Source organism: Onthophagus taurus, chromosome 6 (genome assembly GCF_036711975.1).
Source record: "Onthophagus taurus isolate NC chromosome 6, IU_Otau_3.0, whole genome shotgun sequence".
NCBI lineage: Eukaryota > Metazoa > Arthropoda > Insecta > Coleoptera > Scarabaeidae > Onthophagus > Onthophagus taurus.
Genome location: NC_091971.1, coordinates 18,955,365 through 19,092,227, shown reverse-complemented (window position 1 = coordinate 19,092,227; position 136,863 = coordinate 18,955,365). Strand labels below are relative to the sequence as shown.

General features: G+C 31.4%; 8 protein-coding genes and 1 non-coding gene across 12 annotated transcripts; 4 read left to right on the top strand and 5 right to left on the bottom strand.

The window, feature by feature from the left end:
- Nucleotides 1-15,882: 15,882 nt before the first annotated feature.
- LOC111420673 (calcium binding protein Mo25) lies at nucleotides 15,883-37,352 on the bottom strand. The gene is made up of 5 exons (XM_023053717.2): nucleotides 36,606-37,352; nucleotides 36,381-36,549; nucleotides 36,065-36,229; nucleotides 25,606-25,710; nucleotides 15,883-16,326 (listed from the first exon to the last, which is right to left on the bottom strand). Exons 1-5 carry the CDS (start codon nucleotides 36,995-36,997, stop codon nucleotides 16,144-16,146), a joined length of 1,014 nt encoding a protein of 337 aa, XP_022909485.1. The 5' UTR covers nucleotides 36,998-37,352; the 3' UTR covers nucleotides 15,883-16,143.
- Nucleotides 37,353-47,478: 10,126 nt separating this feature from the next.
- LOC111418942 (chondroadherin-like) lies at nucleotides 47,479-81,663 on the top strand. Its single transcript, XM_071197028.1, has 3 exons — nucleotides 47,479-47,831; nucleotides 75,126-75,732; nucleotides 80,414-81,663. The coding sequence occupies exons 1-3, from the start codon at nucleotides 47,821-47,823 to the stop codon at nucleotides 81,578-81,580; spliced, it is 1,785 nt and encodes a 594-aa protein (XP_071053129.1). The 5' UTR covers nucleotides 47,479-47,820; the 3' UTR covers nucleotides 81,581-81,663.
- Nucleotides 53,331-89,692, bottom strand: LOC111418939 (mitochondrial ribosomal protein S14). 2 transcript variants are annotated; one of them, XM_071197029.1, is made up of 3 exons: nucleotides 89,539-89,692; nucleotides 89,155-89,481; nucleotides 53,331-53,587 (listed from the first exon to the last, which is right to left on the bottom strand). In XM_071197029.1, exons 1-2 carry the CDS (start codon nucleotides 89,605-89,607, stop codon nucleotides 89,158-89,160), a joined length of 393 nt encoding a protein of 130 aa, XP_071053130.1. In that variant the 5' UTR covers nucleotides 89,608-89,692; the 3' UTR covers nucleotides 53,331-53,587; nucleotides 89,155-89,157. The 2 variants fall into 2 exon arrangements, with proteins under 2 accessions (XP_071053130.1, XP_022907418.1); XM_023051650.2 differs by lacking the exon at nucleotides 53,331-53,587 and having other exon boundaries at nucleotides 89,079-89,481.
- A 261-nt stretch (nucleotides 89,693-89,953) lies between these two features.
- On the bottom strand, nucleotides 89,954-91,837 carry LOC111418953 (glucose-fructose oxidoreductase domain-containing protein 1). Its single transcript, XM_023051667.2, has one exon. The coding sequence runs from the start codon at nucleotides 91,247-91,249 to the stop codon at nucleotides 90,086-90,088; it is 1,164 nt and encodes a 387-aa protein (XP_022907435.1). The 5' UTR covers nucleotides 91,250-91,837; the 3' UTR covers nucleotides 89,954-90,085.
- A 5,484-nt stretch (nucleotides 91,838-97,321) lies between these two features.
- On the bottom strand, nucleotides 97,322-99,901 carry LOC111418945 (phosphatidylinositol glycan anchor biosynthesis class T). Of its 2 annotated transcripts, none has more exons than XM_023051658.2 (3): nucleotides 99,370-99,901; nucleotides 98,976-99,188; nucleotides 97,322-98,915 (listed from the first exon to the last, which is right to left on the bottom strand). In XM_023051658.2, the coding sequence occupies exons 2-3, from the start codon at nucleotides 99,139-99,141 to the stop codon at nucleotides 97,372-97,374; spliced, it is 1,710 nt and encodes a 569-aa protein (XP_022907426.2). In that variant the 5' UTR covers nucleotides 99,142-99,188; nucleotides 99,370-99,901; the 3' UTR covers nucleotides 97,322-97,371. The 2 variants fall into 2 exon arrangements, with proteins under 2 accessions (XP_022907426.2, XP_022907425.2); XM_023051657.2 differs by lacking the exon at nucleotides 99,370-99,901 and adding an exon at nucleotides 99,244-99,292.
- Nucleotides 99,902-100,184: 283 nt separating this feature from the next.
- SCA (SREBP cleavage activating protein) lies at nucleotides 100,185-111,680 on the top strand. Of its 2 annotated transcripts, none has more exons than XM_023051645.2 (9): nucleotides 100,185-100,672; nucleotides 101,031-101,267; nucleotides 101,325-101,564; nucleotides 101,622-101,802; nucleotides 107,936-108,081; nucleotides 108,133-109,445; nucleotides 109,498-109,876; nucleotides 109,929-110,911; nucleotides 110,959-111,680. In XM_023051645.2, the coding sequence occupies exons 2-9, from the start codon at nucleotides 101,110-101,112 to the stop codon at nucleotides 111,342-111,344; spliced, it is 3,786 nt and encodes a 1,261-aa protein (XP_022907413.1). In that variant the 5' UTR covers nucleotides 100,185-100,672; nucleotides 101,031-101,109; the 3' UTR covers nucleotides 111,345-111,680. The 2 variants fall into 2 exon arrangements, with proteins under 2 accessions (XP_022907413.1, XP_022907414.1); XM_023051646.2 differs by having other exon boundaries at nucleotides 100,213-100,686.
- A 4,816-nt stretch (nucleotides 111,681-116,496) lies between these two features.
- On the bottom strand, nucleotides 116,497-119,250 carry LOC111421696 (protein O-glucosyltransferase 2-like). Its single transcript, XM_071196550.1, has 5 exons — nucleotides 119,082-119,250; nucleotides 118,204-119,014; nucleotides 117,492-118,139; nucleotides 117,206-117,440; nucleotides 116,497-117,154 (listed from the first exon to the last, which is right to left on the bottom strand). The coding sequence occupies exons 2-5, from the start codon at nucleotides 118,359-118,361 to the stop codon at nucleotides 116,729-116,731; spliced, it is 1,467 nt and encodes a 488-aa protein (XP_071052651.1). The 5' UTR covers nucleotides 118,362-119,014; nucleotides 119,082-119,250; the 3' UTR covers nucleotides 116,497-116,728.
- A 358-nt stretch (nucleotides 119,251-119,608) lies between these two features.
- Nucleotides 119,609-130,293, top strand: LOC111421697 (putative sodium-dependent multivitamin transporter). The gene is made up of 8 exons (XM_023054873.2): nucleotides 119,609-119,845; nucleotides 119,896-120,117; nucleotides 120,176-120,332; nucleotides 120,437-120,620; nucleotides 128,429-128,699; nucleotides 128,760-128,906; nucleotides 129,126-129,350; nucleotides 129,406-130,293. The coding sequence occupies exons 1-8, from the start codon at nucleotides 119,726-119,728 to the stop codon at nucleotides 129,778-129,780; spliced, it is 1,701 nt and encodes a 566-aa protein (XP_022910641.2). The 5' UTR covers nucleotides 119,609-119,725; the 3' UTR covers nucleotides 129,781-130,293.
- Nucleotides 129,009-129,080, top strand: TRNAM-CAU (transfer RNA methionine (anticodon CAU)). The gene has a single exon. It is a non-coding gene; the product is annotated as a tRNA-Met (tRNA).
- Nucleotides 130,294-136,863: the final 6,570 nt, after the last annotated feature.

Below are 136,863 nucleotides of genomic sequence, written 5' to 3'. Positions count from 1 at the left end.
AAGATTATGCAAGGTTGAGTTGAAAAAATCATAACTCAAAAAGTTTAAGATTTCAAGAATTGGTCTTCAATATATTCAATTCCAAATAAATTGCTTTTTATTTCATGGTGATATCTTATTTAGTTTTTGAGATACGAAACGATTAATTAGTATTACCCTAACATTTATGGTTATGCAGAGTTGCATTCAAAAAATCATAACACCAAAATTTGAAGATTCCAAGAAATGATCTTTAAAATATTAAATTCCAAATAAATTTGCTTTAAATTGCTGTTTATTTCATAACGATATCTTAATTTGTTTTTGAGATACGTAAAAATTAATTATCCTAATATTTATGTTTAAGATTATGCAAGGTTGAATTCAAAAAATTATAACTCATAAATTTTAAGATTCCAAGAAATGGGCTTCAATATATTAAATTCTAAATAAATTTCCTTTAAATTGCTTTTTATTTCATGGTGATATCTTAATTAGTTTTTGAGATACGAAAAGATTAATTAGTATTGCCCTAACATTTATGGTTATACAGAGTTGCATTCAAAAAATCATAACACCAAAATTTGAAGATTCCAAGAAATGATCTTTAAAATATTAAATTCCAAATAAATTTACTTTAAATTGCTGTTTATTTCATAACGATATCTCAATTTGTTTTTGAGATACGTAAAAATTAAATATCCTAACATTTCTGTTTAAGATTATGCAAGGTTGAATTCAAAAAATCATAACTCATAAATTTTAGGATTCCAAGAAATGGGCTTCAATATATTAAATTCCAAATAAATTTCCTTTAAATTGCGTTTTATTTCATGGTGATATCTTAATTAGTTTTTGAGATACGAGAAGATTAATTAGTATTACCCCAACATTTATGGTTATGCAGAGTTGCATTCAAAAAATCATAACACCAAAATTTTAAGATTCCAAGAAATGTGCTTCAATATACTGAATTTTAAATAAATTTGCTTTATATTGCTTTTTATTTCATGGTAATATCTTAATTAGTTTTTGAGATACGAAAAGATTATTTAGTATTACCCTAACATTTATGGTTATGCAGAGTTGCATTCAAAAAATCATAACAGCAAAATTGGAAGATACCAAGAAATGATCTTTAAAATATTAAATTCCAAATAAATTTACTTTAAATTGCTGTTTATTTCATAACGATATCTCGATTTGTTTTTGAGATACGTAAAAATTAATTATCCTAATATTTATGTTTAAGATTATGCAAGGTTGAATTCAAAAAATCATAACTCATAAATTTTAAGACTCCAGAAAATGGGCTTCAATATATTAAATTCTAAATAAATTTCCTTTAAATTGCTTGTTATTTCATGGTGATATCTTAATTAGTTTTTGAGATACGAAAAGATTAATTAGTATTACCCTAACATTTATGGTTATGCAGAGATGCCTTCAAAAAATCATAACACCAAAATTTGAAGATTTCAAGAAATGATCTTTAAAATATTAAATTCCAAATAAATTTCCTTTAAATTGCTTTTTATTTCATGGTGATATCTTAATTAGTTTTTGAGATACGAAAAGATTAATTAGTATTACCCCAACATTTATGGTTATGCAGAGTTGCATTCAAAAAATCATAACACCAAAATTTGAAGAGTTCAAGAAATGATCTTTAAAATATTAAATTCCAAATAAATTTGCTTTAAATTGCTGTTTATTTCATAACGATGTCTCAATTTGTTTATGAGATACGTAAAAATTAATTATCCTAACATTTGTTTAAAATTATGAAAGGTTGAGTTCAAAAAATCATATCTCAAAAATTTTAAGATTCCAAGAAATGGCCTTCAGTACATTAAATTCTAAATAAATTTCCTTTAAATTGCTTTTTATTTCATGGTGATATCTTATATAGTTTTTGAGATACGAAACGATTAATTAGTATTACCCTAACATTTATGGTTATGCAGAGTTGCATTCAAAAAATCATAACACCAAAATTTGAAGAGTTCAAGAAATGATCTTTAAAATATTAAATTCCAAATAAATTTGCTTTAAATTGCTGTTTATTTCATAACGATATCTCAATTTGTTTATGAGATACGTAAAAATTAATTATCCTAACATTTATGTTTAAGATTATGCAAGGTTGAATTCAAAAAATCATAACTCATAAATTTTGAGATTCTAAGAAATGGGCTTCAATATATTAAATTCTAAATAAATTTCCTTTAAATTGCTTTTTATTTCATGGTGATATCTTAATTAGTTTTTGAGATACGAAAAGATTAATTAGTATTACCCCAACATTTATGGTTATGCAGAGTTGCATTCAAAAAATCATAACACCAAAATTTGAAGATTCTAAGAAATGATCTTTAAAATATTCTAAATAAATTTACTTTAAATTGCTGTTTATTTCAGGAAGATGTGTCAATCAGTTTTTGAGATACTCTTCAATTGGCTTATTTTTCAAAAATTGGTACACAGCTACGGAATTTTTAAGTGGGATCTTTTCTGCTCATTATCAATTAATTTCAGTAATAAGTGAAATATTTTAAAAACTAAATAGGCAAATTTTATGATAAAACAGGAAGCTATATTAATGCCCGGTTTCTCGTACATTATAATATCGAATAGATATCGGAGCAATAGTTATCGGATCGATATCTTTTGACGGCGTGGCCGGTTTCTCGTACGAAAATGCATGTAGATATCGAACCGATATTGCGCTGTTGATCGATAACTATGGCGGTATCGGTCATTTGGGTTTCTGAAAGGGCCGATAGGAGATATCGGAGCGATATCGGATCGATAACTATATCGCATGCAACAAGCACCGATATCGACTCGATAAGTGTGATTAATGACAGTGATGTGTGTTAAAAAATTGCGAATTTTGATTAAACTGTTCATCCCATGCTTGTTTCTTTACCACATTTGTAGATATCTTATTTCGTTTGATTTTCTATTACTGATTTTCGTTCCATAACTAATTCCACTAACAATTTTTTATCGAAAGAAGTAAAATTCTTCGTTCGTTTCTCCATAGCGCGCGTATTATCAAACTAACCGTTTTCGAAAAAAGGGATAGCCCAAATTTTAACAGATATCTTTTATTGTACGTTAGTATAGTCTTTTATAAATTATTTACTTATTTAAAAAAGGAAATAATTTAACTTAAATAATTAAGTTTTTAGTTTCTCTTTTTTGTTAATTGTTTTCTTTTACTAATCATTTTTGTTATTATTTGATGATTTTTGTTTGTTAATTTTTATTATTATTATTATCAATTCCTTGTCTTAGCTACTTTTTATTTTTGTTTATGTACTTTATTGTGTTTTATTAGTGGATGCTTCGTTGGGCTTGTCCCGTTTGAATCCCAAGTGTAATAAACAAATAAATAAATTATTTTACGAACTATTTGTTCAAAATTTTCAGCGCCACCTATCTACGGGAATAAACAAGTAACCGATTTTTTGAAAAAATCGTGCGACAACTATTGTATGCAATATCTGTCAATCAGTTCGTACCAGAACACCAACGGCCGATATCGACTCGTCAAAAGATATCGATCCGATAACTATTGTTCCGATATCCATGGTTATCGAACGATTTTGTCAAAAAATCGGTTACTTGTTTATTTCCGCCGATAGGTGCCGGTAAAAATTTTGAACAAACAGTTCGTAAAATTATTTATTTATTTAGTTATTACACTTGGGATGCAAACGGGACAAGTCCAGCAAAGCATCCACTACATTGTTTTGGTAATCCAAAAAAGAGAGACCAAAATTTTAATTATTTAAGTTAAATTATTTCTTTTTTTTAATAATTAAATAATTTAGAAAAGAAAAATAACGTTACTAAAGTATAATAAAAGACATCTGTTGAAATTTGGGCTCTTCCTTTTTTCGAAAACGGTTAGTTTGATAATACGTGTATAATACGTAGTATAATTTTACTTCTATCGATAAAAAATTGTTAGTGGAATTAGTTATGGAACGAAAATCAGTAATAGAAAATCAAACGAAATAAAATATCCACAAACATGGTAAAGAAACAAGCATGGGATGAACAGTTTAATCAAAATTCGCAATCTTTTAACACACATCACTGTCATTAATCACACTTATCGAGTCGATATCGGTGCTTGTTGCATGCGATATAGTTATCGATCCGATATCTCCTATCGACCCTTTCAGAAACCCAAATGACCAATATCGCCATAGTTATCGATCAACAGTGCGATATCGGTTCGATATCGACATGCATTTTCGTACGAGAAACCGGCCATAAGTCTTATGCTGTTTTATATCACTCAGTATCAAATTAAAAATATTTGCACCCAGTTAAGGGTTAATAAAAGTAACAATTTATGTGTTAAACTTTTATTTACATAAAAAAAAAAGTTTTTTGTTATATTATGTAGTTAATGCCATGTAGTAAAAAATATTTAAAAAAATCGTTTCCACCAAACAGCACAAGGATCTAATTCAAAAAAAACCTTATCACCATAAACTCTCAAAAATTTTTTTGTTCCATTTTTATCTTCATTCTTGATATTACTAAAATTCACATTGCGGTTGCCCATAAATTGGAATAACTTTGATTTTAGGCGGTTTTAGCGGATATATAACCGGGCAATAAACGTGCCATGGTTGGCAGCAGGGTGGCCACGCGTATACGGAATATATCGGTGGGGTTCGAATTGGTACGGTACAGTGAGTACAATACGGAGCCGGACCAATGATAGCCATTTTTAAAAAATTCCTTTTTTTATTTTTCTTGATTGACTTATAACGTTGGTATGTTTCTACTACACGGTGATTTAAATAACACTTAAAAATTTTTAAATTAATTTATGCCGAAAAATTTTTTATGCCAAAAAACGATGTTTACAGTTTGATTAATTTTGAATAATTACATTTTGTTTTTGTTTTTATTTGATTTATTGACGTTTCTATTGAAAATGTATAAATAAATAGTATAGTTCGTTTTTTTTCTATAATACTTGTCAATGTAAATTTTTTAGGGTTTCTGTTGGTATTATTTAGGGGTTTTCCTGATTTTTAGTAACATTTTCAGTAACTAAATAGTTGAGGTTAAAATACTAATACATTTTTAGATAAATACGATTTTAACGAATTACACATTTGTTGTAAAAACGTGCTACAAAGTACTTAAATAAAACAAAACACCTTTTCTAGGTAAATAAATGGCAAATAAACATCCCACAACATTTTTATGCACTTTTTCTTTTTAAATAACGAAAGCTCAAACGTCAATGTGACATATTTATTTTAAAAGATGATAAAACAAAACTCCCTATTAATTTTGCCAACTTTACAACAATTTGGCAGGTATTATAGAAAAAAAATGAATATACCTACATTGTTTTGTATGGAGCAGAAGCAAGTACGTCAGCTTGGCATATGAAAGAATCACAGAGCGAAAGAATCCTCAGAAATCCTTGGAAATGCTCTAAAAAGATTGAGGAAATCTTTAACATATTCGCAAAACCTCTGCATTTTTTTAAGCAGAATGTTTTCCCAATAATCTGTGCTATATCTTCATCCTTTTCTCACTTATATCCCTAAGAAAGAAACTTAATTAAGAATGCCACCGATGGTGATAAACTCTAATTATTCTTGTTTTTTTAGTGTATTTTTTTTCGATGATATTATTTGTACAATGGCTTTATCTTTTTATTATCAAAAGATCGTGTGCCTAGCTGAGACGTGGCCACAGAATAATTGTTATTCTGAAACGTAGCTAAAGAGCTACATATCTCAAAAACTAATTATGATATCACCATGAAATAACAAGCAATTTAAAGGTGATTTATTTGGAATTTAATATATTGAAACACATTTCTTGGAATCTTAAAATTTATGAGTTATGATTTTTTGAACTCAACCTTGCATAATCTTAAACATAAATCTTAGGATAATTAATTTTTATGTATCTCAAAAACAAATTGAGATATCGTTATGAAATAAACAGCAATTTAAAGTAAATTTATTTAGAATTTAATGTTTTAAAGATCATTTCTTGGAATCTTCAAATTTTGGTGTTATGATTTTTTGAATGCATCTCTGCATAACCATAAATGTTAGAGTAATACTAATTGATCTTTTCGTATCTCAAAAACTAATTAAGAGATCACCATGAAATAAAAAGCAATTTAAAGTAAATTTATTTAAAATTTAGTGTATTGAAACACATTTCTTGAAATCTTAAAATTTATGAGTTATGATTTTTTGAACTCAACCTTGCATAATCTTAAACATAAATGTTAGGATCATTAATCTTGATGTATCTCAAAAACAAATTGAGATATCGTTATTCAAATAAACATCAATTTAAAGTAAATTTATTTAGAATTTAATATTTTAAAGATCAGTTCTTGGAATCTTCAAATTTTGGTGTTATGATTTTTTGAATGCAACTCTGCATAACCATAAATGTTAGTGTAATACTAATTGATCTTTTCGTATCTCAAAAACTAATTAAGATATCACCATGAAATAAAAAGAAGATGGAAGGGACTACTGGCTTACAATTGGAAACAGAAAAAAGAACGTCTGGATTACACCAGGAGACAAGAGGCAGAAATAAGGAAGGTCGCAAAAGAAGAAGACAAGAGAATTCAGATACAGATAAGATATAATAAGATGATGGGTGAAGCACTAGAAATCTTGAAGTTATCTACCAGTTCATTAAAAGATCCATACTTCACGTATGCCTTAAGCTTAGCTAATAAGCTAAAAAAATATGACGCGTACACAATGGCATGCTTAAAAAGAGCCATAGCAAATATTTTGTTTGAGGCATATATGCGAAGGATGTCAAGAACCATACTGGTCGTCTTCGGAGACAGGTCTCAGTACATTGCGGTCTGAAATATCGTTTGGGCACGCAAGTCCTACAATTTTGGACCTGCACCCATTCCTCCCTCTAATACAACAACACGACATTCAACAGGGAGAAGTACACGACAACGTTTTTAGTCAGAACACGTCATTCTATAAAATAATAATATAGATACTTTTATAGTAATAAAAATACTCCTATAATACATTGTTTGTTTGACAAAACATTAAAACATATTCCCGAAGTATTTCAATCAACGCACTACACACTTCTGGGATAATTCTTGATATTGTAAACTTGTATACGAATTGTAAGAAATCGCAGTGTGACAGCCAACCTTTCCCTAACTGTAATTGCGCTTCTTAATTTAGTGTCCATTCTTCCAATTTTTGGATCAATTAGCGATTACAAGATACTCAAAGTCTTATGCAGTCATGCAGATGAAATTTTTAATGGTAGCTTGTATGGGTTCCACTATCATTACCCTCATTAGTAAGTCCTTATTTCAACGTAACATTGTCATGATTAGGAACGCGGATTGAACAATTGAACTTGTTTTCAGTTTGTTTTATGCAACGTTTCGTTTTGTGTAAACTTTCCTTTGAGTCAGATACAATTTGACAGTATTAAGGTTGAGGAAGGTTACCGACAGTATTGGTACTGATGGTCCCTCTCTTTAACCATTTTATTTAGTACCTCATTAATAATGAGTGTCTTTCCTTCATTGTGGAAGCGAGCCTTTATTCTTCCCATTTTTAACTTTGTGGACCGTGGTGTTATGTCCAATTACCGCTCCATATCTATTTTGTCAGCGTTTGGTAAAGTGTTTAAGAAAGTTTTTGCTGGTCGCTCGGTTGAGAGTAAATTGCTTGAATATACCCAGTATGTCTTATCTGTGGATCACACGGATTTTGGTAAAGTTTTCGACAGGATAGATCACAACTTACTTCTGTTTAAAGTAATGAAGTTTGCAGTTCCTATCCGAAGGAGAGAAGCCAGATTGTTTCGGTTAATGGTTTTTTCCTTAATCCTGTGTCGGTTCCTTCTCGAATTCCCCAGGGTAGACATTTGGGTAGACTTACTGTTTAATATTTATATTAATGGCACATTTAGGGCCGATCTTACAAGTATTGGTATAATCAATGGAATAGTTATTCCCAGAATAATTTATTCTCGGCATTAATTTAACGAATGCGTCTTATAAAGCCTTTCTTATGCCAGAATAGTTATTGCAATTGATCAGCGGTGTTTACCATTACTGTTTCATTTTCATTTCACGTCCTTACGAATATGAATGTGGACGTAGATGTGTTTGACTCCGATAATGATGACGAGATTAGTCATTTAGACGTGCGAAACAATCTAAAATACGGTAAAAGTGCCTTATTACTAGTCCGTTTATAATTACTCTATGTACAGTCATGTTCACGGGAAATGCACAATCAAGGTCAAGGGCTGTTGTGAGATCCGACATGCCGCTGGCTCGGCTGGCTAAACGGGCTGAGCCGAACACCTACGAGCCACAAGCTTCGTGTGCGCTCTGCTCAGCCAGTTTAGCGAGTGGCATGTCGGATCTCACAACAGCGCTTGACCTTGATTGTGCATTTCCCGTGAACATGACTGTACTTATGTACTTCTTCTCAGGGTAAATTATTTGGAAACCTTATCAGAAGACCAGTTTAAGATGCCGTTTAGGTTAACCAAAAATACAATCCACGTTATTCTTGATCAAATTAGAGGGCGAACCTCATCCAGGACTAATAGAAACCAGAAACGGATTACCAGTGAAATGAAGCCCCTGCTGACGTTACGGTTTTACGCTTCTGGTTCTATGCTCCTTACAGATTTTGTTGGCATCAGCAAAGCATCTGCTGGACAGATCGTAAAGGCTGTGACGTTGGCAATCGCATCGTTAAGGCTACAATATATTTTTATGCCTCAAAATCTGAGGCTGTCAAGAACGGGATAGCGTTAAGTTGCAATTTTATCGCATAGCAAAATTCCCGTATGTCATAGGTGCTATTGACTGTACCCATGTGCGCATTCAGTACCCAGGTGGCGGAAATGCGGAATTATATCGTAATCGCAAAGGATTTTTTTCGTGCAAACTGTTGCTGATGCTAAATTAAAAATTAATATGTGCTTGTACTTTTAGACAAGGCCCAATAAAGATTCTGTTTCTTCCTAACTGTAATTTGCACATCCCACATGTTTTTCTTTATTTGTTGAAGCCATTTCATACAATAATTATTACGTCTGATTGATTATAATCAATGTCAAACAGTCTCTGACTTATTCCTAGTATAAGCTATTCGCATTAAAATGCACGGTATAGCTATCCTGCGCCGTATACCGTTACTTATGCTATACGCCGGTATTGTAAGACGTTTATTCTAGTGTTTATACCAACATTTAGTTATTCTTGGTATACGGAGCGGTATAAACTGTTTTGTAAGATCGGCCCTTAGTGCCATTAATTATGCCCAGTGTTTAATGTATACTGATGAGTTAAAACTTCTTTTATACAACTGGTTGTTTGTGGTACAGTATTATTGGATTCGAGCTGTTTCTGTACTCACTTGAGAAAATAAATAAATAACTCTTTGTATTCTTAAAGTTAATACCATCGTTTATATGTTACATAACAATCAACATTCTCAATTCACTTCAACTTATGTATATTTCAGTTGGGTTCATTTATGACTATGTATGATAAAATAAGCATAAATCAGTTTTAAGTAAAAAAAAATTTTTATTTATACAATAATAAGTTTGGATTATAATTAATGCCGTGAAGCAAAAATATTAAAGAAATCATCGCAACCAAACAAGACATCTAATAAAAAAAAAGATTGAATCCACAATGTAATTAATCTAATTTCTTCTATTCCATTATGTTCTAGATATCGTTTAGCATTTTTTTGGGCATGGATCTGGTGGGTCGCACGGGAAACAACATGGTTCGTAAACGCAAATTGTTGGGACACAAGGTGGGCAGCCACATCCTGGTATGGAAGCTTGCGGACAACCAGGAAGACAGCTTGGTGACCAAACGACAGGCCTAGGTGATGGGCAGCCAGGCGGTAAGATAGGACGGGTACATGGTGGACAGCAGGGTGGACAGCAAGGACCGCAACAGGGTGGCGGCGGGCAAGACATATTAATTTAACTTTTTTGCACACTTTCCAATTTATTATTGACAGATTTTTTGTATTTCTACAACACGGTATTTTAATGTTAATAAACACTTTGAATTTTTTAATTAATTGGGTCGAAATATATTTTATGATGTTAACGGTTTGATTGATTTAAAAAAAACTAATTTTGCTTTTGTTTTTATTTTAAGGCCACCTATAATCAAAATAATCAAAAATTATAGCTAATTAAGGCAATTTCAAAACATGACAGAAAATTGCCAAAAAAAACCTTTTAAGCTATAATGCATGCAATTTTAATATTAATGTATTTAAGCAAAAAAAATCAATACATTCTAAGAGTCATAAAATTGTTTTATTGACACCAAAAAACAAGTTAGGGTTATAATTAATGCTGTGCAATAACAAGTATCATTTCCACTCAACAATACACAACGTGATTAATCCCAAAAATATGTTTGTTCCATTTTCTTCTTGATATCATTTGTATCTTGGTGGGCATGGTGGGCAGCACGGCGAGCAACATGGTGGAAGACATGGTGGACAGTATGGTGGGCAGCACGGGACGCTAGTGTAACTTGGTCCAGCGCAAGGTGGAGAGGAAACACATGGGCCACATGATGGCAGCATACAGGTCTTCCCCGGCGCGAAAGAAGGTACGGTCACGGCGTATGGTGAGCAATAAGTAGGACGATTTTGTGGTGGGCATGTTGGTGGGCACGACATTATATTTTATTAATTTTTAACTACTTGCGATTAATTTATTTCTTTCTTTTTTTGTATTTACCACAATTTTGTTCAATAAAAACTTGAAATTTTGAATTATTAGCTGCCGAAATCTTGTTGATGCCAAAAAAACGATGTTTATAGTTTGACTCGTTTGACTGATTTTGATAAACTAAATTTGTTTTTGTTTAGTTGTCAGTGATGTTGGAAAGCGATGTGGAGCAAACATATTAAATGTATGAAAGTACAACATAAATATGCAAAAATAAAATTAATTAACAACAATGTTTGATTAATAAAATACCGTTCGAAAAGTGTTATATTTCTTTTTGTCTGCTAAAATTACATTCAAAATGGATGTACTGTATGTATCAATGGATTCAGAAAAAAAAATCTCTACCCAATGACGCAACAAGAAATATCCCGAGCAATTTGAAAAACAAAAGTTGTCAATCGCTGGAAATTAAAGATGGCGTTGGAAAAAATGTATTTGTACCATGAAACATAGTATTCATTAAACGATTTCATTTGATATCTGGCTCATAAAAATTGGAATGTAAATGACAGAGTTATAGCTTGGGGCGGTTTTTATCTGACACCCTGTATATGATTTTATATTACCTAAATACTCAAGCTCCGATTTCACCTTCCACTTCTCCCTAAAGCCATTTTGTAATTTTGAAAATGAAACTTTTACTTGCTTTTTTATAATTTATTTTAACGGTACCAGTTTCGGAAAAAACTCAGTTTCCCATCATCAGCCGAAGCTATATATATATAAAAATGGTTAATGATAATCAAATAAATATAAAACGTGAACTTACTGTCAATAAAACTATTTTGGAAACTTTTTTGTTGTTAAATAAAAATAAATCATTAAAAAATTCTTTAAAACGACGAATGTGCATATATCTTAAAATGTAAATGACATTTCTACATATAAACGAGTCACGAACACGTTAAAAAGGTTGTTATAGATGTTATTAGTTCTACACTTGATCATTATGAAGAAACAACTGGTTGTATTTCGAAATGAAATATTTGAAAGAGGAACAACTTGTTTTGTTGAGCTGGTATTATGATGTTATGTCTTTTAAATACATGTAGTAAAGAGGTTTATGTTGCAATTGAATTTGTTCATTAAGTAATTTGTGTTTGTTTTTAACTTTATGCTTGTGAATTTCCAATGATTTCAATAAATCAAGCTTAAAGTCTCTTTCGCATTTATGAATGAGATTCAAATTTTCATAATCTATTTTATGTTTTGTTTCTGCTACATGTTGATAAACGTTTGTGTTTTCTTTAGTTTTATGTTCTTGAATTCGTCTTTCAAGCTTTCTTCCTGTTTGTCCAACATAAATACATTCACACTCAGAACATGCAACAGAGCAGACCCTACTTTCCTTCAATTTATCGTTGTTTTTATTACGATAGTTAGAAAAGATTCGAAGTAAATTGTTGTTGTTGGAGAATGCCAATGAAATGTTATACTTTGAGAAGTTTAACTTGATTTAAAAGTGATAAATCCACTTCTTGGAATATGAGTGTGAAAATTTCCCAAAGTGTTAATAAGAGTGTCCTCTTTCCAATGAACCAACACGTTTTGAAAAATAGCTTTTAGTTTTTGAGAAAACAATATTTGAAGTTTTGATAACATTTTCGATGTTGCAATTTTCATCGATTATTTTCAAAATTCGGTATAAAATTAATTTCTTGAAGGATCCTTGTGAAAATATCACCAATTATTAATTAAAGTATCGTCTTTTTAATGCAAAAAGCCGTTTTGAAAAATCACTTTCAGTTCTTGAGAAATAAATTTTTGAAATGATCGACTATTTTTTCGAATTTTGCAATTTTCGCCGATTAAGTTTTAAAAATTCGTATAAAATCCAGTTCTTGGAATATGAGTATGAAAATTTTCCAAATTATTAATAAAATGTGTCCTCTTTCCAATGAACCAACCCGTTTTGAAAAATAACTTTTAGTTTTTGAGAAAACAATATTTGAAGTTTTGATAAAATTTTCGATTTTGCAATTTTCATCGATAATTTTCAAAATTCGCTATAAAATTAATTTCTTGAAGGATTCTTGTGGAAATATCACCAATTATTAATTATAGTATCCTCTTTTTAATGCAAAAAGCCGTTTTGAAAAATCACTTTCAGTTCTTGAGAAATAAATTTTTGAAATGATCGACAATTTTTTTGAATTTTGCAATTTTCACCGATTAAGTTTTAAAAATTCGTATAAAATCCAGTTCTTGGAATATGAGTATAAAGATTTCCCAAAGTGTTAATAAGAGTGCTCTCTTTCCAATGTACCAACCCGTTTTGAAAAATAACTTTTAGTTTTTGAGAAAACAATATTTGAAGTTTTGATAACATTTTCGATGTTGCAATTTTTATCGATAATGTTCAAAATTCGCTATAAAATTAATTTCTTGAAGGATCCTTGTGGAAATATCACCAATTATTAATTAAAGTATCCTCCTTTTAATGCAAAAAGCCGTTTTGAAAAATCACTTTCAGTTCTTGAGAAATAAATTTTTGAAATGATCGAAAATTTTTTCGAATTTTGCAATTTTCGCCGATTAAGTTTTAAAAATTCGTATTAAATCCACTTCTTGGAATACGAGTATGAAGATTTCCCAAAGTATTAATAAGAGTGTTCTCTTTCCAATGAACCAACCCGTTTTGAAAAATAACTTTTAGTTTTTGAGAAAACAATATTTGAAGTTTTGATAACATTTTCGATGTTGCAATTTTCATCGATAATTTTCAAAATTCGCTATAAAATTAATTTCTTGAAGGATCCTTGTGGAAATATCACCAATTATTAATTAAAGTATCTTCTTTTTAATGCAAAAAGCCGTTTTGAAAAATCACTTTCTGTTCTTGAGAAATCAATTTTAGAAATTCGCTATAAAATTCATTTCTTGAAGGATCCTTGTGGAAATATCACCAATTATTAATTATAGTATCCTCTTTTTATTGCAAAATGCCGTTTTGAAAAATCACTTTCTGTTCTTGAGAAGTAAATTTTAGAAATGATCGACAATTTTTTCGAACTTTTCAATTTTCGCCGATTAAATTTTAAAAATTCGTATAAAATTCAGTTCTTGGAATATAAGTATGAAAATTATCCAAAGTGCTAATAAAAGTGTCCTCTTTCCAATGAATAAACCCGTTTTGAAAAATAACTTTTAGTTTTTGAGAAAACAATATTTGAAGTTTTGATAAAATTTTCGATGTTGCAATTTTCATTGATAATTTTCAAAATTCGCTATGAAATTAATTTCTTGAAGGATCCTTGTGAAAATATCACCAATTATTAATTAAAGTATCCTCTTTTTAATGCAAAAAGCCGTTTTGAAAAATCACTTTCAGTTCTTGAGAAATAAATTTTTGAAATTTAATTTTTTCGAATTTTTCAATTTTCGTAGATTAAGTTTTAAAAATTCGTATAAAATCCAGTTCTTGGAATATTGGTATGAAAATTTTCCAAAGTGTTAATAAAAGTGTCCTCTTTCCAATGAAGCAACCCTTTTTAAAAAATAATTTTTAGTTTTTGAGAAAACAATATTTGAAGTTTTGATAAAATTTTCGATGTTGCAATTTTCATCGATAATTTTCAAAATTCGCTATAAAATTAATTTCTTGAAGGATCCTTGTGGAAATATCACCAATTATTAATTAAAGTATCCTCTTTTTAATGCAAAAAGCCGTTTTGAAAAACCACTTTCAGTTCTTGAGAAATAAATTTTTGAAATGATCAATATCAATATTTTTTAATCAAAATAAATGTGACAATATTATTTACATAATTTTATTTATTGATCGTTCCAGATTCATATAATTTAAATAAATTACAATAAAAAAAAGAAAACAAACGATCTTATTATTATAATAAAGAATTTAGCTCAGCACATAAGAAACTACAAATTAAAGCGGGGTAAATATATTCATATTGTTTATATATTTATATACATTACATTCCACATCGAGAAATCTTGAAGAAAATTACAAAAAAAGTCCCAAGATGTTTTGTAAGCCAATGGAAGGGGATCAAATAAAAGTAGTAAACGAAACGAAATTGACTCAACTTAATGCATAATTATATTTCGAATCGTTACTTTTCTTTCTTTTTTTTTAGGAAAATCACAGGTGCCTGGTAAACATATTTTTTTCGATTATTATGTATTATTAGTAGAAGTATCAACTTTTAACAAAATACGCGCTCTTTCTATAAAATCGTGCCCAATTCGCATTATTTATTTTATACAAATCCATAATATAGAAAACTAGTTCGGTTTATCAGTTATGCTTCTCTTTCTAATTAATTATTTATTTTATTTTTCACTTTATAGCTTTAAATATAAAGCTTTTTCTTATCGTTTAATTACTACGTCATATTTAACGTTTCAAAACCTGTTATATTGAGTTTGTTAAAACTTTTCAATGCTTGATTGTATAAATTTTATGTAAACAAAATTAATTCCGTATTACGTAGCAATAAAACGAAAAGGAAACCACTTTATTTTACTTTCTTTTAGAATTGGTTATTTAAGATAATTTACCTCTTATGTTATGTATAAATGTGTACATTATTATTAGTTCTTTTTCTTCAACTATACTTTAAGCACTTTATAGGCACCCCTAATTCTGTGTTAATTAATTTCGAATTTTGTCCTCTTTTTTCGATATTTTATCAATATATTCTATATTCAATAAAATAAAACATTTAGAATGCTTGGAAAATTTTTCTTTTATTCATCTTTTGAAATAATTGATGTTAATTTATTTGTCACATTCACAAAAAATGGGATTATGTATTAATAGGACGAAGAATAGCTCTCTAAAGTTTTATTTTAAGGAAATATTGAAAATACTATTATTTTAGTTCAATTTTTGATGTATTTTTGCACGTGGCGTATAGATATGTTTCTCTAAAAAAAAAATATTAGCAATAAAATAAAAAAAATTATTCGATTACTCGCATTTTCTTTTTTATTAAATTCATGAATTTTTTCCGTAAATATTATTTATTATCATCAAATTATATTTCTCTTCATTTTGATTTCGTTAACGATATAAAATAACATCGTATAACAAACTTAACACTACAAACTAAATGCGATAAAAACCAAGCGACGTTACGTTGTTTCTTAAAAAAATCATTTTTGTCTAAAGAAAAAAAACCGATTTAAAAAATAATAATAATAACTGCAACGTAACATCTTTTTCTAAAATCGGCGAGGATGGTTGTTACGTAAACGTTAACAAAATTAACAAAACGATAACTATAGATTATTATAAGATTAAGATGAGAAGAAGAATATTTTAGAGGGGAAAAAACGTTTCTTGTTTTTTAATATAGGGAAAGGTGTGGTGGTCCTTACGATTTTTTTGTTAGATTAATGTCCCGCTACCGGTCGTAATTCTTGTATCTGTCGAATTAAATAGGCCTTTTCATCGTTGAATTGCTCATCTTCCGCTCGATCCGTATGGAATTTCATCAAAAAATCCACGAGTTTATCTTGATTTCTTAATAAGATGTCTAAAATTGGTTTTGGCTTATTTGGATTTGCCACAAATACCTGAAAAAGGAATAAAGACTAACTATTAAAATAAATAATTAAATATTAGAAAATATGCGTTACAAAATTGATAATCTAAGTTTCAAATCTCAACTAATTTATTCTGATTAACAAGGTGCCTTTTTCGTCTTTTTAGTATATTTTAATACAACTTTTTAAGTTCATTAATTCTATGTATCACTCTCGAATCTTTACCAGATAAGATTGGAGAATGAAATAAACAAAAATCCTGAAGAAGAAAGCCATAAAGGAAGTGGGTAACATATAATAGACAGAAAATCAAAAAGAATAAAAGGCACACTTTGGCTTTGTTAAAAAGTGAAGCTAAAATGCCAGCGATAAAACAAAGGCTTTTCAGCCCATCAGTGAGGAGGAGAAGGGGGCTAAAGCAGGCTTCAAGCAGGTGTTGGAAGGTAAAAAGATGGGAATTGCGGATTCCCTATTTCCAGAGGTGAACCTCACAACAGCCCAAATGCAGGCTATTCAAGAGGTGATTCAAGAAATCAAGCCTAAGTTCCTCAGCACCAAATTTAAGGCAGGGTGGCTGGTAGTCAACTGCGAAAACCAGGAAACAGCGGACTGGATAAAGTCTGTAACTCCAACCCTACAACCATTGGAGGGGGCATCCCTAATGGCTATCGATGAAAAGCAGAGCGACTATCATGAACGCCTATTTCCCCAACAGTGCGGATGAGAAATCCGATAAAAATTGTTAAAGGTCAGAACGAAGGCCTGAACACCAACGAATGGAGGGTGCTCAAAAGGACGACCGAAGGCAGCAGTGCCTTTCTTACGTTGTCCGTTGATTATCCCTCTGTAGAGAATCTTAAAAAAGCTAAATATAAGGTTAGCTACAAGTTCGGGCAAGTCACCCTGAGGCAAAACCAACACCAAGAACTTCCAGAACCGCCAAGGACCCCAAGAAGGGTACAGGTAATTAAGAATTTTATCCATGCAGGTTGGGAATATATTAAAAATTATACCAAAAAGATATACTAGAAAAAACTTCTTTAGCTTGCTTTTATTTAAATATATATCGAGACTAGTTTCGAGGTTACACCTTCATCTTCAGTCGAAACTAGCAAAGACGAAAAAACGAAAAACACATTAAAATATTAAAATAAAAGAGTTTAAAAAAACTTACAGTCAAAATTTTCAAAGCGATTTATAAAACGAAAACGAAAAAACATTATCTCGAAGAAAACTTCTTTAGAAGGTATGAACACGTTAAAATTGAAAAATAAATAATCACAATAAAAACATTCACAATATAACTTAAAATGTAAAATAAACATACGACATCAAAATTTATTAAAAATTTTTGTCAAAAACGAAAAGATGTCGACGGTGAGACGAGAACAAAGGAACTGGGAAAAAGACTTGAGTGGGTTTTAAACCTGCATTGAACTACCCGGGCAAATAAACTTGTTATATAATTGTTTTATGATCTCTCAGAGACATAAAAATAGGTTTATTATATAATTGATCATTTAATAATTCGCAGTTATTGTTATTTTTGTGTTTGTTAATTTCCAAAATTTCGAGCAGATCTAGCCTATAACCTTTTTCACATTTATGTAGAAATTTAGTGTTATTATAGTCTATCTTGTGGCCTGTTTCAATGTGATGTTTGAATACATTGGAATTATCTTTGGTTTTGTGTTCTCGTATACGAGTCTCCAATTTACGCCCTGTTTGCCCAATATAAACTGAGTTACAATTAGAACAACCAATAGAATATATGCCACATTCTTTGAAAATATCTTTGTTCTTCATATGGTAGTTGGATAAAAGTCGAAGAATCGTGTTATTATTCGAAAATGCCAAGGAAAGATTATATTTGGAAAAAATGTGCCTGAAAGGTGACATTATTGAAAGGAATGGGCTTATATTTAAAATTATTTAGAGTTTTAACATAAAGTGGGTCTCTTTGTTGCTGTATTTTATGAAATAATCTATTAATAATATGTTTTGGGAATTTATTATTATATGCAAGCTCAAACACATAGTCAATTTCTTTTATCCTATTCTGTTCGGAGAGGGGATAGTTAAATATTCTATTTATTAAAAATCTAAAATTAGCAAGTTTTTGTGACATAGGATGTTCTGAATCATAGGGAACAGTTGTTGAGATGGTCGATGGTTTCCTATGAATCTTGTACTCAATTTTATATTTATCTGTTCTTGTTAAATTTAAGTCTAGAAAATTAAGTTGATCATTTTCTTCAATTTCTATAGTAAATTTAAGGTTCTTATGAACTTTATTCAAATAATTCAAAAAACTCATCAAATTTTCTCTGTTCCCTTCCCAAATGCAAAACTGCCGCTCTCAAAATTGCACCCGCCAAACAATAATGGCGGGAGTAGGCTTCATCCAGGCCAACATCCAGCACTGTAAAAGCGCCTACGACGTGCTGGTCAGCCCCAACATACATGTTACACTGATTCAAGAACCATATGTATATGGAGGAATAGTCAGAAGACTATCAACAAAAGCAGGTAAGTTAATTTATCACAGAGGAGAGTGCCCTGTGAGAGCAGCGATACTCGCAAAATCCTCTCGAAACTGCCTACCTTTAACCCAGTTTATCTCTACGGACCTGGTTGCAATGTCAGCGGTACTACCGACGCCGGGAAGTAAGCAAGAGGCGATTATAGCCTCGGCATACTTCCCCGGTGAATCGGTGCTCTTTTTGTAGACACATCAGCGAAGAGGCCGACGAAATCAAAACAAATATTGAAAGCAGAGAGGATCTCGAAATAGCCTCTTTTCAACTAAACAATCTCATACATAGTGCATATGAATCAAGCTGTCCAATGTGCACAATCCAATGTGACTTGGTGGAATAGTCATGGTCAAACTCGAGCAAACATGGGACCTCTATAGGCTATCAGCAAAGCCAAAAGAAAAACCTGGCGTAGCTTCTGTGAAGGCATAGACAATACGCCTATAGTTGCTCGTCTGCATAAGATCTTGGCAAAAGATCACAACAGTGATTTAGGCCACCTATGCAAACAAGATGGTAAATACAGAGAGGATGCTAAGGAATCGTTGAAGTTCCTACTGAGTACACGTTTTCCTTCCTCAAAAGTCTGCCCCCGCGCAGATGCCGACCCTGAAGTAATGGACATAACCCGTCCATCAATTAGGGTTCGCAGCATAGTTGGGAACATTTTTACACCCAACAGAGTAAAGTGGGCTATTTCTAATTTCAAGCCATTAAAATCGCTTGGAGGAGATGGAATTCTGCCTATTTTTCTGCAAAAAGGCTTAGAAGGCCTTCTCCCAGTAATAATATCCCTATATATAGCTAGCTACAGCTTTAGCTATATACCCACACTATGGAGGAAAGTAAAGGTAGTCTTCATACCTAAAGGTGATGGAAGATGGATCCCTCCTCAAAGGGATGGAAAAGGTAATCGATCAATACCTTAGGAATGAAGTACTTGTCACTAATCCACTCCACCCTAGCCAACATGCTTACCAGAGAGCAAAATCAACAATTACTGCTCTCCATGCTTTGACTAGCACTTTAAAGGAGGCAATTGCAACCAAAGAGATAACCCTATGTATTAAACTAAAACTAGAAACTTTCGGGTTTTGCCGTGCGTCTTTTAATAAAAGGTTTGACGTTTAATTAATAATCAGTTAACGCTAATTACAAGCTAATTATTTACTAATTGCGTCGCGTCCGGTGTGAGGCGGGAAGAGGTCTTCGTGTTCACCACCATCTTCCATGTTCTGCTAAGCTCCCAGCCATCCTCTCTGTTGACGTTATTTTTATGTCGGTGGATTTCATAGACATAGACGGTGCGTTTAATAACACCTCCTATGAATCCATAAAGAAGGCTCTAAACGTAAAAGATATACATCCGTCGACAATCAAGTGGTGTATAGCCATGTTGAAAAGTCGGCAGATCACAGCCAGTCTGGGAGGCGAATCGCTGACTATAAAGGCGCCAAGAGGATGTCCCCCAAGGGGGAGTGCTATCACCTCTATTATGGTGCCTGGTAGTTGATGACTTGATGATCACCCTAACTAAAAACGGATTTAAGATTCAAGGGTATGCTAATGACCTGATAATTACACTCCGAGGTAAATATGATACAATCATAACTCAACTAATGCAGAAAGCCCTACTACTCACCAGTACTTGGTGTAGAAGCAATGGGTTGAGCATCAATCCCAATAAAATCGAAATAGTCCCTTTCATTCGGAGAAGGAAGCTACAAATAAAAGCACCCTCCATTGAAAGCAGAACTATTAACCTCAAAACAGAAGTTAAATACCTAAGGGTAATACTGGACAGTAAACTAAACTGGAACTCACAATTAGATAAGGTGAGGAAAAAGGCCATCATGGCAAACCAGATCTGCCGCAGGATCCTAGGAAGGAACTGGGGTCTCAAACCACGAATGGCTCATTGGACCTATGTAGCAATAATCAGACCCATAGTCGCCTACGCCTCATTGGTTTGGTGACCAAAAACAAAACATAAGACAGCACAACAACAGCTGGCACAAATCCAGCAGTTAGCATGTCTTAACATAACGGGTGTAATGAGATTCTCTCCGAAATTAAAACGGACGTTATATCGACAGAATACAATTTCAACTAGCCGTATAAGGTCATATTTAGAAGCAGGAATGATTGGGCGAAGGGAGGGCCTCAACTAAAAAGAGGAGCCCTAGTCTGGTACACCGATGCTTCAAAGACAGTTAGATCCGGAGTAGGCATGGGCATCAGTGGACCAAATAGCCACATTAAACTGTCCCTCAGCTCGGACAATTTTCCAAGCAGAAGTTCTTACTATAAACTTCTGCGCCGCTTTGAACCTACAGAAGGGACAGAAAGGTGCATCCATAAAGATTTTCAGACAGTCGGGCCGCCTTATAGGCAATTAAGGCCTACACGAGCGACTCGGTACTGATCAGAGAGTGTACCAGCAACTTGAGAGAACTCGCTAGGGGCAATGATGTTACCCTATGGTGGGTTCCAGGTCACAACAACATTGAGAGCAATGAGAAGGCGGACAAGCTGGCCAAAGAGGCAGCGAACACGCCCTTCATTGGACCCCAACCTGGCTGTGGACTACAAAAAAGCCATCTAAAACAAATAATCAACACTTGGGAGGTCTCAAAGGTAGCCTTACGCTGGAAAGAACTTCCAGGTCACAAACAAGCGATCAGTATGATAACTCCGTCGCAAAACAAAACCAAAGAGGTTTTATGCCTCAGCAAAGGGGATCTAAGGACGCTCTCAGGTTACCTGACCGGCCATGCGACCCTAAAATACCACCTCTTCCATATTGGACAAGCTGAGGATCAAACTTGTCGACTTTGCAACGACGAGTCAGAAACTGCTGAACATATATTGTGCAATTGCGTCGCCAGAGGCCGTCTAAGACACAACATTTCCAGTAAAACTCCTTTGACACCTACCGACATAAAGGTTCAAGACCTCAGGACAATACTAAGGTTCATCAAGGATCTACATTTGCCCTAAACCTTTGGAGGGCTAAAGTTATAATAGATCTTATAGGTCGCAGTAACGAGAGGGGCCGCTCCCCTCAGCCCGGCAGCAATAATAATTATAAGGCTAATCCCAAGTATCCTCAAACAAATACGTTGGAAAGGAAAAATACAAAAACATTGGGAAAAATACTTAATAGAAATGACTTTGACAGTTTATAGCAGGAGATTTGGAGAAAGATACGTGGACAGCAAGGATAAATGAAAGAATTAATAGAGATAAGATACATAATTAGATAAGTAAAATCAAAAAGTGACTACAAAATGGGTAATAATGAGATATAACGCCGATACTGTGCTACTAGCTGAGAACGAGAACGGTTTGCAACGATTATTGCATCAGTTTAATCCTTAACCTGAAACAATGAAATAGCAACCTTATTAAAAACTAAGAGACACAGATAGATCTTAAAAAAAACTCAGCAGGGGTTCAGCTACTATAGCAGGAAAATTTTCATGTACAAATCTGTACAACTCTGCACGAACAGAGTTAAATAGTAAAAGAAGCCGCCTCAAACGGAAGTTGTTTATAACAGGTGGGGCAAAAGTAATGTCATAATGTGAATGTATCATAATTATTGCAAATGGCGTCAAATATCATTGTGTTTTAACATTTATGTTGTAGACAGATAGAGAATTAGTTGACAATAAGCAATGGAGCGATACACGCTCGAAAAACGCGGAAATATTGTTACTGCTTATTTGACGAATTTTCGGTCTTTTGTTTTAACGCAGCGGGAATTTCGTCGTCGTTTTCCTCGTCGTCCTGCACCTTGTGCGCGAACAATTAAGCGTTTGGCTGAGCGTCTCGTGCAAACTGGGTCCACTAGAGATGCTGCAAGAAGTGGCCGGCCCCGAAATGCTCGTTCGGTTGAGAATATTGCTGCGTTGGCCGAGGACGTCCAAGAGAGTCCACAAACATCGACGAGACAACGTTGCACACAATTCGGTATCAGCAGACGTTCATTGCGTCGAATTTTGGTGAAAGACCTGAAGTTGTTTCCGTATAAAGTCCAAACCGTTCACCAATTGCTGCCTGCTGACCGTCAAGTGAGGTTAACTTACTCCCATGCTCTCTTAAACCTGGTGCAAGAAGAGGATGATTTCGTATCCAAAATCATAATGCAACAAAATATGCGTTTCTGGGGTACGGAGAATCCACATGAAATGCACGAAGAGCCATTGCATCCCCTCAAAGTGACTGTTTGGTGCGGCATATGCAATGAAAATGTGATTGGCCCTTATTTTTGTGAGGACGGCGACGGCACCACCGTTACCGTAACTGGTGAGCGTTACAGACACATGTTAAACAATTTTTTGTTGCCGCAAATCGCTGAATTGGGTCTCGAGCATTGTTGGTTCCAACAGGATGGAGCAACCGCTCACACAGCTCGGGCAACGATGGAGATTTTGAAACGCCAATTTCCGGGCCGTATGATCTCCCGTTTTGGCGATTTGAACTGGCCGGCCAGATCGCTAGATCTGACGGCGCCAGACTTCTTTCTTTGGGGCTTTTTGAAATCTCGCGTTTACCGCAACAAACCACAAACCCTGCAACTCTTGAAAGCTAACATTAAAGAGGAAATCGCCAATTTGGAGCCTGATATTTTCCGAGCAACAATTTTAAATGCCGTAAAACGAGCACAAATGTGTATTAACTCAGGAGGTGATCATTTGACCGATATAATTTTTTCAAGTTAATATAACAAATTTTACACTTTTAAATAAACGTTCCGTGAAAACAGAGCCCTATTTTTTCATTTCTAACAAAATGGCAGGCAATTCACATTATGACATTACTTTTGCCCCACCTTGTATAAGTATATTATAAATTAACTTTCTAAATACACATAATTCTTTCAAATTTTTACGCGACAGATACATTCCAGATACGGGTTTTATGTGAAAACAAGATAGGTTCCAAGATTTGAAGAATCGACTGAAAAATGGTGTAAATTTAGTAAAGTAATTCATTGAATCTGCAGACATTATATCATCGAATCCTTCTCCACCTAAGTATTTCATGACCTAACGCTATTATGTTAGCATATTGAACCGTATTAGACGGCACATGAACTTTATTTTCAATTCGTATAGTGCTAATCCAACATGTTTGATACAGTCATTTATAGAAATTTTCTTCCATGCATCTGTAGGTAACTGTTACGTTTTTATTGATCTGAAATGTATTGAAATGTCTGCTTTACATAATAGGTCTTAAAGTTTGCGATAATTCCTCAGTGGTTGTATCAAGAAAGTCGTATTTGGCAAAAGGAATATCCATTCTAAATTTAACTCTATATTGATCCCGCAATCTGGGGATTCCCACATTGCGATTTCTCTTGCTTGCGTACACGAAATGTTAGTGTGAAAATTATTCAAAGTTCAAATTTCTTGAATCGCGTTAAATCAAATTAAATCTAAAACTGTCACAGTTCTATGTCATAGATCTATTATCATATTATCAAATATTTGTAACATTTTGTCAATTTACACCAAGTTTTACACTATGTAATATATTTGATCACAGTATTATACAAAATCAATGAACAACAGTTTTTTGCTTTTGATGCCTGTTCGAGTTCAATAATTACACAATATGTTTGTTGTTGAAAAAGCAACGTAAAAAGGAAAAACGAGTGTGAATTAGGCCTTGGGTAGCAAGTCGTAATAATTTGTGAATTCACAATCATTTATTGAGAGAACTGAAAAGTGAAGATTCAAAACATTACCAGAATTAACTATTTAAGAATGAATGAGAAGAGCTTTTGTTTCTTGTTTCTTCGTCTAATTGTAAGTATATAAATGGATTTAAAAGAAAAATACTCATTTGAGAAACATTATAATCATGGAACCGCCTTATTGTAGTACTTATTGTAATGATGTAATGAATACATAATTCACTATTACATATCTGTGAAAATCTATTATCAGAATAGTGATACATATAATATTGAGATTTTTTATCCAGTGATAATCAAATAGCCATTTCAGTTTTAAGTACAACTAAAATTCCATTACTTATAGATCTGATATCTCAAACTTAACTTTCAAATAATCTAAAAAATCACTCAAATATATTCCTAAAATTAAAAACTAAAATAATAAAAATATCAATTTTTGTGTAATTAAAAAAAAATAAAAAAAAAGATTTATTTACACAAAAAAATTTTATGTTATAATTTGTGCCGCGTAGTAAAAAGTATTAAAAAAAAAAGTAATAATCATCTCTACCAAACACCACAAAGGTCTAATTGAAACGACATTAAATAGATCTTAACCCATGATCTAATTAATATCCATTTTTTGTTTCATTATCTTCTTGATATCCTTTAGCATTTTGGAGGACATGGTGGTGGGCATGGTGAGCAGCAAGGGACATAAACGCAACACGGTGGAAGGCAAGGTGGGCAGCATGGTAAGCAACAAGCTGGCGGGCAACATGGCACGCAGGGTGGGCAGCAACACACAGGCGGGCAAATAGGGGGGCAACAGGGTGGGCAAGACATATTGCTTAGATTATTTTCTTATTTTCCACTTTCTTCAATTAATTATTAAAAGAAATTCTTTTTTGTATTTCTACCACACGGCGTTCGATTAAACACTTAAATTTTTTTTAATTAATTTTTACCGAAAAGCGATCTTCACAGTTTGAATGATTTTGAAAAACTAAATTTGTTTTTTTATTTGATTTTTCTAGATAGTTAGTTACGAGATATGGTGATTTGATTATTTTATAAACGTACCTTAAAAACATGGAAGGCTTCAAATTGAATATTTCTCGATCTTTCTTTTAACATCATCATCATAAGTTTTAAATTTTCTGGATTTGATATATATCTTGTCATAACCTAAAAACATAAAAAATAATTTTAAATAACGCAATTTAATTCTATTTCTATATTACTAGAAATTAATCATAAAAAAATCTAAAATTATCTCTACCTTTATCATTTACAAGTAATAATCATGAGCAAATTATTTCACATAAAAACTTGAATCACTAAAAATGAATCATAAGTAATAAAAGTATTTACACAATTTTAATTGCAATGATTTTGCGTAATTTTAGGAATTAATTTTTTTAATCTTACAAATATATTTATTTTTTTTTAATACAGTAAATCCTCGATATAACGGATTAATTTCATTATTAATTTAGTCCAATAAAAATATATAATAATCTAACGCTGAATAACAACTAAAACTAGAGCTAATACTAGCAGTAGAAGTAGTAGTTTAGCTGTGCGTCTTTTAAGGAAGGAACCTGGTTTAGACGGTCGAAAATTACATGATATTGCCCATTTTGTTACAAGTATTAATTACTTAAATACTTTATACAGGAAACTCCAGTTATAAAGTACTCTCTAAGGACAAACAAAAGTATTTTATAGGCAGGGTTACGCTATAAAGAAAGCACAATAAAAAATGTATGTACGTACAGGGTGGGCAAATTTGGGTGTTATTATAGGCTATCTCAGAAACTATAAGAGGTCTCTTTTTTCGAGACTAACCAAATCCCGCAAACACCAAACCTCTATCTTCTTTTGTTTTTAAGTTATAGCCAAAAAGTCAAATTTTCGTGATTTCAAAAAATGCTCATATTTCGTTTATTTTTGAAATTAGAGAAATGGGGTTGATACGTTCTTAAGACACTTTTTTAAGTAGAATATACTGCCGTTGAAAAATTTTAAAAATATTTGAAGATTTTTGAGATACAATACAAAGTTGTATTTTTTTAAATACAAACTATACTTGATTATGATGTTAATGAAAAGAGCATATTTTTAGCTTTCCAATGATGTATCGCATGTATGGTGTATTTGCGGAAAATAAGCGTTAATTTTCAATTCCAAAATAGTAAGCGCTAAAAGTACAAAATTTTGATTATAGTAGGCGGGTTCGGACAGTAATTACTACCTAATTGCTATATGGTTTTGCACGAATAGGACAGAAAGTTGTACCATTATGCAGGATAAAGTAAGTTTTGTACCAATGAATAAAAACTTTGATGTTCACCAATAAAAAATGATTTGTAGATAAAGTTTGTTTATTAAAAATGCAGGAAACGTATTAATTAAATATGAACAACAACTTCAGGAACTAAACAGTCACAGACTGTGTCATCTTCTTTTACTAAACTTACTGGTTGTAAGGTTAGAACAGTTGGGTATCAATGAATGAAATCTTCGGTAGTATCGTCCCTGTTTTCCCCAACCAGGAGATTTAGAAGTTTTTTCATATTAGCAACCTTTTCTTTTGAAATTGGGTGAGATAGAGGAAGATTAGAGATCATAAACTGGGCAGCGGACTTTCCATTGAAACGATGTTTATATGGTATATAAAGCCTTATCTATCATTTTCAAAGAATCATTTTTTAATTTTATCGCTTTATGTATTTAAAGATAATGAGGAATTTTTAAGCGGGAAACTCGTTTCGAAAAATTCAAAAATGAAATGATCAGTAAACTCACGTTACTATAGTAACTAAGTGGTATTTAACGTTTTCCTCGCCTACTATAATTAAAATTTTGAATATTAATCTTTAATATTTTAGAATTAAATAATAACGCTTATTTTCCGCAAATACACCATGCGTGCAATAGATCATTGGAAAGCTACAAATATGCTCTTTTCAGTAACACCATAATCTACTATAGTTTGTAATTAAAACAACACAACTTTGTGGTGTATCTCAAAAGTCATCAAATATTTTTAAAATTTTTCAACGGCAGTATATTCTACTTAAAAAAGTGTCTTAAGAACGTATCAACCCCATTTCTCTAATTTCAAAAATAAACGAAATATGAGCATTTTTTCAAATCACGAAAATTTGACTTTTTGGCTATAACTTAAAAACAAAAGAAGATAGAGGTTTGGTGTTTGCAGGATTGGGTTAGTATCGAAAAAAAGAGACCGGGACATGGCACCTACTTTTTTCGTATCTCTTATAGTTTCTGAGATAGCCTATAATAACACCCAAATTTGCCCACCCTGTACATATTTATATTTGGTATAAAAATAGAAATTAAACTAAACCAAAAACAGTTCTTTAAAAACTTATAAGCTTTCTTGTATAAGAGGTATATGTAAAAAATACATACGTAATAAAAACGTATAAAAAACGTGTTATTTTGGTTTTCTGATTTTTTCCATTTGTGCCTCTCAATAGTTTTAATAGAATGAAGTGCCTCAGAACAACTTGGAACGACATGTTGAATGTCATCGTCGCTTTCGTTGCCAGAACTTTGAGGATCATTTAATATCTCGTGGCTTCAAACTTCAGTAATAATATCATTATTATCCGTTAATGACTCCGTTGTTACTAAATTATAATCGATTGTCGGAAAGCTATTCAGTTCAGGAAGATTCATTTCCGCTTTGGTTAGATCTTGAGAACTATTGCGCAACTCACTCATCGTAGTCAATTTTTTTAATTTACAAAAACACAAACATGAGATTATTGTTTACCGTCAATTAATAGCGGCCGCGTGGTATAATAATTTCGGATGTTAAAATTTTTGAATTTCTCCCAGCATTGTTAAATTTACAAGAAATTGTTACGATAACTTACACATTAAAATTATGTTAAAAACTAAAAAATCAAACAAGATCACAAAAATATCTTATATCTACTGTCGAAAAGGATCTGGTATGTGCAACTTTTGGATTATTCTAAGATGGAAGATTTTCGGAAACAGGTGGTGAATTTACATTTATAAAAGGCATAAACAAACAGTAAGGATTTATATCCGTAGCTTCGTTCATTAATAATTCTTTGTTATTATTATTATATTTAGATATTTCCATTTCTTCATATAAATCCAATTTTTTAGATTTTGGAAGCTGTCTAATAAGTCTTATCGAATCTTTGTTGAAGAGGTTTCTTATGATATGTGTTCTTTGATTCTAATGTTGAGGTTACGTCTCTTCTGGCCTATGTAAACTTTTTTACAACTGCTACAATTTACTATGTATAAACCGCTCTTTTGTTTTTATTCGATCTTTTGTTTTTAGTTGATAATTAGATTGCATAGTTTTAAGTTACTTCTGTATGCTAATTTTATATCATATCTCTGTAGTATTTTTTCAATTTTGTTGAACGAATTGTGATAATTTGTTGTTAGATAGTATGCGTCGTTCTTATATGCGGTATTTCATTATATTACGTTTCTGAATCTTGTTGTAAACATCTTGTATAATAGCAACGTTATAACCATTATTGAGACCCAGCTTTATTGTGGAATTTATTTCTTTGTTGAAATTTTGTTCATTCATAGGTGTATTGATGGCTCTATCTATCACATATCTAAAAACTGCCTCTTTATGATTCTTGTTGTTGTAAGAATTTTTCGGAATGATGACATCGGTTGTGGTTGGTTTGTGGTATACATTAAAATCTATTCTACGAAGATAAATACCTCTTATTTACACGCAAAAAACCTTTGAATGTATTGAATATTTATACAAACTAGCAAAAAAATTGAAAAGATGGAGAAAAAAATTCCGATTACGACAAAACTTTCATTACGGACCTGTATTTTTCTAAAGTCTGCAAACAACTCGAAAACCTTCACATATGACTCGAAACGTGTTTATAATACATTTACATTATCCTGTAATTGGGTCTTCCTGTTGGATAATAAAGAGATTTATTATTATTATTTACACCATAAATTCATCCAATAATATAAATACGGCCTTATCAATCAGCAATTAATGTGTAAATTTTTTATTTTTTACACCTTTTTTTGCCATAAAAACGACAATAGTTTTTTTTTTAATTTTCTCATCGTAATGTTCAAAATACATGGTTATACGAATACATTAGTGTTAAATCGTTTCAAATGCTTTAAGCTAAGATTGTGATAAATTTTATAACAGCGCACCCGCTCGAAGGTTAAGGTTGATGTTTTTTAGTAAAACTAAGTCTAAAAAATGAATAGCGTTATTAGATTCTTTTTCAATTGTAAACTTTAATTCTCTAATGTTGTTTAAAATGTTGTAAAATGTTTGACTTTGGGCCTTCACGTATTATTAAGATGTCATCAACGTATCGACCATAGTATTTGATGTTTTTAGTAAACATGTTATATTTTTCTGAGAATAATTGTTTTTCTATTGAATCTACATATATGTCGGCCAGTAACCCTGATAATGAAGATCCCATGGGCAGATCATTGTTCATTCTATAAGTTTTATTGTTAAAAGTAAAAAAGTTTTGTTTTATCTGTTCCAACATTAATTGTATGTTTTTGATGTCATGTTCTGTAAGAAATTCTAGCTCTGAATATTTATTTAGGAGGAGATGTTTAGTTATATTGAGTATTTCTGTAATTGGTACATTAGAGTACAGATTTTTTATGTCAAACGATATTAATTGGATTTTATTATTAATTTCGATATCTTTAATGCATTTATTAATTGTTGGGAGTTCTTAACAATGGAGTCCTTTATGAAACAATATTTTACGTGTATAGTAGATGGTTCTTCCCAAATATAAGCAACAATTTTACAAATACACAAGTGTTTTTATATGTTGGACTCAGAAGTAACGTAACTGATTTGGTTTGTCGGTGAATTTATGTCGTAACATTGTATTCAAATTGTAACTCATTTTACCTCGATAAAAATGTGTTGATGGAAAAATAAGGCTCTTACAGATGAAGGCCTTCTTGAAGAAACGAATAAAGCGCTCGATGAGTTGGAAAACATGATTATTGATAACAACCCGGAAATTGATGAGGAGGATAAAGATTTAGAAAAGGGTGAATTTTTACAGATTACGAAAGTTATCGATGAAATTTATCAGACGAGAGCCATTGAAAATAATGTGATGATAAATTGTTCAAACTTCGACCTTTTATTCTAAAAGTAAATGAAATCTTTGAGACGTTATATTTCGGTTATTTTCGCATTCAAAGGTCGACCATCGATCTAACAATACAATCCCATGAAACCCATCAAAAGGTTTTATTTTAAATATTTTGTGATTCGATGTGTATCAAGGGGAAAATGGAGCTACGAATGAAGAATAGAAGGACTATGGGTTAGAAGAAAAAGTTGTGTTATCTCTTACCAAAAAGGAATGGGGCAAAAAAAAAAGTGATCTACTTCGAAAATTTTTTTTTGTACCTCTTGTAGAGGAACTAAAAGCAAAAAATACATATGCGTGTGGAACTATAAGACCAAACAAGAAATGTATTCAAAAAAAATTAGTATCTAATAAGCAAATGGTGAGATTCAGTTCACAGAATATAGGGTTTTTCAAGTAGAAAGGCAACAAAGTCGTATCTTTATCTCAAATCTTCACTTGCAAAAAGTTTCTGGTGATGCTGGCGGTATGTGACTTTGCATCGTCCTGCATTAGAATGAAATTTTGACTGACCCTATATGCAGCAGGTACCACATAGTTCTCCAAGATGTTTTCGATGTTAATCTACTAGGAACAACAACAAGATCAGTTCTGTTGTCTCTACTGATTCCAGCCCAAACCATAACAGATCCCCGAGCAAATCTATCCACTCCTGTATAGTAGCGGCTGCGTAGCGTTCACCAGGACGTCTACATACACATACTCGACCGTCGCAATGAGTTAAATGGAATCTGAACTCGCCTGTGAACAGTACAGTCCAGTGACGAAATTGCAAATCTCTGTGATACAGAGCAAACCCCATTCGCGCTGCTTTGTGATGATGCGTAAGGCGTGGTGCACGGACAGGTCTTCTAGGTTTCAAATTCTTCTTTTAATCTGTTTCTAACAGTTTGATCAGAAATTTCTATTCCATGTGCTCGTCTTAAGTCATTTAGGAGATCTCGTGCTGTGGCAGTTCGCGTACGTAGACAGGAAAGGACAAGAAATCGGTCTTGATTTTTTTAGTAGTTTTTCGATGTTGAGCTCTTCTAACATGTGGGTCAGTCTCCCGAAACCGATTCCATCAACGCTGAATAATAGAAGGGGAAACTCGAAAATCCCTGCCGAGTAGAGTGGCCATGCTGAATAAGGACGACAGCACGAGCAACTTGCACTTCACTAAGATGCCTCACGACGCTTCCAATCAACGAAAATTGATAGCTGAATGCATTTGTTATCTTTAGTAGGCTTTCATTCGCGAATTCAAAGCATACTAGACATTTTTTCCACTTTGTTTAGCGTTATTAATTTACATATTTAAGTGTAACTTAGAAGTATCTAAGAGTAGTAACATTGTTTTTGTAATTTTCTTTAGCTAAATATATGCTGTTGAAGTAAACCAAAACTTAAAAAGTTACAGTGGGAAACCAAAAGTGTTTCCCAAATTTTTTTGAGCACTATATTTTACCCAGTGTGATCCTATATTTGTTTCAATAAAAATGACAATATTTTTTGCTTTTGTATTTTGATGTTGTTCTATTTGCCTGATGGTACTTTGGAGTACCACCATTTCTTTTTTTTTTTCAAAAACCACCGAAAGCAAAAAATTTTAAAAAAACTACAGTGTGTGTCAAATATAGCCAATAACTTCGCCATTTGTGGTTTTAAAGAAAAATGTTTCAAATAAAAAATTCTTTATTAATTGTGGCGCATTTTTTGAAGATAATTTCTGGTTTACATTGTTCTTTGTTTCGTTGCTATGACAACCAACATTGTTATTTTAAATGGGATGCATATGCTTTTTTGCACATTTTAATAGAGGATAAATCTCTACGCGATGAACATATCAAATCACATGGTTGTATAAGAAAAAATGCGTTCTCTGAAAATATTAAATCAGCAAATTATAGTCAAAGTAGGTGTCGAAATAACGCCGTTGACAGCTTTAAATGTCAAAAAATTGATAGTTTAAACAAATATGGCGCAATTAAGCGAACGACAAAGAATTCAAATATTAATAATGTATGGGTACGGTGATAGAAAACGCACTCAAAGTGAAGTTTGTACACTGTTCAATAATATTTACCCGGATACACACATTACACAATCCACAGTATCGAAAATATTAAAAAAATTCTTTAACACCGGAAGTGTTAAAAACCTTCCAAAAAGTTGATGGCCAAAGACAGCTACCAATGACCATATATTATTAATTATTCATAATTGTTGAAACTGTAATTTTTTTGACATTTGTAATTAGCTGATTTAATACTTTCACAAAAATGCATTTTTTCTCGATTTTTTTCTTATACAACCATATGATTTGAAACTTATATTTGAAAAATTTTTCTCTAAAACCACAAATGACGAAGTTATTGGCTATATTCCAGACATTTGACACACCCTGTATAGTTTAACAGTATTATTTTGAAGTCGAAATGCTAGCGATGGAAAAGATAGTGATTTTGCGAAAAGCCGGATACCGGATATTCAGCATCCCCTTCGGCCGGATATCCGGCCATTATGGTTATAATTTCTGGTGCATTTCTGAAGTGATACCCTATATTACCACATTATTGCGATATTTGAATAAAAATGAAGTTAATACGAAAGCTGATATAAGATATATCAACTTATTTGGATCCAAGATACAAAATGAATTTTTTGATGCTGATTTAACTAACGCGGCAACTCTAAAAAGAGAATACTTTAATTAATAATCGGCGATATTTCCACAAGGATCCTTCAAGAAATGAATTTTATAGCTAATTTTGAAAATTATCGATGAAAATTGCAACATCGAAAATTTTATCAAAACATCAAATATTGTTTTCTTAAAAACTAAAAGTTATTTTTCAAAACGGGTTGGTTTATTGGAAAGAGGCCACTCTCATTAACACTTTGGAAAATTTTCATACTCATATTCCAAGAACTGGATTTTATACGAATTTTTAAGACTTAATCAGCGAAAGTTGCAAAATTCGAAAAAATTGTCGATTATTTCAAAAATTTATTTCTTAAAAACTAAAAGTGATTTTTCAAAACTGCTTATTGCATTAAAAAGAGGATACTTTAATTAATAATTGGTGATATTTCCAGAAGGATCCTTTAAGAAATTAATTTTATAGCAAATTTTGCAAGTTATCGATGTAAATTGTAACATCGAAAATTTTATCAAAACTTCAAATATTGTTTTCTCAAAAACTGAAAGTTATTTTTCAAAACGTGTTGGTTCATTGGAAAGAGGACACCTTTATTAACATTTTGGAAAATTTTCATACTCATATTCCAAGAACTCGATTTTATACGAATTTTTTAAACTTAATCGGCAAAAATTGCAAAATTCGAAAAAATTGTCGATCATTTCAAAAATTTATTTCTCAAGAACTGAAAGTGATTTTTCAAAATGGCCTTTTGCATTAAAAAGAGGATACTTTAGTTAATAATTGGTGATATTTCCACAAGGATCCTTCAAAAATGAATTTTATAGTGAATTTTGAAAGTAAAAGTAATATTGAAAACAATATTTGAATATTGTTTTCTCAAAAATTAAAAGTTTATTTTCAAAATTGGTTTGTTCATTGGAAAGAGGACACTTTTATGTACACTTCGGGAAATTTTCATACTCATATTCCAAGAACTTGATTTTATACGAATTTTTAAAACTTAATCGGCGAAAATTGCAAAATTCGAACAAATTGTCGATCATTTCAAAAATTTATTTCTCAAGAACCGAAAGTGATTTTTCAAAACGGCTTGTTGCATTAAAAAGAGGATACTTTAATTAATAATTGGTGATATTTCCTCAAGGATCCTTCAAGAAATTAATTTTATAGCGAATTTTGAAAATTATCGATGAAAATTGCAACATCGAAAATGTTATCAAAACTTCAAATATTGTTTTCTCAAAAACTAAAAGTTATTTTTCAAAACGTACTGCTTCGTTGGAAAGAGGACACTCTTATTAACACTTTGGAAAATTTTCATACTCATATTCCAAGAAGTATATTTTATACGAATTTTTAAAACTTAATCCGCGAAAATTGCAAAATTCGAAAAAATTGTCGATCATTTCAAAAATTTATTTCTCAAGAACTGAAAGTGATTTTTGAAAACGACTTGTTGCATTAAAAAAAGGATAGTTTAATTAATAATTGGTGATATTTCCACAAGGATCCTTCAAGAAATTAATTTTATAGCGAATTTTGAAAATTATCGATGAAAATTGCAACATCGAAAATGTTATCAAAACTTCAAATATTGTTTTCTCAAAAACTAAAAGTTATTTTTCAAAACGGGTTGGTATATTGGAAGGAGGGCACTCTTATTAACACTTTGGGAAATCTTCATACTCATATTCCAAGAACTGGATTTTATACGAATTTTTTAAGCTTAATCCGCGAAAATTGCAAAATTCAAAAAAATTGTCGATCATTTCAAAAATTTATTTCTCAAGAACAGAAAGAGATTTTTCAAAACGGTTTTTTGCATTAAAAAGAGGATACTTTAATTAATAATTGGTCGTAATTTTACCAAAACTCAAATATTGTTTTCTCAAAAACTAAAAGTTATTTTTCAAAATGGGTTGGTTCATTGGAAAGAGGACACTTTTATTAACGCTTTGGGAAACTTTCACACCCATATTCCAAGAAATCGATTTTATACGAATTTTTAAAACTTAATCGGCGAAAATTGTAAAATTCGAAAATGCCGGATATCCGTTCCACCACTACAGAATGCCATGCAAAATATATTTTTTCCGTGTTTTTTGTACGTCAACAAAGGGTTAAAAAATAATGTGAACATTAACATTTATTTAATAATAAATTGGAGTTTTGTAAATAATCATAAAGGAAATACCACATACTAATTTTAACTATGCACAGAACTCAGTATGAGTGCGCTTTTCTAAGTTATGCACGCAGTCTTTCAGCAGCTGTAACTGAAAAAGGACTTCGAATTTTGACATAAAGCTTTGGTAACATATTTTAAATTTTTTGACCTTCTAAACCAGGTTCTGTCCATAAGACTTAAGATGGTAAACCCAAATATTTCTAGTTCTAGTGTTAGTTGTACTTAAGAATATACAGCAATTTAGAGCTGAATAACAACTAGAACTAACATTAGACCTAGAACTAGAAAGATTTGAGTTTAGCTATAAGTTTCTTAACCCTTTCGTTACTAAGAGCGTACGCATAGGTTTTTGTATATGTGGGCTTGCTATATGATCTTGAAAATACTCCGTAACGAAAGGGTTAAGATGGCTAAAAATATTTTGTCCATTATATCCAAAGTCTGTTCTAACAAGGTCCATTATATCAAGGATATACTGTATTTCTTTTTAAACTTACCGTGAAATTATGCCTATCTAATAAAAGTTCCCCAAGTAATTTCAAGCTCTGCCTACGAGTGACATAATTTTCCGAATTTAAAAGTCTTTGATAGTGGCTGAACACTTTGTCGTAATTAGCATCTAAAAATTCGGCGCAAAGTATTTTATGTCGAGTTAGTAATTCCTAGAAACAAAATATCCCTTTATTAATACAAAAAAATAATTCGCAAACAAAAGGAATCATTTAATCTTAATTTATTAATATTAAACATATAGATCGTAATATTCAACCGGTGATAAAAAAAAATTATAAAGATTAGATTATAAAAACAAACCTTAAATGTTGAAAAGGCATCAGAGGCAATATCAAACGTTGAGACCTCCACATATGTAAAAAACTTATAAAAATCTTCTGAGTTTAACATGATTTTAGCCAATGCTTCATACCTAGCACATTCCCTCAACATAGTACCACAATTTAAGGCTATTTCCTGAGTCTCATATCTAAAAATTTAAAAAAAATTTATTTAAATCATTCGCATATTTATTAATTAATTTACCCTGCCATTAATTGAAATAAAATCTCTGGTTTTGTGCAAATATATTCAACCGTAGGCGATCTAGTACCAATTTGTCTGCGTAAAACATTATTGAACACCTGAGCAACATCTTTCTTTCCCTCAAAATCGATTTTATTCAAATTTTGTATCAGCAACAGTAATAAATTGTTGTTGTATAACTCTTGGGCGAGCTGGGCGACGATAATATCCGTTTGGGGCTCAGCATCTGAAGTCCCGTAGAGCATGTTTTTAATCAAAACCAGGTTTTTACTGACATCTTCCTGAGCTTTTTCGACCTTCTTTTCGCCACCTTTTTCGAGTGCACTCACAGACTCTCTAAGGGCTCGGACAACGTCCGCGGGACTTTTTTGTGATTTGCCGAACAGCGGCATGATAAAAACGGTGGAAGATATCGGTTCGTTTCCGAAGAAACTGTCACTAACCTGAATTGGTGTTCGCGTAACCTTTCGGTCTCTTCACCGATCTCTTTTATGATGGAAGCGGACTTCCGTGCGGAACTTTTAAACTAGTTTTAGCCAGACATATCACAAAAAACGACTAATTTTAGTCCGTTTCAGTTCGTTTCGGGGCCGAATTAGTTACTATCTTCGGGTTTTTGACAGGGACGTATGACTTTTACGTCCATAGGGGAATTTCACCACATCCAACTGATACACATAAAATATTACTAAAATATCACTAGAACGTCACTATTCATGAAAACGTTTCCGTAAGAAATAAATAATTAACAATACGTTATGAATTGATTGGTGTTAATTAAAAAAACATATTTGTTGATATGTTATCGGTAAAAGTGATAAGTTAGCTTAAAAAATTATAATTTACTCATCTTTGATATAGGCACCCCATCATACATCATGCGTAATATCCGTTGTATGTACTTAAATTATTAAAGACTAACGATAATTTTCAACATTTATTAAAAATATAATAATTTTTATCACAATAAAACACATTATTAAGTTAAATCAGATTAATTTTTATCTTAAGATCCAATTTGTATTACATCCAACTTAGTCATTATCAATAACATATAAATTCACTCCGATAAGATTATATACATTAACAGGACGTTGTGAATGGGTTAATAAATACAATACAATTTTTATATATTTACTTTAAAAACGATAAGTTATCTTTAAAAAATAAAAATAGAAATAGTATTTATTTGATATAGACAACCCAAAGTACTTCATCAGCACCGCGCCATCTAAAAACATTTATAATAACTATATTTAAACGAATACAAATTCTTTATAAATCATGAAAAAAAAGAAATAAAATCGATTTTACTTAAATAAAAAAGTTCATACCACTAAAATAGAAGACATTAGTACATTTCACAACAATTCGAATAACTTTTGATTTAGATGGGGGAAACGTGTGGACAAAATTGCGGAGGGTTGCAACATTGGGGTTGAAAACGTGAAGGGGGAAAACCATCGTTCAGAATTCCAAGAGGAGACCCCTCAGACTCCATGGTATTAGTCGAAAAAGCGTCCTAGGTTTCAACTCCGGGGTCAGACACGTGTCTGACGCGTACCTCTGCGGATGCAGCTGCCTCCCGTTCAATTCGCGAGGAACTTTTTTGGGGATCTCGTTTTTTGTCCATCTATGCCACGTGTATGCGAGACGAACACGTGTGTTACCCCGTAATAAGGGGTAAAAATGTTGACATTAAAAAAAGGTGGAAGAAATGAAATAATAAAAAGATTTTTTTAAAAATTTTTATATATAAATTCATATAAGAACAGATTTTGGTTTTAATGTTGGATTGTTCTTGATGATGGGGAACATATTGATCTGTTTCAATCTCCCCCATCTCTCTTTGCACCCCCTTGAGTACTCTAGCCCTTCTGTTACATCTCTTGAATTTAACCCGATTATCTTACATTCGAATTTGATTGAAAACCTGGTTGTAAAACATGTACAAAAGGCAACAAAAGGCAACAAAAGCCAATGAACAATGTAGGTATATAAGCAGGAAATAGATACAATTGTAAGTACGGTATCTAGGTCGAAACCTGCCACCGTCGTCTTCTATTGCTAATGGTATTATTTCATTAGAGCGGCGTCGGCGGCTCCTATACTGGGAACAAATCCTTCCGTGTCCAGTTTCGACCCATTTTTTTTCTTTTGCTTTACGTTCATAATCGCGAAAGCCACTCCTTTACTAATTAAGTAGAAGAGAAGATCGTGCAAATGGATTTTATTACTACACACCCATAAATCACGCCTCGTTTGTACTCTTTTATGGTTACTTCACTGACCTAATTGTCATAGAATAAAATGGATCTTTTTTATAGAATTAATTAAAGAAGATATTTAGTTTTTTTAGTTTTTATATTGAAGGCACTAACTCCTTCATAAAGAATACGTAAAAGCGAATTTCACTTCCAGTTTGTCCGTGATTTCTATTTCATACATTCTTATACATTCATGATGTTATTTATTCATTTAAATAATTTATTATTATTATGTTGTTTTCTTTGTTATCTGGTTTTAAATATTAAACCTTTACTCATGTCAGCATTGTTTTTGAAGTTATGGTGAGTTAGATTAAACTTACTGGATTCAAGTACTATATTTCATGAAAGGAGTATTAAGTATGTATTAGTGTTTTTATTTGAGGCCTTTATTTCCTTTTAGGGAAAAATTCTTCGAAGAAATTTGTCCTCAGAAATCTTTCGAAACAGTTAAAATGTCGGAAATGATACTTCGGTGTCATAACAAAATTTAAACTTCTTTATAAAAACCAAGATCTCTTACCAAAATGTTTTAATTGATTTTTTGATTATCTACTTTTAATTGAAACGCATGGATTGAAAGATGTTGCTATATAATCACCATCTTCACTGTTTTGTTTTACTTGCAAGGAGAAATTAAGTTCATGCTTAACAATCTTTAGAAATTGTTGAAATGGCAGAATTGGTACTTCGGTTGAATGAGGAATAGGTAGACTTGCGACGGCTAAATTAGGATATTTCATAAGACAGAAACTGTAGTCGTTCTGCTATCTAAATTCTTTCCAAACTATTGACACGCCAAATTTCAGAAACTTCTTTTTTCCATTAGCCCAAATAGGTCTTGACGACCAACTTTAACGCCGAAATATCTAAAACTACCTTTTTACAATGTCAAAAATAGATTTTCAGTTTTCGTTGAGAACTCTTATACTCTACACAGGAAAAAATCGTGTCGTGTAAAAATTTTAGAGTAGTTGGTAAAAAGAATTAGAGTAAAAATTGTAATATCACATGGTAAAAATAACTCTAATGAACACTATATTTAATATTAATATAGAGTTCATATATTATTCACTTAATAGAGTAGTTTTTACAGTTCTCTAAAGGAGAGTTCTTTTTTACTTATGTTAGTGAAGTTATGTAATATATAAAACATTAAATTTTACACTAGACGTGTACTTTTCCTTCGGGTACTTCGTAGGCACCGCACTATTTTGCTCGGGATTACTCGTTGGTATCACGTGATCAACATGTGGTGTGATACAGCTAAAATTTAACGGTCATCTACTAAACGTACTAAACGAGTCGGAACTCGATAGCGTCTCGAGACCTGATTTACGCGATATAGAAAGAAAGAACGATTTTTATTTTAGTTATGTTTGCCAAAATAAAACATTCATGATGTGAAATTAGTGGAACTTCCGGAAGATTTTACATACAAGTTCCTTGTGAAGATTGGTAAAAATGTGCAACTTGGTGCAACTATACAAACAGGAAATTTATAGAAGACTCATTAGATGCAGTTTTGATGGTGACTCGGTGGAAACTTTAAAATGAATTAAGTATTATATATGTTATATGTATATAAACAGAATTTAATTTTTTTAAATTTAAGTTATAACAATATATTACAAGTAAAAATAAAAACAAATATTTTATAATTTTGATTTTTATTACAAACGTAAAACTTCCCTAAAAATACTCCACTTCCTATTAAAAATTAACACTAATAAGTGTAAGATACACACTATTTAGTGATATTTCGTCAATTAATAAAGTAAAATTAGAGCGAATTTTTAATAATTTACACTGATTAGATTAGAAATGTATCTAATTAGAGTGACGACAACATCTAGTTAGATTACATATAATACACTGTTATAGAGTAACGATTTTACACTATTTAGTAAACACCATCTTCTCACTATATAGTGTAAATTTTTAATCTATTCACCTACACTATATAGTGCAAAAAAATAACTCTAAATAAATTGGACCGATCTGAACCATGTTTTAGAGTTGATTTTTACTCTATATTTTTTCCTGTGTATAGATGTAATAAAACACATCCGCAGAAATTACACAAGTCCTTCTTTATTTAGCCATCGTTGAAGTGTAATTTCGAACAATATTCATAAATCAAGAATATGTTATACCGCAACTTGAGGTGTAATTGATTTCCGAAACTATAAAGGTGTATTGTTATCTTTTGAGACCAAATCCATCAATAAATTTGTTATAACTTCGTAGACTCTACGGCCAGTGTTATTAGATATAAAACTAAAACTAGAAACTTTCCGGTAATGCGTGGCGTTAATTGAAAAATTGTTTGACGTGTTGGAACCTTCTTCAGAAATAAGTTCAAAAGTGACAAAATCGTTGGAAAGTTGACAATATATACACTAGGAACTGATTATCAACTCTTTAATGAACTAATTACTCTTCGTCAAATGACATGATGTAGTGTTCAGTTGGAAATCCTTCATCGAGTCCAGTAAATTCGGCACTGAACGGCACTTTGGAGAAAAGTCGTTGAAGGAGAAAAGTTGGACTACTATGTCAATTCTCTCTCTTATACTACGTAAAGGTTTTCATTCACCAACTGTCAATTTGGACATTGGTAGTTTAGCTGTTTTTAACACCCTTACGATCTCTTGATTAAATAATTGCGTTTGTCGAATCCCGTTATCATTTAACCAGTTATCCATGTTGCAAGTGAATTAAATATAAAATTAGAAACAGATGAAAGAACTTCTAAGTTGCTTTATTTTATTAATATAAATCGGAACCAGTTTCGGAATGAACGTTCCATCATCAGCCGAAAGCTAATAAAAGGTAGAAATATAATCATTAATCAATTTTTCTCATTTTGTGGCAGTCTCTTCTTCTTTCTCCGCCAGAATGATCGTTTTGTAACACCGAACGCATTTATTTAATCTGATTTTTCTCTAATTTATGATGACCATCAGTCTCTAAATGTAAGTTTTTTGTACCTTTTTCATATTCTTTTATATTAATTTATATATATTTTTAGTTTCTGGCTCATTTTTACATTTATAACAAACCACGTTTCATTATTATACTTTTATAACTTTAATTAAGACTTTGAATTATATCGCTAAGATTAATTTAACTTTTGTAACAAATTTAAACTTAACTTTTTCGGATTTTTACATGTAACTTCATTTGTTCAATATTTTTCAAATTTTAACATGCGGCTTCTTTAACAACAAACGTCTCCATTAATTACATCTCTTCTCGCCTATTAGTTTCTCTGACAGTAAGTTGATGTCTTAATTTTATTGTACTTTTTATGATTTTATTTATTTTTTATTATTTCTACCTTTTATTAGCTTTCGGCTGATGATAGAACGTTGATTCCGAAACCGGTTCCGAGTTATATTAATAAAATAAAGCAAGTTAGAAGTTGTTTCATCTGTTTTTGAATTTTATACCCGTTATCTTTGTTGTAAAATTATGTCCCTTTATTTTTTTAGAGCTATTTACCGAATTATAAATTAAAACGAATCAGAAATAAGCCATGCGAAGAGAGGGGTTTCATCCAACCGGAAAATATGGTGCTGGTGTGTGTTCTAGATTGGACGTCGCGCCATTATTTTACCTACTTAAAGAAATAAAGGAGTTTCCCCTTTTAGAAAAGTGTAATCCAATCTTTAGTACATTTATAGCTATTAAATCCGGATTCCGATCTGGTTTAGTCTCATCTGCTTTGTATATTTAGGCATCACTTTCTTTAATCAGGTATAATAACATGTCATGAAAAATTGTAAATACAGCTACGTTGCCACTAACTTGTTCCCGTAGAATTTGTAACTCTACTATTTCGTGCCTTTCATTACAACGACGCAACCAATCTGGTAAAAGTGCAAGTCCTTCCATGATTAGTAAGATATACACACATATAGACTCTTTGCTGAAAAGAAAAACATATGTTTGATGCTCACTCTTCGCACCTTTTACTGTTTTTGCACGTGAAGGTTCAGCTAAAGATTCACGTTTAGAAATGATTTTTTCAAAAGGAGCTGCTGTTTCATTAAATTGTGTGCGGTTTGTTGTCCAACTCCGTGTTCGCTAGCTAGTAAACTGTACATTTACCATGTTCATGTTCTTTTTATCTTGTCACAATTCTTTTTTCTATTGTTAAAACCACCCATTTTTGCTTAGGAGCCTTAGCAATTATTAAAGTATAAATTACTACGTTGCTAAATATTGCAGCGATGACAATGCGATACACTACAATACCTGCGCAACAGCAATCTACGCACAAAGAATGAAACTCGATGACTCGGTTGTCATTAGTCTGGGTTTCCCCGGATTTGGTCTAGTTTTGGAGACGACTAGAAAACAACATGGTTTTTGGATACAAAATTAGGTGTTGTGGATTATAAATGAAGAATTTGTTTTGAACATTTTTTTACAAATACGGTTAATCCAAACCCCAGTTCAATGATCCACGGATAATGAATGTTACGATTGTGAACAAATTGGAGAAAAGATCAATCATTAGATAGGGAAACATTAAATTAATAGTTTATTGTCACATTCATTGTGGTCATAACAACACCATAAGGAACACTTATTGTTAGTGTAATTGAAAAAAGAGCTGTTATCAGCCAAGAATAGTTGAAACTGGTTCATATCATCAAACAAAATTTGTAATCGTTATCATATGACAAATAATAATCAATAATCAGTTATGTTAGACGTTTACCTAAGAAACACAATAAGACAACACAATAAGAGTCTCTGTAAACATTAAAGCGACTTAACTTGCACATCAAAATGTTCTGATCAATCTTATCAAAGGCATGTCTTTCCGTTATCAGATAGGACATCAAAAAGTAATATACCTATGCAGATCATAATGTAATATTTTTTCAAAAACCTAAAATATTAGTGACCAGAAAATTTGTTACATTGAACATAGACACAAAAATAATAACTTGTACATTATTTGCAATACCGCAATTTAACCCAAAAAGTGTCTTTTTTCTATCAGTGAGGCAATTTTTTTTTAATTGAAGAATCCAACTCATTGGTGTTAAGAAAAATGTTTGTAATAAAGGTTTGCGATTTTAGGAATGAAACATTTTGAAGTTATAAAAGAAGAATAAATCTTATTTGGCTTTTAGCCATTTAAAGTTTCTATAAATGGTCATTTGGTTAATTACATTGTGGTACAAGATTTTTGTAGAGTTGAGTGTTTTTAGTTAATTTTGGGTTGCTGATTTCTAATATGCACATCACGTTTTTTTTTATTCTGGTGTCTCACTGCTGCAATGTCTCACTGCGAATTTGATATCTGGCACCTTGATATAAAGTGAGAAAGCTACCTTTTAGTGGTAGTGTTATGTTTGTACCACTTCAAAAACACTCAACTGATTTAATGTAAAAGCACCGGTAGTTGACACTTTAAGGATTTATTAGTCTGTTTCTTGGACTGAATTCACTTTAGGGAAAACTTCTAATTAGTGATAGCTGCACAAACTATTCCTCTATTATAATGTGGCAAGAATTAGATTAATAAAATCACTATGAATTTTATATATATATAAGTATATATAAAAGACACTGGGCCAGTAGTTGACACCAAGCGAAAACGAGAATATCTAGTAGTTGACACTCTTTATTTTCAGTAGCTGATATATGCTTTAAAATAAAAAATGGTTTTATCGGCAGGACTAGGTGCATCTAGCAAACTACTTTCTAGTTCTTGTTTTGTGTTCTGCCACAGTTCAATGAGTGATATATCTTTTTCTTCCAACTCTTTATTTCGATTGCCGTTACGAAATATATTGACCTTGCTTTCAGGAATACTCTGATTGAGAAACCGAACCTTCTTTTAAAAGCCGTCTGCGTTCTTCGCCTTTTGTGCCTGAATTATCGCCTTTGGTGTTAAACGGGAGAGTGATAGCGTCTAGTTTTGGTTGGGTTGGGTCAACTATTGGACACGATGGTTTTAAAATGATTTAGAAGTTATAATAGAAGATTTCGCTCTGTAAACAGCTAAATAACACCCAAATAAAGCAGTATTATAATAGTTATTTATATTACAAGTGGGGTAGAAACATAATTACAGTACGAGTGTGGAGAATTGCACGACAAAGTCGTAGACCGAGTCGTGTAATCACATGAGTACTGTAATTATGCTCTAGCCCACGTGTGATATACAGCATTTTATCTACGACTGCTAAAAATTACTAAAAAATCAATTTTTTTAAAAAAGTCTATTTGACATTTATAAAAATATTTTGAAATGATTATTGACAATTTTGAATTGTCAGTTTCAACAACATGTTTACTCATCTGGAATAAGTGTTTTGAAATGTAAAACCATAACAATTAATGTTTATAATAAATAGTATTGTTTCTCTGTAAGTAGATAGCATTTTTTCTTTTGTATTGTTGCTCGTTTCAATAAATTAAGTCTGTTCTGATTAGGCTAAAAATGCGTTACGTAATGAAACCAGTGCGGTAATGAACTTCATTACGTAACTCAAATCACCTCAAATGAGTGCGGTAATGATGACTTATCCAAGCAGTCGTAGATAAAATTATATTACTACCCACATGTCAACTACTCAATATTATGTCATATAAAGTTTAAATAGTTGACACGATGCCTAATAGAGGCATTTTTTATTTTAGGATATTTTCAAAAAATGAATACATATTTTAGAGTCCAAAACGAACAACTAAATATATTTTTAATCAAAATTATAAAATAATGTTAACATTTGCAATTCTTACCTTTCAGCTTATTCTTAACAAACTTCACAAGCATATTACAATAATCGAATGAAAACCATGTACTTGTTGTAATCAGACGATTGCTGTGTCACAGGCGCTGTACAGGTGTCCAAATTTCGATGGGTTTGCAGGGTATCTCAGTTATTATGAAAGGTAGAAAGTTGCGGCTTTCGCAAACCTGAGCTACTTTTTTGTGAAACTTACAATGGTGCAAACCAAATTTTCATAGCCCTCTTCGTTTTTGATATACAGGGAGTGTTTCAAAATTTACGATTTTCAGACACCCCTGTATGTCGGCTATCCGGAAACGTAAAAATGGGTTCTAATAGATTGTTTCACGTAGAATCCAATGGTGCACGTAGAATTTTTCTAGTCATCAAGGTTTTTGAGTTATAAAGAGTTAAGTATTTTAAAAGTTGAGTATTCAGTATTTGAGTTGTGTTTATAACTCAAAAACCGTGATGACTAGAAAAATTCTACGTGCACCATTGGATTCTACGTGAAAAAATCTATTAGAACCTGTTTTTACTTTTTTACTAAGTTTCCGGATAGCCGAGATACAGGAGGTGTCTGAAAATCGTAAATTTCAAACACTCCCTGTATATCAAAAACGAAGAGGACTATGAAAATTTGGTTTGCGCCATTGTAAGTTTCACAAAAAAGTAGCTCAGGTTCGCGAAAGCCGCAACTTTCTATCTTTCATAATAACTGGGATACCCTGCAAACCCATCGAAATTTGGACACCCTGTACTTAATAGCGCGATAGTCGGTATTTACGTCACTATATAGAGAATAGACAAACATATTTTGATCTTTTGCCGCCTGTGTTTCTCTTGTTAATTTATTTTTTCGTGTTATTTCTTCAGTAGTGTCAACTACTGGTGCTTTTACCTTAAAGATGCTAATAATTGCGTAAATAATTGAAATAGGACATATGTTCATTAACTTTTTTTTTATGGTAATTGGATTAGCTATCATATGTCAAAGTTTGATGGTGAGCTAATAAATCACCCTGTATAATCAGCTTATTATTAACGTTCAATCGAACATTAACGATAGATAACGCAAAGATTAAAAGATGCTCATTCAAGTGGACAAGGCGATATCACCAAAATACAATTTTAGGCACAGAATCACCCAATAAAAATTCATAAATAACTCTTAATTTCAACTTATCCCAAAAAATGTCAGTACGAAGGCTTTCACGGCCGGTGTTAGTTAAACTAGAAGAAGAATTAGAAGAAGCAGTGGTGAAAAAAAATTTTAACGTTTCGGATGCCATGTTACAACCTTCTTCAGAAACAAGTTCGAAGTCTTCCTAACGGAAGATTCTAGTTTTAGGTGTAGCGTTAGTTCTAGTGATAATGCTAGTGTTAGTTTAACCAAAAAATGTAATTTTTCATCAATGAGGCTAATTTTTTTTAATTTAGGATCCAAACTCAATGGTGTTATTAACTCTGTGTGTTATCTTAACTCAAATACCCTAAAATCGTCAATTTTTTCTATCGTTATCTAACAAAAATGTTTGTAGTAAAGGTTTCTTTTTATTTTATTGAAAACTGGACGTTTTTATGAGTGGTCGGTTCTATGATTATTATTTTGATGCAAATTCCAGTGTTACAAATTTTCTTTTCGCCCATAAATTTTCTCAAAATCCTTTATATTAAGGTGTGAGGGTAAATTTAAACCCCAATTAGTTCGTACAACATCGTTTTTTTGCTTCGTTTTAAAACGCAAGGGCACCCAGAGCCCCTCATAGGATTGTGTCGATTGCGCAGGTCGAGCGAGATTTGAATCGGTTGTTCTTCTTCACATTGGTGGTAGCCACGCATTAGTCGCGTTTGGTTCGTTGCGATCGTCGGCTATATTCGCGAGCGTTCCCCGTTCTCATTGATTGTACACTCTCCTCTTGCGTTTGCTCCGATGGACATTGAATTAATCCGGGCACGGTTCGTTGAATAAAAAGATCAAGAGGGGGGTTAGTGACCGGTTTTATTTTTATTTCTTGGAGGCGTCGCGACGCTTCCATCAAAATTAGTTACTCAAGAAGGCGCCGCCACCATCCACAGAAAAACAATTAAAGTATTTTTTCCTACTTCAATTTTTAAGTAGAATTAAAAAGGAGATTTTGGATTTTTATTGGAACATTTTACCATTGATTGATTTTGAGAGGAAGAATGTACAACAGGTAGGTGTTTCTTGTGAAGGTGACTGGGGATTTGGGTTGAAATTGGGTTATCGGGTAATGAGATCAATAGAGATGCATATTTTTTGCTCGATCTAATTTTTATCGATGCAATTGAAATTTGCGTTTAAACACACGTTATAATTTCGTTTCTCACATCATACATGTTGTGTAACGATTTTTATTCAAAATCAGGAAGCGGAAAGCGGTTTGTTATTTTTTTTTGCAATGGTTCGTTGAGTTCGTGTGAATAATTTTAGGGTTTCGCCACTAATTTTTAACGAACACTTACATGCCATATAACTATATCAATTCTAAAAACAAAATTAGAACAAAATTAAATTCCTAAAACCCAAAATTTCTTACTCTCCTCTTTTAATCTCAAGCAGTTCTTTTATTCTATCAAGTCCACTTGAAAAAAAAAAAAAAACTAACCGGAAGGGTTCTCGAATCCTTTAAAAAGAAACTCTTAATAACACAAAAAGAAGGTAAGAGAACCACTTGTATTTCAACCATGGCGCTATCGCGAGATTCTATTCACTTAAAAAAAAATCATCTTCCCTCTTCACAAAAAAGTTCATCGTCTGATGTTCTTCGGAAGTTAATAACATCTGGACGCCATCTCGCGTTTAGTTTATATCATAATTTTTTTAATTCGCGCGTCGTCTTCGTCATCGTTTATGTCTGGCGTGAAAATTCAAAAAGGATTTTTTTTAATCCCCGAAAATATTTTATGAATCCCAGTTCGTAACTTGTATTCAACCAGTTGTAAAAAAATAAATAAAAAGAAATTCGCTATTGTTGTGAGTGCAAGGGTGGATGGCGGAGCAGATGTTCGCACCCAGGAATTCGATTCTATTGTAAAGTTAGTCGGGAACGCCGACAGCTCGTCTGATATTTCATACCTGATGAGTTTGATGATGGCGCGTTGTATACGTAATTGATAAATTTGTATATCCAACCGGAAACTACTTACTTTAACCTTTTTAAATGTTTTTCTAAGCATTTTTAACATTATAAAACATTTTGTTTCTTAATTTTCTTTGTAAAAATGTAAAAATATAAAAATCAAGGTTCCCATTTAATAAAAAATAAATAGACATTGACCCGGAAGTGTCTTATTTTAACAAACGCGGTCAATACTCTTTTTGAATTCTTTCTTCCGGTGAGGGTGAAAGGGATCATTTATTTTCCCTAGGCAAATTCAAACAAAGCATATACATCAGATAACGTATTATTCACCCGAATGGTTTAACTAAGGGTCTCATTACATTCAACAAACTTACCTACACTTCCCCTTTTTACTTTTTCGCATATATTAAGCATATAAAGAGAAAGTTACTAAAATCATGCAGCATGTGTTAACTTTTAGACTAAATCCCTCAACATATAAACTTGCATTCTAAATAAAGATATACAATTAATTAATGGCAATAATTAATATATCATATCTTGAGTATCAACCGCATTTTCCAAAATGTTGTTATTTTTAAATTGAATATTGCATTATCTATCGATGGAAATTTTACAAGTGCTCTTGGTGTCATGTAAAAATGAGAGAAAGTTGAGTGTTGGCCACAATTAATTTAATTTCCGAGTTATAATAAAAATTATTTTATCCGCAATCACCTTATAATTGAAGTTTTATCCACACTTATGAACCGTATAAAGTACCACTTTATCCACTAGTGGAATAATGAAAAATACAATCTTAAATCAATCACATCCTATTTACTATTTATATTAACATTAACATTTGTATTAATATGACTTTCTTCCATTTTTCACCAACTTTACCTTTACAACTTTCACACTTTTACAAATATGTTACAAATGGAGTCGATAAACAATCGAAAATAAATAGCAACAATTCAACACCTCCCAATGTTTTTTTAGTTAACCCTTTGGGCCCCGACGGTATTTTAAAGATCCTGTGGTTTTAAACACTCATTTTAAATCATTTTAAAAAGAAAGCATTGAGCTTTAATTTAAAATAAGTTTCATTCATTAATTTCAATAAACACGGCTTCCAGGAATTTTTAAATTAGAATTTTTTGACATTTTTAGGTTATACGAAAATGTAAGTTTAATTTCAACATTTTTTTTCTCCACATTTTTGTGATCCAACACAACCATTATTATACATCATTTTAAAGAGAAAGCATTGAGCTTTAATTTAGAATAAGTTTCATTCCTTAATTTCAATAAATACGGCTTTCAAGAATTTTTAAATAAGCATCTTTTTTGACACTTTTAGGTTATACGAAAATGTAAGTTTTATTTCAAATTTTTTTTTCTCAATATTTTTCCAATCTAACCCAACGATTATTATACATCATTTTAAAGAGAAAGCTTTGAACTTTAATTTAAAATAAGTCTCATTCCTTAATTTCAATAAATACGGCTTTCAAGAATTTTTAAATAAGCATCTTTTTTGACACTTTTAGGTTATACGAAAATGTAAGTTTTGTTTAAACATTTTTTTTCTCAATATTTTTTCAATCCAACCCAACAATTATTATACATCATTTTAAAGAGAAAGCATTGAGCTTTAATTTAAAATAAGTTTCATTCCTTAATTTCAATAAATACGGCTTTCAGGAACTTTTAAATTAGTATCTTTTTTGACACTTTTAGGTTATACGAAAATGTAAGTTTTGTTTAAACATTTTTTTTCTCAATATTTTTTCAATCCAACCCAACAATTATTATACAACATTTTAAAGAGAAAGCATTGAGCTTTAATTTAACATAAGTTTCATTCCTTAATTTCAATAAATACGGCTTCCAGGAATTATTAAATTAGCATTTTTTTAACACTTTTAGGTTATACGAAAACGTAAGTTTTGTTTAAACATTTTTTTTCTCAATATTTTTTCAATCCAACCCAACAATTATTATACATCATTTTAAAGAGAAAGCATTGAGCTTTAATTTAAAATAAGTTTCATTCCTTAATTTCAATAAATACGGCTTTCAGGAATTTTTAAATTAGTATCTTTTTTGACACTTTTAGGTTATACGAAAATGTAAGTTTTGTTTAAACATTTTTTTTCTCAATATTTTTTCAATCCAACCCAACAATTATTATACAACATTTTAAAGAGAAAGCATTGAGCTTTAATTTAACATAAGTTTCATTCCTTAATTTCAATAAATACGGCTTCCAGGAATTATTAAATTAGCATTTTTTTAACACTTTTAGGTTATACGAAAACGTAAGTTTTGTTTAAACATTTTTTTTCTCAATATTTTTTCAATCCAACCCGACAATTATTATACATCATTTTAAAGAGAAAGCATTGAGCTTTAATTTAAAATAAGTTTCATTCCTTAATTTCAATAAATACGGCTTTCAGGAATTTTTAAATTAGTATCTTTTTTGACACTTTTAGGTTATACGAAAATGTATTATAAGTTTTATTTAAACATTTTTTTTCTCAATATTTTTTCAATCCAACCCAACAATTATTATACAACATTTTAAAGAGAAAGCATTGAGCTTTAATTTAACATAAGTTTCATTCCTTAATTTCAATAAATACGGCTTTCAGGAATTTTTAAATTAGCATTTTTTTAACACTTTTAGGTTATACGAAAACGTAAGTTTTGTTTAAACATTTTTTTTCTCAATATTTTTTCAATCCAACCCAACAATTATTATACATCATTTTAAAAAGAAAGCATTCAGCTTTAATTTAAAATAAGTTTCATTCCTTAACTTCAATAAATACGGCTTTCAGGAATTTTTAAATTAGCATCTTTTTTGACACTTTTAGGTTATACGAAAATGTAAGTTCTATTTAAAATTTTTTTCTCTCAATATTTTTCCATATTTTAATGCCTGATGGTACTCTCAAGTACCATTATCCCCCTGGAATGGGGGGATTGCATATTATGCTAAAATTGATACCAAAGGCCTTTACTGAGTATATTTTGATAGCGTTTTAATTCTGTCACAAAGTTTTAAAATTTTTGACTTCTTGGGACACAAAGGGTTAATTGCAATGATTTTTAATGTGACAGCCACTGTCAGAGTGAAATGTCAAATCATTTTTTGATGACATCAGATGAAATTTTGGCGATTCTGATTCCAAATGAGTGTGATTGTGGTTAAAACGTTGTATTGCATGCGTGTTTTAGATGCATTTTATACACTTAAGAAAATTAAACATTCTTGCGTGAATAAAATGCTGTCTAAAACACTTACACAATAAATAACTGTTAAAACGTCAATTTAGAGCTTTTAAGAATTTAGTGATTTATAACTAAAAATATGAAATAGTTTGAGAGAAATTGTTTATGAATTATGTTATGATGATTTATTATGAATAATTCCACAATAATTCTTATTAATATCATTCCCAGCTATCATCTTTCATTTTTGAGATATACAGTCAGTCTCAAAAGTCATTGTACACCAAGTTTTTGCATGACTTTTAAAATAGGATCGTAAATAAAAGTTTTTAGTTAAATAGTTATAATTACCTTTTTGCCAATTGCAATTAGATTTTTATTGAAAATATGATTAAATAAAAAAGTTGTCTGGATTGGTTTCTAATTGAGAAATGATCAGTATCATAGATGAGCAAGAAAGAAAGTTGAATGTAGGCCACTCCAATTAATTAATATTAAATTCTACGTTAATTTCAAATTCATACTTTCTTGCATTTATCAAGTACATAAAAGGATTTAATTTGACGCTGATACAAAAATCAGTAAAATATATAAATGTGTTGATAGGAGTATTTTGTGTTGACAAAAAGCCATTCCTATTTATTACTGATTATTTAATCAAAGTTTATTCTGTTTAATATTCTAATCTCCACTTATATCATTTCAACTCAGCGATTTTTGATCGTTTTCTTTTTAACTCGTATAATGACCATCTTTGTGTGTCTGTCCATTATCGTTACTTCTCTTCAAACAGCCATCGTCGCAAAGAAAACAGTTCCCAATTATCGTATCATATTACCACCGCAAAAGGTGTTTAGGTCAACAAATTTGTACAGACAATATAAATAAAAAGAAAGAAACGTTACATAAAAATAAGTTAATTTCGAAATTGTTAAAACGTATTTATTTATACAGGGTGCCCATTATGTACAAAATATCGTATATATCTTGGTAGGTTTCAACTTTATAAAAAAACATTTTATACAAAAGTTGTTTAATATTTTATTTGCCATAATAAGACAGCATTCAATTGTTTTTATTTCAGAAAACAAATGAGCAACGAATGGCAATGTACCCTTTTGTTAGGCTCATTAAGTTTTATTCGTTACTCATTTGTTTTCTGAATTAAAAACAATTGAATGCAGTCTTATTATGGCAAATAAAATATTAAACAACTTTTGTATAAAATATTTTTTTATAAAGCCAACATTTACCGAGATATATACTATATTCCATACATAATGGGCACCCGGTATATGTATATGGTATTTTAGCCCAAAAATTTTTGACATTTAATTTATAAATGCGACAAAAGAATTTTGGAAATTTCTCGCTAGATTGTACATTTTTATTTTTGAATATAAATGAAATAATTTTTGTATTTTTTAGGGATTAATAGGAATGAAAAACCTTAATTTTTTTTAAATAATCAAGTGTAGATTTTTTGTTCATATTATCTTAATGATTCTTCTTCAATGGTGCTACAGGTCAAATCGAGCCTTGGCCTCCTCAATGTTTTGTCTCCAAGCGTCCCGGCCCCGGCCACCCTCTTCCTGCTCATAGTTTCGAGAATCTCCTAAATCCTAGAAAATATTTAAGACAAATAAAAATGAGTTAGTCAAAGAAAATTATTATTTCTCAAACGAAAGAAAGAACTTATAACTTAGTAACACATACAAAAACACTAAAACAAGACCAATTGAAGGCGAAAGAAAATGGTACTTAATGAAAAAACATAAATAGTGCTGTATCAAATGAGAAATTAACGTTATGTGTGATGAATTAGTTTTACCAGAAATGCATTAACAGCTGAGCAATCAAATTTAGAAAAAAATAAAACCTATTGTGTTTATGTCTGCCAGGCGATCGGTTAGACGACACCCTATTCATTTATACATAAACATAAATAATATCGAAGCATAAAACAACAGGGCTAGCTTTTACCCATGTGAAGTTACCCATAAATTCCATCCATAAAAAAAACTTTCGAACATCGAACTGGTGAAATTTTATTTCACAGCTTTATTCCCCATCCCCTAAAGGAATCCGCAAAAATCACGAGACACTCTTTTCAGTTAAGGCTTATAAAAATCGCAAAGTTTGAATCGTATACAGTGTCCTCCAAAAAGTCAACAAGGCCCGTTTTTTTTGTTCTATTGCATCTACGTTTCTGAAATTTAGTTTAGGTTCATACCGATCTTTCGATCTAAAGTATCTTCAAGATGGTTTTCGAGTTATTTTGATTTTAAGTTTTTTTTGGCAAACTTCACCATGCTCTTTAAAATCCCATTTCTCAGTCAATATTCATTCAAGAAAGCTCTAACTTGGCACGATTACTCTTCAGATGATATCAAATAGATTGTCATTTGTTGTATCAGAGTATCTTATACAAGATGGTCAAAAATTGAATTATCGTTTCAAAACAATTTCAATTTAATATCGTTGCAAGAAAGTCGAAAATTTTAAATGGAACGCCCCATATTTTTTTATCCTACTAAAGAGAGAATTTAATTCTCTACAAATCATCTATAAACATGCTTATACAGGGTCTGTCACGACGAGCTATATGTATGTGGCAAACTACTGGCACTATTTTTCTGAAAATTTGCATATAGCGTTTATCTGAGGTGCTCGTTTCAGTTAAAATTTTCTCCAACTTCCGGTTATACCGAAAATGGACCCAATTTCGTTATTTTAAATGGAATGTAACAATTTTTATTGAATTTTCGAGATCCCCCCCATCATATGTCTAGAGTGCACCAATTTTTAATTATTTCAGTTTTTTCGAAAATTTTGGTAGATGCAACCCTTCGCAATAAAAATTTTTCGAAATTACACTCGAGTCCTTCCAAATATTCATAGCTTACATAACCCTTGAAAAGTTTTTTAAAAAATTATACAGGATGGTCAGAAATTTACGCCGAATTTCACTATCTCGAAAAGTCGAAAATTTCATTTTTTTAAATGGCAACCCCAATTTTTTCCTTCACCAGCATATTGTATGCTGAAAAATAATGGAACTTTATCATTATATCCCTATATCTAAAATGTATGGTTTTCGTAGTAACTTGAAAAAATTAAATTTTCTTGATTATTAGTAAATTTTAAATTATTAGTTAGCTTTAGTTTGAGGGAAGTGATATGAAATAAAAGCTATTGTGCGCTAGAATGTAATTAGACTTTGTGATTAACATCAAAACGAAGGAATTTGCTACTTTCGAAGATACAGCAAGATGGCTCAGGCCTGCATTCAAAAATTCTCCTCAAAGCCCGATCTCCACACACTTTCATAATAAGTTGGAGAAGTTTGGGTGTGATTGTTCTCTTATACGGCTTCTGTCATCCTATGTGTCAAATCGAAGACAATACGTCGAGTTGGCTGGTATTAAATCGAAAAAAATAAGCGTTACTAGTGGTGTACCTCAAGGATCCATACTTGGCCCTCTACTGTTCAATATTTTTGTGAATGACTTACCAATAAGCTTTAGCACCAATGCCCTATTGTACGCAGATGATCTGAAGTTGTTTACTACTATTGGTAGTGAACAGGATTGCATTTCACTTCAGTTGGACTTAAATAAACTCTATTCGTGGTGTACCACTAATAGATTGATTCTGAATACTTCCAAATGTCAGGTAATGACATATAGCCAGAAACGTAACACCATCATTTTTAATTTTGAACTTGGGATTGACTGCCTATCGCGCATTTCTGTGGTGAGGGATCTCGGTGTATGGTTCGACACTGGTTTGTCTTTCAATGTACATGTTGACAAGACGTCGACGAACGCCCTCAGAACACTTGGATTTATAACGAGAAATAGTTTTGAATTTGCTCATATAAACACAATAATAAAACTCTACTTTACACTCGTAAGAAGCAAACTTGAATATTGCTGTATTGTTTGGTCACCATCTTATTTAAAGTACATCACCACCATCGAGAGGGTACAACGTAAATTTGTTAGATTCATGCATTTCCTGGACTTTGGTCATTATCCGCCTCGAGGGGAATTGAACTATCCATACCTCTCACATCGTTATGGACTCCAGAGCCTTGAAGACAGAAGGAAGTGTATGTCAGCAAGATTTGTTCGGGATGTGATGTCGGGTGTGGTGGTTGCATCGGGTGTTTTGTCGCAATTGAATATAAAAGTTCCGAGGTTTGGTGCTCGTGACTTTAATGTTTTTACTACCAATCGCGGTCACACAAATATTGGACTAAATTCCCCATTCAACAAATTAATGCGAGCTGCTAATACGACCGAATGTGTATCATTCTTCGATGTTTAACTTAGCAGTTTGTTAAATTGTTGTTATTTCATTTTTCATTGAATATGTTTTCTTTCTTTTTCTTTTTGTTTGTATATATTTACTTCTTATTATGTCAATTAATGTACGTTCTTAGGCTTAATTATGTTGTTTATAATATTATCTCTCTTTTTGGAAAACAAATTTCTGTTGGGATAATAAAGTTATTATTATTATTATTATTATAGAATAAAACTTATAACAGCAGAAGAGAAATGAAGGTCCTATATGTAACAATATAAATGAAAAATAAAAGACAAGAATGAAGAATTGATATAACTATAGTAAATGTTCGAACTTCAACTTCCAAACATTTATGAATTCTATTTAAAAACCCGGCATAAGTGGCACTCCGAATTTCTTCCGAAGAAAGAGATCGCAATGCATCACGAATCTTTCTTGGCATTCTTCCTTTGTTGTAATCGGTGTAGCATACACGATATCATTTGTAGGACCACGAAGAAAAAATCTAATGGGGTGATATCGGGCGAACGGGGAGGTTATTTATGGGGTTCGTTATTAGCTATCCAACGATCCTCAAAACGATTTTGTAAAAAGTTATATACAAATGGTTTTCAATTATCTCGACTGAATGTATCGTAGAAATCATTCAACCTATCTTTTTGATTGCCAGCATTGCAGTAAAATGTCCTCACGACGGCTGAAAGTAGAATCACCTCGTGTAAACCTAACATTCTTCAAGCTCTCCTCTATTTATGCTAATCATCCCACAACTAACTGTGTACACTATTATAATAATTATCCATGTACAAGTGGTGCTACAAATTTACATATGGTTCTAGAAGTGCTGTGATTGTTTGCAATAATGGTTTTCCTTGTCCGCAATATACAGGATGTCCCGAAACTCAACGTCAAGCGGGCACCGGGTGAGAGGCCAACTCATACCTGTTTTGGTAAAAATAAGAAAAAATTTTATGTCTCTTAGTTAAGTGGTAATAGACATATTTTTGAAAATGTTAAAAATCCTTCCCGTACACCATATCTTTAGGTATTACGGTCAAAAATGTTCGCAATTTAATAGTGATTTTTTTTAATAATGTGTTCCTTATGAACCATGCTGCTATACCGTCGTTTTCGAAAATAAGACTTTTTTGGTCTAAAATACGCGTATATTTATATATTTTTATTTAATATTTATTTTACACAGAATACAGAAATTTAAATTTATTCAATTACAGTCATGTTATCTTCTTCTGGAACATCGTCATAAATAAAATTCTGAATTATATTCTGATTTTCTTTCAAATCCATTTCCTGTTGAATCATTGGTCCGAATTTCTCATGTCTTGCGATATAGCTATCGTTAAATTAATACTTCTTGTGTAAGTAGCCTGTTCGTAGTGCATTGGAAACATCATTATCAGTTATTTTGTCCCATGAATTTTTTACCCAATTCACAACTTCTTGTAAGCCTGGTTTTACAAAATTACCTCGATGATTTCTCACCATTCTGTTTTCAATATATTCATTGATTTCCATCTGCGAATGATCCTTGAATGGCTTGTTTATTGCAATGTCAAGTGTCTGGAGGTAACCAGTCATTCTGCCGGAATCATTATTTAATCAATCTTCCTCTCAGCAAGAAAGTTTTTCATGTCTTTAACGCGGTGAGTACTGGGTGAATCCCAAACTAGTAAACCTCTATTCTGACCCCTCAACAGTGGTGGCAGCATAAAATCAACCCACTTTCTTATAACTGCTTGGGTGCACCAGGCTTTTTCACTTTCAATGACATAAATTCCTGAAACACGTTGAATCTGGTCTTTTTTACCTTTAGTGATTAAAAATGGCGATACTTTCTTGCCATCTAGACGAATCGCCAAAATACAGGTAACACGTGCACTATCGTAACAGGTAGAAGGAACGTAAATTGACGAAGAAGCCTTGTGGTGAACTGTCGGTTGAGCTCCTTGGCCTAGGAATACCGCGGTCTCATCCATAGCAATCATGTTGGAGAGTTAGTATTTCGAAAAATCGATGCCATCAACAAAAAGTTTAAACGCAAGTGCACGCTTAACAACTTCATTGTCTTCCAGCTTAAACAATGTTGTTGATCTCCTTAGAGACAGTTCATATCGTTTAAGGAAGTTGTCCAACCAGTGTGACGATGTTTTAAATTATTCTGTGGATATATCAAATTCAATTGCTGCGCACAACCAAAGCCATAGCTCTCCTGCCTGCAATCCATTCCCAGATGAAATCTTCCAACTCAGAAAATAACGACTGCCGACCTGATCCAACTTTGCGTTTTTTCTCATTTGCTTGGTCCACCAGTTGACACAGGTAATCGTAGTCTGCACGCCATTTACGAACCATACGGAGATCCAGCATCTTCTCTTTGCAGAATGCTACAAGATTTACACCCCTGGAGTCTTCCACGACTCCCTTTTTGTACTCGACGGAATAGCTCTTTCGTTTTGTACTCATTTTAACTGGGGTTAAAAATTATTCACTTTATTTTTAAATAAAATTACGTATGAGGAAATAATCAGACTTACAAGACTGAAATTATTTACGTTGAACGCCGTATACCCTCTGTTCTGTAGTGTGAACAGCGTGGACTGCCGACCTGATCCAACTTTGCGTTTTTTCTCATTTGCTTGGTCCACCAGTTGACACAGGTAATCGTAGTCTGCACGCCATTTACGAACCATACGGAGATCCAGCATCTTCTCTTTGCAGAATGCTACAAGATTTACACCCCTGGAGTCTTCCACGACTCCCTTTTTGTACTCGACGGAATAGCTCTTTCGTTTTGTACTCATTTTAACTGGGGTTAAAAATTATTCACTTTATTTTTAAATAAAATTACGTATGAGGAAATAATCAGACTTACAAGACTGAAATTATTTACGTTGAACGCCGTATACCCTCTGTTCTGTAGTGTGAACAGCGTGGACTGCCGACCTGATCCAACTTTGCGTTTTTTCTCATTTGCTTGGTCCACCAGTTGACACAGGTAATCGTAGTCTGCACGCCATTTACGAACCATACGGAGATCCAGCATCTTCTCTTTGCAGAATGCTACAAGATTTACACCCCTGGAGTCTTCCACGACTCCCTTTTTGTACTCGACGGAATAGCTCTTTCGTTTTGTACTCATTTTAACTGGGGTTAAAAATTATTCACTTTATTTTTAAATAAAATTACGTATGAGGAAATAATCAGACTTACAAGACTGAAATTATTTACGTTGAACGCCGTATACCCTCTGTTCTGTAGTGTGAACAGCGTGGACCTTCGATGGTGCGTACAAGTGCATTGTGCCTCACTGTCAGGGTTTTTACTTATATACCACTCGGGTAAATCCCTTATTTTGTACTTTAAAGCACATTCAATATATCGTGTGTTTTAGAAGAAAAATTGTACAATTAGTTTCTTAAAGAAAGAGAAAAGAATTCACGAAAGGAAAGCTAAACATATTATTATTTATACTTAATAAATCAACAGCATTTTTTAACGAATTCTTTTTGTTGCATTATTTTAACTAGGGCTTATTTTCGGAGGATATCTTATTTTATAAAAAGTTCCGAATATCACGATAGGGCTTATTTTCGGAGGATGTCTTATTTTCGGAAAAAGACGGTAGCAGTCACAAATCAAACAACAAAAGTCATTAGTTTTACAAAAAAAAATGTATTAGTTTGATTGAGTTAAAGGTTGAAAGAATTTATGTCTATTTAGTTTGACACACGATTTCTAAACAAAGGAGTAGTACAACACCCTTGGCAAGATGGCCTGTTTAGTCAAGATTCCAAAATGGTATAACACTTGCCATTTTTCTTTTCCTATTAATTTTCCTATTATATTATTGCCTGTTTTTCTGCAAAAAACGCGTTATTTAAAAAATTTATACTTTCGTATGTTATTTGTATTTCCTCCAAAATAATTTAACAAGTTTCTTAGAAGATGTGCCACTCAATATCTACAGAGAAATGTGGTTTCAGCAAGCTGGTTGCCCAGCTCATTATGCTTGTCCTGTACGGTATTGCATACAGAATAGCCAGAAAAATGGATTAGGCGTCTTGGTTCGATTTCGTGGCCTTCTCATTCTCTGGGCATAAATCCCCTTGATTTTTTTTATTAGGATTGCATAAAAGAAACAGTTGTTAAACCTACACTGTTTGAAAATGTTGCCGAACTGTGCCACAATATTTATACAGCAGCAGAAGAAATAAATGCAAAGAGATTTGCACAACTAGCAAAAAGATCTTTTCTGCGACGATGCAAAGCTTGTATTAGTGCAGACGGCAAACAATTTGAGCATTTGCGTTAGTTTTAAGAAAATAATGCTATAAAATTAATAATTCCTTTTGTTTGTTTAATTTTGTCTTTAGGTTAACCTTATTTGAAACAGTCCTTTTGCAAAACATAAGAGCAACCATCTTGTTGAAACCCCATTTTGTAGTTCATAGATATTGACTGAGAGTAAATACAAATAGCATACGAAAGTAAGAATTTTTTAAATAACGTGTTTTTTGCAGAAAAATAGGCAGTAATATTTTTTATGAAAAGAAAAATGGAAAGTGTTGTACCATTTTGGAAACTTGACTAAACAGGCCACCTTTTAAAATAACTTGCCAAGGGTGTTGTACTACTCCTTTCTTTAGAAATCGTGTGTCAAACATAATCGCGGTCGCTATGCTCTGAGATTAAGTTAGGATCCAAAAACAAGGCTATGTAATGCAACTGTTGAGATTGAAATCGTTTTTTGCAACGCAGCTGATGTTTGCTTTTTCAATGCCTTAACCAAATCTGAATCTTCAGTTGCAAATTACAATTATGTTCCCATAAAACGTAGCGGTTTAACGTAGGATTGTAGAAGTTATAAAGAGATTTTGAACGTCTTTATAAACAGGCTCCCACACATCTTCTCTGTATCAAGATAGATAAAAGACAATTACACATCTTTTTTTATCGCAGATGAAATGAAATACCTTTTGTTTATTTGTAAAAACATTCGAAACCTCAATGCAAGCTATTGTTCCATATACCGTTCTGTCCGGCGTTCGGTAAAATGTTAAAGGTGGTAATTAAAGAAAAATTAAAAACGTTGGTTGCACATCTCTACTTCACACTTCATACACCATTCGTAAGAGAACATCATATTTTATAATTTTGGCGCGTTGTACACCTTGAACGCTAACTTGCTTCTCCACGGTATTATGCTTTCATCAAGCAAGAGTGGATTACTTCTTTCTGCATTTCCCGTCGATAGTGTGTTAAGATCGTCTGCATGTCCCAAAATTTGTCATAGAGTTGCCTGGTAGTGAAGTGCTGATCAATTGTTGATCTACTCGATCTGAAGTCCGCTTGGTATTCTCCTATGATGTTTTGGGTGTATTTCTAGTTTGTCTCTGATAATTATAGTGAGTACTTTATATGCTGTGTTAAGCAGCGTTATTCCCTTATAACTCTCACATTTGAGTTTATCATCCTTTCTATATACAGGGTGTTCATTTCAAAACTTTCCACCTCAATTTCTGTAAATCCGGAAGTTTAAAAAGAAAATCGCTGAAATAGGTAAAGAATAAAACCAAGGGGGACAACTTTTTATGCAAAAATTGACTCACTCATTTCAACCCCCCGCCGCCAGAAACCAACCCCGTAAAAATCTTAAATGGAAAGGGGTGTCAAGTGATACCTCATTTTAAAGGTCTTCTAAGGTACTACATGTTAGTATTTATTTTTTTTAAATTGATCGATTCGTTTTCGAAATTTTTGCGAAAATCTTTGTTTTGTATTTCCCGCTTTAATTAATATTAAAAACTTTAATCACCTTCTTAAAAGCAAGAATAAGTAATCTTTTATTATTAATTTATAAAATTAAATTACCATGTTCGTTTTTACAACGACCATTAACACAACGACTTTATTATTTCGGAGCAATCCGAAATCTTTGATATTTAGGTTATTTTGACAATGATATACCCACGTTGGCTAGCTTGCCTGGCGTCTGTCAGAGATATTTAGAAAAGACGATTTCTGTTTAATTTTTCTTTTCTTTTTGGTTTATTTGGTTATTACTTAAACAACTTTTAACTGCTTGAAACGTTCTATTGTATTTTCAGTTATTTAATTATGTACAAAAATTTTTTGCAGAGAAAATCAACTTAATAATTGTTCAAAGTGTTGTCCGTTATTAGCTAAACAATGGTATAACCGTTGTTCAAAAGTACGGCGCACATTTTTAAAAACTTCCCTTTGAATTCCACGGCAAGCTGCAGTAATTCTCTGACGAAGTTCTTCTAAATTTTGAGGTTGAGGGGTAAATACAACAGACTTTAAATGACCAAATAAAAAAAGTCTAATAGCGTCAAATCTGGTGATCTGGCTGGCCATTCTATAGGACCTCTTCGTCCTATCCATCTGTTTGAAAACGTATTATCTAACCACTGTCGTACTGGGAGAACATAGTGAGGAGGAGCTCCGTCTTGTTGATAATGTAATTCATTCTCATCAAGTAAGGCATTTTCTTCTCTATCCAAATGATTCTCGAGAGCTTCCGTAATTAGTGGATTGATAGTATTTTCTAACATATCCAAGTACACTTCGCCGTTTAAATTTCCATCGATAAACACTGGACCAATCACTTGGTCTCCCAAAATGCCGGCCCATACATTAACTTTTTCAGGATATTGTGTATGCCCTTCTACAGTCAGATGAGGGTTTTCATTACTCCAATATCTGCAGTTATGTTCGTTTACAAATCCATTTAAAGAAAAAGTGCATTCATCACTAAAGCAGATATTTTTGACAAAAACGTTGTTATTATTAATAATAGTGGTCACTTCTTCACAAAACTGTATTCTCCTGTCAAAATCGTCTTCAGTTAGCTCTTGATGTATTTTCAATTTATAAGGATGGAATTTGTGAAGTTTTACAACTTTATGAACAGAACCCAAGAATATACCAGTTGCACGAGATACCTGACGCAATGAAGTATTGGGGTTGATACCGAAATGACCCAACACTTCCAGTTGAGCGATTTCATTCAAAACTCTCGACTCATTATGTTTTATGTTGGCAACGGACCCAGTCTGAGTGAATTTCTTCATGAGATTCAGGACGTATGTATGAGATACGTTCTTATCTGGATGCCTTTCATTAAAAACTGGGGCAGTTCGTCGAGCACATTCATTTTGGGATCCATACATTAATACAATTTCAATCATTTCCTGCAAACTGTAAACCATTATTGCTGTTTTATTTAAATAACTTTGTTAAGTGGATAACACAAAGTTGTTTAAGTAATAACCAAATAAACTTATGTTTAGAATTGCACTTTTATTTTATTCTTTTCTCGCACTGTGAGCCTGCCTATAACTCGTTTATAGAAAGAGAAAAATTTCGTCTCTTTTTTTCCTTTTTTTGGCCATTCGAGTCAAGAGTAATTTTCATACAGGTTTAATGTAAAATACTTTCAATAAAATTTAGTTTAATTTATAATTTAATTTATAATTATACGTGTTTAGTTTTCTTAAATATTTCCGATTGCTCCGAAATAATAAAGGTTTAATGGTCGTTGTAAAAACGAACATGGTGATTTAATTTTATAAATTAATAATAAAAGATTACTTATTCTTGCTTTTAAGAAGGTGATTAAAGTTTTTAATATTAATTAAAGCGGGAAATACAAAACAAAGATTTTCGCAAAAATTTCGAAAACGAATCGATCAATTTAAAACAAATAAATACTAACATGTAGTACCTTAAAAAACCTTTAAAATGAGGTATCACTTGACACCCCTTTTCATTTAAGATTTTTAAGGGGTTGGTTTCTGGCGGCGGTGGGTTGAAGTGAGTGAGTCAATTTTTGCATAAAAAGTTGTCCCCCTTGGTTTTATTCTTTACCTATTTCAGTGATTTTCTTTTTAAACTTCCGGATTTACAGAAATTAAGGTGGAAAGTTTTGAAATGAACACCCTGTGTAGAGCATATGATGCTGTTGCGCCATTCGCCGGGGATCTCTTCTGTTTTCCATATCTGCACCATTAGTATACGTACATAGCTTGGTAATAAGTTGTTTTCCCCCATATTTTAATAGCTCCGCCGGTATATATGTAGTCTGCCACTGTTGGGTTCTCGGTTGGGCTTAGTTCATGTTGGACCTGCGATGCATTCCCGGTGAGGAGTTTTCGGAAGTATTGTTTCCATTGGTTCAAGATCTCCTGTTTCTTTGTTAGTAGGTTTCCATTTTCGGACTTACAGAAATTGCTTCTTTGTTTACATCCTTTTTGAAGAAGTTGATGTTTCTGTACGCCTCTCTAATATGGTTGTTTTTGAAGTCTGTCTCCGCTTCTTCCATTTTGACGTTCATGTACCTTCTTTTCTTCTGTTAGTATCCTTTTAGCTGCTCTTCTGGAGTTCTCGTATGTTGTTCTCTTCATTCTGGTTGATCTTTCTATGCATTCTTTTCTATCTTTGTTAGGTTGGTGAACAACTTATATAAAGTCTCTGTCTTACCATTCATTTCCACTTCGTCTTGGTTTGTGAGCTACTGCTGACTCTGCAGCTGATATTATAGCGGTTTTAAGTGCTTTCCAGGTATTTTCAGGTGTTTGCTTTTCAGCTTTTGTATCTGTCATGGTGTTCAAGCTGTGCTTTTAGTGTTTGTTGGTATTGCACTCTTATTTCTTCGTCTTTCCTTGTCATGTCCTCTTAGTTGATGAGGCTTCTATAATATATGCCAATCAGATAATGATCAGAATCGCAATCAGCTCCCCTGTATGTCCTTACATTCAATATGTGTAATGCTCCTCTTTTTTCTATTAGAACATGATCTATTTGGTTATGTGCATTGCCGGCAGGCGATGTCCATGTCCATTTATGAATGTTCTTTCTGGGGAATTGGGTTAATGCGACGATCATTCCTCTCGATGAAGCGAAGTCAATCTTAATGGTGATTGAATTAATTCTTTGCTTAAATAATTAATTCACTTTATATAAACAGATTTTTTTGTCTTCGCTTTTATCTATATTAAACACGCAAATATTATCTTTAATATAACATAATAGATTGATATCAAAAAAAAATTAATTAAATTCTCGTGTAACAACACGCACACAATCCCAAAAAAGAATTACTTGGAGTTATTGCGCAACCCAAAATTAAAAATTCCACTGATGATCATTAATTTAGTAATAGCTAACGTGAACAAAGCGATTATTAAAAAGAAACACGCGCATCCATTTACCTATATAATTTATACAGGGTCACGCACAATCAATTACTAACAAAATTAAAATATTTTCTGAATGGTTAATCGGCGTGTACACCCAAAAACAAAAAAATATTTCTTTTCGGCACCAAAAAAAATGCTTCCTCAATACGTAATGTCGACGTAGTAATTCGTCTAATACCGTTACTTCAACGACGTCTAATGTTTGCAATAAAAGACGCGTCTTTTAATAATATCCGCTCAACGTGATTAGATTTGATGATTTTATACCATCACTTTCGACGGTTAAATGTCCCCCCCCTTGGAGTAATGGGGATCTCGAGTAAACGTTATCCGATTTAACGATGTGTTAAGTCTATTTGGGAAGGTGATTTAAGGTTAAGATAAAGAAATATTAAAGTTTTAAAAAACTAGAACTTTTAGTGCGAATAAAAGAATGTATCTGAATGTGTAAAAAAGGAAAATAAAATCAACGAAACGTATTTCCTGTCTCCGGGGGAAGAGAAGTTTCTAAAGCTCCTGGTAACGCTTGAAGACACGTACAAAAACGTCGTGTGTTACGGTCTGATCGGTACACGGTAGATGTTAAATAAATCGGTTGTTTGTGCATATCGAAGAAGACCGTGAGGACATCTACCTTAGAGCAAACACTATTTATAGAAAAATGTTTTAAAATTGCTACTTCGCAATTTTACTTTCACGGTCCGTCGAATAAACAACCACAATACAAAAAGTTAATAATACATTACAATTTATAAAAGAGATAAAATGATATTAAAAGGTAAAATTATAAATTTAAGATCAGGAAGTTTAAATTCTTTAAGTTGTGTCAACTGAACCAGCATCCTGAATATAATGAGCCATCTTGCGAAAAAAATTAAATTGATGAAGTTACATAAAGCAATTTCAAAAGATATTGTAACATAATAAGATTCTTTTTATATTCAAAAGAAAAGGAAGTATATCTTATATAAAATCTTGTGTGATAAAGGATATAAATATAGAAAATAGAAAACGTCATTTGTAAAGCGTATTTCTTTAAAAAATATAACAAAGCAAAATAGGAATACTGAAAACATCAAAGTTGTGGAAAATGTATACCAGAAAATACAAACGAATCCCCTCGTTGCATTAACACAACTCCCTAATCCGATATTCACTAATCTAACACGTTTCGTAATTTGGGATTTAACAACTCTTATAATCCGGCACTCAACAAAATTCTGTTTTATAATACATGCATTGAATGGAAAACAAATCGGCAAAAATCTTTACTTTTTTCGAAGAATATTTACAAGAATAAGGAATTTAAATCAACTGACGGATGGCTCGATCTCTTTTTTTAAATAAATTCTAATGTCGAAAACCTCAAAGCGCTTATTGTTTTAGAATAAATCTAAAAATTAACTTTTTTTATAAAATTTCTGAACACCGCCGAAATCTAGTGACGTCGAAGAAATGAAATTTACAGATTCCTGTAAATTACGGGGCGGTATTTAAATTACGGGGTATTATTTTTCTGGTATTTAAAAACAAATAATTATGTTTATTACACCAACTGTTAATACGGAAATATTTAATGGATTGCATTGTTTTAGATTGGAGAAATATGTTTTTTTAATTTTTAGCTATAGTACTGTAATTCACAGGAAACTGTAAATTTAATTTCTTCGACGACACTAAAAAAAAAAGTTTATTTTTAGTTTTATTCTAAAACAACAATAAATAGATCTGTCGAAACCTATATTTTCTTTTATATTTGTTTTTATAAATATTCTTTTACATTTACTTTCCAGTGTATTGATTACATTTAACAATAAACTAACTCCAAACTGCTGGAGCACGTATAATATAGAATTTCTAAGGGATAGAACACCATGAAGAATCTCAATACTATAATAAGCAGTAATTGGGGATAATCTTTTGTCAGCGTTGCTCCCTCAGCTTTAGTTTCTTTGTACAATATCTATATGCAGTACTATTGTAAGTAAAGTGGAGATTTTGAGTAGACACGAGAAGGGTTAAACTTTTTAAATAAGAAAGGCTACAATGACTGACAAGAACACAAGAAAAAAATAAAGACGACACTTTGAATTTTGTATCCAAGCTACATTCTTTCAAATGACAGAACCATATGGATTAAAGAAGAAGCCTAGATCAGAAGATGATGGATCCTAACGAAGGAGAACAAGAACTGTAAACAACAAGCCGCTAGGCTCACTAGAGGATGTGTATTTGTGGTTTACTCAGAAGCGACAACGAAACAAGGATAAATTGGAAAGTTCTTCCTCGAAAATCCTTAATTTGTCGCCGAGAAAAAGCTGCTCCAGCTTTTAATGTACGTACGGAACAATATACAGCGATGATTTGTACAAATGCTAGTGGTGACAGAAAATTTCTACAATTTAGGATTCTTTTAGCTGAAGATAATGTAAGAAGTATTGTTGAGTTTTCCAAGAAACTAAATTTAAAAGACGAATCTTTCAACGTTACATGCTAGCCGATTCATGAGATTCACAACAAAGGAATTGTTAGTTTATGATTTTCATGATTCTGACGAATCTGTTGCTACGAAATGGTTGAATATGAACAAAAATGATCTAGGCTTGATCTAGGCTATGAAATTCTCGTTGACAACGATATTGTTATCTAAGCTGAAGAGACTTGAGATAAAAGCAGTGAAAGTGAAGATCTTACAGACGACAACCATCATAACAGCTCTCGTTCGTATGCAGAAGCAATCACGGCGCGTTGGAGACAGTCTATCTTTTGTTATTAAAGCGAATGAAGAATTTAGCAGGCAGAAAAAAAGTTTTGACGATTACAAAACTCAAAACCAGTGTAATTTTCAGAGTTATTTTCGAAAATCCAAACTATGACACCTATGATGCCCGATTTTTGACGGTCATTATGATTTGATATTTGTAGGTATACTTGGGTGAAGTGATGTTTCAATGATCATCTTTTAGTTAGAAACTTGCACTTTTTGTAGTCTTAGTTCTTAATTAAAATCGTATAAGTCTTGTATTTATATCCTTTTTTGCATGACTCTAATATTCCTATCGCTACAATTTTTGACCATTCGTTATAAATCCTCCTTACATTTTCTGTCAGATTACGCAATGGTCTCTATGGTCTCAACCAATTTGTTCTAACACTATAGTCTCGACATATGGAATTTAGTTGTTGATAAATGACTTCGGAAGAATTTCCTGAGCACAATCTAACTGATAAAAATAATTCGTAAGCAGATTCTTAAGTAACATGAAAACTTGTTGGCGTTATGCTTTTTATCTATTCCATGGGCTATTAATAAAATAAATGATTTTGCCAATTTATGTATGATTTTGATAAATTTATTAATATCAACGAAAATTCACTATACAGGGTGATTCCCATAAGAACCGACATAGAGCAAGTAGAGGAGAATGAATTAAAATGATTTAATGATTTGATAGGCCTTCAAAGTTGGATCTTAAATTTTTAAAACATTCAATATGTCAGTATTGCATTAAGCTAGAAAAACCAAATTTAGTATACGTCATGAGTGTACCAAATTGGTAACAAGTTGAGACCAATTTCGAGAGGCATTTCAAAAGGTTGGTTACTGATCCCCCAAATTTTAACAGATTTTTTTAACCTTTTGGCAAATTTAATACATTACTACATCATTTCATATGGAATCTGATTTTAAAACTTTAACACCCAACTTTGAAGGTCCATAACTTCTCAAGGGTACAATTTAGTATAGAGGTAAGTTTTAACGCAAATTATCATCTTAATTCATTTGACAATCTTATCAACTACAGGGTGTTCCGTTTAGAATTTTCGACCTTTTTGAATTGAATATTACTATGGCTTATCATAACCATTAATAGTGTTAATTGGTCTATAAGTTGGTCTACGTTGCGTAGAGGCATCTTCGTCCGAAACATTTTTGCTTTTTGGAGGAAAAATGATAATTGTAATTAAAAAAAAGAAATTACAAAATACAGCTGAATTTTCGGGATAAAGTAACACTTCCTATTACGTAATTTTGCCGCCATATTACGTTAATTTATTCTAAATTTATACTGCCAGTTTCAATCAAAAAACTAGATATGTGAACAATAAAGTACCAGTTCCGGTTTGATTGAAATTTTATATTTAAATATAAAATTAGTAGAACACATTAATCGTGTATTGTTATTTATCCAACTTTTTATTACGAGGGTATCCCAAAAGCAATATAAAGTATATTTCTGTATGTGCACTTACATCACCAAATCATTAGCTTTCTTCGTTTTGAAGTTTTAAGTCTTGATAATCTTTTCTAAAAGTTTTTGTTATGATTATAGCGATGTTATTAATTATTGAGTTTGTTTTTATATGGTGAGTCACATTAAGTAATCTTCGTTCATAAATTTGATATGGGAGTTTTTGGCTGTCAAATAATGTAATTTATGAATTAATACATAATTAAACACTGTGGTGTTGAAAATCAGATCAAACCAGTTCATGACTCATCTGTGTATACTAAGATTAATCTTTCTTTCTATTTTAACATGCGTTTTTATATCAACTTAGTATATTATCCCTGGCAAGTATGAAGTAATAATTTTCTTCTTGAAATTGTATTTTGGGAGCGGCACGAATAGTCAAATTAGAGGTTCCCAAAATGTATTAAAGTATCTTATATTTTCATAGCTAAAAAACATTACTCCAAACACTCTGCTTAAGTTACTCTATATTGGAACATCCACTTACTTTCGGTAACACTGACTTTAAACGGTCTGCAGCTACAAAACTTTATAATTGTATATGTAATTTAGGTTTTCTACCTTGACTACATTCGGTTTCTTCCTTATTTTGTCATATCAATCCTTCATGCTAATCCTACCTCTGTCAGTAATTCCCCAGCCAGATGTTCACCTCTTTTCTTCAATTTTTCATTAAGTTCAGTTATTTCTATTGCCAACGGATTATCATTTGGACCATTTTGTTTAAATTTAAATATCTATATAACGCTGTCTTTATTGTCACATCGTGTTAGCATTGCACCTAATTTAGTTTCGAATTACATTCACCTCCATCTTCGGTGGTAGTACTTGTAGTCAAGCAAGAAATGTTCATTCTGTCAATATACTCCCTCATTTATCCATTGGTGCGAGAAGAATCTAACACCATCTTGATATGCTGTATCTCATTCAAAAAATACTTGTAGATCAGTCCAGGTTACCTATCGTTAGATATGTTGTAGTACAGATAACTGCAACGCAGCAATACTATGGCCATAACTGCTTCTTTCATCCCAGAGTAATGTTTTTCAATTTCTTGCATATATACTTATAAGTATTTAGTTATTTAAAGGCATTTAAGTAGTAATAGAAGCACATAATTCTGTATACTGAACACATAGATTTTGATTCAAAATGTGAGAGATTTCCATAATTTTTGTTACTTTTTGTACTTTACTAGACAAATGGTTATATTTTTAGCTAATCGTTTAATCAAAAAAATTATAAAACGCAATTCAACAAAACCGAGTTTATTTTTAATTTAGAGAGACAAAGTATGTAAAAATTTGATTGAGAAGATCAAAATTAAATGTGTTATATCTCAAAAAATTAGTGAGATATCTTAATGAGATAACAAACACTTTAAAGCAAATTTAATCAAGATTCATCACCCAAAAAATAATTTCCTAATTTTTACAACCCGGATTATTGGGATTTTTTTAATCCAACTCTGCATTTTTGTTACAACAAGGAATTTATAAAAATTCAAATTGATGTATCTCAAGAACTAATTGAGATATCGCGATGAATCCAAAAGGGGTTAAAAGCAAATTTAATCCAGTTTTAATGTGAGAAAGCTCAATTTTTAATTTCCATTGATTCGGTTGTTATGATTTTTTTAATTACACCCTGTATGTTAAGGCTTGAAAAAATTTGATTGAGAAGGTCAAAATTAAATGTGTTGTATCTCAAAAAGTGAATGAGATATCTTAATGAGATAACAAACATTTTAAAGTAAAATTAATCAAAATTCATCACACAAAAAATGATTTCTTAATTTTTATAACCCGGATTGTTGTGATTCTTTTAATCCAACTCTGCATTTTTATTGTAACAGAAAATTTATAAAAATTGAAATTTATCTATCTCAAGAACCAATTGAGATATCACGATGAAACTGAAAGGAGTTAAAAGCAATTTTAAAGCTCAATTTTTAATTTTGATTAATTCGATTGTTATGATTTTTTTAATCACACCCTGTATGTTAAGAGTTGAAAAAATTTCCTTGACAGGATTAAAATTAACCGTGTTGTATCTCAAAAACTGAGTGAGATATCTGAATGAGATAACAAACATTTTAAACCAAATTTCATCAAGATTCATTACCCAAAAAATAATTTCTTAATTTCTATAACCCGGATTGTTGTGATATTTTTAATCCAACTCTGCATTTTTGTTACAATGAAGAATTTATAAAAATTGAAATTTATGTATCTCAAGAAGTAATTGAGATATCGTGATGAAACTGAAAGGGGTTAAAAGCAAATTTGATCTAGTTTTAATGTGAGACAGCTCAATTTTTAATTTCAATTAATTCGGTTGTTATGATTTTTTTAATTACTCCCTGTATGTTGAGAGTTGAAAAAATGTGATTGACAGAATCAAAATTAAATGTGTAGTATCTCAAAAACTAAGTGAGATATCTTAATGAGATAACCAACATTTTAAAGCAAATTTAATCAAGATTCATCACACAAAAAATGATTTCTTAATTTTTATAACCCGGATTGTTGTGATATTTTTAAGCCAACTCTGCATTTTTGTTACAATGAAGAATTTATAAAAATTGAAATTTATGTATCTCAAGAACTAATTGAGATATCGTGATGAAACTGAAAGAGGTTAAAAGGAAATTTGATATAGTTTTAATGTGAGATAGCTCAATTTCTAATTTCGATTAATTCGGTTGCTATGATTTTTTTAATTACTCCCTGTATGTTGAGAGTTGAAAAAATGTGATTGACCGAATCAAAATTAAATGTGTAGTATCTCAGAAACTAAGTGAGATATCTGAATGAGATAACCAACATTTTAAACCGAATTTAATCAAGATTCATCAACCAAAACATAATTTCTTAATTTTTAAAACCCGGATTGTTGTAATATTTTTAATTTAACTCTGCATTTTTGTTACAATGAAGAATTTATAAAAATTGAAATTTATGTATCTCCAGAACTAATTGAGATATCGTGATGAAACTGAAAGGGGTTAAAAGCAAATTTGATCTAGTTTTAATGTGAGATAGCTCAATTTTTAATTTCGATTAATTCGGTTGCTATGATTTTTTTAATTACTCCCTGTATGTTGAGAGTTGAAAAAATGTGATTGACCGAATCAAAATTAAATGTGTAGTATCTCAGAAACTAAGTGAGATATCTGAATGAGATAACAAACATATTAAACCAAATTTAATCAAGATTCATTACCAAAAAAATAATTTCTTAATTTCTATAACCCGGATTGTTGTGATATTTTTAATCCAACTCTGCATTTTTGTTACAATGAAGAATTTATAAAAATTGAAATTTATGTATCTCCAGAACTAATTGAGATATCGTGATGAAACTGAAAGGGGTTAAAAGCAAATTTGATCTAGTTTTAATGTGAGATAGCTCAATTTTTAATTTCGATTAATTCGGTTGCTATGATTTTTTTAATTACTCCCTGTATGTTGAGAGTTGAAAAAATGTGATTGACCGAATCAAAATTAAATGTGTAGTATCTCAGAAACTAAGTGAGATATCTTAATGAGATAACCAACATTTTAAAGCAAATTTAATCAAGATTCATCAACCAAAACATAATTTCTTAATTTTTAAAACCCGGATTGTTGTGATATTTTTAATCTAACTCTGCATTTTTGTCACAATGAAGAATTTATAAAAATTGAAATTTATGTATCTCCAGAACTAATTGAGATATCGTGACGAAACTGAAAGGGGTTAAAAGCAAATTTGATCTAGTTTTAATGTGAGACAGCTCAATTTTTAATTTCAATTAATCCGGTTGTTATGATTTTTTTAATTACTCCCTGTATGTTGAGAGTTGAAAAAATGTGATTGACAGAATCAAAATTAAATGTGTAGTATCTCAGAAACTAAGTGAGATATTTTAATGAGATAACCAACATTTTAAAGCAAATTTGATCAAGATGCAGCACCCAAAACATAATTTCTTAATTTTTATAACCCAGATTGTTGTGATTTTTTTAATTCAACTCTGTCTGACTTTTTGTTGTAACGGAGAATTTATAAAAATTAAAATTGGTTCACTATGCTTTACAGTGAGTCAATAAATTTTGCACTTGTTGAATCCAAAACCTTAAAAACTATTTAGTTATTTAATGCATTTAAGTAGTAATAGAAGCACATAATTCTATATACTGAAGACATAGATTTTGATTCAAAATGTGAGAGATTACCAACAAATGGTTATATTTTTAGCTAATTGTTTAATTAAAAAAATTATAAAACGCAATTCAACATAACAGAGTGTATTTTTAAGTTAGAGAGACAAAGTATGTAAAAATTCATAGAATCAACCGCATAAAAAATTAATATGTACAAAATTTATACAAGAATTTTATTTTCTGCCTCATCAAATAATTAAATTCGCATCATATAGCAATTTCCAAGATGTTAACAGAGATTCAGTAAAAATGTTTTCCCAGAAAACAGAAAAAAACTGTAAGTCTTCCAGATGTTGTTGTTTCTTCGACAAATAAGAGGCATCTGTTCGAGATCTTTCGAATCTCAAACGAACGTTTACAACAAAAAATTAATCAACATAAAAAATTACTAAAACGGAAAATAATTTAATTTGATTTGAAAGCTGATATTGAAACTATAAGAAACGAGACACCGAAGCCGCAAATCACGTAACTCTCCGGTCTCTTTGTGGAGGTGTTTTTCGAAGAATTTGATCCGAACGGCGACCTTTTCGAATAATATACATAAGATAATATCGTTTTTATGACGCTTCCTGTGTTAACATGAATCGGGATCGGCTATTAAACGGAGAGAAGAACCGCAGCGATGCACGTGGTACATAAAGAATTCATGTGACGAACGAAAATCTAAAACGGTATCTAATAACTGGATACGATGATATCGGATAAGGGATGTGCATCCTGTTTAGAACACCAAAACAAAAAAAAAATAAAACTAAACAGTTAAATGTATCGTTACCAAACGTACGCTATCTGAATAAAATATCACTTCCATACGGAAATCAAAAATTTATTCTTATTTACAATGTATTGACATTTAAAACGTCAATTTGACGTTTAATTCTTTGAAATAAAAACCTTATTTATTAACCTTTGTGACTATCCTTTCACATTATTGCACTTCATATATAATTGAATTTAACGGTCGTCTTTCCGGTACTTGATCGAATTACGAGCTAATTGCTCTCCCTTTTATATTTTTTTTTTGGGTGAGGTTCCTATTAGAACTAATGGATCTATTACAACGTGTGACAATTCACTATACAGGGTGAAATGACTCCTTAAATGTTATGACACTAATTTTCTTTTATTTCTTTTTAGGATGACTACACATTCCCTAACATTAATATTTCTGATTTCGGCGGTTTTAATCGAAGCAAGATGTCCAACGAATTGCTCCTGTTATTTGGACTTGCGAGGAAGAAAATCTGTCGAATGTAAAGAGGGTGGAATGAGTGGGCCATTATCATTAACCGAAATGGAAACCTCAGTTCAAGTCTTAAGAATCACCGCTCCCGATGACAATTTAAACGCACTAACGATGAGTCCCAATATTAGAACTTTTACCAATTTGGAAGAGATCCATATTACGAAATCGAACGTTCCCATTCTCGGCCAACATTTCTTTTACGGATTGAAACGATTGCTTATTTTGGATCTATCCCAAAATAATATTACGCAACCTTTAGATCACAATTTTAATGGATTGAATTTTTTGCAAGAACTTTATTTGGACGATAATCGAATTTATTCGTTGCCCAGTGGAACTTTTCGATATTTAAAGGAGTTGAGGATTTTATCGATTCAAAGGAATAAAATGCAAGAAATGCCACCAAGCGTTTTTCAACAATTAGATAAATTACAAGAGTTAAAAATTAGTGGAAATCTATTTGGGGTTTTAAGTCCGGAAGTTTTTAAGGATATAAAGGTAACTATTATTAAATATGTTGTTATAATAAAAAAATAAACCTGTTATTATTAAAGAATTAATATACAGTGAAACCTTGATATAATGGACTTCAGATATAACGAACAAAATGTATGTATCTCAAGAACTAATTGAGATATCGTGATGAAACTAAAAGGGGTTAAAAGCAAATTTTGTCTAGTTTTAATGTAAGCAAGCTCAATTTTTAATTTCCGTTAATTCAGTTGTCATGATATTTTTAATTATTCCCCGTATGTTAAGATTTGAAAAAATTTGATTGAAAAGATCAAAATTAAATGTGTTGTATCTTAAAAAATAAGTGAGATATCTTAATGAGATAACAAACATATTAAACTAAATTTGATCAAGATTTATCACCCAAAAAATAATTTTTTAATTTTTATAACCCGGATTGTTGTGATTTTTTTAATCCAACTCTGCATTTTTGTTGTAACGGTGAATTTATAAAAATTGAAATTAATCTATCTCAAAAACTAATTGAGATATCGTGATGAAACCAAAACGGGATAAAAGCAAATTTAGTCTAGTTTTAATGTAAGAAAGCACAATTTTTAATTTCCATGAATTCGGTTGTTATGATTTTTTTAATTACACCCTGTGTGTTAAGACTTGAATAAAATTGATTGAAAAGATCAAAATAAAATGTGTTGTATCTCAAAAAATAAATGAGATATCTTAATGAGATAACAAACATTTTAAAGCAAATTTAATCAAGATTTATCACCCATAAAATAATTTCTTAATTTTTATAACCCAAATTGTCGTGATTTTTTTAGCCCAACTCTGCATTTCTGTTGTAACGGAAAATTTATAAAAATTGAAGTTATGTATCTCAAGAACTAATTGAGATATCGTGATGGAACCAAAAGGGGTTAAAAGCAAATTTAATCTAGTTTTGATGTGAGAAAGCTCAATTTTCAATTTCAATTAATTCGGTTGTTATGATTTTTTTAATTACACCCTGTATGCTAAGAATTGAAAAGATTTTATTGAAAATATCAAAATTAAATATGTTGTATCTCAAAAAATATGTGAGATATCTTAATGAGATAACAAACATTTTAAATCAAATTTAATCAAGGTTCATCACCCAATAAACAATTTCTTAATTTTTATAACCCGGATTATTTTTTTTAATAACTCTGCATTTTTGTTGCAACGCAGAGTTTATAAAAATTGAAATTTGTCTATCTCAAGAACCAATTGAGATATCGTGATGAAACCAAAAGGGGTTAAAGGCAAATTTAGTCTAGTTTCAATGTACGAAAGCTCAATTTTTAATTATCATGAATTCGGTTGTTATGATTTTTTTAGTTACACCCTGTATGTTACGAGTTGAAAAAATTTTATTAAAAAGATCAAAATTAAATGTGTTGCATCTCAAAAAATAAGTGAGATATCTTAATGAGATAACAAACATTCTAAACCCAATTTGATGAAGATTTATCACCCAAAAAATAATTTTTTAATTTTTATAACACGGATTGTTGTGATTTTTTTAATCCAACTCTGCATTTTTGTTGTAACGGAGAATTTATAAAAATTGAAATTAATCTATCTCAAGAACTAATTGAGATATCGTGATGAAACCAAAAGGGGTTAAAAGCAAATTTAGTCTAGTTTTAATGTAAGAAAGCTCAATTTTTAATTTTCATGAATTCGGTTGTTATGATTTTTTTAATTACACCCTGTGTGTTAAGACTTGAATAAAATTGATTGAAAAGATCAAAATAAAATGTGTTGTATCTCAAAAAATAAATGAGATATCTTAATGAGATAACAAACATTTTAAAGCAAATTTAATCAAGATTTATCACCTAGAAAATTATATCTTAATTTTTATAACCCGGATTATTGTGATTTTTTTAATCCAACTCTGCATTTTTATTGTAACGGAGAATTTATAAAAATTGAAATTAATCTATCTCAAGAACTAATTGAGATATCGTGATGAAACCAATAGGGGCTAAAAGCAAATTTAGTCTAGTTTTAATGTACGAAAGCTCAATTTTTAATTTTCATGAATTCGGTTGTTATGATTTTTTTAATTACACCTTGTGTGTTAAGAGTTGAAAAAATTTGATCGAGAAGATCAAAATTAAATGTGGTGTATCTCAAAAAATAAGTGAGATATCTTAATGAGATAACAAACATTTTAAATCAAATTTAATCAAGATTCATCACCCAAAAAACAATTTCTTAATTTTTATAACCCGGATTGTTATTTTTTTTTAATAACTCTGCATTTTTGTTGCAACGCAGAGTTTATAAAAATTGAAATTTGTCTATCTCAAGAACCAATTGAGATATCGCGATGAAACCACAAGGGGTTAAAAGCAAATTTGACCTAGTTTTAATGTGAGAAAGCTCAATTTTTAATTTCGATTAATTCAGTTGTTATGGTTTTTTTAATTACACCCTGTTTGTTAAGAATTGAAAACATTTGATTGAAAAGATCAAAATTAAATGTGTTGTATCTCAAAAAATAAGCGAGATATCTTAATGAGATAATAAACATTTTAAAATAAATTTAATCAAGATTCATCACCCAAAAAATAATTTCTTAATTTTTATAACCCAGATTGTTGTGATTTTTTTAATCTAACACTGCATTTTTGTTGTAACGGAGAATTTATAAAAATTGAAATTTATGTATCTCAAGAAGTAATTGAGATATCGTGATGAAACCAAAAGGGCTTAAAAGCGTATTTAATCTACTTTTAATGTGCGAAAGCTCAATTATTAATATCAATTAATTCGGTTGTTATATTTTTTTTAATTACAGCCTGTATGTTAAGAGTTGAAAAAATTTGACCGAGAAGATCAAAATTAGATGTGGTGTATCTCAAAAAATAAATGAGATATCTTAATGAGATAACAAACATTTTAAATCAAATTTAATCAAGATTCATCACCCAAAAAACAATTTCTTAATTTTTATAACCCGGATTGTTATTTTTTTTTTAATAACTCTGCATTTTTGTTGCAACGCAGAGTTTATAAAAATTGAAATTTGTCTATCTCAAGAACCAATTGAGATATCGTGATGAAACCACAAGGGGTTAAAGGCAAATTTAACCTAGTTTTAATGTGAGAAAGCTCAATTTTTAATTTCGATTAATTCGGTTGTTATGGTTTTTTCAATTACATCCTGTTTGTTAAGAATTGAAAACATTTGATTGAAAAGATCAAAATTAAATGTGTTGTATCTCAAAAAATAAGCGAAATATCTTAATGAGATAATAAACATTTTAAAGCAAATTTAATCAAGATTCATCACCCAAAAAATAATTTCCTAATTTTTATAACCCAGATTGTTGTGATTTTTTTAATCTAACTCTGCATTTTTGTTGTAACGGAGAATTTATAAAAATTCAAATATATGTATCTCAAGAGCTAATTGAGATATCGTAATAAAACCAAAAAGGGTTAAAAGTAAATTTGATCCAGTTTTAATGTGAGAAAGCTAAATTTTTAATTTCGATTGATTCGGTTGTTATGACTTTTTGAATTACACCCTGTATGTTAAGAGTTGAAAAAATTGGATTGAAAAGATCAAAATTTAATGTGTTGTATCTCAAAAAATAAGTGAGATATCTTAATGAGATAACAAACATTTTAAAGCAAATTTAATCAAGATTCATTACCCAAAAAATAATTTCTTAATTTTTATAACCCAGATTGTTGTGATTTTTTTAATCTAACTCTGCATTTTTGTTGTAACGGAGAATACAGGGTGTTTCGGTGACTCGGGGAACAAATGTAACCACATGTACTAGACTGAAAATGATAACCATTCATGTAAAAAAAATTAGTAAAAGTCTTCAAATTGCAAAGATACAGGCCATCAAAGTTAGGAAATTTTAACACATTTTTCTAAATATCTTAAACATTATTTATGGTAAAGCGTTGAAATTTGGTGCAGTGTAGTTTACACTAAATAATATAAAAATATCACGTAAAATCATTAGGCAATTTTTGAGTTGGATCGGTACGCGGGAGCAATGCTATACAGGCTGTTCCTAAAGTTTGTTTGCTCAGAACTTTTTTATTCTATCATGACCCTACATTTATTTTTGCAGTTTCTAATAGTAAATTTAGTTTAGAAACTTTTATCACTCTTAGAGAATATTGATAAAATCCACAGTTTTCGTATTAAATGCAAAAATGTTAGACTCCGAATTCAATAACACTAAAAACGGATATCTCAAGAACTAATTGAGATATCCTGATGAAACCAACAGGGTTTAAAAGCAAATTTAATCTAGTTTTAATTGTTATTCAACGTTAAATTGTTTTATACTTTTATTGAACTAAAAATAGAATTAACTAGTGTTGTTTCTAGTACTAGTGTTAGCTCTAGTGCTAGTGTTAGTTCAGTTAGTATTCAGCGCTATATTGTTGTATATTTTTATTGAACGAGAAGTAAAACTAACTAGGCCTAGAATTAGAAACATTCGGGTTTAGCCGTACGTCTCTTAAGACGGCTAAACTCGATCAAGATCTTTATTTTATATTATGAACCATAAGTCTCAAACTAACAACATTACAAAACACGAATGACGTCACCAACGGGCCTTCGAGCTGTGTATTAGTCCATTTCATCGAGGTTTTATTGTACTTGTCTTTTAAAAATTTATTAATGAAAATTAATTTTTAGGGTCTACGAAAATTAGAATGTAGAGCTTGTGGATTATCCTCAATCGACCAAGAAATATACAAATTAATTCCCGATTTAATCCACCTGGATTTAGGTGAAAACAACCTAAAACAAATCTCACCAAACGAATACGATTATTTAACAAAATTGAAATCGTTAAAACTCGATGGGAATCAAATACATCGTTTAACAGGACCACACTTCCAAACGTTATGGGAACTACGAAAATTAAATTTAGCGAAAAACGAATTCAAAGAAATATCAAGAGGCGCATTTAAAAACTTAACCAAACTAAACGAAATCGATTTATCTTTTAACGATTTTGAAAAAATCGATAGCGATATTTTCCAACCATTCGAAAATTCGTTAGAAAAATTAATTTTGAATGGAAATCATTTGAGGCCGTACAAAATTAAACAACTCGTTCAAAATTTAAAGGTATTAAAAAACCTTCAACTTTCCGAATGTGGGTTGACTGATTTCGAAGAAGAAAATTTCGTCCCGGAAACTTTGTTAACATTAAATCTCGCCGGGAATTACTTATCAATGATTCCACCAGAAAGCATCCCGTACAGTTTAATTGAACTTGATTTATCAAAGAATCGATTTAAAGGATTCCGAGAAGAGGTTATGCAACGAATCGAAAACACCCCAAAATTAAAATTGGATTTTAATCCTTGGTCGTGCGATTTGTGCTACATTTTCCCATTAATTTCCAGAGTTAACAAAAGCGAAATTATCCGAAATTTACGTTGCGCGTCCCCGTTTCATTTCGAAAACAAACAACTCGGCTCTATACGCACAGAAGAATTAAATTGGTGTAGCACCCCAACTTATCAACCAACAGACGCAAATTTATTCTTTTTAGGAGATGAAAATAAAGTAGGAATAATCGCAGCCGGAGCATCCGTGGTACTTTTAGTTTTAACGATTTTATCGATTTTGGGTGCTTTGATTTATTCCCGAAGACACGCTGCTAAATATTACACGCACGAAGAGAAACGATCGCCGGAGAGAGAATCAATTTTTGAGAATCAAACGCCGTTATTTGATGATAAAGAGTTGAGTTTCAAATTTCCTTTGGATCCGCCAGTTAAGAAGATCTCAATCGCTACTATTGATGAGTTGAAGAAGGAACAAGATTTATTACAAGCTAATGGGACGTGAAATGGATTTATTTTGAATTAATCTTGGTGAAAAAAGTAAAAGTGAGAAAATGAAGAATTAACATTGTTTTTAATTATTTCTAAAAAAATTTAAAACTTTTTTGGTGTTTTTTCTGTTTATTCTAAGCGAAAATAGTTACTTAATGCGATTATTGTGTGAGACGTAAAAATGCGTAAAGAGAACTGAGTCATTTATATATTTAATACATACAGTTTGCGTCAAAAGTTATCCTCCCGCCTGTCTAATTTGAAAAAGATTCGAAATATCGTCATGAGCCAAAACACATCGATTTTTATTTTTCATTAGCCCAAATATTTTAACATAAAAAAAGTTTGTAACTTTTGGTTTTGCCGCAAAATGGGTCAAGAAAATGGAACGTACTGTATAACATTATGGTATTTTCTGATAAAGCTAAAAAATACGAATCCAATGATGCCCCACTTGCTCTTTAACCTGAATCTTGTCCTTCAACATTTATTAGTTGAGGATCAAGAACACTTTGTAAAATAGCTTTAACCTTTAGTTCTTGCTCAGGTGATTCGTTCTTATCAATCTCTACCCATTCTGCAATTTCCTCTTCAAATATATTTTCTAGGTATACCCCTGATTACATCTAACATTTCACTTATTGTATCTAAGGTTTTTTCTTCACTGATTTGAGTTGTTCCACCAATTTCGGCGAATACATTTAGCCATAGCTTCTTCCAACAGCATTGTAAAGTAACTTCTTTTATTCGATACCAAAAGAGTAGGCTAGCATATACGGCATCCTTGACATTATCTGTAGAAAGCCAGTCTCGTTATAATCAGAGTTTAATAAGTCCTGAAGAAAGGAGCTTCTATAAAAACATTTAAAATTTTGAATAACCTCTTGATCCATAGGTTGGATCAATGAGATAACATGTGGAGGCAAAAATTTTGCAAATATGTTACCAGAAATCAACTCCGTTATTAGCGGTTGTACTTTGCAGTTATCTAAAAGAAGGAGGCCTTTGCTATCTTCTCGCAGTTTAAGCTTTCTAAAGTTATCCTTGACCTGTGGGACAAAGTGGTGTAAAAACCAGTCATTAAATAATTCGGCAGTCATCCAGGCATTTTATTGAGCATCGTAATTAACATTATATTCCTAAAAGCCAATTTTTAGGCAATTACCTATCTTTCTTTTTCTTATAACCCTTAGCTGCCTTTCCTTCTCCATCTAAACTTGTAGTCGGTAAACAACGAGCAGCTGACAGGTCGTCGTCTTTGTAAATTTTGTCAAATCCTTCCTTATAGTACTTTGCAGATTTTTCATTTGCAGATTTTGTCTCTCCCCTGACATCAAGTTTTCGAATTCCATATCGAAACCAAAAATTTCTGCGCCAGCCGCCTGAAAAATTACAGTTTCCCTCTGTATTCAAATTCTCTTTAAATTTTTTAGCTTTTTCAATAATCACTGAACAGATTTATACCATTTATACAAGACGCTGTCTAGTTGCTCCAGCTTGGGTTTTCTAAAAGTTTACTCAGATACAGATTGAGAAACTTGATGAGTTCGTCTTTTTATTTTGTAATGTCAGAAATAGTTGATGACCCAATATTAAATTCATTCATCAAAACATTTTTATTTCCACCCTTTCCCAAACGTTTGATGATTTCCAGCTTCTGATTAATGGTGCGAGTAACTTGTTATTTTTTCTGTTCAGAGTTTTTATCACTTGGCATTTTACCATCTATACAAGACGCTGTCTAGTTGTTCCAGCTCAGATTTTCTAAGAGTTTACCTAAAAACAACATTTTCAGATACAGATTGAGAAACTTGATGAATTCGTCTTTTTGTCTGATAATGTCAGAAATAGTTGATGACCCAATATTGAGAGTAACGTGTTGTCTTTTCTGTCCAGAGCTTTTATCACTTGGCATTTTGAGCAGCAATCAGCTCCAGCAATCCCAAACGATTATCGGACTATTGAATGTCGGATTGACGGAAGTTTACATTATTACACATTATACAGGATGAGATTCATTTTCGAATTATTATTTTTTGTATAAATTGGTTCAATTTACAAATACCCAGGTAATTATTGGTGTCAGCGTACGATGTTTGTTACTTTATGGCTCAATCTTTCATGACGAATTTTATGTCTAGAACACACAACGCATCGCTTTGAAATTGGTTTATTTCGTTCGTTGCATGAGAATATACTTGGAAAATACCTGTCTATAAGGCTACTTCAAGGACGAATTGTTTAACAAGGTTTTTTTAATAATCTGCTACAGAAATCTTTGTTTTAGTGATGTTCATGTATAATGCTTGGGTATTTAGTATACTATTACTCAAAAGGTGAAAAAATACTTTTTTGTACCACTTTACCGACTTTCTAACTAACGCAGCAGAACTCAGCAACATATCTGTCTTGTCAACAGTACCAATGAATCGATTATATTAGATAACGTAATCTGGTTTACTAACTTCTGCTTTATGTACTTTTCTGACTACATGTACCATATCAGAAGTTGGACAAATTGTAAGTACTAGAATATCTCTTTTATCATATCATTTGATGGCTAACAAAGTATCGGTACAGTAAATTTCACAACATCCTTTATACAGTTTGGCATAAATAGATGGTAAATTTTTCCAATTAGCCTTGACAGCTCCACACACAGTAGTACCTTGCTTGCACAGATGATCATATAATATTCGACTTGTTTACCACTTGTCAGGGCATAAGGTATTACCAGAATTCAAATAACTTTTAATCGACGTTAAAACTATATTTCCAGACTTCATCTCTATCTTCATTTATATCTCGCCATCGTTGTAATCGATACATTGTTCTGCAGTTTCGCTCTGAATGTCGGTAAAATAGCGGTTATTTCCTTGGACAATAATATAATTTACAATATTTGACGAGAAGAAACTTTTGAAACAATTTAACACGGTACCGTTATTTTTTCATAAATTTTCATCTAGACACCCTAAATTAATTTGAGTAAAAACATGTGGGTCTGGTACAAAATCCTTCTTGATCCATCGAAAATGTTTTCTATTGTCTTCTTTTTGCATCAGCTCTTCATCGTCATCTGCATCAATTTCTGCTATTGAATTACTGGTTAAATTTGCAGAAATAATGGAATTTTCAAAATCATCGTCATGGTAGTCTTGGTATCTATCGCCGTTTGTAATAATTCTTCATTCTCACTGCCATAATCAGATGCTTGGACTAAAATACTGTTGATGTCTGGTTTCAACAACGACTTGAGGATTTTTGTCAAACTCCATATGATTATTATGAGAGTTGAATACTCCATTTCTGGTTTTTCTACTTCAGTGAACAGAAGGATAATAGGTAAAAAATTAAGGCGTTCAACAGCTACTCGTAAAAACCATTGACAGAACATTTTGCGTGGTAATTAGGAGGAGCGAGTACCCACTTGAACCGAAACTCTTCTCACACTTCTATCTCCTTCGTACATAAGAGTCCGTCTGGTAACATATAACTTTTTTCAAAAGACCCGGTTTCGTTTGGATGATGAAAACCCATTTCAAACATTACATGTGAAAGCAGTTACCAGTTGGGAAATGTTTCCGCACTTAAAAGCAACGTATACTCAAAGCATTTCCATTGGCACGACCGTGCATGAACACCATATCGGCCAGTTTAGGCATTTGGATAGTAACATCAAATTAATTTATGTTAAAACAACGTAAATCACTTAGCAAGACAACTTGGCGCAATCATTAAGTATTGATTTGCGGACTCATATTCATTAAGACTTTTCAACTTGTTTCGACTAAAAGTAATAAATAACTTTTTATGCCAAAATATTTGGGCTAATAAAAAATAAAAATCGTGTTTGGCTCATGGCGATATCTCAAAGAATTTTTAAATTATACAAGGGGGAGTTACTTTTGACGCTGACTGTATATTCCAATAAAAAAGAATATTAATTATTATTTTTACATATTTTTACGGCTCAATCGTATATATTTATATTAATTTCATATTTTTAGCATTTACAGTACAAAAAAAACGAATATTTGAATAATTAAAAAGAAAATAATTTGTTTGATTTAAATATAAAATAATAAACATCGATGTTACTAATAATAGTTATAGACACAAATTATTAGCGCACATTAAATTTAAAAAAGTTTAAAAAGAAATGATATAGATATTTAAAAATGTGATTTTAAACGCGTCACTTCCAGAATTTTTCCAAAAACATTCAATACTTCACCGTTCGTTATTAAAAATATTCCATATATAAAATAGTACATTGAGAAAATTAAATAACTATTTAAAGAAATAGTCAATTCAGTGCCAATTAATAATAAAAACTTACGTCACAATGAATAAAAAGCACACCCACAACTAATCCTATATAAATTAATGTCTATTTTGTAAAGTTGCCTTATAGCATGAATGTACACTGCCTAATAGACATATCTTTTAATTTATACGATCTAATTTGTACAATATACAACGTATTTTAAGTGGTTTTAACAACTTTGGTCTAAAACAAGCATTTAATATATGTCAGAGATATATGGTTGCCATTTATTGGCTTTTTAGTGATTCGTCCAGAAAAGATGAACAGAAATAGGGCCTCAATTAAAAAAAAAATTAAAAAAAAATAAATACAACTAATTACTAACATTATTAATAATGTCTGTTATTAATAATATTATAATGTCTGTGTGATTTTAGAATTAAGGACTCGTCTGATATTTTCGTATTTACATTAAAAAAAAATTTATGTATTTGATATTTATATTTAATGTAAGAAAAGTGGAGCAATTGTTGGATAAATAAAGTGCTATTTGTATAAAACTCAACAATGTAGATTTATTTTGCGTTTATTCCAAACATAAATTTTACATTTTTAAACTTATTTGCTACCAAATTCCAACTCTCACCCCCAAGTATGGTAAACTATGGCAATCTAACCAACCTCACCTGAGATGTGGTAACCAACCTGTTTTGTCGAATCCCCACCAACTCAACAAATTATTGCAAAAAATAGGAACCTGGAATGTACGTTGACTAATACAGCATTCAGGAAAACTTTAAATAATCGAAAAGAAGACCCATGACATTGATATCCTTGGAAAAGGGCACTTCCAGAGTATTTCGGGAAATAATATTTATTTCTCAGGTTACGCAGAGGAAAGTATAAAGGGTGTCGCAATAATAGTGCCCAAGGGACTCCAAAAGTTTTTGTGTGCATATAACGCAAGTAATGATAGAATCATTCACCTACAACTCCAGGTCTCATCGCATTATGTGCATTCTGCACATAACGCAAGTCTACGCCCCACCTTCCACGGAGGAAGAGACAGTACTAGAAAATTTCGGCATAGCTCTAGACACTGTATTTGTTAAGATACCTTACAAAGACATCACAATCGTTTTAGGGGTTTTTATTCTAAAATAGGAAGTACGCATATAATAATAATAATAATAGTTAATTCTTCAACAATACACATATGCAAAAACTGTATTAAAGCTAATTAAATTTTAAAAAACCAAAGAAAGAATAATAAAATAAATGTTGAAGAATCATAAGGTAGCAGATTCAGTGCCATGGCCAAAAGACCATTACTGTTCTTCCACCGTAACCTTAAATTAAGAAAAAAGCTATCAAAACAGGCCAGAAAATGTCTAAAAAAGAACTTAAAGTTAAGATTCCGTATTATCCCTAAATTATCGATCTTAAAGAATCAAAATTTAAACCTAATGCTATCAAACAACATAACATAACATAAACTTAATAACCTTCCGAGATGTTCCTGAATGTCAAAATCACTGCATGTTGAAAAGGTAATTAAACAGCAAACATTTAAACGCACGGCCACGCCTAACTTTTATATAATCTGGGATAGACTTGTATAGAAAATATACACTGTAGGTAAATGATCGTGCAAAAAGAATTTATAACATTTCTATTTCTGATGTTGACACTATACAAGTCACCTCTAAAATAAATCTTTCTAGCTAAGTAAGGTGGATTTCGACCAACAATCATGTCATGATAAAGTCTAAGTGATAGCATTTTAATACGAGACCTCATATTAAGCCATCCAAGATCCTTCAATTTATAAGTTATATGGTCATATTTTCTTATGCCGAAAATGCACAGTGCTTTCACATTGCTGAAAACATTCCTAAAAGGATACAAAACCTTTAGGCTTAGAAAACTTAAACCTATAAGTCTTGAAATATGCTGCCGATATCGAAATGTATTATCAATAATAAGAGCCAAATTCTTCTCCTGTAGTAATATAGGAATCACTTTTTTGTCAACACTGATTTCAACCAGTGATAGTAGCTGCTGAACGTGTTTCTCATTTCCAAACAAAATAACAGCACATTTTGCCGTATTCAAAAACAAAAAATGTTCACGAACATAAACTGACAGTCTCTGAAGATTACAATTAATTTTATTTACAGCATTTTCATAATCATTAAATGGAAAACCATAATGCAATTGAGTGTCATCCGCATACATGTGAACATTACAATTTTTGATACTATTACGCAACAAGGACGTATAAATGGTAAACAGCAGAGGGCCCAATATTGATCCCTGTGGGACACCTTTATTAACTGTTTATTTTACTGCGTAAATCTTAATTTACAACTAATTTATGGTTTTCTTCAAAATATCGTTCAAAATAGTTTATCACATTATTCTTAAGGAAAGGGGTTATCTATCATACCTTGTAATTTTGCAGGGGATGGTCAGAGGCAAATAAGAAAAAACCCGTCATTAATATTTTTAAACGTACTATAAGGACACATAATATCGCCAAAATCGACAGGGTAGTTTTTAAAATATTCCAAAAAACTAGGGGTAGTTTACCCCTAGTTTTTAAGGGACAGTTCTGATACTTCCCTTGTAAGATTAAGCTTTATGACAGAAAGTTTTAGAACGGTACTAGTCCAATCAATGATCTTCAACAACTTCCGATATGGGGCTGAAACGTGGACAATTAAACCAGCGGACAGAATGAGAATTGATGCGTTTGAATTGTGATTCTGGGGCATTCCCCGAATTACGTGTACAGCGCGCAGATCGAAAGAATCGATCCTTAGAGAATTGAACATCCAGAATAGACTACCTTCCCTTTGTCTTGCGATTATCCTGAAGTTTTTTGGGCACATTACATGAAGAGATGATAATAACATGTAGAGATTGATAGTATAAGGAAACGTAGAGGGATGAAGGTCCAGAGGACGCTCACCAACCCAATGGAAGGACCAGATTCAGAAAATTACCAGCAAGACTAGAAAGAAGAATCAACCCATTTGAATGGTGAATGAAGATAGGGCTAATGAGAGAAGGAGAAATGGACTATTAGGAGTTTAGGCATGAGGCCAACAACCTCACTCTGTCGAAACAAAACAGCCTTGGAATCTTAAGGACTGGAAAAGGAAGCCAAAGTCCACTCTGGGAAGAAGAAGAAGGAACTTATTTAGTTATTATTATTTATAAACGTTTCTAATTCCTATTACTGATTCATAATTGCTTTATTTCAATAATATAACAATATAATAAAACTAAATTTCAAAAAAAAAATCACCTACTTGTTACCACATAGCTCGTTGAACACCAGCCATTTTATTATAATCCACCAAAGACCTGAACACAATTCGACTTAATCTCCAACGTATAACAACACCCCTGGGACGAGACGTAACAACACAACGTTTTTTACACCGCAACAATGTTGAATCCCTCGGAAATGAATTTATCTGCGTATCCGCCAATTCTTTGATTTCAGCGGGAAGAATATCATTTCGACGCATTGCATTCACGCGTAAACGCATTGGAGCGAATTCCGTTGTAATTTCACGTCGTTTTACATCTCTTTTCATACAGTGATTAACCCATTTAGTTCTTGCGGGTTGAATCTGTAACCAAAATAGGTTAGGTTTATAACATTAAAAAAAATACAAGATATTACTTACGTTTGTGGTAATTAATTTAGTTGCTGAACTTAATAAAGAAGGAATTTGTTTTAAATTTGGAAAGAGCATCGTTTTTATTCGAATAGTTCCTTAAAATTGAGGTTTTAATAAAATTGAGGTTATGTTGATTTATGAAGTAGGGTTGATTTATATCATCGAAAAGAGATGGCGCTTTTTCTTTATCAAAAATTTTTAAAATCGCTAGATATTAATTACGTTTGTGGTAATTAATTTAGTTGCTGAACTTAATAAAGAAGGAATTTGTTTTAAATTTGAAAAGAGCATCGTTTTTACTTGAATAGTTCCTTAAAATTGAGGTTTTAATAAAGGTGAGGTTATGTTGATTTATGAAGTAAAGTTGATTTATTTCTGCGAAAAGAGATGGCGTTTTTTTTTTACAAAAAAGGATTAAAAATCAATTTAAAAAAGCTTTAATATTTTTAAAGAGATTACAATTTGATAATACTGAATATAACTTAATTCTTAAATAAACTATATAGCGTTTTATAATATAATAAAATAGGCAATAACAAAACTTTAACTCTTTTTAAGTGATAGAAATAGCAGTTCTTCGGACGGCGGCACTTAATAAAGCGTTTGTATCGGGTTGTTCAGTCATAACATCAACTTTAACCCATTGTTTGATTTGAGACGACTGTTTAATAGCGCTTAAAACGGCTTGGACATATAAACCATCATCAAATCCTGCTGCAAAACAAACAGGGTCTTTTATCCAACCTGCTGTTTCTGACACGGGAAGAAAAGCTTCTCGTAAAGCACCAATCATTTTATATAACCCTAAAATGTACGGTCGAGGTAAATTATTAGAAACAACCCATTCTTTATTGTCGGCTTCACTTAATAATACTTCTTCAAGATCGCCATTTCTTTTACCAAATAATTCACAACCACGTACAGTTAAATAACCATCATTTCCAGTTATAACAATATCTTGATGAAAGGAATTATTTACTAATTGACTATTTAATGTAGCTGTAACTAAAATTCCTCCCTCCAATTCCATTTGAAATGTGCAAAAATCTGGCGCTGAAATCTGTCGGATTCCATTGATACTTTTCGTTGTTTTTGTAAAAGTTCTAACAACTCCGTGTACCCGCAAAGCTTTCGCTCCGGTTATATAAGTAACAGTATCCACTACATGACTTCCAATTAAATTTAAAATTCCACCACCCATAATATCATTACACCTCCAATCAAAATTATCAGCTTCAGAATACAAACTACCACATTGTATCCGAACATCAATTAATTTAATCGACGAACCAAGATAATCATCACCAACCTGTTTTCTCATTGCCGTAAAAGCAGGAAGAAATCGAAATGAGTGATTTATTATTGAAATTAAAGCCGGATAATATTGACTTGCATTAACCATTTTTAAAGCGTCCGCTTGACTCAATCCGGCAGGTTTATCACAAACAATGTGTTTACCAATTCCAAGTGCTTTCACACTTATTTGAGCATGAAGATTGGGCGAACATAAAACGAAAATTAATACGACGTCTTTTCGAAGGAGAACGTCGTCGATTTTATTCGTGTAAAAAGGGATATTTTGTTCTTTTGCTAATTCCTGGGCATCTTGAATCGTTCTACTCCATATCGCTTCAATTTTAAACCCGTTTTCACGCAAAATTGGAATTAATACTTTTACCGCCGGTCCGGTACCGAAAATTCCAATACCGGGTAACATTCTTAAATATTTTTAGAAATTTTAAAATTACGATTGATTTTTTGAGGTTATGTCGTGACGTTTTGATTGTTGTGTCAACAACCATAGATGTTTTTGTGATGGAGATGGAAAGGTAAATTTAACCCTCCGTCTGTCGGGTGTGGTCTACAAGTCCACGGCAAAAACTGTTTTCGCTATACACACAAAACTGCTTTTCAAAATTCCAAATAGTCGCTACATAATATTTTTTGTCCACGACTACCTTATAATTAGGGTTACCAACTCTCTTCTATTTCAGAGGAGTATCCTCTATTTAACAGGCTATCTCCTCCCTTCTCTAATATTCTTCAATCCTCCTCTATTTTTAAAAAAAATATGTAAGACGTAAATCAAAAAAGAACCTATGACCTGACATCTGTCATTAAGCGGTGGTTACCGAAACTCTCCATCAGAGGGCGTCTGATGTTTTGAATGTGACCATCTGGTGCTAACTTCACTCTTTACTGTTTTTAACTACTTCTTGTGGTTTAAAATGCATTTGTGCATGTATTAAATTTAATATAAAGTATAATAAGATCAAGATGAGTGACGAAGTAAAAGAAAATGATACAAATATAGACGAGAACCTGAAGATTAAAGCTCCACCCACTAAGAAGCTGAAGTATCGAAAAGAGTGGTCTAACACATACAAATGGCTAAAATCTTCTAAAATTAATGATGAACTTTATGTACGTAAGACTGTCTATTAAAAGTCAAGGATTAACTTCCGTAAGTAACTAAGCGTATAAGAAGTAAATTAACCTGTACAAATATGTGTTGTATAATACAATACATTATACATACAATAATAATTAAATATTCATATGTTTAGGTAAAACAGCATGAATTGACGAAAATACATATCACACAATCAAAAGTGGCAGCAAATAACAATTTAATAACAACTTTCTGCACATCAAATCATTCACCAGAAGAAAACAATGTGGCTGCAATTGAATTAGGATTACTGTATCATAGCATAAAACACAATTTGTCATATAATAGTTTCGACTATGGCATAAAAGTGCTCAAGCATATTTTTAGTAATAGTAATGAGAAAAGTTTAACAAATAAGCTGCATTTAGGCCGTGCCAAGTCTGATGGGATTATGGTTAAAGTTGCTGGCCCAAATGCTAAAAAAATAGTTCTTGATGATTTACAAAATAAATTTTATTATGTGCAAATTGATGCCACCAATGTAAAAAACAGGAAATTTTTTGTAATAGCTGTACAATATTTTAATGATGGCTATGGGGTCGTTAATAAGATGCTTGACTTTATAGAAAATCCTGACGAAAACGCATTAGCTATGCATTTCATATTAAATAATTGTTTAGAATGTAATAATTTATCAATCGCCTTTGTTAGTGCTTTCAATGCAGATAATTGTAATACCAATTTTGGGGAACATAATTCTCTGTTTTCTCATTTAAGGCAACAAAATGGCAATATTTAAAGCTAACTGCTATGCCCACATTCTCCATAATTGTGTGAAGCATGCTTTAGATAAACTAGATTATGATGTTGAAAATTGAGTTCTTAAGAAAACTTGAAAGAAATGTTTCAATTTTACAATGCTTCATATCAAGAAATACTACATCATGTCACCACCAAGTAGTTAAGTTTGGTTAAGGTTGTAGATAATGTCTTTTTGGTTCATTATAAACAATTTATTCCCCAATTAATTTTCTTCACCACCTTTACTTTACGAGTTATGATCGAATTTACTTACAAAAATCGCCAATTTTGACATTTTGGACATATTCACATTCTAACTAGAATACGGTTATACCTGAGTTAAACCTGGTGGTGGATAATGTCTTTTTGCTTCGTTATAAATAATTTATTCCTCAAATACTTTTCTCCATCACCTTCACTTTGTGAATTATGATCGAATTTAATGACAAAAATCGCCAATTTTGACATTTTCACCATCTAACTAGAATACGGTTATAGCTGAGTTAAACCTGGTTGTAGATAATGTCCTTTTGGTTCATTATGAACAATCTATTCCCCAAATGTTTTTCTCTATCACCTTTACTTTATGAGTTATGATCGAATTTAATTATAAAAATCGCCAATTTTGACATTTTCATCTTCTAACTACAATACGGTTATAGCTGAGTTACACCTGGTTGTGGATAATGTCTTTTTGGTTCATTGTAAACAATTTATTCCCCAATTACTGTTCTCCATCACCTTTACTTTACGAGTTATGATCGAATTTACTTACAAAAATCGCCAATTTTGACATTTTCACATTATAACTAGAATACGGTTATAGCTGAGTTAAACCTGGTTGTAGATAATGTCCTTTTGGTTCATTATGAACAATTTATTCCCCAAATGTTTTTCTCTATCACCTTTACTTTATGAGTTATGATCGAATTTAATTATAAAAATCGCCAATTTTGACATTTTCACCTTCTAACTAGAATACGGTTATAGCTGAGTTAAACCTGGTGGTGGATAATGTCTTTTTGGTTCATTATAAACAATTTATTCCCCAATTACTTTTCTCCATCACCTTCACTTTACGAGTTATGATCGAATTTAATTACAAAAATCGCCAATTTAGACATTTTCCCATTCTAACTAGAATACGGTTATAGCTGAGTTAAACCTGGTGGTGGATAATGCCTTTTTGGTTCATTATAAACAATTTATTCCCCAAGTACTTTTCTCCATCAAATTTACTTTATGAGTTATGATCGAACTTAATTACAAAAATCGCCAATTTTGACAATTTCACATTCTAACTAGAATACGGTTATAGCTGAGTTACACCTGGTTGTGGATAATGTCTTTTTGGTTCATTATAAACAATTTATTCCCCAATTACTGTTCTCCATCACCTTTACTTTACGAGTTATGATCGAATTTACTTACAAAAATCGCCAATTTTGACATTTTCACCTTCTAACTAGAATACGGTTATAGCTGAGTTACACCTGGTTGTGGATAATGTCTTTTTGGTTCATTATAAACAATTTATTCCCCAATTACTGTTCTCCATCACCTTTACTTTACGAGTTATGATCGAATTTAATTATAAAAATCGCCAATTTTGACATTTTCACCTTCTAACTAGAATACGGTTATAGCTGAGTTAAACCTGGTGGTGGATAATGTCTTTTTGGTTCATTATAAACAATTTATTCCCCAATTACTTTTCTCCATCACCTTCACTTTACGAGTTATGATCGAATTTAATTACAAAAATCGCCAATTTAGACATTTTCCCATTCTAACTAGAATACGGTTATAGCTGAGTTAAACCTGGTGGTGGATAATGCCTTTTTGGTTCATTATAAACAATTTATTCCCCAAGTACTTTTCTCCATCAAATTTACTTTATGAGTTATGATCGAACTTAATTACAAAAATCGCCAATTTTGACAATTTCACATTCTAACTAGAATACGGTTATAGCTGAGTTACACCTGGTTGTGGATAATGTCTTTTTGGTTCATTATAAACAATTTATTCCCCAATTACTGTTCTCCATCACCTTTACTTTACGAGTTATGATCGAATTTACTTACAAAAATCGCCAATTTTGACATTTTCACCTTCTAACTAGAATACGGTTATAGCTGAGTTACACCTGGTTGTGGATAATGTCTTTTTGGTTCATTATAAACAATTTATTCCCCAATTACTGTTCTCCATCACCTTTACTTTACGAGTTATGATCGAATTTACTTACAAAAATCGCCAATTTTGACATTTTCACATTATAACTAGAATACGGTTATAGCTGAGTTAAACCTGGTTGTAGATAATGTCCTTTTGGTTCATTATGAACAATTTATTCCCCAAATGTTTTTCTCTATCACCTTTACTTTATTAGTTATGATCGAATTTAATTATAAAAATCGCCAATTTTGACATTTTCACCTTCTAACTAGAATACGGTTATAGCTGAGTTAAACCTGGTGGTGGATAATGTCTTTTTGGTTCATTATAAACAATTTATTCCCCAATTACTTTTCTCCATCACCTTCACTTTACGAGTTATGATCGAATTTAATTACAAAAATCGCCAATTTAGACATTTTCCCATTCTAACTAGAATACGGTTATAGCTGAGTTAAACCTGGTGGTGGATAATGTCTTTTTGGTTCATTATAAACAATTTATTCCCCAATTACTTTTCTCCATCACCTTCACTTTACGAGTTATGATCGAATTTAATTACAAAAATCGCCAATTTAGACATTTTCCCATTCTAACTAGAATACGGTTATAGCTGAGTTAAACCTGGTGGTGGATAATGTCTTTTTGGTTCATTATAAACAATTTATTCCCCAATTACTTTTCTCCATCACCTTCACTTTACGAATTATGATCGAATTTAATTACAAAAATCGCTAATTTAGACATTTTCACAATCTAACTAGAATACGGTTATAGCTGAGTTAAACCTGGTTGTAGATAATGCCTTTTTGGTTCATTATAAACAATTTATTCCCTAAGTACTTTTCTCCATCAAATTTACTTTATGAGTTATGATCGAACTTAATTACAAAAATCGCCAATTTTGACAATTTCACATTCTAACTAGAATACGGTTATAGCTGAGTTACACCTGGTTGTGGATAATGTCTTTTTGGTTCATTATAAACAATTTATTCCCCAAATACTTTTCTCCATCACCTTTACTTTATGAGTTATGATCGAATTTAATTACAAAAATCGCCAATTTAGACATTTTCACATTATAACTAGAATACGGTTATAGCTGCGTTAAACCTGGTTGTGAATAATATCTTTTTGGTTCATTATAAACAATTTATTCCCCAAATACTTTTCTCCATCACCTTTACTTTATGAGTTATGACCGAATTTAATTACAAAAATCGCCAATTTAAACATTTTCACATTATAACTAGAATACGGTTATAGCTGAGTTAAACCTGGTGGTGGATAATGTCTTTTTGGTTCATTATAAACAATTTATTCCCCAAATACCTTTCTCCATCACCTTCACTTTACGAGTTATGATCGAATTTAATTATAAAAATCGCCAATTTAGACATTTTCACATTCTAACTAGAATACGGTTATAGCTGAGTTAAACCTGGTTGTAGATAATGCCTTTTTGGTTCATTATAAACAATTTATTCCCCAAATACTTTTCTCCATCACCTTCACTTTGTGAATTATGATCAAGTTTAATTACTAAAACCACCAATTTTGACATTTTGGACATTTTCACATTCTAACTAGAATACGATTATAGCTGAGTTAAACCTGGTTGTGGATAATGTCTTTTTGGTTCATTATAAACAATTTATTCCCCAAATACTTTTCTCCATCACGTTTATTTTTTGAGTTATGATCAAGATTAATTACAAAAACCACTAATTTTGACAGTTCATCTCGAAATTGTAAACAAAATTCATGTAACACATCATAGACCTTAACTTAACCGTTTTTCAGATATCGAGCTTTTAAAAATTTACAAATTTATGTAATTAAAGACGTAATTTATCTTTGGTCACAAATTATTTAAACTATTTTTGTATTTTTGACATGTGTATGTCACTACTTTGCTATGGAGATAAGAAACTTTTAAAGGTACCTTGATTAATTATTAATATAATCGACAAAAAGATTTTTGTGTAGTTTATAAGTGACTTTCAAAGTTCAATATCTCGAAAACGATTAAGTTTAGGTTTACGATGAGCTACACGAATTTTGTTTAGAATTTCGAGATGAACCGAAATATGGAATAATATACAGAATGTTCCATTAAACAAAACACAACTTGATTTCGTCATAACTTTTTGACTGACCCTGTATACTTAATTTGTCTTTATTTTCAAAAACACTAAAAGTTCAGTATCTTAATATTTTTGGTAGCTGCCTTACTTTAGGAGATAACCGACCGTTTCTGTACATGTCAGCGGACCTGTATATTACAAGGATCATACAAAATATATACATATATGACAAATTACCACTATTTTAAACTCCACAGACCACAGTCGATCGAAAGTATTAAGGAAGCGCGCCCGACAGGCGGAGGGTTAATATTAAATAGAAAAACCAATTTGGAACTATTTATTAAACAAAAATTTAAAAAAAAAACTATTTATCTATTCATTTTTCTTATCTAGATTATCTACATTTTCATTGTTTCCATTTTTTTTCTTGCTACTTGTAAAATCAAAAAAACGCCAAAACGGACTGGATTTTTTAACAACTAAAATAAGTCTTTTTGTAGTGATGTTATGTAAGGGGCCGAATGCTAAAGCAACAACAGTACAAGCTAAACAAATAACATTATAAGGCATACTAAAATCGGGTGTAGGTAAAGTAATAACAATTGATTCTGTGCGAATTTGAACCAAATAACCACTTCGGGAAGCATTAAAACTATCAGAAAAAGTTATGGCATCTTGAGGTAAACCAGTATAATTCCTTGCTAAAGGTAACCATGCTGATATAATTGAGGAGCTGATATAAAAGCCATGATTAGCATCAGGCGGGTATTCTTGCCATTTCAAAAACATGTATTCAAAATCGATACTTATGGAAGTTGAAGATTTAGGGGGAAGTTTTAGAACGATTTCTAAATTGTGTGGTTTTTCACGAGGTTGTCCTGGTTTATAAATCATCTTTAATGGCTTCAAATGTTGGTTATTTGAAATTATTTTTAAAGTATGCAAATAAATCGGGACATACCACGGAATATTTTGCAACAAAACCACTTCCAAACTACCCCAATGGTTATTATAAATCTTATTAACTAATCCCCCTCGTTGTTGGCCATAACCTATTTTATATTGACTAGCATAAATCACCGGGGGTATATTCACTTCATAATTAGGTTGATCAATATAATTAACCCCAATATTCATGGGTTTACCATCAATAACCTTGTATTTACCTAACAATTTATCATCACCACCCCGTTTTGAGGTAAAAAATTCAGGTTCAGGGGACAATTTAAATCGATTCGTTGTAAAATTTTTCGAAACATCCACATAAATAGAACTTGAACTGGCTAATGGGCAAGAATTTAAAATCCCCTGACCAAATAGCGACCTCAATGACCAATTTCGAGTCCTCATAATCAAATAATCATAAACTAAATCCACAGTTTGATGTAACAATAATGAAGTTTCCTCACAATTTACATCTCTACAAATTGGTTTTAGGTGTATCCCTAATGAATGATAACGCGTATTATGAATATTCCCAGCATTTAAAAGTGAGGCTAAACCCATTTTTGAGTCACACGGTAACAACTTCTTCCAAGGAGTTAAATTTTCGGTACAAACAATCTCCCGGGGTAATGACGAATATCGCAAAAAACTTGAATTAACATTATCTAACACAACTCCTTGTGGTTTAAATGAGATATCTGGAACAATACTGTTCCGAGCGTCCATCTGATTTAAGGAGGCACATATCAAACCAGATAAAAAGTTGGTTAAATCAGTCCAATTCTTATCTACATCTTCTGTGGTGTTTTTAAACCACGCCCAAACTTCCGCTCCTGGTGCTGCATCATCAGCAGGGTATCCCCAAGTTTCATAACGCCACAAACCTGCTGTTAAAGTAATGTGAAGTTCTTGGATGTTGAAACGAACGATTATCTCGCTGAGAGCACGAGAAAATAATCTTGTTTGAAAAACTGTTATAAGAAATAATCGTTAAAAATATAAATATTGAACATTTTAAATATGTGGCTTACGATCGTCTTTGGTGGAATCAACATCCCATTTTGTAGTAAATCGGAAATGGGCGTAAAGTTGTTCGTTATTAAGCGGTTTAATGAATAAGTCTTCGGTAAAAATATCGTTGTGTATTTTTGATGATGTTGATGAAAAAAGTAGTGTTAATATTGCTATTATTCTCATTTTATCTTTGGTTTTTGATTTTGCTAATTAAAATCATGGAATCTTATCTAAAATACACTTAAATAAATTATTTCATCCAGAAAATTTGCGGCTTTCACAAACGAAAAACATTTTGAGGTTAAATTATTACAGATTCCTTTTTTTAATTTACTATTATTAGCGCCATCTGTAACGCTTGTACGGTATAAGTTTATAATAGAAATAACCCTTCTTTATACATATACAAACCTGGTTAAACCTGGTTGTAGATAATGTCTTTTTGGTTCATTATAAGCAATTTATTCTCCAAATATTTTTCTCCATCACCTTTACTTTATGAGTTATTATCGAATTTAATTACAAAAATTGCCAATTTTGACATTTTGGACACTTTCACATTCTAACTGGAATACGGTTATGGCTGAGTTAAACCTGGTTGTAAATAATGCCTTTTTGGTTTATTATAAACAATTTATTCCCCAAATACTTTTCTCCATCACCTTTACTTTACAAGTGATGATCGAATTTAATTACAAAAATTGCCAATCTCGACATTTTGGACATTTTCACATTCTAACTAGAATACGGTTATAGCTGAGATACACCTGGTTGTAGATAATGTCTTTTTGGTTCATTATAAACAATTTATTCCCCAAATACTTTTCTCCATCACCTTTACTTTATGAATTATGATCAAGTGTAACTACAAAAGCCATCAATTCTGACATAATGTATATGTTCTTATTTTATCTTTAGTTTTGATTTTGTTAATTAAAATCATGGAATCTGATCTAAAATACACTTAAATAAATTATTTCATCCAGGAAATTTGCGACTTTCACAAATGAAAAACACTTTAAAGTTAAATTATTACAGATTCCTTTTTTTAATTTACTACTATTAGCGCCATCTTCAAATTAATCGTTTCATTGGTTAATTAGTTAAAATTGCTTTATTAATATTATTAAAATCGAATTATAAATTAATTAATAAACAATAATTAGATTATTTTGTGAAATTATAGGGATATGTAATAGAATCGTTTGAAAGTTGTAAAATGACAGATTCAGAAGTTGTCAAAAAAATTGATAACGAAATTCCCCTAGATATCTAGAAGACGTCGAAAACAAATAGAACATTAAAATTAAGGCGTGCAGATCACACATAAACCTGATGTAAAAAAAAAACCTTTCCGATTGCGTTACATAATTTATTTGTGCTTGGCCTTTGCCGCGATTGCATGTAAACAAAACGTAATTTCGCGCGCAAGTGACGCAATCGCGTTTTTGTGGAAAAGTGCCTACTAAACTCCGCACCAACAACTACGTCTACTTACAGTCATTCTTTGGTTACGTCCGTCTATTTTATTGTAGATACGATTATTTTTTAGTTAGTGTAACCGCGAAAAATAATGCCGGAACATAGATAATAATTAGACGTCGTCCGCGTGGGATACACGTTGTGTGTTAAACTGTGGTTAAATTGTTACATAGTTTTTCTAATAAACGACATGATTCAATTATAAAGTAACAGGAAAGAAAATTAAAATCAAGTAAGTTCTCCACGGTTAGTGTCAATGCCGTCTATTAAATCTTGTTACTCTCTAAAAGGTTTCAATTTTTATCTTTGATATACATTTACTCGTAATTTCCATTAATCATGAATATAATTTAGCCTTTCAATACAGAATAATCGAAGTTCTTGAATAACAATTAGAATGTAAAATATGCAAATTTACCAAGAATAGTATCACATAATACACTGTTTGTGTTGTTTTCACTCATTTGTTCGCTATATTTAAGAAACTTGTTGTCAGGGATATCTTTGATGGGATACTTAAAAATTAATTAATATCAATGGGTTTATAAATAAATCATTAAAACGTTTTTTGTGTTTTTCTTTCTTTACAGGTGAACTAACGCGGTTCTTTTCTTTCTCGATTGAAATGTTTTGAGACAAGTGTTTTAATTAAAATCAAACATATGTTAAATGAACGCTAATGAAGATAGACCCCCTAATCGGGGTTCGCCTAAATCGACTGGATTACAGGAAAGAATCGGTCAAATCTTTTATACTTATGGATTATTTTGTATCTCATATCCAGTTTTCATTCTTACTTTTGCGATAACTATAGCTTTATTATGTTCGTAAGTATTTTTTTTTAGGTTATGTTAATTCCTATGAATTAATTTTTTATTTTGTAGTTATCCTTTAATCAATTTCCCATTACCGGGAAGTTTACCAGTTGGTTTATGGCAAACTTCACCAAATTACACCAGTGGTCAACCACCTGAACCACCTTGGTGTTATGTCCAACAAGTTATCTTAAGAATTGCTGTTGTTCCATGGGCTGATGAGCTTGTTTTGACCGATGCATTTAGGGCACCTTTATATGAATCGTTTAAATTATTAGAAACAGTGAGAAATTATCAAAATGATGAAAGGTAAGTTACAATCTTTAATTTAATTTGATTATTTCATAATTTTTTAATATTAATTAGTTTGCGAACATTGGGACATGTTTGTTTACACGTCGAGTCCGTTAAAAAAGTTAAAGAGGAACAAAATGGGGTACTACCCGAGTACAGTTGTTTGGTTTTATCTCCCGCAAATTTTTGGCATCAAGATGTTCAATCGTTTGTACAAGATTCCAATATTATTAATACTATTTTTAATCATCAGGTGAGTTAATTTAAGATTGAAAAATGTCCTTCAATTTACAACAAATTTCAAGTGAGATAATTTAGATTGGGATCAAAAGATTTTTTTATCAATTTAGGATGATGAAAAATATTTTTAAGAATGAAATGAAAATTTGGGATACTTTCAGTGTGAATAATTTTTAATGTTTGTTTAAGATTTTATGCTTATCTTAATTTAGTAATCTATTTTTTTTTACATATTTTCATTTTTTGAGGTTATATCATGTCAAAAATCAGTATCTTAACCCTTTCCAGCCAGATGATTTATTTGTTGATTAAATAAATACACATAAGCAGTTTACTATGCTTGTAATATCATTAAATTGATATTACATTAGAATGTTTTTATAAAGGTGTCTTTTATCTATAACAGAAAATGCGGAAAAGTCTTACTCAATATACAGGATAATTTACATAAGAACCGACACAGAGCAGGGACATGTAGAGGACAATAAATTAAGATGATTTAAAGTAACTTACCTCTATACTAAGTTGTACAGGATGGTTCAAATTCGATGTCCGAATAGGCTAACTCGGAAACCATAAGAGTTAGAAAAAAAGTAGCTTACATGTAATGATCTCGTTTTTCGAGAAACTGCTAATGCGTCTTTTGTTTTCCCGCTAGAGGCCAAAATTCAAAATATCGTGAAACCAGCAAGTGCAATTATCTTGGTTATTATTATAGGTGGAGTATTATAACTAAGACATTATATGGACACTTTTTTACGGAAAATTTGATGACGTGGTCAAAAAAATTTTTTTGGTTTTAGATTTTGAGATATCACATTTTTCGTTTTTTTAAATGGAAACAACCACTGATTATTCGCTTATTAAATTCGTTATTTTTCTTTTGATTACAAAAATATGGGGTTAGATCGTTAGATAGGTCTATTTCTTATTGTTTTAGAATAAAGCTAAAAATAACTTTTTTTTAGTGTCATCAAAGAAATTAAATTTACAGTTTCCTGTAAATTACGGGGCGGTAGTTTTGACGCCATTTTGGCTTGAAAGTCAAGCGGGAAATATAAAAAAATAAGTGGTGAGATGCAGTGACAAGCTGTCAAACCCAGTCAAACCGCCATTTTGGCTCGGAAACAGGCTTCATGAACCGCTTCATATATATATATACATATATATACTTTATATATATATAAAGTCCCTAGATTAACAAAGTACCGCGGTTTGAAAAAATGTGAAATAATGCAATCTATTCCAATTTTTGTGTAAAACAAATATAAATTAAATAGTCCAACAAATGTATTTGTTTCAAATATCAGAAATGTCTTTTTAATTTACAGGAAACTGTAAATTTAATTTCTTTGACAACACTAAAAAACATTTATTTTTAGCTTTATTCTAAAACAGTAAGAAATAGACCTGTCATACCCAGTGATGGGCGCTGGGTAAATACCCGGCGAGTAGGTATTTATAAAATGGGTATTTACCCCGGCCCAGGGTAAATACCCAAACAGTACATATAAAAGTGATACAAGTAAAACTATAACAGATTCGGACAAAAATATAGAGAACATGATGAAATGGGCGTTGAAGACGAGGAATTGTCAACGATCGAAAACGTATTATAATCAGGTAACCACTGCTCAGTCTTCATTCTTGCGACGATGATCCGCCCAGTTCCACTTGAGCTTTGCTGCAATGTTCACCGCATCATTTACGCCAGTTTTTCTTCGTAGGTCTTCATTTCGTATGTGGTCCTGAGGGACCACCACGTATGTGAGCCTCCCGGTAATGGCCACCGTTAGTGTTAAAGTTTCGGAACCGTATGTCATAACCAAAGGAGGAAGCACGCATTGATTGAAAGCTTTTCTTTTCAAATATACAGGAATATCGCCCATGAAGATGTCTCTAAGTTTCCTGTAGGCTGCCCATGCAAGTATCATCCTTCTGTTTAGTTCGCTTGTTTGATTATTATCTCTCGATATACAAACCTCATGGCCAAGATATATGGCTGCGATGCGAACCAACTGAGATGAGTACTTTAAGAATAATAATGGAAAACACAAGAAGAGATAGAGTTAGGAAGAAAATTGAGAGAATTTTGTGGATTCGGAGATATCATGAGATTTGCTAGGGGAAAAATAAAAAAATTTAATGAATACTTCCAAAGAATGGAAGAAACCTGGCTGATTAAGACAGCAAGAGATCAAAGATTAGCTAGAAAGAGATCCCGGGAGACCAGGAAGTTGGATTTCCAGCTCTAATGAAACACCATGAATGATGCGTAAAAAACAGGTTACAACCTGAATAAAAGAAAAAGAATAATAAGATCTTAAACGAACTACTTAATTTTCAATAGGAAATCAACAATCTCATGGATCTTGGAATCTTGGATTTGATGGAAGTGCAATATGACTAGAAAAGAATCAAACAACAAGAATTAATGAAGCACAAAAACTGAATGAGCTTGGAACAAGATTTGTCCTAAATTTTGTTGATATTTAGCCCAACAACGCCTCCTATATACGTTCAGCATCAGTTTCATCTCTCCAAGACTATCCGAAATAAAAACTATATCGTCCGCGTAGCGCATTAATACCATTACTTAGGTATTGCCATCAATGTTTATACCTTTTTGGGTTCAATCCAGTTATTTAAATGTACTCTCCAGGACTGTGATGAACAATTTGGGTTGAACATTATATCGCCTTGCCTTACCCCACGCTGGGTATTTGGTCAGTACTTTCATACAATTTTACCGTCATTGTAGCATTCTTGTAAATGTTATAAATAAGTTTGGTGTATCGATAATGGACTCTGCATTCTTGAATTACTTGCAAAACTGCCACCAACTCAATTTAAATCAAATTTTATAAATTTCTCTAAATACCCATCTTGGGTAAATACCTTCGAGTATATATCCAGGAAATTTTCCCTTGAAAATAAATAGCCGGGTATTTAACAACACTGGTTATACACCATTAGAAAGAGCAGAAAATTTTTGATAAGATAGATATACTACTATAGTTTTCCCCCTATCATATAAAAGTTGAAAGTTGTTTAGAGGAAGAGTATTTAAGCGTTTCTGCGTGTAGGGATGGATATTATATAGGAGGGTATACAGGTGTCTCAGCGAGACTGGTCATTAGACGTTTTTGGGGTTCTAACCAAACAAAAAATTTGAGAATGCAGACTTAAGTATTATCAATTACGTTCTCTTCATCTAAAATATTTTCAGATTTCTAGCACTTCCGGTTATACCGGAAGTCGCCAACTACTCTATTTTTTTAAATGTAACACCCTGTATATTTTTACATATTTGAATTTGTCTGTTTTGAAGGTTTATAAATAACTTTACTTTTTGCAATTTGAACCAGCAATTCTCGAGTTATTCGAATTTTTCTAGAAAAATTTGCTCCAGCGGACATTTGTTCAAAAAATCATAGAACACTCAATTTTTGAGATATCAATTTAGGATTCAGAACATGCTTAAGCAACATGATGGAGTATATTTTGGTGCCGAGAACGGCTGTCTAGATCGTTTGGTCACTTTACTATGATACGTTAACTTTTCGAAATTTGGAAGCACCATAACATCATTTTTTTAAATGGCACCCCCCATATTTTATTACTCAGTCGTCTTCGGCGTCTCATTTTACATCTTTTATATTCCATATGTCCTATGCCTAACATTAATACTTTGAGAAATAATTAGGGTTTTTTGAAAAATGGTCATATCATATGGATATTAACCTAGTGTGCCATGGAAAACAAATGTTTAATGACTTATTGATAAACGTCAAAGTCTAATTTAGGTTGTTTGATGCTTGTGAGTCTAAAACCAGTTAAAATGGATATTAATAACGTAAATAATGTTTATACAAATGAAGAAATCCATAATTTATTTTTGTGCATGAAAAGTGCGACAAAGTTCTTAGTAGAACTTGCAGAATGTTTAATGAAAATTATCCACATTTATCTCCGATGACAAAAGGTAAATTTAGAGGAATAGAAGCAAATTTTTTGCATTTTGGACGAATTAATCACGTGTTAAACTGACCAAAAAATGTAGTAGATAATGCAACGGAAGAGGTGAATACCTTGGCTTATTTCGAGCCCAGTCCCAACACCTCAATTCGAGCTGCCAAAGAAGATCTGGGAATCATACTACGAACTTTGTCGCTCTTTTCATGCAAAAAAAATAAATTAAGAATTTCTTGATTTGTGTAAATATTACTTTCGTTATTGTTATCGATTTTAACTCGTTTCAATACTAATATTAAGGGACATAACAGATAATTATTAGCTCACATATATCAAGTGACGTAAACAAGTGAGTCTTTGACAAGAACTCATTGAGAAGGCTTGTTTTTCATGGCACACTAGGCTAAATATCCATATGATATGTGTGCATTTTTCAAAAAACCCTAATTATCTCCCAAACTATTAATATTAGGTGTGGGTCATATGGGATATAAAAGATGTAGAATGAGACACCGAAGACGACTAAAAAATAAAATATGGGGGGTGCCATTTAAAAAAATGAAGTTATGGTATTTCCAAATTTTGAAAAGTTAACGTGCCATAGTAAAGTGATCAAACGTTCTAGACCGCAGTTCTCGGCACCAAAACATACTCCATCATGTTGCTTAAGCATGTTCTCAATTCTAAATTGATATCCCAAAAATCGAGTGTTTTCTGATTTTTTGAACAAATGTCTGCTGGAGCAGATTTTTCTAGAAAAATTCGAATAACTCGAGAACGACCGAATCAAATTGCAAAAAGTAAAGTTATTTATAAACCTTGAAAACAGACAAATCCAAATATGTAAAAATATACAGGTGTTCCATTTAAAAAAATAAAGTTGGTGGCGACTTCCGGTATAACCGGAAGTGCAAGAAATCTGAAAATATTTTAGACGAAGAGATCGTAATTGATAATACTTAAGTCTGAATTCTCAAATTTTTATTTTCGCCAGAACCCCAGAAACATCTAATGACCGGTCTCGCTGAGACACCCTGTATATCCAGGGAATTTTTCCTTGAACATAAATACCCGGGTATTTAACAACATTGGTCATACCCTATATTTTTGTAATCAGAAAAAAATAACGAATTTAATAAGCTAGTAATCAGTGGTTGTTTCTATTAAAAAAAACGAAAATTGTCATGATATCTCAAAATCTAAAACCGAAAATTTTTTTTGACTACGTCATGGAATTCTTTGTAAAAAAGTTTCCATATAATGTCTTAGTTATAATACTCCACCTATAATAATAACCAAGATAGCGCTTTGAGGTTTTCGGCATTAGCAGTTTCTTGAAAAACGAGATCATGACATGTAAGCTACTTTTTTTCTAACTCTTATAGTTTCCAAGTTAGCCTATTCGGACATCGAATTTGAACCAGCCTGTACATATCATCACATTACTTTTATCCTAGTTCATTTGATTTTCTTTTGGATATTCTCTTCATTTCTGCACCAATTTTCGTTGATTGTTAAATTTGATTTTAGTATCGCTGATTTAAGTATGGTTATTAGTCTGTCTATTTTATCCCAGTCTTTTATAGCCATAAAATTGCGAAGTGCGAAGTGAAGTCTTAGTGGCCTCTCACTTATTTGCTTCAGATCTTTGAATGCCTTGTGAATTATTTTCTGTATTGGTGCTTCTTCTGTCTTCTGAAGATTAGCCTTATTTTCTTCTCTCTGCATCTTCGTGGGAAGGCTAAGGTACTTAATAGCTTGCGTTGTATAATTTGCAAGTAGTCAAAATCCTTGATTCATTTGTTAATATACTTCCCATAAAGTTTAATGATATAAGTGCGCAAGCTTCGCTGTTGGTATTAATTGAACTAGCACTAGCAGTATTACTAGTTCAAAATCATTTACCTCTACTTTTCTGTACACAAGATGCGAAAACGCATATACAAAAACACATTTTTTACAAATTTGTTTGCGTCCTCACTGTCTAACAGTCAAATGAAAATACTGAGTGTTCAATTTAGTAATTAATGATGTTGTTTTACTTAATTGATTTAAAATGTCGTTGTTAGATATTGCAATAGGATCACATCATTGTGGTTGGAGAGGGTTTAATTTAAATCTTTTTAATTGTCTTAATTAAACAAACAATATAACAATTTTAACTCTTGTAGACATTGCAAAAAGGTAAAAGTTCTTTAGCGGACATGTTATTTGGAATGCATTTATCAGATACGGGAATAAAAAGGTACCCTTTACGAAATCGGAGACGAATTCTTCAATATGCAATCACCTTATTTCTTAAAGAATACGACGAAACGTAAGTTGATAATTCCAAGATAAAATTTTATTTATTTATTTTGCTTTTTAGATATGTAACCGGTTTACGTTCGAAACTACAATTAAATTATCCGTTACACCAAAACCTAAACCAAAGTATAACCAGTGATATCAACATAAATTCAACTTTTATAATTCAATATCCCGGCGATGTAAATTTCTACGAATACCTCCCGTTTGTTGTAGCTTTATTTTTAGTATTTTTTTACTATTACTATTCAGTTCGTAAAATGGAAGTGATTAAATCGAGGTTAGGGATGGCTTTCTCTGTAATTGTAACAGTACAAACAAGTATAAGCATGACATTCGGACTTTGTTTTTTCTTCGGATTAACATTATCGTCAATGGCAAAACAAATATTTCCCTATTTAGTGATAATAGTTGGTGTAGAAAACGTTTTGGTTTTAACAAAAAGTGTTGTTTCGACACCCGAACATTTAGATATAAAAATAAGAATAGCTCAAGGATTAAGTAAAGAAGGATGGTCGATAACGAAAAATTTACTGCTCGAAATAACAATTTTAACAATTGGTTTATTTACTTTTATTCCGTTTATTCAAGAATTTTGTATCTTTGGAATCGTCGCTTTAATATCAGATTTTTTCTTACAAATGTTATTTTTTTCAACCATTTTGGGAATTGATACGAGACGAATGGAAAGTTCGTCGGAAAAAACTGATTTTCGAAATAATTTGTATCAAAATAGTTTTGAAAAAACTGCTTTGAATAATATAGCTCCTGTTAAAGGATTGATTCGATCGAAATCTCATCCGAGATTAAACGTACATCATGCCAACGTTGTTCATAATTACGAAAAAAAAATCCCTAAACGAGTTAGATTAGTGAATATTTGGGCGAGAACGAGATTCTTTCAACGTTCTTTTATGATATTAATGATAGCTTGGATTAGTATGATTTTATATAACTCTGGATTAATGAAATATTATTTTATGGATATCACTGAAAATAATGGGGTGAAAGATCAAAAAAATTCGACTCCAATTAATTTTAATCCTTTGATTAAATCGAGAAATGCTTCGTTTTTAAAAGAATCAATTGCTCAACATTCTTTAAGTTATCTACTTAATAACACGGAAGAATTACAAAAGTTATTACATTCGGAGTATTCACCTTGGTTGAAATTATCTACACAACATTGGTCATCGATTTTGTTGAAGTATAATGTTTCGTTAAGCGGAAAACACATTGCTATTTTACCTCCGATTACTATTTCACATGCGATTCCGCCCGAACGAGCTTTATTATTAAGAAATCCTAAAGAAAAGAATCAAAAATTTGAATGGAACTCTTTAGCAGCTGCTTTAGATCCAATCGATTTCTCAGGTAAAACATTTTTTTAATTCAATGATGTTTTATTAAATTTTTTTGTGTATAGAGGGTGCCTCAAATTTAAATAACCTCCCACAATCTGAAAGACCACTTTATCCAACATCACCAATGGAAATATTTTTAATAACAATCCTCGCTATAATAAGCATCACCGTTTTGGCGTATATCGTTGTGGTTCTTTATAAAACAGTGTGTTCGCGAAATTACGCCGAATGGCGCACTTCATGGACAAAAGAAAAAACGGACGAAGCAGCCGATGTTCCCGTTATGTTAGAAGTTGTTCCAATCGTTTTAAAAGGACATCTTCAAGAAGTTGAGTGTTTAGCAACTGATGGGACGAGCGTTGTTAGTAGTTGTCTTGGGGGGCAATTAAAAGTTTGGGATTCAGTTACTGGAGAATTACAATCAACCATCGATCGAAATTTGTAAATTAAATCCTACTTTATTTTTATTAAATTAAATTAATTTTAATTTTAGTTTCTTTCGTAAACAACGTAGCAATACAATAGAAGATTGCGATGATAATAACATTTCCGATTATGAATCAAGTTCACCACCATCACGCGAAAGTAGTTTATTACAATTTCCCAGTTTGAAAGATAAGATTTGTTTAAATTTCTCGAATGCTCTATACAAGCGAGTTTCCGATAATCAATCGGAACGTTTCGATTTCGGCGAAGACTATCGGCTTTTATACTCTGAACGACCACAAAATTTTCAAAGTCATAACAAAGCGTTATCTTGGTTAAGACAAACGGAACAATACCGAGACGAAGATACAAGTTTAAGTTGCGAAAACTTAATACAAATCGACGAAAAGAATGAGAAAAACGCCGTTTTTATTAAAAAATATAAATTTTCACCTATTTGGTGTATGGATTTTCTCGATAATTTGGTTGTGATTGGATGCGCTGATGGGAGATTAGAATTTTGGGAAGGGACAACAGGAAAATTTAAATATATTTATGAAGATGATTCTGAAAACGGTGGGGTGACCTCGGTTAAAATGATCGGATCGAGAGTTATCGCCGCTAGGTTACATGGAACAATCGATTTTTTACAATTGCAAAGTTATAATCAAGGTAGAGCGATCGATTGGAATTTTTCTTGTGCTTATAGAAGAACTCATATTCGAACTGGTTCTACGGGATCAATTAGCGACGCTAAAAATGTTATTCAAATCTCTGAAAACGCAAAAGAGGATATGAGATGTTTTAAAGTACTTTGTGCGAAAGCACATCAACAACCAATAACATGTTTGGACTGCGAGGGAGGTCGCATTTTAACTGGAAGTCAAGATCATACATTAAAAGTTTTTAGGTTGGAGGATGGGACGCCTTTGTATACTTTACATGGGCATTGCGGACCAATAACTTGTTTGTTTATTGATAGAGTAAGTCCAGGAACTTCTGGAAGTGGATCTCAAGATGGAATGTTGTGTATTTGGGATTTATTAACAGGTAATTTTAGGCTCAAACATACAATTCGATTACATCAATTTTTTTAGGTACTTGTATGTTTAGTATACAAGCCCATGATGGTTCAGTAACTTCATTAACTTATTCGGCAAGTTATGTGATTTCTTTGGGTACTGACGAAAGAATATGTGTTTGGGAACGATTTCAAGGTCATTTATTGAATACAATTTATGTTCAAAATTCTTTTACGAGCCAAGTACAAATGTTAAGTCCGCATTTGGTGGTGACGGCTCGTTCGAGTAGTTTAGTTATTTATGACGTTCGTACAACGGAAGTCATCCGACACATTGTCCTTGGGCGATCTCCACTAGTTCTTGTTAATAATCTTTTGATGTTGCGAGATTCAGTTGTATGCGATTACGCGAATCAATTGCGAATAGTAAGATTTCCCATTATTACAAGAAAATACGATTGATATGAAAAGAGAATAAACAAACAAAAGGAGTTTAGTGCCTTAAGATGGTGGTGAAAATGAAAAATAGGAAAGCGTTTTATATTGTTGTAAATAACGAGATCTTTTAGTAGTTTTTTTTTTGTTTTGATTTTATACATTTTTTTCTTTTCGTTTTTTTTAAGGTAATGTAAAAATAGAATTGTGTCCGTTATTTATTTTTATTATTTAAGTGAATGAAAGCTTTTTTTTATGTACAAGTACCAACATTAATAAAATTGAATTGTTCAAGTTGCACCCTCTGATATTTTTTGTAATTCAAAAACTGTTAAAGTTCATTAAATTACATTTTTTTCTTAATCGAGTTTGTTTTGTATAAATAAATCCAACTCAATTCTTAAACACTTCAAATCCAACTAGAAATTGAAAATCAATTTTGGTTCTCCTACATCTACTGTAACTATCAACGCACCAAAATCAGCGTCAATCCGGCAAGTACAAGGTAAATGGGACGGGAACCACGAGGAAAGTAGCAACGAAGTTATGAGTATGGTAATTTATAATGACCCTTCTAACTGGTCGGCTTAACGGAGTAAATCAAAACTTTAGTTATTGAGAAAGGTCCTGCAAATACGTCAGATACATTTTTGTTTTCAATCGATCATATGGGAAGAAAATTCTCATCCAAACATTTTTATTGTGGCTTATTTATTCTGAGTCACAGGACAAGATTTATTGTTTCTGTTATAAATTATTTAATGCGATAAATACTAAATTTATAACAGGTTATAATGACTGGAAGAATGTTTTTTTTAATACATATTTTAAAAACTCTCGTGTCGATTTTGGCGATATTAAGTATCCTATAGTACGTTTAAAAATATGAATTATATGTTTTTTCTTATTTGCCTCTGACCATCCCCTGCAATGTTATGGGATATATGATAGATAACCCCTTTCCCTAAGAATAATGTGATAAACTGTTACAGTTTTGAACAATATTTTCAAAAAAACCATAAATTAGTTGCAAATTAAGATTTATGCAGTAAAATAAACCCTATACGACATGACATTTGGGGGTGGCTGGGGTTAACTACCCTAACCACCCCAAAAATTAATTTTTTTGCGAAAATTATTTGTCAATTTTGATGCAATTTACCACGTCTAAAAAGACACAGGTTCATTATATTAGTAAAGACATACAAAATGAACTAGTATGTTTATTGGTACAAATGACAAAAGAAAATTATAGAAATGGCAAACAAAGCCGATTTTTTTTCTATAATTAGGGATACAAGTCCCGATATCAGCCACAAAGAACAACTACATTAATAGTTCGATTTGTTAACACCGAATCAAAGAATACGTATTTGGTGGAAGAACATTTTATTGATTTTATTGAAGTAACTGACACTACAGGAGTCGGTCTGGCATCTATATTTTTAGACATAATAAAAGTACTAGGTTTAGACTAGTGGTGGAACGGATATCCGGCAACTATCCGGCCGGATAGTTGCCGGCTTTGGCAGGATATTAAAAACCTATTACTTAATACTCCACCATTCACAGGAATTAGTATCTCTTTTAGGTTTTATACACTGCAGATAATAATCAAGTTCAACCCCAATAGGACTTTTTTCATTGAATACAACTTTATTTATATCAGGTTTGTCATTAGCAACCTCATTGTAACAATCCCAATACGATATGTAAAATCTCTTGTTGCAGTTTCGTCTAGTTTTCTTCTCTTCGCTTGTAATTCATCATCACATTCATTACTAACAGAACTGTCACTGTTATCACTTTCGATTATTAATTAAAGTATCCTCTTTTTAATGCAAAAAGCCGTTTTGAAAAATCACTTTCAGTTCTTGAGAAATAAATTTTTGAAATGATCGACAATTTTTTCGAATTTTGCAATTCTTGTCGATTAAGTTTTAAAAATTCGTATAAAATCCAGTTCTTGGAATATGAGCATGAAAATCTCCTAAAGTGTTAACAAAAGTGTCTTCTTTTCAATGAACCAGACCGTTTTGAAATATAGCTTTTAGTTTCTGAGAAAACAATATTTGAAGTTTTGATAAAATTTTCGATATTGCAATTTTCATCGATAACTTTCAAAATTCGCTATAAAATTTATTTCTTGAAGGATCTTTGTGGAAATATCACCAATTATTAATTATAGTATCCTCCTTTTAATGCAAAAAGCCGTTTTGAAAAATCACTTTCAGTTCTTGAGAAATAAATTTTTGAAACGAACGACATTTTTTCGAATTTTGTAATTTTCGCCGAAAAAGTTTTGAAAATTCGTATAAAATCGATTTCTTGGAATATGAGTATGAACATTTCCCAAAATGTTAATAAAAATGTCTTATTTAAAATGAACCAACCCGTTTTGAAAAATAGCTTTTAGTTTTTGAGAATACAATATTTGAAGTTTTGATAAAATTTTCGATGTTGCTATTTTCATCAATAACTTTCAAACTTCGCTATAAAATTGATTTCTTGAAGGATCCTTGTGGAAATATCACCAATTATTAATTAAAGTATCCTCTTTTTAGAGTTGCTTCGTTCGTTAAATCAGTATCAAAAAAGTTCATTTTGTATCTTAGATCCAAATAAGTTGACATATCTTATCAGCTTTCTTATTAATTTAATTTTTATTCAAATACCACAATAATGTGAGAATATAGGGTATCACTTCAGAAATGCACGAGAAATTATAACAATAATGGCCGGATAGATATGCCGGATATCTAGCCGAAGGGGATGCCGAATATCTGATATCCGGCTTTTCGCAAAATCGCTATCCGATCCATCACTAGTTTTCTAGACATTTATAAATATAGAGTTTCAAGTATAAATCAGAGAGCGTTATTTGTTCCTTGCTCCTGTCACTCTATTAATGTTGTTTTAAATGATACTGCAGAATCAAATATAGAAATGGTAATCTTTTTTCCTGCATCCATTTATAAATGGTCTATTCTTGTCAAACATCTGGCTAATTTAATATTAAAATCTGTATGTTCTACGAGATGGGAAAGTAGAATAAATGCGATCAGGCCCGTTAGATTTCAACTTAAAGAGATTTACGATGCATTTTTTGATATTGTAGAAGACACGTCTTTGCTGGGTTCACATGGAAATAAAATTAAAGTAGAAGCAAGTTAAATTATCAGTTCATATGCATTACAATAATTTGGTATAATGTTTGAACTACAAAGTTCAAAGTTTATGTAGCAGCCGACACGATTGAACAGGTTGCAAATTATTTAAAAAAAACTAAGAAGTTACGAAGAGTATCAAAAATTGTTAGTACAACCAAACTTTACAGAAATCACATTAAGACGTCCAAAACGAAATTTATATATTTCAAACTTATATGTTCAAAACTTATATGTAAGTAAAAATATTAAAGAAACGGTTAAAATATTGTCAATGTTTACATCCAATAATACATATGTAAGAAGCAAAACCTGGTCAGGGTCTCGGGATATAAGTGAACTATACAGTTCGTGTAAACATGAATTACTCAGTTTATTATCTCAATTACTCAATTTCTATTAAAATAATCAATATTGATTGTGTAATCCATTTTACCAGTATTATATTAAATGTAAACGAAGAAAAATATAAATTAATTGAATTTTGTACTTTTTTACTGGTTTATTTTTAAATTCGGCTTGACAAGTTTCGACTTACGACAGCCTCAGAAGCGCTACAATAGGTTATTGAGTATGTAATATTAATTGATGTTACAAATTAAAAATTAAGATAAACTTACTCGTTAATTTTCCAAGCAGAAGTTCTTGCTATAAACTTCTGCTCCGTTTTGAAGCTACAGAAAGGTGCATCCATAAACATTTTCACAGACAGTCGGGCCGTCTTAAAGGCAATTCAGGCCTATACGTGTGACACCGCGCTGATTAGAGAGTGTACCAGCAACCTGAGAGAACTCGCTAGGGGTAATGATGTTACCCTATGGTGGGTTCCAGGTCACAGCAACATTAAGGGCAATTAGAAAGCGGACAAGCTGGCCAAAGAGGCAGCGAACACGCCCTTCATTGGACCCCAACTTGGCTGTGGACTAGAAAAAAGCCACCTAACACAAATAATCAACAATTGGGAGGTCTCAAAGGTAGCCTTACGCTGGAAAGAACTTCCAGGTCACAGACAAGCGAAGAGTATGATAACTCCGTCGCAAAACAAAACCAAAGAGGCAGAATCCTACAGCTTAACAGTTAGCGTTTGTTTAATTATTTTTTTTCTCATAAATTATTAAATTTTAGAAGAACATCAGAGAGACAAAAAAGTTTTAGAATAGTTTAATCTATCTAACTGAAGTTTTTCCAATGTATTTATCACCTTCATAATAAAAATCTAGGCATAAATTGAACGGGGGTGGTTATGTTTTGTAGTTTAGAAGGATAGGTTGAAAGTACAAATAGGGTCAAAACGTGCCTTATTATGAGTTAAACATATTCCCCAAATTTCATTTTCTCAGCGTTTATGGTTTTTGAGAAAAAAAAATTAAACCAAAATTTTCCAAAATTATTTGGTTCATATATTAAAGTACCCTTAAAATTGCTTAAAGAATCACCCCTGAAGTTTGGGCACATCATTCAGATACACCTGTATATGAGTGTTTATATAAAACATACTCTTAATGAGAAACGAGAAGAATTAATGAATGTAACTGATTTTATGTTTCATAAAGCTATTCTTAAAATTAGAACTCAGTCAATTAAACTATTAAAATTAAAATACGTAACAGTGTATGGTGAACAACTAGATCTCATATAATTAAAAAGTGTGAATTCATTTAGAAATTTGTCAAAATAATAATTTTGATCATTAAGACATTCGAGTTGTGTGTTTTCTATAAAACAGGAAGAGCTCTTAAAACTAGAATTAGAGAACACATAATTAAATCCAACTCTAATTTTGGCAATCACTTAACCTTACATAATCACAATTTTGACATCCACAATAATGTAACATTAACAGAAGAAAGGGTACAAACTGGAGCTTCTTGAAAGCTATGAAATAGACAAATTTATAATTTGTTTGTTAATCAATTGCGAATAGTAAGATTTCAATAAAAGGAGTTTAGTGCCTTAACATGGTGGTGAAAATGAAAAATAGGAAAGCGTTTTATATTGTTGTAAATAACGAGATCTTTTAGTAGTTATTTATTTTAATTATTTATGTGAATAAAGCTTTTTTTATGTACAAGTACCAACATTAATAAAATTGAATTGTTCAAGTTGCACCCCCTCTAATATTTTTTGTACTTCCAAAACTGTTAAGTTCATTAAATTACATATTTTTCTTAATCGAGTTTGTTTTGCCTAAATAAATCCAACTCAATTCTTAAAAACAAAAAGAATTAATATAGTTATCCTCGATTATAATTCATCCTTTTCATGATGATTTTCCGCCAAACATTTACACTTTTTATTTTCTTCATTTACTTCAACGATTTCCATATCATCCAAATCCTCCACTTTTTCCACGAGGAGTTTCGAAAATTCATTTAAAAGTTGCGTGTAATAACAAAAAACGTTTGAAGGTAATAAATTTTCAACCGCAAATTTTTGACCTTCCAATCCAATCTTTCTTGCTTCATCATCGTTGTTTATAGCCCATTCAATTTTTTCAACTAAATCTGATAGATCTTCTTCGATACTAACGTAATGGAGGTTTGGTTTTAATTCGTTATAAAAATGTTCATAGTACATTGATTTTTGTTTGAAAACTAACGAACCCCCGCCTAATAAATAAGGGGATCGATACGCAGATACAGTTCCATCAATCAATAATTGATATTTATACTAAAATTAAATTAAAAATTAAATGAATTATGAAAAAAAATTTTAATTTACATCGAAAAATTTGTAGAAAGAAATATATTCTTGTTTTCCATAATATTCTTCTTGATCTCGAAAGAAAAAGAAATTAGTTAAAGAAACATTGAATAAATCCGGATGATTTCTAGAGATATCTATCAACTTTAAGCGATTTTTATTTGAATCGCGACCCCTCCAAAACATTTTTGGGCTCCTCTCATCCCACTTTAAATTAACGTTTCCTTGTACTGATAACATATCTAAAGTTACCCTAAAAACATTATTTTAACCTCATTTTATTTAATTTTTAATTTATTATTACCGCCCCAAATTTTCTAAAGTAGATTCTGTTAAATCATAGGTTGGCATAACAATATCAAAAGAATTTTTGCTTCCACACCATGAAAAAATTGGAAATTTCTTTGCTTCTGAAGTTAAAGGCCAATCACCCAAGTTTACAAAAAATTCTAAATCAGGTAATTTGACTTTTTTCACCAAGGAAGTTAAAATACTATCAGAAAACATTTTAAATCCAGTGTATTTTCCATAACATTTCCGTTTAATAACGTTATTTTTAATTAAGTAATGGCACAAACTTATTGCACCTGGACTATCAAAGGTTTTTATCAATTTATTTCTTAACCGAGACCATTTTATCTCTGAAAATTCCGCTAAATCTTTATTAATTCGAGTTGGGACGTTCCCACATTGAAAATTATTTAAAAATTTATCAATAGAAATAGGGCAATTACATTCTTCTGAAAGAACTTTATTAAAAATATAAGGAGATTCCCCGATGTGGTAATTTTTATAGGTTAAGATTATTTTTAGTGTATCACAGTACTCATATTGTTTATATCTGAATATAAACACCCCATCCTTCCTATTTAATATATTAGATCTCAATTTACATGGTTTATTATTCGATAATCCATTGATTTCAAAATGAAAGCTATCTGCATCACCAGCACTAAAAATTAAGAAAATTAAAGAAAATATTAAAAGGATCATCTAAATACTTGAGAATATCTTACATTGTTAGATTAGCTTCTATAAAAACATATCTTGTTGGTAAAACAACATTTTCTGGATCTAAACCTGGGCCCCAAACCTTTATTTCACTAATATTCAATGAAAACACTTGGTAGTTGAAGAGTATTGAAGTTAAAATGAGTATAAATACGGTAAACATTATTTAAATTGAACTAATTACCTACACATATCATTAAAAACGTTAAAAAACGTGAAGAAATTATTGCTAATTATTATAATTATCACTTTTGTGATTAAAGTTTTTTAATTTATTAGTTTGACACGAGATGGCGTGTATCAAGAAGAATTAAGGATTTTAATTGTCGCGTATAGATGTCGCTCTTAAATTTAATTTTTTCACATTAATTTAAATTACAAGTGTATTTTCCATAACATATCCATTTAATAACGTTATTTTTAATTAAGTAATGGCACAAACTTATTGCACCTGGACTATCAAAGGTTTTTATCAATTTATTTCTTAACCGAGACCATTTTATCTCTGAAAATTCATCTAAATCTTTAACAATTCGATTTGGGACGTCCCCACATTGAAAATTATTTAAAAATTTATCAATAGAAATAGGGCAATTACATTCTTCTGAAAGAACTTTATTAAAAATATAAGGAGATTCCCCGATGTGGTAATTTTTATAGGTTAAGATTATTTTTAGTGTATCACAGTACTCATATTGTTTATATCTGAATATAAACACCCCATCCTTCCTATTTAATATATTAGATCTCAATTTACACGGTTTATTACTCGATAATCCATTGATTTCAAATTGAAAACTATCTGCATCACCAGCACTAAAAATTAAGAAAATAATTAAAGAAAATATTAAAAGGATCATCTAAATACTTGAGAATATCTTACTTTGTTAGATTAGCTTCTATAAAATCTATAAATATCTTGTTGGTAAAACAACATTTTCAGGATCTAAACCTGGCCCCCAAACCTTTATTTCACTAATATTCAATGAAAACACTGGGTAATTGAAGAGTATTGAAGTTAAAATGAGTATAAATACGGTAAATACGATTTAAATTGAACTAATTACCTACACATATCATTAAAAACGTTAAAAACATGAAGAAATTATTGCTAATTATTATAATTATCACTTTTGTGATTAAAGTTATTTAATTTATTAGTTTGACACGAGATGGTGCGTTTCAATAAAAATTAAGGATTTTAATAATTGCGTATAGATGTCGCTATTAAATTTAACTTTTTCACTTTAAATTTTAAATTAATTTAAATTACTGTAATAAATGTCTAAAACAGGATTAAGTTTTTATTACCAAAAAAATCCTATTCTTATGTTACAACATAACTTATTTAATTACTTCTAATCTAAATGATCGCGTTATTTGCTGTGGTAAGATTATAGTGATAGAACAACAACCTTTTATCTTTATTTTTAATTACAATTATCTCATTTTAGTCTCATCCGAGTCTAGAGATTTGTTGAACCTTACCCTAGTAAAATCACACGATTTGATCAAAGAATTTGAAACATGGTTGAAGTAGTTAGTTTAGGGGTTTGGGATTATGTAATTTTAGGTGTTGTTTTATTGATTTCCGCCGGAATTGGGGTTTATTTCAGATTTACGGGAGGAAAACAGAAAACTGCAAAGGTAAAAATATAATTTTAAAGATTTATTGTAATAAAAAAGTTTTATTTTAGGAATATCTTTTGGCGGATAAAAATATGTCGATAATACCGGTAGCTTTTTCGTTAATGGCTTCTTTCATGTCAGCAGTAACTTTATTGGGGGTTTCCAGCGAAAATTACGTTTACGGTTTTCAATTTATCGTAATCAACTTATCGTATGGCTTATTTACGCCGATTGCCGCATATATTTATTTACCGGTATTTTTTAAATTGCAAGCAACAAGTGCTTATGAGGTTCGAATTATCAGAAATGATTCAGCCATATCTATTTTTAATAAATTATGATTTTTAGTACCTTGAGAAACGTTTTGGGAAATTATCTCGTTTGACAGCTTCGTTGTGTTATAGTTTCCAAATGATTTTGTACATGGGGATTGTTTTGTACGCCCCAGCTTTAGCTTTAGGTGCTTTAACTGGTATTTCAAAGTATGCCGCAATTCTGACGGTTGGTAAGCTTGTTTGTATTCATGTTCTTTCTAATATATCTATATATAAAGTAAAGTATGGTGTACTTTAAGATTTTTAATTTATTATGGTTTTGTAAAATTTTTAGGTTTGGTTTGTACATTTTATTCAACGATTGGTGGAATGAAAGCTGTTCTTATGACGGATGTTTTCCAATCCTTATTAATGTTCGCTTCTGTTTTTTGCATCATTATTTATGCCGGAATCGATGTCGGGGGTTTACAAGAAATTTGGGATATAGCTGAAAAAGGTGGACGAACAGATTTGTTAAAGTAAGTAATACATTATAGGTACTTCAAAAACGAAATACAGAGTCACGACGAGCTTTGGGAATTTTTATATAACTCGCAATATATGAATGCAGTAACCATAGTTACGAAACTACTATGTACTTGTACTGTCCCACATAAAATGCAACATAGCTTAATAGTACAGGCATTGGGTAGTTCTGCAAAGGAAAAGTTTTGCTTGGAAAAAGAGTTTGCTTAAGAGACTCACGGCTAAATCCGAATGTTTCTGGTTTTTTTGAAGTAAACGATGAACATTGTCAGCTGGTTTATTTGATTAGTTGTACGACCCTTTTGGCTGATTAGCACAATACAGCTCTAAATTTGTAACATAAAATGTCTGCCAAATAATTGTAACCCATACTTTGTAGGCTTGCTATGGATATATTGAAGAAAGCTGCATCAACCTCTAAAAGGCACTAACACCTCGTTTATTCTGACATCTTCTTCCAAACCGTAATTGTTATTGCAGTTCTCCACAAAACGACCCACTGTAACTCGAATAGCAGCTTTTCAGGCATGTTGCGATCCGCTCTAGTATTTTTGGTGTCAAAGCTTAGAACGGCAAGCAAAAATAAAAATCATAACTTATGCCAGCTCTAAATATTTCTAAGCCGGTTCCATCTTCAGTCCACAATTCAAGGAAGTGTGTTGCTTCGCAGTTCCTGCAAGTAGTAATAATCCGATAAATGTCATAAATTTTGTATTTGTTGTGTCTTTAGCCCGGCAGGTTATATTTTATACGCATCTTTGTTATTTGTAAATTGGTACATTCAACTATATTTTCAATGATGTCGCCAATAAAAAGTTTTTCGAACGCAGTTCTCTCATTGGCAACGTCTCGCGAACACTGCCTAGGCCCAGAAAGTATTTTTCCAATATTTTAACTAGCAGTTTTGCTGAATTTGCTTTCCACTGGATTTTTGTATCACTTTGTTTTTAAGTTTTTTTGAGTACTTGTCTTTATCGCTTTCTAAACCCTCACTATCACTATCGTCCTCTTTGTCTGAATCAGAACAATCTTTATCACTTAGTTCCATTTCGAATTCAGTGTTATGGTCACTTTCTTTTATAATTTGTTCTTCCGATTCTGAAGTTTTCAACTTTTTTTCCCCACTTGTTCCTCAAATTCCTCTTTGAATAACGCTTGAGCCACAGCTTCAAGGTCATTTTGAGCAAGACGTCAAGCATTTCTAACATGTATTTGATCCCTACAACAAAATATTTCTATTAAGCTTCTATAGGCCTTCAATAGGCCGAAGTTTCCTTTCGGCCTATTGTATTGCAGTTTCTAAACACTTAATTGCGTCAGCTTGGGTTATTTTATAGGTCGTACCTATTCTGGAATCGTTTTGTTTTTTTCAACATCGGTTTCTTCTTCAAGAACATTCTCTCCTGAATTGTTTTGAATTTCATAAATACCATAGGTCAACGTCTTTAGAATTGTAGTTGCCTTAAAAATCATTTGGACAAATTGCTATTGATTTTAAAAAGTGTGTAATCAAATTGTACACTAGTTATAGGTTGAATTTGCGATGGCCAAATAAAGAATTGGACTGTGGGCTGAAGAAAGACTTCGCCTACTGTGGGCCAGTTTTCCTGGAATGAGACACGCTAAGTTGTTTATTAAGTTTTAAAGGATCTGAATGACTTTTCAAAGAGCAAGGTATTAATGTTCGTTAAGAGCATTGGACTGCACGGTGAAATTTGATATGTTATCTATCGGTGTATAATAGATCTTTGAGGTCGAGGTGCAACGTTGGTTGGTCTGCCTACCCGAGTTATAATTTATGTAATGTTATGTACAGGTTAAATTTCTAGCAGAAGTGAAAGAGTGTCTCTAACGATGTTTTCTGCTTCATATCCACATTTTCTGCAAAGTAGACAGGAGTAATTCATCTTCAGCATAATACTCTTCATTATTTTTTATTTTATGCTAACATTTTTGTAAAATCCTTGGTTTTAATTTCTTCCATGCTGCTGCCAATGTTCTCATAGCAAATTTATTTGATATTTTTTTCAATGTGACACACAATAAAACGTAATACACTGTTTCTGTAACACAGTTTCGTGATTTTTAATGCGTTTTGATCCATTGGTCGGATCAAAGCAGTTACATTTGGTGGTAACATTATGGCACATTTCATTCCATCTTTAGTTTTAAGTTCTTCTTCGGAAGGATGTGAAGGAACATTACCTAATAGGATTAACGCCCTTTGTGGAAGATTTTCATTCATAAATATCTTTTAAGTTAAATTTCGATCAACCGTAGCAATAACTTTTCCACTGACACATCTACTAACAATACCTCTGGAACGAAATGATCAAAAAATAAGTTTAAAAACTTCCGTCAAGCATTTTTGGGGTTGGTGTGAATAACTGGGTTCTTAAAATTTTTGAAACATCTGGGAGTTTTAGCTTTTCCAATTACTAGAGGTCGTAATTTATGAGATCCAGACGCATTTGCGCATCCAAGAAAAGTTATGCGTTGTTTTGCTGTTTTCATAACATAGTGCAACAGCCATTATGGGGGGTGAAAAATTTTAAGTCAGGGTGAAAGTACTAGGTCCATATAGTAAAACCTCCAAAGGGTTTGACGTTCTCAGGCCAAACTTTTTTTTATGACCTTTTATATTTCTTTTCTTAATGTTTGTTTGCTTAGTTTTTCAGTTATAAGTTTATAACTCAAGAATCATTGATGATTTTTCATTTCATTCTTCAGCAAAGACTAAGGCTTAGCTAAGGCTTAAATAAATAATTTTCATTAACATATTCATGTAAAAAATTAAGTTGGACTAATTTTATCGACTGAAATCTTAAAAAAAATTGTCAAATCTCGAAAATAAAAAAAAAATTCTCTTTGAAAAATAATGTCTTTACTCGAGAGTTCTAACTATTTTTACATTTTTTTCAAAAATTTTCTGATATGAGGGTACTAAAATTTTACGTTATCGTAAAGAGAAAAAAAATCTCTATCAAATGAGCCTAACGAAAGGGTACATTGCCATTTAAAAAACTTCAAGTGTTATTCGTTGCTCATTTGTTTTCTGAAATAAAAACAATTGAATGCTGTCTTATTATGACAAATAAAATATTAAACAACTTTTGTATAAAATGTTTTTTTATAAAGTTGATACCTACCAAGATATATACTATATTCCATACATAATGGGCACCCTGTATATAAAACAAATATAAGATAAGTCCAAAAGGGCTATAGACTTGAGTCTTCCTGCTCGAAGAGTATTTTTTTAAGAAAATTAACAAAAATTAAGGACAAACTTAGTTTAAAGAAGAACAAAGTTTATATGTTCATAAACATTGCTCTAGAGTCTAGGCCTTTTCGATGGTGATTGTTATGGGCTAGTGTCATCGCTATTGCAATCATCGCTGTCATCAGTTTCTAAGCCACACATAATGTCAACTTGTGACTCCATTGCTGACCCTACTGCAACTTCTGGAAATTATTCATCATCAGGATAATCCATGTCGTCCAAGACATGTCTACTTCACCAGCAAATTTCCGCAAGTATTGCACTCGGCGACTGTTTTCCTCTGTATCTGATTTGTTTTTTTATTAAAATGAGTTTGAAAAAAAATCTCATAGATATTACCTAATTTCAAATGGCATAGCAACTTGATGGTAGCGTTCGCCTTGTTCATCAGATTCAGTGGCCAAATGTCTGCTGAAGTAGTCCAGATGATGTAAATAGTGAATTTTCAAGGACATGTGGACGCCAATTTTCGAGAACGATGTTAACATCCATGCGACAGAAACATTGTAGTTGCTAGAACGATGCTTTCCCAACAAGCCTTCTGTTACTTTTTTAATTGCGTTCCAAGCATCCAATTCAGTCTCAATCAAAATATTGTTGAATGCGTCACATTTAGTACGCCTGATGGAAAAAATTAATTTATTGCGATAGAAAATGATGAGAAATATGTTAGGAAAAGTTTCGGCACCAGAGATTCACGAATAATATTGGCCACTTCTAACCTGCTGTGCTCCCTATGTTTCTATTTGTGGCATGCATATTGGCCTCCGGTAAATCTTGTGTCCCAATCGCACAAATAGCACATATATTTTATATAGCCGTTTCGAAGACCGCAAAGCAATGCTACAACTTCTAAATCGCAGCATATGCGCCACATAATATATGTTTAGCGTAGTTAACCATTTTTAAAATATGTTGTAGTGCATCATGTTTCTTTCGTTTCTGTACTATAGGCGATTGGAACCGAAGGTTTTTCATTGGTCTTATGTAGCAAAACCGCTTTTAAACTGAGTTTTGAACTGTCAATAAATAATCTCCAGTCATCTGCTTCATATTTTATTTCCATTGCGTCCATCAATTTTCCTACATCACAACAAATAAACTTTGGAGTGTTGCCTGACGACTTCGATAAGCTGTGACTTTCGTACCGGGTGCCAAAAGATTGTTTGATTTCAAAAACGAAGCAAGCTGTTCTGATTTATGCTGTGATAATTTCAATTTAGCAACAATGGAATCAAGCTGATTTTGATTTATTAAAATAGGCTGATTGGATACAGATGGTTCGGGATCATATGAGGGATCATCACTTGAATCATATATTGATGTAAAAGTCGAAGCAATCACAGAAGATAGATCTGGGCTGAAACATTTTGGCACAGGAATGTAGCCCGAATAGGCAATGGTCTTTGGCCACTTGCAACACCAACGTAATTATTCGATTTTCTTGCCGTTTTTCTTAATGCGGCTCCTTTATTGGCACATGTGTAGCAGTCCAAATCATTGGAATACCGAATGGCATAGATTCATGTCTTCTATTATTCCAATCCATTAAACGATTGTAAGAAGTTTTACACACTATATTTGGAATCCAATTTATGTTCACTATAACATTTTGGTGGAAGATCACACTTTGGCTTGCACACTTCCATTTTTCGCGTTAAATTGAATGTTTATGTCCATATAAAATGTGAAATACGGATGCTTAGAACGCAATTAAAGAAGTAATAGAAGGCTTGTTGTGAAAACATCGTTCTAGCAACTACAATGTTTCTGTCGCAAGGATGTTAACATCGTTCTCGAAAATTGGCGTCCACATGTCCTTGAAAATTCACTATTTACGTCATCATCTGGACTACTTCAGCAGACAATTGGCCACTGAATCTGATGAACAAGACGAACGATACCATCAAGTTGCTATGCCATTTGAAATTAGGTAATATCTATGAGATCTTTTTTCAAACTCATTTTAATAAAAAAAACAAATCAGATACAGAGGAAAACAGTCGCCGAGTGCAATACTTGCGGAAATTTGCTGGTGAAGTAGACATGTCGTCGAAGACATGGATTATCCTGATGATGAAGAATTTCCAGAAGTTGCAGTAGGGTCAGCAATGGAGTCACAAGTTGACATTATGTGTAGTTTAGAAACTGATGACAGCGATGATTGCGATAGCGATGACACTAGCCCACAACAATCACCATCGAAAAGGCCTAGACTCTAGAGCAATGTTTACGAACATATAAACTTTGTTCTTCTTTAAACTAAATTTGCCCTTAATTTTTGTTATTTTTCATAAAATCAATACTCTTCGGGCATGAAGACTCAGGTCTATATATATCCCTTTTGAACTTATCTTATATTTGTTTTATATATGACTTTTTTTATTTATTCGTATTTGTTATAGTACTATATTACTATATACTTATATTAGAATACTCTTTTTTAGTTACAATTCGTAGAACTCTCGAGTAAAGACGTTATTTATCAAATAGAATTTTTTTTCTTTTTTTCGAAATTTGACTATTTTTTGAAGATTTCAGTCCATAAAATTGGCCAACTTAATTTTTTACATGGATATATTAATGAAAATTATTTATTTAAGCCTTAGCTAAGCCTTAGTCTTTGCTGAAGAATGAAATGAGAAATCATCAATGATTCTTGAGTTATAACTGAAAAACTAAGCAAACAAACATCAAGATAAGGAAAGAAATATAAAAGGTCATAAAAAAAAGTTTGGCCTGAGAACGTCAAACCCTTTGGAGGTTTTACTGTACTGGCCAAGTACTTTCATCCTGACTTTGAATTTCTCACCCCCCAGACAATGACCCCGAAAATGTTCCACAGTGTAATAGGAGCAGATTTTTTGCCCAGAGAAATGTATGTTTTGTCTAGTAACTGTTGTTAGTGTAATCCCGTTTCATCGGCTTCGCAAAGTTGAGTTCTTGAATCTTATTATCCAATTTACGTTTAAAAGGCTGGACAAGTTCAGGTTGAGATGACTATTTTTCTTCACAGTTCTTTAACACTCTTAGGTCATAACGCATTGAAACTTTTAAAATCAGCCACCAAAAAATGTATGGTTTTTTGTTTCATTAAGTTTCCATTAATGTCATGTATTTACGTGATACATGTCTTTCACGTTGACAAGGAAAATGTACGTTTTCTACTTCGACCTTAATGGTTGACCTAGCTCTGCTAATATTTTTGATTTTTTATTTATTATGGAACAAACGGTTGATTTTACTATGCTGTACTTTCTAGCTAACACAGAATTCTTCTAGTATTTTAGATTTTTGTGGAGAGATAAACATTTAGTTTTTGCCATTTTTTGCAAAACTCACTACCTACGTTTTCGTCTCCACCACCACACAGCAGCCAACACATTTATAACAAGACAAAACATTACGCATTGTTTTCGCATTTTGTTTAAAGAGTAGTAAGCCGCCTTCCCATGGAGCGTGATACGCTAGCATGAGGAACGTTATCGAGTAACATGCTCTGCGTGAAAAAAATTCACGCAGCAGATCAAACTGGTTTGATTTTTGTCATGAGATCGATCGATTAAGATGGCAAGCAGTAATACAATGAAAAGTATTGTTAGTAAACTACAAGACAATAGGCAATTGGTTCAAGAGTTCTTAGTTCTGAACTTTTCTGCGCATATATATTGCGTATTATACGTATACTCTTAAACCAAAACAAGCCTAATGAGACCACGTGGTTTCTCGCACTGTATGCTAGTGAACCACTATTGTATGATGCAACTATTGAAAAGTACAGAAACCGAGAAGTGAGAATGGCAGCAGATGAAAATTTCTAACGCGATCAATATTTCTGGATTTGGACTCAAAGATGTTATTTCAAAATTTAAAAACCTGCGGTGTTCTTACGATGACAGTTATAAGCCAAGAATTTTCTGGTTTGACCTGATGTATTATTTCATTCGCCCAGTAATTCAGCAATAACCGATATAATCAAACTTGTTTTAGCGTTTACTGCTTGTCTCATATTTGTATCTGATTTTGAAATCATTTGTGAAACGCCTTCCAGAAGGTAATCAAGCTCGCATTCAGACATTCTTAGCAAATTTTTCAAATTGTTAGTGTAACGACTTGTTAGCTCTCTGACAACCAAATTATGTGCCCTCGATTTCTTTTCAAGTATTCACCTTCTAATCCATCACCGTCTTTTCTTCCGTTTTTCTTTCGATTTTGGTAATTGATTCATTTTCTTTGTGCTGAGATAGCAATAAAAATCGAACTCACCACAGCACAAGTCTCAATGAGCAGCTCGTTCATGGTCGACTTTCTGAGATCAATTGAATCACGTTTTCTTTGATATTTCAATACTTCAGCACATGGACGAAAGCAAGTACGAAGGCATGATACATTTTCGTGTATACATAATATTTGGTGCTTACATTACAGAGTTGCTCACTTAAGCGCAAGTTTACATTATCGCAACTCTACTCTATGTATGTATATTTATTAAATTAAGTTCTAATTTTTTTATTTTAGTTTTGATCCTGATCCCACCGTAAGACACACTTGGTTTACCTTAATAATAGGTGGAGGAATAACATTTTTAACACTATACGGTGTAAATCAAACTCAAGTTCAACGATATCTCACCTTAAAAGACTTAAAATCAGCCCAAACCGCATTATGGGTGCAATGGCCTATTTTAAGCGCGCTAAGTTTAAGCACTTCATTCTCCGGATTAGCCATTTACTCAAGATTTTACAATTGCGATCCAGTTGCAGCAGGAAAAATTGAATTAAATGACCAAGTATATTAATTTTATTCCATTAATTTTTTTAAATCACCAATACATATTTTAAATTTTTAGTTAATGCCTTATTTCGTAATTGATAGTATGGGTCATATCAGTGGTTTAACCGGTTTATTTGTAGCTGGTTTAGCCAGCGCTGCTTTATCAACAGTTTCAGCAACAATTAATTCGTTAGCTGCAGTTACAATGGAAGATTATTTTAAGGTATCTTACTTTGATGTAAATTATGAGACATACTGTATAATGTTTATAATTAAACTACCAAATAATTTCAAAGTCCTATTTTAGACAGTATACTTTATGTGCAGCAGAGTGGCGCAGTGGAAGCGTGCTGGGCCCATAACCCAGAGGTCCGTGGATCGAAACCACGCTCTGCTATAATTTTTTTTTTTAATCAAATAATTTTAATATTTATTTTTTTAGCCAATTTATAAAAAACTCTACAACACTGATTTAAAAGAAACAAAATTAGCAATTTTCTCCAAAATAGCCGCGTTGTGTTATGGTTTTATTTGTTTGGGAGTCGCTTTTCTAGCGGAAAATTTCGGCGGTGTTCTACAATCTTCTTTAACGATTTTCGGAGTCGTCGGTGGACCATTATTAGGATTTTTCTCCTTAGGCATGTTTACAACGAGAGCCAATCAAAAGGTTTATTTAAAAAATTTCACGATTTTCAAATATTATTACTTCTTTAATTTTTTAGGGAAGTTTAACTGCTTTATTACTCGGATTATCGTTAGCTTTATGGGCAGGTTTTGGTTTACCGAGACCATCTCCACCAAAACTACCTGTTTCAATCGACGGTTGTGGACAAGAACTCGATGGAGTATCATTTTTGAATCAAACTTCTTTTAATACTCGACAAGATGAAGAAATAAATTATCTTTGGCTATACAGAATTTCTTATTTATATAACGGCGTTTTTGGTTTGTTGTCCGTGTTTATAGCCGGCTACATTCTCAGTTGGATATCCGACCTCATTTGGGGAAAAGAAAAACTCGATCATGACCCTAATCTTTTCATTACTCCAATTAGACGGAAACTTAAGAAACAATTAAGAAAAAATGTCGTCACTTAATAATTATTTTAATAAAAAAGATTTTTCAATTAACTATGTTTAATGTTTATGTTGATTTATAATGCCCTAATTTTACTTTGTTTGCCTCTATCAGATGTTCCGTGAATTAATTTATATAATAATGACAAATAATTGTAAACAGAAATTGTTTTGTTCGATGCTCGTCCATTTATCGGTGGGCTAGGGCATCAGGTAGTCAATGTAGTGTCAATATTCACGTTTAATATACGTTTGTAATGCGACTGCAATAAAATGTAAAGAACAAAGAGACGATGAAATGGAAATAGACAGCGTGGAAATAAACGAGACTTATAGTAGTAGCCGTACAAGGAAAATTACTGGTGGAAAACGAACGGAAGCCATAGTATCCTTAGTAATAAACTTCAAAATATGAACAATTTGCAGTTATACTCTTCAAAAAATCTCTTCTTGTTCAAAAGTTAATCCACAGCTGAAGACTAATTAAATAAATAAATAAATTTGTATCAAGCTGTGGTATAAATCCACTGTGTAAATCCATAAAGCTTACATAATATAATTTATTAATTAATTAATTTATTATCCTTTATGAAAAATTCCAAATGATTCCCATTACTCAACGAATATCTCTCCTCGCACAAAAAGCCTACAAAAATATCTCCTCAAACCTTTCTCCTCTTTTTCAATCCTCAAATTTTGACACTATTTACAAGAAAATCGTGGATTCTTAAAAGGATTCTTTTACATTGTATAATAATTTTATTTAATATTTAATTGTATTGTGATAAGCTGAAATAAATATCTTTCACTCTCTCTCTCTTTATTTCTCAAGAACTAAAAGTGATTTGTCAAAACGGCTTTTTGCATTAAAAAGAGGATAATATAATTAATAATTGGTGATATTTCCACAAGGATTCTACAAGAAATGAATTTTATAGCGAATTTTGAAAGTTATCGATGAAAATTGCAACATCGAAAATTTAATCAAAACTTCAAATATTGTTTTCTCAAAAACTAAAAGTTATTTTTCAAAACGGGTTGGTTCATTGGAAAGAGGACACTTTTATTAACACGTTGGGAGATTTTCATACTCATATTCCAAGAACTGGATTTTATACGGATTTTTAAAACTTAATCGGCGAAAATTACAAAATTCGAAAAAATTGTCGTTCGTTTCAAAAATTTATTTCTCAAAAACTAAAAGCGATTTTTTAAAACGGCTTGTTGCATTAGAAAGAGGATACTATAATTAATAATTGGTGATATTTCCGCAAGGATCCTTCAACAAATGAATTTTATAGCGAATTTTGCAAGTTATCGATGAAAATTGCAACATCGAAAATTTTATCAAAACTTCAAATATGGTTTTCTCAAAAACTAAAAGTAATTTTTCAAAATCTGTTGGTTCATTGGCAAGAGGACACTTTTATTAACACTTTGGAAAATTTTCAAACTCATATTCCAAGAAATGGATTTTATACGAATTTTTAAAACTTAATCGGCAAAAATTGCAAAATTCGAAAATATTGTCGATTATTTCAAAAATTGATTTCTCAAGAACTGAAAGTGATTTTTCAAAACGGCTTTTTGCATTAAAAAGAGGATACTTTAATTAATAATCGAAAGTTATAACAGCGACAGTGCTGTTAGTAACGAATGTGATGATGAATTACAAGCCAAGAGAAGAAAACTAGACGAAACTGCAACAAGAGATTTTATATATCGTATTGGGATTGTTACAATGAGGTTGCTAATGACAAATCTGATATAAAGAAGGTTGTATTCAATGAAGAGAGTCCTATTGGGGTTGAACTTGATTATTATCTGCAGTGTCCAAAACCTAAAAGAGATACTAATTCCTGTGAATGGTGGAGTATTAAGTAATAGGTTTTTATATCCTGCCAAAGCCGGATATTTGGTTAAAAAATGGCCGCATAGTCCGGATACCGGATAGTTGCCGTATATCCGTTCCACAACTATGACATACATATTTAATTAATTCCAGTTAATTTAGTAAAATAGAAAAAACTACACGTTTAGTGTTTTCGCATATGCTGTAATTGTAATAAATTTAGTATTTATGTAGTATGCTATTCTATCTAACAAAACAAAAATGATGGGCAAAGGAACTCAAGAAAAAACGAATACCATTGCATCAAAAAAATTAGAGCCAACACTTTCTACATGTTGATGAATCATGAAGTACATAATGCTGTTGGTTTGTGTTACGATTTACAACAACTGCAGATAGAGTCTATATAAAGCATTAGTGTAAGATGCTTATTGTTATTCTCGGCAAATTGACTTTCATATCTGTTGTGGAGGTGACAACAAGGATCAGAACAAACATTTTATACATGGTCAAAGGATTCAACAATGTTTTCTATAACTCAATAACTATCACTTATGGAATAAAACGTTTCATACAAAAAACGTTTAGAATTACCCTATATACCTAATAATCCAGCAAGCAATTTTAATCCACCGATCAGTTATACCAACCTCAACCCCAAAAATTAAGAATTTTCAAGTATTTCAACAAATATCTTCTATAACTCAATAATTATAACTGATGGAATGAAATGTTTTGTACAAAAATTATTTAGAATTAGCCTATAAAACATATCCAATAAACAGTTTTCATCCATCGATCAGTAGTACCAACCGCAACTCCAACAATTAAAAATTTTCAATTATTTCAATAATTTCTTCTATAACTCAATAACTATAACTGATGGAATAAAACGTTTCATACAAAAATTATTTAAAATTAGCCTAAAAACCAATCGAACAAACAGTTTTAATCCATCGATTAGTAATACCAATCCTAAACCCAAAAATTACAAATTTTTAATTATTTCAACAGTTTGCTATAACTCAATAACTATCACTTATGGAATAAAACGTTTCATACAAAAAAGGTTTAGAATTAGCCTATATAATATATCCAGCAAGCAATTTTAATCCACCTATCAGTTATACCAACCTCAACCCCAAAAATTAAGAATTTTCAAGTATTTCAACAAATATCTTCTATAACTCAATAATTATAACTGATGGAATAAAATGTTTTGTACAAAAATTATTTAGAATTAGCCTATAAAACATGTCCAATAAACAGTTTTCATCCACCGATTACTTGTACCAATCTCAACCCCAACAATTAGGAATTTTCAAGTATTTAAACAAGTTTCTTCGATAACTCAATAATTATAACTGATGGAATAAAACGTTTCATACAAAAATGATTTAGAATTAGCCTAAAAACTATATCCAACAAACAGTTTTAATTCATCGATTAGTAATATCAACCCTAAACTCAAAAATTAAAAATTTTTAATTATTTCATCAATTTTTTCTATAACTCTATAACTATCACTTATGGAATAAAACGTTTCATACAAAAAAGGTTTACAATTAGTCTATATAATATATCCAACAAGCAATTTTAATAAATTGATCAGTTATACCAACCTCAACCCCAAAAATTAAAAATTTTCAAGTATTTCAACAAGTTTCTTCTATAACTCAATAATTATAACTAATGGAATAAAACGTTTCATACAAAAATGATTTAGAATTCGCCTAAAAACCATATCGAACAAACAGTTTTAATCCATCGATTAGTAATGCCAACCCTAAACCCAAAAATTACAAATTTTTAATTATTTCCACAATGTTTTCTATAACTCAATAACTATCACTTATGGAATAAAACGTTTCATACAAAAATTATACAAAATTATCCTATAAAACATATCCAACAAGCAATTGTAATCCACCGATCAGTTGTACCAATTTCAACCTCAACAACGAAGAATTTTCAAGTATTTCAACAAGTTTCTTCTATAACTCAATAACCATCACTTATGGAATAAAACGTTTCATACAAAAAAGGTTTAGAATTAGCCTATATAATATATCCAACAAACAATTTTAATCCACCGATCAGTTATACCAACCTCAACCCCAAAAATTAAGAATTTTCAAGTATTTCAACAAATATCTTCTATAACTCAATAATTATAACTCATGGAATAAAACGTTTTGTACAAAAATTATTTAGAATTAGCCTATAAAACATATCCAATAAACAGTTTTAATCCATCGATTAGTAGTACCAACCTCAACCCCAACAATTAAGAATTTTCAAGTATTTCAACCATTTCTTCTATAACTCAATAACTATAACTGATGGAATAAAACGTTTCATACAAAAATAATTTAGAATTAGCCTAAAAACCATATCCAACAGACAGTTTTAATCCATCGATTAGTAACACCAACCCTAAACCCAAAAATTACAAATTTTTAATTATTTCAACAATGTTTTCTAAAACTCAATCTATCACTTATGGAATAAAACGTTTCATACAAAAAAGGTTTAGAATTAGCCTATATAATATATACAGCAAGAAATTTTAATCCACCTATTAGTTACCAACCTCAACCCCAAAAATTAAGAATTTTCAAGTATTTCAACAAATATCTTCTATAACTCAATAATTATAACTGATGGAATAAAACGTTTTGTACAAAAATTATTTCGAATTAGCCTATAAAACATGTCCAATAAACAGTTTTCATCCACCGATTACTTGTACCAATCTCAACCCCAACAATTAGGAATTTTCAAGTATTTCAACAAGTTTCTTCGATAACTCAATAATTATAACTGATGGAATAAAACGTTTCATACAAAAATGATTTAGAATTAGCCTAAAAACCATATCCAACAAACAGTTTTAATTCATCGATTAGTAATATCAACCCTAAACCCAAAAATTACAAATTTTTAATTATTTCATCAATTTTTTCTAATACTCTATAACTATCACTTATGGAATAAAACGTTTCATACAAAAAAGGTTTAGAATTAGTCTATATAATATATCCAACAAGCAATTTTAATAAATTGATCAGTTATACCAACCTCAACCCCAAAAATTAAAAATTTTCAAGTATTTTAACAAATATCTTCTATAACTCAATAATTATAACTGATGGAATAAAACGTTTTGTACAAAAATTATTTAGAATTAGCCTATAAAACATATCCAATAAACAGTTTTCATCCATCGATCAGTAGTACCAACCGCTACTCCAACAATTAAAAATTTTCAATTATTTCAACAATTTCTTCTATAACTCAATAACTATAACTGATGAAATAAAACGTTTCATACAAAAATGATTTAGAATTAGCCTAAAAACCATATCCAACAGACAGTTTTAATCCATCGATTAGTAATACCAACCTTAAACCCAAAAATTACAAATTTTTAATTATTTCAACAGTTTGCTATAACTCAATAACTATCACTTATGGAATAAAACGTTTCATACAGAAAAGGTTTAGAATTAGCCTATATAATATATCCAGCAAGCAATTTTAATCCACCTATCAGTTATACCAACCTCAACCCCAAAAATTAAGAATTTTTAAGTATTTCAACAAATATCTTCCATAACTCAATAATTATAACTGATGGAATAAAACGTTTTGTACAAAATTATTTAGAATTAGCCTACAAAACATATCCAATAAACAGTTTTCATCCATCGATCAGTAGTAAAAACCGCAACTCCAACAATTACAAATTTTTAATTATTTCAACAGTTTGCTATAACTCAATAACTATCACTTATGGAATAAAACGTTTCATACAGAAAAGGTTTAGAATTAGCCTATATAATATATCCAGCAAGCAATTTTAATCCACCTATCAGTTATACCAACCTCAACCCCAAAAATTAAGAATTTTCAAGTATTTCAACAAATATCTTCTATAACTCAATAATTATAACTGATGGAATAAAATGTTTTGTACAAAAATTATTTAGAATTAGCCTATAAAACATATCCAATAAACAGTTTTCATCCACCGATCAGTTGTACCAATCGCAACCCCCAACAATTAGGAATTTTCAAGTATTTCAACAAGTTTCTTCTATAACTCAATAATTATAACTGATGGAATAAAACGTTTCATACAAAAAAGGTTTAAAATTAGCCTATATAATATATCCAATAAGCAATTTGAATCCACCGATCAGTTATACCAACCTCAGCCCCAAAAATTAAGAATTTTCAAGTATTTTAACAAATATCTTCTATAACTCAATAATTATAACTGATGGAATAAAACGTTTTGTACAAAAATTATTTAGAATTAGCCTATAAAACATATCCAATAAACAGTTTTCATCCACCAATCAGTTGTACCAATCTCAACTCCCAACAATTAGGAATTTTCAAGTATTTCAACAAGTTTCTTCTATAACTCAATAATTATAACTGATGGAATAAAACGTTTCATACAAAAAAGGTTAAAAATTAGCCTATATAATATATCCAATAAGCAATTTGAATCCACCGATCAGTTATACCAACCTCAGCCCCAAAAATTAAGAATTTTCAAGTATTTTAACAAATATCTTCTATAACTCAATAATTATAACTGATGGAATAAAATGTTTTGTACAAAAATTATTTAAAATTAGCCTATAAAACATATCCAATAAACAGTTTTAATCCATTGATCACTATCATAGAATTTTCACGTTAATATTCCTGGAATAAGCGAAGTTATTTAAGAAAAACGAAAATAAAGTTTTTACTTTTAACACCTGTACCTTAGACATTATTAAAAATTGGATCATGAGAAATGTGGGTTAAATTTTAATACTTTTACAGAAACAAGCTTTGTTTTCGATTAAGGATGAACCACTCTGTATAACAAAACGTTATGACGGTTTTTTTTTGTAATTTAACTCCCAAGTTATTTTAAAATCACCATTTTTTTAATTACTCACAAAATTATAACAATATATTGATTACTATAGTATAAAGTATCCGAAAATTGTCAATAAAGTTGTAAATCTCTTAACAACTTTTCAAATTATAACTTTTTGACGGGGTGTCTCGTATCAATTGATCCCAATAAAATCGAATGACGTTTAGTAACATCCCAATTCCTCCGTATCTCAACATCAACAGCGAGAACCAGCCGATTTCAATGAACAAACGGCCAGTTCGTACACTAAAGCAACAAGTTTCTGCGACACCAAGATTTTCGGTTTTATCCAGTTTTGACCGCCATC

What these genes read in the sequence shown, in the direction of transcription:
- LOC111418953 (XM_023051667.2), bottom strand. Translation starts at nt 91,249, where the DNA reads ATGTTACCCGGTATTGGAATTTTCGGTACCGGACCGGCGGTAAAAGTA.
- LOC111418939 (XM_071197029.1), bottom strand. Translation starts at nt 89,607, where the DNA reads ATGCTCTTTCCAAATTTAAAACAAATTCCTTCTTTATTAAGTTCAGCA. An exon ending in CTAAATTAATTACCACAAAC is followed by an intron (nt 89,482 to 89,538) that starts GTAAGTAATATC and finishes TTTTGGTTACAG; the next exon opens with ATTCAACCCGCAAGAACTAA.
- LOC111418942 (XM_071197028.1), top strand. An exon ending in AAGTTTTTAAGGATATAAAG is followed by an intron (nt 75,733 to 80,413) that starts GTAACTATTATT and finishes ATTAATTTTTAG; the next exon opens with GGTCTACGAAAATTAGAATG.
- SCA (XM_023051645.2), top strand. Translation starts at nt 101,110, where the DNA reads ATGAACGCTAATGAAGATAGACCCCCTAATCGGGGTTCGCCTAAATCG. An exon ending in ATACTATTTTTAATCATCAG is followed by an intron (nt 101,803 to 107,935) that starts GTGAGTTAATTT and finishes TAACTCTTGTAG; the next exon opens with ACATTGCAAAAAGGTAAAAG. An exon ending in TCAACCATCGATCGAAATTT is followed by an intron (nt 109,877 to 109,928) that starts GTAAATTAAATC and finishes TTTTAATTTTAG; the next exon opens with TTTCTTTCGTAAACAACGTA.
- LOC111421696 (XM_071196550.1), bottom strand. Translation starts at nt 118,361, where the DNA reads ATGTTTACCGTATTTATACTCATTTTAACTTCAATACTCTTCAACTAC. An exon ending in ATAGAAGCTAATCTAACAAT is followed by an intron (nt 118,140 to 118,203) that starts GTAAGATATTCT and finishes CTTAATTTTTAG; the next exon opens with TGCTGGTGATGCAGATAGCT. An exon ending in CTTTCTACAAATTTTTCGAT is followed by an intron (nt 117,155 to 117,205) that starts GTAAATTAAAAT and finishes ATTTAATTTTAG; the next exon opens with TATAAATATCAATTATTGAT.
- LOC111421697 (XM_023054873.2), top strand. Translation starts at nt 119,726, where the DNA reads ATGGTTGAAGTAGTTAGTTTAGGGGTTTGGGATTATGTAATTTTAGGT. An exon ending in GAAAACAGAAAACTGCAAAG is followed by an intron (nt 119,846 to 119,895) that starts GTAAAAATATAA and finishes GTTTTATTTTAG; the next exon opens with GAATATCTTTTGGCGGATAA. An exon ending in AAGCAACAAGTGCTTATGAG is followed by an intron (nt 120,118 to 120,175) that starts GTTCGAATTATC and finishes TATGATTTTTAG; the next exon opens with TACCTTGAGAAACGTTTTGG.
- LOC111418945 (XM_023051658.2), bottom strand. Translation starts at nt 99,141, where the DNA reads ATGAGAATAATAGCAATATTAACACTACTTTTTTCATCAACATCATCA. An exon ending in TGATTCCACCAAAGACGATC is followed by an intron (nt 98,916 to 98,975) that starts GTAAGCCACATA and finishes TTCTTATAACAG; the next exon opens with TTTTTCAAACAAGATTATTT.
- LOC111420673 (XM_023053717.2), bottom strand. Translation starts at nt 36,997, where the DNA reads ATGCCGCTGTTCGGCAAATCACAAAAAAGTCCCGCGGACGTTGTCCGA. An exon ending in TTATTTCAATTAATGGCAGG is followed by an intron (nt 36,550 to 36,605) that starts GTAAATTAATTA and finishes TTAAATTTTTAG; the next exon opens with ATATGAGACTCAGGAAATAG. An exon ending in TAGATAGGCATAATTTCACG is followed by an intron (nt 25,711 to 36,064) that starts GTAAGTTTAAAA and finishes TTATGTTTTTAG; the next exon opens with GTTATGACAAGATATATATC.